Source organism: Anolis sagrei, chromosome 1 (genome assembly GCF_037176765.1).
Source record: "Anolis sagrei isolate rAnoSag1 chromosome 1, rAnoSag1.mat, whole genome shotgun sequence".
NCBI classification, from domain to species: Eukaryota; Metazoa; Chordata; class Lepidosauria; order Squamata; family Dactyloidae; genus Anolis; species Anolis sagrei.
The window spans coordinates 26,607,016-26,733,430 of NC_090021.1; the positions used below are offsets into that span (position 1 = coordinate 26,607,016).

Genomic DNA, 126,415 nt, shown 5'->3' on the forward strand with positions numbered 1-126,415 from the left:
CACCTCAGGGATTGCCCTTAGGTCTTGGGTTTTGGCCTCAAAATAGTAACCCTATTTGGAGGCAGTGTAAACTCCCCAGGCTGCACTTTCCCTACTTTCTCTATTCCTGGCCTAGACAGAAAAATAGCAACACACTGCATATCCAACCTCGGAAGCTAAACAGGATCAGTCTGATGCATTGCTGGGTGGGAGATCACAAAGGATCAATATGGGATTTACAAGTAGGACTATTACTTCTTGTTATAAAATACCTCACCATGTGTGTTCTCTTCAGTTCATTGAGTAAAGATTGGTGCAAAAGGTAACACAGGCCCCTTTTATACTGCCATATAATCCATATTATCAAATCAGATAATCCAGAATATCTTCTTTGAACTGGATTATATGCATCTACACTGACAGTTCAAAGCAGATAATCAGGACTTTATATAGCAGTGTAGAAGGGGCCACAGGCCTGTGGCGAATCCCCTAATATTATACATATTTTAAATATATTTTGGATGCAGAATTTTAAAAAAATGTGAAAATGTAATAGCATATACAGTTCTTTCACAATTTTCATTCCTAATTTAAATACTACAGTGGGCCTGCTGTATCTGCTGGGGTTCATCTCCAGGATCCACCTCAAATACCCCATGGACAATCGTGCTCCATGTTATTAAATGGTGATGACATGAAGATGTGTACTTTTGAAAGTCTGTGCTTACATCACAGCCATTTCGATTATATAGAATGTGAAAATCTAATGCTGCTGAAAATTATGGAGCCAGATCCTGCAGATTTGATTGACTGCAGATTTCTTCTCTTGGATAATCCCCCCCCCCCCAAGTCTGCCTTCATGTTTCATTCAGCCACACATTACAACACAGAAGCACCAAAACAGATTGGGGTGGACACGACTATCTGAACTAGAATTTATAATATTATAATGTAATACAGTATAATACTAATAATATGATATTATAATTATATATTTTATATTACATGTTATATGACTAATAATATTACAGTATAATGTTAAAGTACAATATAGTAATATATAATACTGATATTGTGCTATGCTAATAATATAATATATTGTATGTATATGTATTATGTAAACCGCTCTGAATCCCCTTTGGGGTCAGAAGGGCAGCATGCAAATATCATAAATGTCATAAATAAATACATCTGAGAGAACAAATCTGAAGTCATTTTTTGGATTTTGAATGCCAGATTCCCATAAAACCAGCAACCTTAAACAAGTTTTTATGACCCCCAATTTTGCAAATGTGTGACTAGAGAAGACACCATTTGTTGATTTCTGGTTTATTTTATCTTAAACAAGTGTTTCCATGAAAACACACATTAGCTTTTAGCAGTAGTCCTTAACTCCAAACTCCCCAAGGGGATTCAGAGCGGTTTACAAGATATCTATACACACAATATATTATATTATTAGCATAGCACAATATCAGTACTATACTGTATTGTACTTTACCATTAGATTATAATATTAGTCATATTACATGTAATATAAAATATATAATTATAATATCAAACCTATCCAGCTTATGAATTAGACATAGAATTTAAAACTCTGTCTTCCTAAAATTTAAAACTCTGTCTTCCTAAAATCCCCATTTCCACATCCTACCTTCTTGGTAGTTTTCTGCATGAAACCATGACATTTTCTCACATAGTTTGTGCTCCATATGACCTGCGTGAATTGCTGCAAAGAGATTCAGTTCAAGACATTTGATCTCATGTGATTCCCCCTTTTTTATAATGGCCGAAAGGGCTTCTTACAATCATGAATTGAATTACTTTACACCCAAAAAGGTTTTTGATCCAAATGTTCCCACATGCTCCAAACTCTTAATAAGCTGAACTCCATATAATCGCCAGGGAATGTGTAACCGTGATGACTATCTAAATAAGAAAAGATATGAGCAGTGACACTGATGGCTTTGCCTCAAGATTGGAATGAAGACTATCATGAGAAGACCACATGATTCTCACTCCTCCTGTGCTTTCAGAAATACAAAACATTCTTACGATACCTAATGAATATACGTGAAGTACATATAATCTAATTTATCTTGCCTTTGTCTTCTTGAAGTCTCTTGACATGCTGCACATCAAATGCATGACTCTGCGTCACAAGAAGTAGCCATTAGAGATATACAGTTGGTCCTCCACGTTGGCGGGGCTTGACTTTGGTAGATTTGATTATTCGTGGATTTGATTAAAATGGAATATCTAGGTGTAAGTTGACCATAGAGTCATGTTGGAGGATCTAGATATTCTTAGAGAGATTTTCTCTTAAATTTAAAAATGTGGTTTTTTTAATTCATGGTTTTTCCACCTTCACGATGGCCCTGCATCACTAACCCCAGTGAATGTGGAAAGTTGACAGGATATTTATATAGCTCTTTCCTCTCTGTAATACCACATGTAAAAATACTAGATTCTCTGAGCTAGCTGTTGCATGATGCACTTTCCTTCCAATATTTTCTTATGAAGCAAGAGTTATACATTTTTCTTTAGTTAGGGCTGGATAAAGTGAGTCACTCTAGATATTGGTGGTGACTTCTTCTTTGTCTTCTTCTTCCTTCTCCCTTTCTTTCCTGCTCCCTCTCCTCCTCTTCTTCCTCCACTCATCTTTTTCTTCCTCCTCCTCCTCTCCTCCTTTTCCTCTTCTTTTTGTTTGTGTACTACAAATTTCCTCAACTGTATGGCACCTCCACATGGTCATATAATGCAGAATAGCAAGGCAGAAAATCCCACAATATCTGCTTTGCACTGGGTTATACAAGTCCACATGGTCATATATTCCAGGTCAAAGCAGAAAATGTAGGATTTTATTCAGCTGTGAGGAAGGGGCTGAATAAAATCCCACAATATCTGTTTTGAACTGGAATATATGGCAGTGTGGACTCAGACAACCCAGTGAGTCTACACTGCCAGCTAATCTGGGATAAGCAGATAACCTGGGATCTTATTCTGGGATACACAGGATCTCAGAGTTGTGAAGTTCTTCCTAATGTTCAGGTGGAATGCCATTTCCTGTAGTTTGAAGTCATTGTTCCGTGTCCTAGTCTCCAGGGCAGCAGAAAACAAGTTGCTCCCTCCTCTCTATGACTTCTCACATCTTTATACATGGCCATCACATATACAGTTTAGCTTATTCAAATTGTTGAATCCTATTACTCCTTCCCATTATGAGGCATTATCAACATTTCAATGCTAAGCATTGTTGTGTTTCCAACAAAATCTTTCCAAAAAATCCCTAACGTGTTCACCTTAGTGTTGCCATAAACAGGAAATCACCTTAGTGTTGCCATAAACAGGAAGGCACACAACAACAAACCTGTACATGGCAGGAGGCTCCCTGCTCTCTCTCTGTCTACACACACACGCACACACACACACATACACTGCATATTTTTGCTATCCTCTGGTGCAGCTGTGGAGTGGCGGGAAGGTCTGTTTTTTGGCATGGCTATATCTGATCTGGGGAGAAAACAGTTCGGTGACTGCTGACTGGATAGCATCCATGCCACACACACACGCACCCATCTTGCACAGAACTAGTAGTCTAGCTATTTCCAAAACAGTGTCTAAATGTATTGTGAAGGATTACTACAAAATGTATAAACAAATATGTTGTGATAGTTCTTTTTTAAAAAAACTGACACACAAGGAATAAGACAAAATTATAAGGTGACAGAGCAGCTTGGAAGATTCAACATGTAACACGTGCTTGCAGAGTCAAGTTCATACACAGTGAGAATCATCATACAATAATACTTTGGCTGTCCTCTGTTTATACAGCTGGCCCTTATTATTCACTGGGAATTGGTTTCAGGACCCATGGATGCTCAAGTCATATTAATAATCTAATATAGTCTCTCTACGTTTGGGTTTCTGACTTTATTGGAATCGATTTAAAATATGCTCTTTAGCAATATCTAGGTCCTACAGTGTGACTCTTTTGTCAATTTCCACCAGTCCTGCTCTTAGAGAGATATTATCTCAGGGGGAAAAATATCTATTTCTTTATTTGTGGTTTTTCATTTTCATGGGGTCCTATGCCCCATCAAATGTGAACAGCTCACTGTAAGGTGTCAGGATCCAGTTTCCGGAGCCCAGAATTTGGCGCCGGAAACTGAACTCCTGACATTTTGCCCTGATGAGAACCCTGCAGCTGGTGGCCTTAAAGAAAGCAGTTGTGTGATGGTGGGAAGCTTTTGCGCGGGGTTTTGGATCTGGCGGGAATTCATCGTTTGAACAAGTGGGAGGGTATATAAGGGGCTGCCTGCTGCATCCAGGCAATTCCGGCTTTTCTGTGTCTTAGTATCTGATAGTAAAGTTCTTTGTTTGAGTACGATGGAAGTCTCATGTCATCATTGAGCCCAGCTGTCGTGAGCTGACATTAAGCCGGAATTCCTCGCACCATCCTGCAGCAGCGGTAAGGTGCTATGATGGAAGAGGGGAGTGAATCCCCCTTGGAGGAGGAAGAAGACACTGTCCTCGGAGCGATGGGAGGAAAACCAACCTCGCTTCTCGGCGAGGGCGAGGCAGAGCTCGAAAGAGTGGCGGCGCTCGCCTCCTCAACAGCATACGCTAACCCTAACGGGGTCACCCAAAGGCGAACGAGAGAGGTCGCAGGAAGAGGCAGCAGCGAGATAGACTTCACCTCCCCCCAAAGGTATGGCTACTTGGAGGAGAGGGTAGCTGCCATGGAAACCACATTAGCCATGATGTCAAGGCTGATGGATCGCCTAGCCCCCCCTGCTGGAGGACAACATGCATACCTTCAGATCGGAGGCCAGCCGAGTGAGAGCCGTAGGGGCAGTGTTGAGGGGAGGCGCAGCGAGTTGGTACGTCCAGCTCCATGCCCGACGCGACCCATGCCTGGGGTCAGTGAGGGCGTTCTTAGCTGCATTGGAAGCGCGCTTCCGGGACCCCCTCGAGCGCATCAAGGCGAGAGATCACTCAACCATCACTCAAGGCCAGAGAAATGTATCGGAGTTCGCCGAGGAATTCCAGTTGCTCGCCGAAAGGGTCCCAGAGTGGTCAGCCCAAACCAAAGTCGAAATCTTTAAGCAGGGCTTGAGAAAGGAGCTGCTGGCCTGGGCGCTTCACCGTGACGACCCGGGGACAATCCAGGGGTGGATCCAGCTGGCAGGACGTGTGGAGACAACGTTGGCCCAGGTCAAGAGGCACCGAGGAGCAGCAGTGCAGGCCGGACCGCCCAGGATGGAGAACCGAAGGCCCAGTGGAGAGCCACATAGAAAGGAACTGACGAGCGGAGAGAGGAGCAGGCAAAGCGGATGTTATGTTTGCGGCCGTTTTGGCCACCGAGCGTCCGGGTGTTGGCAGAGGAAGGGGGGGATCCCTCGCAGCTCAAAGCAAAGCCAGCAGCCGGAAAAAAGGCAGTGGAATGCGCTTTCCTTGAGGCCCCGAGGGGAACTTTGGTGAGTCACAGCCCTGGAATGTTAGTCTTCCCCATCAAGCTGGAGGGGGTAGATAAGTGGGCTGGCTGCAAAGCCTTTGTAGACTGCGGGTGCTCCAGGAACATAATGACCCCCGAGCTAGCCGAGGAGCTGAATTGTAAGAAGGTAGCCCTGCAAACCCCCATAGCCTTCACCCAACTAGACGGATCGGTTGCAACAGGAGCCCCAGCAAAGTTTGAGGTTGGGGGGGGGGTGAAGTGCAAGATAGGCAGATGGGAGGGCGAAGTTACGTTCGTAGTCTCCCCGTTAGCAACATACCACGTAATCTTGGGGATGCCATGGCTACAGGAGGCGAACCCTAGCATAGATTGGGAAGAGAGAAGCTTGAAATTCCCTGAAACACCAGCGGGGGTGGGCAACCGAGGAGAGGAGAGCACGCCGCCTAAAAATTGGGTGCAAGACATCCCTCCCCAATACCGAGACTTTGCGGATGTTTTTGACGAAAAGGAAGCTGATAGGCTACCCCCAAAAAGGAGGGTTGAGGTGAAGATTGAACTGAACAAAAATGCAACACTCCCTAAAGCCAAAATCTACCCAATGCCCGCTAAGGAGATGGACGAGTTGAAAAAGTACATTGATAAAAACCTAGCGCGGGGGTTCATCAAACCTTCCGATTCCCCCCTTGGAGCCCCCGTGTTATTTAGACGGAAAAAGGACGGTTCACTCCGGCTATGTGTGGATTACAGGGGGTTAAATGCTGTGAGTACTACCACCTGTTACCCTCTGCCCCTAACCAAGGACTTGCTGTCTAGGTTGGCGGAGGGGAGGGTGTTTACCAAACTGGACTTGGTCGAGGCATACCACAAACTCCGGATAAAGCCAGAAGACCGATGGAAAACTGCATTTTCATCGGCGCTAGGACTATTCCAGTTCTGTGTCTGTCCGTACGAACTAAAAGGAGGGGGAGGGGCATTCATGCAAATGATTAATGAGGTGTTGCACCCTTTGTTATACCGTGGAGTTTTTTGCTTTATTGATGATGTAATTATTTTTAGTAAAAATGAAGCGGAGCATACCCAATTGGTGAGGGAAGTACTCCAGAGGCTAAGGGAGGCAAAATTGTTCGCCAAACTAGCCAAATGTGAGTTTAATAGGAAGCAAATTGACTTCTTGGGGTATAGAATCTCCCATAGAGGCATCGCCATGGACCCCACGAAGGTAGAAGACGTAAGGGTCTGGGAGCCCCCAATCACATGCAAACAATTGCAATCATTCCTGGGGTTTGCAAACTTTTACCGGTCATTCATAAAAGACTTCGCTCAGCTCACATTACCCCTCACAGAATTACTGAAAACGAAGGGGAAGGGGGAAGCGGCCAAAACACGATCCCCGGGGGCTAAGCTGGTGTGGTCTGAGGAGTGTCAGGAGGCTTTCAAAAAATTAAAGTGCAGGTTCACAGAAGAACCGCTTTTGATTCACCCAGATACGGCCAAGCAATTTGTCCTCCATTGCGACGCCTCCGATTGGGCATACGGGGCGGCACTTATGCAGAAAGATTCTGAAGGAACCTTGAGGCCTTGTGGGTTCCTATCTAAAAAATTTACGGAGACAGAACGCAATTGGCCAATTTGGGAGAAGGAAGCGCCATCAAAGAAATTTACCCCACGTTATTTGGGTCCGTTCCGAATCTTGGACAAGATAAATGAAGTTACATACAGGCTAAAACTACCCAAGGATTTGGGGAAAGTCCACCTGGTTTTCCACTGTGGGTTACTAAAAAAATATCAAGGCCCTCTTGACCCAGAAAGCCTATAGACATGTTTCATGTTTTTGTTGCAGGAGGAAGAAGAGGAGGAGGAGGACGTCATGTCAGGATCCAGTTTCCGGAGCCCAGAATTTGGCGCCGGAAACTGAACTCCTGCCATTTTGCCCTGATAAGAACCCTGCAGCTGGTGGCCTTGAAGAAAGCAGTTGTGTGATGGCGGGAAGCTTTTGCGCGGGGTTTTGGATCTGGCGGGAATTCACCGTTTGAACAAGTGGGAGGGTATATAAGGGGCTGCCTGCTGCGTCCAGGCAATTCCGGCTTTTCTGTGTCTTAGTATCTGATAGTAAAGTTCTTTGTTTGAGTACGATGGAAGTCTCGTGTCATCATTGAGCCCAGCTGTCATGAGCTGACAGTAAGGTAAAGGTAAAGGTAGTCCCCTGACATTAAGTCCAGTCATGTCTGACTCTGGGGTGTGGTGCTCTTCTCCATTTCTAAGCCGAAGAGCCGGCGTTGTCCATAGACACCTCCAAGGTCATGTGGCCGGCATGACTGCATGGAGCGCCGTTACCTTCCCGCCGGAGCGGTACCTATTGATCTACTCACATTTGCATGTTTTCGAACTGTTAGGTTGGCAGAAGCTAGGGCTGACAGCGGAAGCTCACGCCGCTCCCTGGAATCGAACCTGAGACCTTTCGATCAACAAGCTCAGCAGCTCAGTGCTTTAACCCACTGCGCCACCGGGGGCTCCACAGCTGACTGTATATATCTTTATTATCCATGCTGGGGATGGAGGGGTGGGGCACTTAATTTAAAATAATTAGCTTCTTCCAAACTCTGAGTTCAGCATTTTGATGAGTGACATAACTAGTGACAGTCTCTTTGGCCATTGACGTCAGCAACTGATCTACTACTTTGTAAGTCGTAGTTTTTTCACCCATCTTTGAGATCCATTAACGTTACATAAATGTGGGATTGTTTGAGTGCTATTTATTAATAATTTGCATGCAAAATTTAATTTTTCTCAATAGTAGTTTAGGAAAAATCACAATTTCATAGCTTTTTTTGGTTCAATCAATGAAAGCCTTTATGTATAACGACTTGAGATAGCTTGTGACAAATGTTCTTGGGATTCAGTGGAAATGTAAAGGGATAAGTTTCTAAAAGCAGGAGCATTATGAGCCTCTGTTGACAAAAATGTAAAGTAAAAAAAATTAGACTCGCTGACCTTTACAAGATGCTCCAGATTGCTTCTTTTGCACCCCCCAATGTGTTTGGAAGATTATACCAATGCAGACATGTATAGTTAAAGGGTATGGTAGGCTTGCATAACTTAGGGTCTATGAAGCTTGAACCTATCACATACTTTGAGATGTAGAAAAGCAATGTAATAAAATATTGCCAATTATTATTGAATGAAACATTGTCTAGGCTACATTTTCCTATCTCTAGCTTATTTGCAAGAATATCAATCACAGGGGACCTTGTTGAAACTTTTACTAAAATTAAGTGTTCCCTTGCTACTTTGTGGTTCATTTTTAGCGGACTCGCTGTTTTGCGTTTTCAATAAATATTAAATTAAAGTATATATCGCGGTATTTTCACTGCCGCCACTCACCAAAACACTTTCCCTCCTCAGTCCTCCCTCCCTCCAGCCTTGAAGGGCCTTTTCTTCCTTTCCTTCACTTTATTTTAAGTTTATAAGGACTTAAAATAGCGTATAACTACTAAAATAATGTATAAATATTAAAATAAATCTAGTGTCCCTACATTGCGGTTTTTCACTTATTGCAGGAGGTCCTGGAACATAACCCCCGCGATAAGTGAGGGAACACTATGCTACAGTTACAGCATTCCTTTTATCTATCAAACTTGTAACTATCAGAAGAAGAGATAAGATTAGTCTGGCATGATTTTTTCCCTTGAGAACACATTGATTTTAGTACTCACAATATTCTTTTTTATGAGTGTATGTACTAACTTTTTAACAACCTGCTCTAGAATAATTCCTGGTATTGACATCAGGCTAACTGGGCAATAATGGTTTGGGTTCTCTTTTTTCCTCTTTTTGAAGATGGGGACAAAATTTGCCCTCTCTAGTCTGTTGGGACTCTGTTTTCCAGGAATTCTCTTCTGCTGGTTCTTTTAATGCCCTTGGATGTGATTCATCTGGCCCTGGAATCTTGAATTCATTTAAAGCAGTGGTTCCCAACCTGTTTTTGACGAGGGACCACTTGACCAGGGACATTTTGACCAGGGACCACTCTCCAACATTAGTACCAAAACGGTTACAAATCAGTTTTTGGTCAACTTTAGATTCAGTTTGGTTATTTGGGGATGCTGATTCAGAAAACTGCATTGGATAGACCCCATCAGCTCTAGTTTCTGATACAGAATATATCCCACCCAGTAGTCTCCATATGCTTGCCCACAGAAAGCCTCGGCACTATAAGAAGATTTTGTGAGACCAGTCGCTCTTGTTGCAAAGGTGTACTAACAGTGAGGATTTGGACCATATTTTAGTTCTTGTGGACCACAGGTTGGGAACTACTGTTTTAAAGTAGTCAGATCCTGTGCTACATTTCCCCAGGTTGAAACAAGGCAGAGAAGGTGTTGAGTAGTTCTGCCTTTTTGATGGCCTAATTTTCCTCTACTTTCATGCATTAATAGTTGCTATATAAAATTAAGAGCGGCAAAGAGTTTATGGCACATTTCGTTCAGGTGCTAACCCTATTATAGGGCAGGTGGCAGACTGTATGTTGGATTTAAAAGAAGAACAAATTTTTGTGTGATGGCTTTAAAAGAGGAGCTAAACTTTCTCTGCCATCTCATCATAATAGATTTTCTTGGTTTTGGCCCATTTGGTCAATAACATTTGCAATTACTGATTTTAGTGAGAGAGATTCAAATACGTTCTGGCCCGTCCCAGTGAAGCTTTAGCCAAGCCATATCACTAATCATTTGCCAGACTGCCACCCTAACAGGACAAGACCAAATACATAATCCTATTTTCAGGCTGAAATGTGGTCTTGATGTGTACTTTTCTAAAGAGCACACGTCCCTAATTTTAAACACATACGCCATGTGCTGAAAAGAAGATTGGATTATAGAACAGTTTTAGGCCATGTCATTTTGCAAAGATAAGAGCCCATCTATGATCAGCCTGCTTCTCACATCATGTAACATTGCAAAAGTCGCGTGGGCATCATCTCTGCAAGCTCAGCTACAGCCTGTATTTGCGTATTCAGTCAAACATAACACAAACCAGAGCACCTCCATCTTGAGTAAGAAATGAGTTAAACTGGCTTAATTTCCCTTTGTCCTTTCTTTGTGGATCATTGATTAAACTGTTGATTGTGCAAGCTAGAATATAGTGACGGCGTCATTTCAAAAGATAGGTTGATTAAGAAATGAGGAAGCAGCACTGAGAAAATATTCCATTAAATCTAATATCCATGTTAGTGAATCATTCGTTTGCTTGTTTTGTTTTTTAAATGAATAGAGTAAGACCCCAGTATCTGCAGGAAAGACATTCCTGGGATTTGTGTGCATATGTGAAACTGCTAATAACAGCAAACCCCGTGGTAATGAAGACCCAAAAATAATCTAGAGTTGTGCCATAAGGACCTATAAAATGTCTAGATGGGACATATTTTCTCAATGTAGGGAAATTATATTGTAGATGACAGTTCTGCAGATACTGGGGTCATATTGTGTTTCTGAACTTTCCTCTTCTTGGTATTAGCTTTAAAGCTGAAATTGATAAAATTTAAAACTGGGTGAAGTCCAGTCTTAGGGTTGGCTGTATCCATGTTAACCTCATAATAAAGGAGGTAAAAGGAGCTCTGGGAAAGGATTATCTTTCTTTATGAGAGCATAAGTCTGATTTCTGACTATTCTAAGTTAGTATTTCTCAACCTTCCTTATGCTGCGATCCCTTAATACAGCTCCTCATGCTGTGATGACCCCCAACCATAAAATTATTTTCCTTGCTACTTCATAACTGTAATTTTGCTACTGTGATGAATCGTTATGTAAATATCTGATATGCAGAATGTATTTTCATTTACTGGACCAAATTTGGCACAAATATCTGATATGCCCAATTCCCATGACCAACAGAAAATACTGGAAGGATTTGTTGGGTGCTGACCTTGAGTTTTGAAGTTGTACTTCACCAACATCCAGAGAGCACCATGGACTCAAATAATGATAGATCTAGACCAAAATTGGCACGAATACTCAATATGCCCAAATGTGTACACTGGTGGAGTTTGGGGAAAAGAGACCTTGACATTTGAGAGCTGTAGTTCCTGGGATTTATAGTTCGCCTATAATCAAAGAGCACTCTGAACCCAGTCCACAATGAATCTGCACCAAACTTGGCACACTACCTACATGGCCAACCCTGAATACTGGTGGGATTGTTGGGGGGGGGGCTGTTTTTGAATTCTGGGACTTGTAGTTCACCAACACCAAAAAGGATGAGAAGGACAAGTGGAGAGATCTTCTGCCTTCTCTGCCAAAAGAGTTCCTAAGACCATCAGAAATATGTGTTTTCCGATGGTCTTTGGCAACCCCTCTGAAACCCCCCTCGTGACCCCCAGGTTGAGAAACACTGTTCTAAGTTATGAAGAACTTGAGAAGTGAAAATATCTCTCTGAGGAATACAGACAAAGGATACCTACCTCACATGGACTGGAAATTTAGATGCACTCATCACAAGAAGTCTACCCCAACCTGACACTCTTCAGGTGTGTTAACTGGTAAGGTTATGCTGTCAGTGATGAAGGAAGACATCATCCAACAAATCTGGAGGTTGCTAAATTGGGAGAGAATATCATACCTACTGGAGAGCCAGCATGGCATATTGGTTTGAAAGCTGAGCAGTGACTCCAGAGATCAGGGTTTGATTCCTTATTTAGCCATGGAAACCTTCAGTTGCCTTGGACAAGTCACACACAGTCAGCCCCAGAAAACCTTATGGTAGGTTCATCTATGCCGTAAGTCATAAATGATTTGAAAGCACACAACAACCACAAAGCCTACATACCAATTGCCTCCTCAAAAAGCACCATAAAAGAAGTACATCAGTAGTGAATGACTCCATTAGGGAAGTATATCAGCAGATGTGCGGAAGTCTTAAGTTTCACAGAACCAAAGAGAAAGAAAAAACGTTTAAGGAATGGCAGTGGTTGTGGGATCAGTGGTTGTGGAATCCAAGAAAAGGTCAATGAGGATTAAACAGAGTCATAGAATAAAATAATAGAATCATAACATTGCCATGCAGGAATATCCAATCAAAGCACTTCCAAAAGGGAGCTGTCCAAGTGTCCAGACGCTATTTAAAAACTTGCAAAGAAGGACACTCCACCACACTCTGAGGCAGCGTATTGCACTGTCGAACAGCTCTATTATTTAGATAAGAATCGCTTTTACTGTCATTTGAATGTGTTACTTCCAGGAGCAGCAGAGAACAAGCCAGCATCATCTTCAATATGACATCCTTTCAGTTCTCTAAACTGATGAGCATCCTAACTGTGGAGGGAGAAAATGGAAAAGGGGGAGGGGTACTGGAAATGAGTATTTTTGAAAAGAGCTTTGGGAGAATACTGGTTTTGTGTAGACAGTAGATTTTTAATCACGACACCTTTCTAGTTGTATGATTCTAATTTCACCAACATGGCAACATTTTAAGGAATCTAGAGATCTGCATTTCAGGGAGAGACACCCAAAAAATGCTCAGCCAGAGAACTCCAGTGTCACACCAAATTGACATCCTTCAGATTTCACAGGCTGGCACTTATATTGTTGTTTATTCATTCAGTCGCTTCTGACTCTTTGTGACCTCATTGACCAGCCCACGCCAGAGGTCTCTGTTGGCTGTCGCCACCCCCAGCTACTTCAAGGCCACTTCAAGGATACCATCCTTCCTTTTTTCCTTCCATTTTCCTCAGCATCATTGTCTTCTTCAAGCTTTCCTGACTTCTTATTATGTGGCCAAAGTACTTCATTTTTGCCTCTAATATCCTTCCCTCCAGTGAGCAGTCGGGAATTATTTCCTGGAGTATGGACTGGTTGGTTCTTCTCATGGTCCAAGGCACTCTCAGAATTTTCCTCCAACACTACAGTTCAGTCTTCCTTATGGTCCAGCTCTTGCATCCATAGGTTACTACGGGAAATACCATTGCTTTAACTATGCAGATCTTCATTGCCAGTGTAAAATAGTCTTAACTATATTATTGAGATTGACCATTGCTCTCCTCCCAAGAAGTAAACATCTTCTGATTTCCTGGCTGCAGTCCATGTCTGCAGTAATCTTTGCGCCTAGAAATACAAAGTCTGTCACTGCTTCCATGTATTCTCCCTCTATTTGCCAGTTATCAGTCAGTCTGGTTGCCATAATCTTAGTTTTTTATGTTAAACTGCAACTCAGCTTTTGCACTTTCTTCTTTCACCTTGGTTAGAAGGCTCCTCGACATCAAAGTGGTATCATCTGCATATCTAAGGTTGTTAATGTTTCTTCCAGCAAGTTTAACTCCAGCCTTGGATTCATCAAGTGTTGCACGTTGCATGATGTGTTCTGCATACAAGTTGAATAGGTTGGGTGAGAGTCTACTGCCCTGCCCTACTCCTTCCCCAATCTTTAACCAGTCTGTTATTCCATGATCTGTTCTTACTGTTGCTACTTGATCATTATACAAATTCCTCAGGAGACAGACAAGGTGGCTTGGTATCCCCATACCACCAATAACCTGCTACAATTTTTCGGGCTGTATGGCCATGTTCCAGTAGCATTCTCTCCTGATGTCTCACATGTATCTGTGTCTGGTGTCTTCAGACGTTCACAGTTTTAAAGATTATTTGAAAAGCAGTTTATCCACTTACAACAAAATATGGTCTTTCTATGCATTTTCTAGGTATTCCAGCATGACTCTATAATACTCCCTATAATTGAAACCCTTCATTGTAATAGGGTTCACTCTTATTGGCAGTTCACTCTTATTGGCAGTTTCACATATTCACTTGGAGTCCGGGGGTGTATCCTTCATTGATACGACTGTTGTATTAAACTGTTAAATGTAGCAATAGTAGGAATTGATCACAACTCCATAGTAAATATTTTCTACACTCTATAAAAATACAGGTGGATCTTGGCCACATATTCAACATGTGGATACAGGCAGATGCTGGTATGTTTAAGAGGGCTTCTCTATCTTCTCTTGAAGATAGAGAAGTACACAATACTTGTGTAGAGAACTACACAATAAAGTGAGATTGAAATGTTTTTCCCCCTCTTCTAAGTTTTTGAAAATGGTTTTGCATTATTGACTTCAATAACCCCCCAGCCAACATAGTCAGAGCAAGAAAAAAATCGAGTATCGTATTTCCTAGCATTCCTGTTAAATTAGGGATTTGAAAACAAATAATAAAAGCTCATCAAAACTTTTCCATATTATATCCGTGTTGCCATTCCGTTTCCTTCAATTAAACTGTTGTAAAATTGAGCATCACTACTAGCAGCTGACATTCGTATGGCCAGCAACCATATTAAAATGGTTACACGGGCTTTACAAAAGGGATATTCTCAGCCTAGGCATGGTTCATTATCTGTGTGGTGCTTGTTAAAAAGGGAATGCAGAATCCCATAAAGCAGGGGCAGGAATCATGATGGCCTTCCTGATAATGTTGCACTGCAAATCCCAGCAATCCTAACTGTAGTATTCAGTGATATTATTATACTCTTCTTCTGATATTTCCAGAAATGTAAATAAATGCAATCATTCAACTCACCATCAATACAATGATCCTGTCTTCCCATTCACTTCCTTAGATTGTCTTTAAGCTCAAACAGTGCTTCCATGACTGCCTCCTACTTTTGAGTGATTAGGACTAGACCTATAACAACAAGAAGCTGATTTCATTCCTTCTTTCACATATTGCTCAGGCAAGACCTGAAAAAGTTATGTATTATAGTGACGTTTTTGTGCCAGCTAGTTCCTTTCATGTCAGTGAAGTGATGGACTGCTCACAAAGCTGGTATGAACTCTAAAGGAGTTATCCAAGACACTGAACCTGATCAGCAAATAGGTTTGTTGTTATTGTTGTATGCCTCCAAGTAATTTCTGCCTAAAACATTGTTATGGGGGGCTTCTGAGGCTAAGAGTATGTGGACATTCAGTGGGTTTTCATGCCTTAACAGTTATGACTCTGGAGACTCTGTAGTCTGTACAATAATATTATTATGATTTAATCCGACCCTGGTCGGGTGGTGCGCGTTTTGGCCTAACACGCAGCTTTCTTGCCTTCCCTCCTTCCTCGGGTTCGGGTCCCAAAAGGCAGGAAAAAGCCCCCGGGGAGGGACAAGCGCGACTGTGGCCAATGCGGTTCCGCTCGTCCAAGGAGCGCGTGTGGCGCGGCGGCGTGGCTAACGCTCGTGTCTCCGCCGATTAGCCCGCGCCAGGTGACAAAGGGCCCCTTCAGAGCCCCTCCCGCCCGCCCGCCCAGCTGACCGGCGCAAGGCCTGGCCTTGCCATTCATAAAGAGCCCCCAAGGCGGCGGGCCAGGGTCCCTTCGCCCTCGAGAGAGAGGAGAAGAGAAGACTAGGAGCGAGGAACGGAGAAGAGCCTCCACTTCATAGACAGGATAGAGAGGCAACCGAGGAGAGCCCCAATTGCACAGCCAAGACTAAAAGGGAACGGAAGAGACCCCGAAGTCCACAACTAGGCTAACAAGGCACTGAGGAGACTGGAGAAGCGAGTGAGGAGGCAACTGAGGAGTCTAGAGAGGCAACTAAGCTACAGAGGCAGCTGAGGAGAGACCCAATTGCACAGGCAAGACTAAGAGGGAACTGAAGGGATCCCTGAGTCCGCAACTAGGCTTTCAAGGCACTGAGGAAACTGGGAAAGCGACTGAGGGGGCAACTGGGGAGACTAAAGAGGCAACTGAGGGGACTCCCAACTGCACAGCCAGAGACCCCCGAAGTCCACAGCTAGGCTAACAAGGCACTCAAGAGACTTAAGAGAAGCAACTGAAGGGACCCCAGTTTCAGAGCTAGTCTAGAGAGCCATTGAGGAGACCCTTAACTGCACAGCAAGGACTAAGGGGGAACTGAAGGGACCCCAAAGTTCACAATTAGGCTAGTAAGTCACTGAGGAGACAGGAGAAGGGAGTGAAGAGGAAACTGAGGAGACTAGAGAGGCGACTGGGGGACCCCCAATTGCACAGCCAGAGACCCTGGAGTCTACAACTAGGCTAACAAGGCACTCAGGAAACTAGAGGGGCAACTAGGCTACTGAGGCAACTAAAGGGACCCTCAGTTTCAGAGCCAGGCTAGAGAGGCATCGAGGAGACCCCTAATTGCACAGCCAAGACGAAAGGGGAACTGAAGAGACCCCGAAGTCCACAATTAGGCTAACAAGGCACTCAGGAAACTAGAGAAGCAACTAGGCTACAGAGGCAACTAGGCTACAGAGGCAACTAGGCTACAGAGGCAACTAAAGGGACCCCCAGTTTCAGAGCCAGGCTAGAGAGGCATTGAGGAGACCCCTAATTGCACAGCCAAGACTGAGGAATTGAAGGGACCCCAAAGTCCACAACTAGGCTAACAAGGCACTCAGGAAACTAGAGAAGCAACTAAATTACAGAGGCAACTGAAGGGACCCCCAATTTCGGAGCCAGGCTAGAGAGGCATTGAGGAGACCCCTAATTGCACAGCCAAGACTGAGGAATTGAAGGGACCCCAAAGTCCACAACTAGGCTAACAAGGCACTGGGGAGATTGGAAAAGCGAGTGAGGAAGCAACTGAGGAGTCTAGAGAGGCAACTAGGCTCTAGAGGCAACTGAGGAGACCCCCAAAAGTACAACCAGAGACCCCGAAGTCCACAGGTAGGCTAACAAGGCACTCAGGAGACTAGAGGGGTAACTGAAGCCCCCCCCCCCAGTTTCAGAGCCAGACTAGAGGCATCGAGGAGAGCCCTAACTGCACAGCTGCTTCTCACTCCGCCCGAACAGCCCCCCAGCGGCCCCTCCAAGCTTCAAGGGCGCGGATTGGGTCCTCTCGGCCAGGCATGGAGACCTTCAACGGGGACTACCTCAATGGGGGTTTCTTGCTGCCCGTTGCCGACGGAGAGGCGGTGGAGAAGAGAGGCCGGGAGAAGCCGCCGCAGCAGCAGCCCCCGCCCCCTCCTCCCCGCCCTCACCTTCCCGCAGACAGGTGCCCTTCCTCCCGGGAGCGCCAAGGCGAGGAGGAGCAGGAGGGGGAGGAGGAGGAGGAGGAGCAGCAAGCGCGCCTGCCCGCCTTAGAGGCCGCCTACTGCAGCATCCTCCGCGGGCTGGGAGAGAACCCCGAGCGGCAAGGGCTGCAGCTGACCCCCCGGCGGGCGGCCAAAGCCATGCAGTTCTTCACCAAGGGCTACCGCGAGAGCGTCGCAGGTGAGTCTCCCCCGCCCCTGGCGCCTCTCTCCCGTGCCAGGAAGGGACTCGGCTGGTGGCTCCAAGGGAGGAAGGAGGAGCAACGAGAACTGGCCTGGGCAAACTTCGGCCCTCCCTCCAGGGGTTTTGGAAGGAATGAACCTTCCATGCTGTCTGGAAACCACTACACAACTTGCTAGAAGTTGACCATAGAAGTGCGCTGGTGGAAGCTTAGAGAGAACGTTTCCCAAGGCATTTTCTTAGCCCTCTTTCTACACTTCATTCATTCACCCAGAACCCTGGTCCTCAACCTCAATGCCGCGACCCCTTAATACATTTCCCCATGTTGTGGTGACCCCCAACTATAAAATTATTTTCGTTGCTACTTCATAACTGTAACTTTGCTACTGTTATGAATCGTAATGTAAATATCTGATATGTATTTTCATTCACTCGGCCAAATTTGGCACAAATACCTGATATGCCCAAATCTGAATAGTGGTGGGGTTTGGTGTGTGTGTGTGTGTGTGATTTTGTCATTTGAGAGCTATAGTTCCTGGGATTTATAGTTAACTTGAGTGGTGGGGTTTGGTGTGTGTGTGTGTGTGATTTTGTCATTTGAGAGCTATAGTTCCTGGGATTTATAGTTAACTTGCAATCAAAGAGCATTCTGAACTCCACCAATGAAAGAATTGAATCATTGGCATCCAGAACTCCCATGACCAACAGAAAATACTGGAAGGGTTTGGTGGGCAATGATCTTGAGTTTTGGAGTTGTAGTTCACCTACATCCAGAGAGCACTGTGGACTCAAACAATGATGGATCTGGACCAAACTTGGCATGAATTCTCAATATGCCCAAATGTGAACATTCGTGGAGTTTGCGGAAACTAGACCTTGACATTGGGGAGTTGCATTTGCTGGGATTTATAGTTCACCTCTAATCAAAGAGCATTCTGAACCCCACAACTGATAGAATTGGGTCAAACTTCCCACACAGAACTCCAATGCCCAACAGAAAATACTGTATTTTCTGATGGTCTTTGGCGACTCTCTGACACCCCCTCGCAACCCCCTCAGGCATCCCGACCCCCAGGTTGAGAATCACTGATTTAGAACTTTTATATTTAGAACTCAGAACGGCTAACAGCAAGAATTCAATGCAAGCTGTAAATAACATTTTAAAACAGCATCCATAAAACAATAAGTTAAAATACATATAAGGTTAAAATACATATAAAACCATTCGCCAGATAAAATCAACGTCCAACTCAGTCCGCACATTGTTGTCCAATAACTTTAGTCTTTACTGGTCTCTTTGCACAGCCAGGATTTCACTTGCTTCCTGAAGATCAGGAGGGAGGGAGCAGACCTGACTTCATTCGGGAGAGAGTTCCATAGCCGGGGGGCCACCATGGAGAAAGCCCTTTCTCTCGTTCCCACCAGACATGACTGTGAAAGTGGATGGACCGAGAGCAGGGCGTCTCTGGAAGATCTTAATGCCTTTGATGGTTTATAGGGGAGAATACAGTTGGGCAGGTAAAGTGGGCTGAAACTGTACAGGGATTTGTAGGCTAAAAGCAGCACTTTGAATTGTGCTCAGAAGCTAATTGGCAGCCAGTGGAGCTGGCGTAACAAGGGAGTTGTGCGTTCCCTGTACCCAGCTCCCATGAGCAACCTGGCTGCCGAGCTTGGACTAGTTGCAGCTTCCGGGCAGTCTTCAGAGGCAACCCCACATAGAGTGCGTTGCAGTAGTCTATTGGGGATGTAACCGGAGCGTGGACCACCGTGGCCAAATCAGACTTCCCAAGGTACGGGCGCAGCTGGTGCACAATATTTAACTGTGCAAAAGCTCTCCTGGCCACCATCGAAACCTGGGGTTCTAGGCTCAGCGATGAATCCAGGATCACTCCCAAGCTCTGAACCTGCGCCTTCAGGGGGAGTGTAACCCCATCAAGCACAGGCTGTAATCCTATCCCCTGTCCAGCCTTGCGACTGACCAGGAGTACCTCTGTCTTGTCTGGATTTAATTTCAATTTGTTCGCTCTCATCCAGTCCGTTACAGTGTCCAAGCACCAGTTCAGGACTTGAACAACCTCCTTAGTAGCAGGTGGGAAGGAGTGACAGAGTTGGACACCATCTGCGTACAGATAGCACCGTACCCCGAAACTCCAATCTACAATTCAGATTATCTGCTTTGACCTGGATTATATGGCAATCTAAACTCATATAATCCAGCTCAAAGCAGATCATATGGATTATCTACCTTGATTATCTAGAGTAGAAGGGGCCTAAGCCCTCCTTCAAGCAACTTTAGAGTATGCTTCAACTGGAAGCCTAGATACCATTCCTTTCAGGTAAGAAAAATAGGCATGTAGATTGTGCAAAAATCTTATTATGTGAAGGGTACTGAACTTGCTGACCAAAAGGTTGTCAGTTCAAATCCAAAGAATGGGGGTGAGTTCCTGCTGTTAGCCCCAGCTTCTGCCAACATAGCAGTTCGAAAACATGCAAATTTAAGTAGATCAATAGGTACCGCTTAGGCAGGAAAGTAACAGCACTCCATGCAGTTATGCCGACCACATGATCTTGGAGGTGTCTATGGACAATGCCGGCTCTTTGGCTTAGACATGGAGATGAGCACCACCCCCTAGAGTTGGACTCAACTAGACTTAAGGTCAAGGGAAACCTTAACCTTACTGAAACAGATCCCTTACCTAATACATGGAACTACTCTCTCGCCTTTTCTTTTTACCTTTGAACCTGTAATAACATAGCAAAAATAAATTCTGCTCACAATTTCTGTCAATGCTACAGTAAAATCAGATTACAGTAATCAGCTTCTTTATTTCCTTTCTTTCAATACTTCCCAGAAGCAGGTCAATTAACAATCCTTTTACAAATCCTCATCTTGTTTTCCAGGGTTACTAGATTATTGCTGTAATCCAATCATTTGCCACCAGTTGGGAACTGAGGAGTGTTGCTTAATATATTTTTTGTATGAATGAATGAACAGGGTTTAAAGATTAGTACAAGTTGAATAATTCCTCCAATATCATACTCCCTGTGTGTTTTCACTTGGTCCTTGTTCTAAGCAATAATACGTGTGATGGAGTCTCAGTTTCTGGAGGTTTTCAAGCAGAGGCTGGATGGCCATCTATCAGGGTGTTCTGGTCCAGGTTGGGAGGGATGCAGTTGTGGTTGCTTCCAACACTGTGATTCTCTGATTCTATATCATGGTTCACAAATTGAAATGTGGAACTAAATTAAGCATAGATGCCCTGATATATGATAATCACATGGAATTCATAGTTGTTCTTTGGCTAGAACAGCGCTCAACCTCAATAAAAGGACTGGAAAATCCCCAGTCACAGCATCGGGCCACTGAACATTTCACACTGGAATATAAGGATTTCATTCACTAGAGATCAGTTTACTTTAATTTGGGGTGGAAATATTGGATTTCAGCTCCCATCAGCCATAGCATAGCCAATGGTCAGAGATATGAGAACAGGAGTCATGTCTACTCCTATGCTACAACTGCTGTTATTTGTAGTAAAATATGTCCACTCTGTCACACCTGGAGCACACCAGATTGGGAAGACAAAAAGTATGTCTTGGACATAGGAGAAGGTCAGCCTATTGCTGGCAGCTCTATTCACACTGCAGAATTAAAGCAGTGAGTTGTTGTAGGTTCGACAATACAGAATTAAAGCAGTTTGAGAACACATTAACTTAAATGGCTCAATGCTATAGCATTCTGGGGATTTGGAGTTTTTTGAGATATTCACCATTTCTCCTTTAGAGAGCCCTGGTGTCACAATAAACTATAAATGCCAGGTTTCTATAACTATGACAGTTAATTTGATAACAAACATCAAAGCCTATAAAACCCTAAACTATTCTGGCCCAGCTTACCTGTCCAAATGGATCTTTCCTTTTGAACCATCTTGGAGTCCAGGGAGGCCCTACTCTTGGTCCCACCTTCTTTGCAGGCAAGGACTATTGGAACAGCCCGGATTACGATTATGAATAGCGTGGTTTAACAGCTGATCTAATATCCCTGGAGGTGAGAGACAGGGCCTTCTCAATGGTGGCCCCTTGGCCGTGGAATTCCCTCCCCAGGGATATTAGATCAGCTCCCTTCCTCATGACCTTCCAAAAAAGAGGCACTTTGATCAAGCCATTGGAGAACTGGTGCAATAGACAAATACAGAATTATGAGCAAGGACTATTGGAACGGTCCGGATTACGATTATAAATAGCGTGGTTTAACAGTGATTATATTGGTTTAAATGTTTTTAAATGTTTTGATGTATTTTATAATCCCATTTTAAATATTCATTTTAATTCTACATTGTTTATAATGGCATCGAATAGCTGCCTAAGTTGTAAAGCCACCTTGCGTCTCCTCCGGGGTTGAGAAAGGCGAGGTAGAAATGTCATAAACAAACAAACAAATAAAACAAAACATCAGTACATCAGATTATAATGGTGATATTTAAATTTCACTTATGCCTTTGCTGTAATGTTCAGGGCCATACAAAGTATTTTCTTGCTTTATAAATATGGGTTTTTGCAGATGAATTATTAACATCAAGGTCAGAGTAGAATGGAAAAAGTAAATCATCTTCTCTTTCAACCATGAATAGCTTGCATTTCTTTGTTGCAGAAATACTCAATGATGCAGTTTTTGATGAGGACCATGATGAGATGGTGATTGTGAAGGATATTGAGATGTTCTCCCTCTGTGAGCATCACTTGGTCCCTTTCTTTGGCAAGGTATTGATCTCCTAAGATTTCTTATGGTCCAGGGCAGAGTTGGCTATCAGTAGGAAAAGCATATTGGCAGACTCTTTGCATTAGCCCCACTTTACAGTGAAATACATTTTCTCTGTCTGTATTTCTCACTGTTCATTTTCTTTTCATTTCTCCAGGTCCACATTGGATACTTACCAATGAAGAAAGTGGTTGGTTTAAGCAAGCTTGCAAGGTTCTTCCAATTCTTCTTCTTCCTTTAAGTAATTTATGTCAATGCATGATGCAAGATAAATGAATGGGCACGAGATGACTTTAAAATGACCCAAATTAACAAAGGACATGTGTATCAGTCAGTGCCTAGGCGTTATCATGGGTAGACAGGGAATTGTAAAATGCAGTATGCCACAGGGGAGTTATAGCAAAAGATTGCTGTTGCCCTCAAGCCCTGTCTTTGGGTTTTCTAAAACATCTTTTTAGCCATCAAGGAGAACGGTCATTTGGCTAGAAATTAGATGTGGTCCAGCAGAGTTCATGTGAACAGGTCCTGAGGTATTTGCTGCTGCATTGGGTAAAATCAGATACACCACTTTAAATGCCATGGCTCAATGCTATCTTGGGATTTATAGTTTGGTGAAGGCACCAGCACTCATTGGCAGAGAAAACTAAAAGCTTTATAAAACCGCAACTTATAAAATGCACTTCTTAAGTTTTAAAAGTAATGTACTCCTCTTCTTGTGTTGCTTCTTCCTTTTCTGTAACCTTCTATTTTCCAAAACAAACTTTTGGCATTGATGAAGTGGTAAATAACATACAAACAACCTTGCAAAATGTATCTGAAATTCCTTATAATAGTAACTTTTAAAAGTATTTAGAAAACAGACTTGTTTCACTAGTTGTTACATTACTTTATGAGATGTAACTTCATTTTGTTCTTGTCATTCCCCCAAAATTATAGAATTTATTAATTATTTTCAAGCTTTGATTCTATCCTATGAGCAGCAAACCCTGGTAAAACCTTAATATGTTGGCACATGAAATGTACTAATTTGTACCCAGTTAAGTTTCCTGTGATATTATGATGAGAATGCATGTAATGCCCTTCCTTTCTTCAATTCTTTCTTATATTAATAAAGCCTTCACTTCCTTTTTAAAATTCAGTGTTTTGCAAACTATCCATTAATCTAATTTGACTTCCAGAGTATGTTCACATTGCACAGTTATAGCATTTGGATACTACTTTAACTGTCCTGATTCCTTCTTATGGATTCCTGTGATCTGTAGGTAAAGGATTTTCCCCTGATACTAAGTCCAGTCCTGTCTGATTCTGGGGTGGTGGTGCTCACCTCCATTTTTAAGCTGAAGAGCCAGCATTGTCTGTAGATACCTCCAAGGTCATGTGGCCAGCATGACTGCATGGAGCGCCATTACCTTCCCACAGGAGCGATATCTATTGATTTACTCACATTTGCATGTTTTTGAATGGCAAGGTTGGCAGAAGCTGGGGCTAAGAGCAGGAGCTCACCTCACTCCCTGGATTTGAATCAGCAAGTTCAGCAGCTCAGTGGTTTAACCCACAGCACCACCAGGGACTCTGTAGTTTGGTGCAATTTATGAAAATCTCTACTGGAGAGCTATACCCCTGGCACTTTCCTCTAATTACCACAGTAGAACTATATGTCAAAGAACTCCCCAAACTACAAATCCCAGGACTCCATCGGACACAGAAATGGCAACTACAATGGTATAAAACTGTTGTAATTGTTCAGTGCAGATAGGGCTTAAGGAGCTCTGCATCATTTTTTTGCTTTCCAGTAAAAAGGAGAAGAAGAAAAAATAGAGCCACAAGGCAAAGGAAGTGGTGGCTGGCTACACATTGCAAAGCCAGTTAATTCAGATAAAGCTTTGGGGTGGGTTTTAGAAAGGTTTTTTCCCCATGGGAACTGGAAAAAAATAACACTGCATTGTTGCTGTAACTGCTTTTGTTGTTTCCTAACTCTGTCAATCTTTTCTTCATCCAGAATTGTTGAAATATTTAGCAGAAGGCTTCAAGGTTGGTATTATTTCTGTTGCTACTAGGATGAATGCAGTTTGACATCCCTTATCTGTCATGGCTGAATGCTATGGAATCCCGGGAGTTGTGGTTTCACAAAGCCTTTAGCCTTCTCTGCCCTGGAGTGCTGGTACCTCACCCAACTACAACTCTCATAATTCCATTACATTGTGCCATGGCAATTAAAGCGACGTCAAATAGCTTTCATTCTATAATGTAGATGCACCCCTAGGACATGAATTCCAGAACTGTATGTTGTAGAAGAAATTCATGTACTCTTGAGATGGTGATGATGGTTATTGTTGTTGTAATTATTATTATTACTACCTTGGCCATGTGTCGGGGGTGCTTTGGATGTGCTTTTCCTACTTGGCAGGGTGTTGGACTGGATGATCCACAAGGTATCTTCCAACTCTATGATTCTACCTTTATTTCATATTGTATCTATATTTCATCAATATTTCATGACTTTCTCCTTGTGCAGAACACTGTGTTCTGCAATATAAATTAAAATAAAAAAACAGCTAAAATAAATTATAACGTAAGTATTGTTGCCCCAATTTGGGGCCCTAATTTATTTTTACTTGGTGTGTTCAAATATCAGAACTTTTTTTCTTGTTCTTTAGATTAAATGAGGATGTATTTGATTTTGTTAACTGATTACAGCTACAGCCCATTTTACGTAAAGAGCCATTCTTTTTCTAGTCCAGGAGCGACTCACCAAACAGATTGCCTTGGCCATCACTGAAGCTCTGAAACCTGTTGGAGTGGCTGTGGTCATAGAAGCCTCGTAAGTTAATCCTTCCTTAATCAATTTAGTTTATAGCAAGGATTGTTTAAAAATCCTGTAGTCCATGGATCCTTAAGAGAGTAATGACAATGAGCCCATGAAAATTAGTTGAAACATTCCTCCCAAATTGCTTTCACAAAGCTGTATGGGAGTCCAGGGTGCCACTGCTTTTTACTCCTTTGTTTCCTTTATGTTGTCTTAATAATGTCTTTGTGGAAGAAAATAAATTTTAATTTCAAATAATTGCTAGTTCCATGATTTTGTGTATAGATGGGGAAGGGAAAATTAGATGAGACACCTCTTGTTTACACATTTATGCATCCATAGAAGTGCTGTTAGGAATTGTGGGAGTTGAAATTCAAAACACTTGGAGGGAGTTGAAGCCCAAAACACCTGGAGGGCCTAATAGCTAAATGGTTCCGTCCCAACTTAGCTGTATAAATGTATCTCTCCCTATGAACCATATAAGAATTTAAGATCATCCGGGGAGGCCCTGCTCTCAATCCCGCCTGTTTTCCGGGCACGGCTGGCAGGGACGAGAGACAGGGCGTTCTCAGTGATGGCCCCTCGGCTTTGAAACTCCTTCCCTAGGGATATTAGATTGCCCCCCCCCCTTCCAAAAAAAAGTAAAAACCTGCCTCTTGGAACAAGCCTTTGGAAATGCAGTGCAATAGACAAACACGGAATTATGTAAGATTGAAACATGGGACGGCTTAGACGATGCTACTGGAAAGTGTGATTAACAGGAAGACATTGGTTATTATATGTTGTAATAGTTTTTGTATGGATTTTATAATGTTGTTCTAAATGTTTTAATTGTATATTGTGGATTGTTATGGCATCGAATTGCTACCAACTTATAAGCGATATTGAGTTGCCTTTGGGCTGAAAAAGGCAGGATAGAAATATTGTAAATAAATAAATAAATAAATAAATAAATAAATAAAGAAGGCCGGGATTTCTGTGAATTGAAGTCTAAAACTCCTGGAGAACCAAAGGTTGTGAACCGATGGCTTCTGTTCACTCCCAAAATTTACCAAGATTTGCTAATTGGTAGGCATGTGTGTTAAGTTTCAAAAGTAATTACAAAATTAGGGGGTGTTTCTAAAGTATTGTGAGTAAAACTTTTGTTACTATAACAAGAGTAACAACATTTTTTTTACTTTTTCATTATAGCAAGTATGCAACTGGGGAAACTTCAGGGGTTCTTTTCTCCCTCATTTTTACAGATATTGGGGGTGGAACACATTTACCACTGTTAGCCCATCAGAATGTTTCACTTATCCACAGAGTTTTGGGGAATTTTCAAAAGTTTTATAAAAAAACATTAAAAAATCTCTACAAGAGCTATCTCCTTGAATTTTCTAGACAATGACACAAGATAACAGTGGATCATTCTCCCCAGCTTTCAGAAATATTCATACATCTACTGATTTTAGGATTTTTTTAAAAAAACTTTGACAAAAACTTTTTTAGAAGTCACAACAGCTGTCTCATATTAACCAATAGAATTCCGTTTAGGGATTTCTTCCCAGCTCAGCACAGAGGTTTACTTACAAGAAACATCAGTCAGTCCTCCTCTTTGCAGATTCAACAATTTATTGGAACTCTGGCTGGCTGCTGTTAGCTACATTGGGGCTTTCTGATGCTGCTCCCCTATCCTGATTGAGGCTTTCTGATACTGAGCAGAATTCTGGGAAATGTAGTTTAAGGCAGGGCCTTTTGAATTCTCTGGCATAGGGTTCCTTGCCTTCCCAAACTACCTTTCCCAAAGTTCTGTGCTTTCTGTGCTTTCTTTCCCAGTGAATTCTGCTTTCTCCCTGCTGCTTCCCTCTCCTAACGGCAAGAGGCTATTAATTTAAAGAGGAAAGGTAGCCTTTTTGGCTTTGCTTTGCTTCCTTGCACTGAAAATGAAACAAAGGTTTACAACATGCAAATGAAAAAGTATTGGGTAAGTTTTGCTTAAGTTTTTGGCACAAGCCACGCTCATGTGTCGGATATCTTGTCATAAGTATAAATTTAACGAATTTGATATGACTTACGACGACTAATGAAGAAATGCACATCTCTGCTAATTGGTTTTATTCCTACCCTTCATGTTCCCTAAAAGAGAAAAGTGGTTAAAAGTTGGTCAAGAATAAAGTTAATCAAAACTGGAAATGATCACAAGGAAGCTAAATCTGGTGTGGCTCACCAGAGTGCTGCAGGATCAGAATTGCCCTGTTCCCTTCATACTATTGCCAATCCCTTCACAGAACATGATGTGATTTTGTTCATTAGTTAAGTCAGAGCTTTCCAAACTGTGTGTCACAACATCTTAGTGTACGGCTGCACTGTATAGGTGTTTCATGTGAACATAACGAAAACTGACAGAAACATCATTGTTTTACAAATACTTTAACAGTTTCAATGAAACGTTTTCAGAAAATACATTGTTTGATTACAATTATGTTTTTGTCTGAATCTCTTTTAAGGAGTTGATTGATCCTCCGGTTTGCTCATAGAACCAAATTACTGTGTCTTGAAGTGATGTATGTCCAAAAAATGTGTCACCAAGGTGAAATGTTTGGACAGCTCTGAGTTAAACACATAAACAGCACCTTGCTCTTCATAATTTGTCTGTGATTATATGTGTTACCAGTCTCTTCTGCTGAGATTTTGATCCTGAAAACGCCTTCTTGTATATTTCTTGCCAGGCACATGTGTATGATCATGCGGGGCGTTCAGAAAATGAAGAGCAAAACCGTGACAAGCACCATGCTGGGAGTCTTGCGAGAAGATCCAAAAACCAGGGAGGAGTTTCTCTCCTTGATCAAGAGTTAAATGGCAACAGCTTGTGCTGCTCTGTGGGTTTGGATCCCACACTAAAAAACAATTGCCAGAACATAATTGCTTTATGTGAGCCAGGTTTGGTTTTTTTTTCTTTCAAAAGGTATCACAGCTTTATTATCCCTACTTGGTAATGCTGTATGGTTATGGCAAACATCCTGTGGAATCCAATTACCTTAGGCTTTTCTATAGAAAAGAAGCAAAGCATACCCAGAGATTGAAAATAATTTTAATTGTTAGCTTCAATTAATTCCTTTCAAAAATAATAACCACAGTCTCTTTAATACTACACAATAATAACATTTTGGTGCTATTGCAACTAGGGAGCAAGTGTGGTACAGTGGCTTGAGCATTGGATTATGACCCTATAGAGCAGGATTTGAATCTGTACTGTCACGTGGGTGGGTGACCTTGGGCAAGGCACACTCTCTCAGCTCCAAAGGAAAACATAAGCAAAACTCTTCTGAACAACTTTCACCAAGAAAACACAATGATTACCACCTTAGGGGTGCCATAGGTTGGAAACAACTTGAAGACACATGGCAACAACAAACCATTGTAACTGGCTTACATTCATCCTATAGAATCCTTGGATTTATAGTTTTGCAAGATATTTAGAATTCTGTGGTGGAATCATAGAATCATAGAGTTGGAAGAGACCTCGTGGGCCATCCAGTCCAACCTCCTGCCAAGAAGCAGGAAAATCATGTTCAAAGCACAGTAGTGCCTCAGCAAAGTACAAATCCCAGAATTCCATAGGATTTCATAGCACCAGAAGTGTTACAATTTTTAATGTGCAAAAGAAATCTTAGATGTTGCTCAGGCAGTATGAAACTTCATTATATGAGTCTACTGACCATATAGTGTTCCCTCACTTATCGCGGATGTTACGTTCTGGGACCACTCGCGATAAGTGTAAATCCGCAAAGTAGGGGCGCAAGCCCTTCTCCTCCTCCTTTTCCCCGTCCTCCTTCCCTGCTCACGCAGGGAAGGAAGGAAAGGAAGCAAGCACCCCTCCCCCTCCTCTCCCCCCTCCTTCTTCCCCGCTCAGCGGGGAAAGAATAGAAGCAAGCCCTCTTCCACCTCTTCCCTGCCAAACAGCGAGTCCGCGAAAAGTGAATCGCAAAGTAACGAGGGAACACTTTAATGGAGTTCAACTGAACCAAACTGCATTATATGACTGTGGACTGAACGTATAATGCATATTCAAAGTGCAGTATATGGCAGTATAGATGGGACCTGAGTTATATTATGGTTATAATATAAAAACTATAATTGTCCCCCCACCCCATATAATTGTTATGGTTAATAGTTATTTTTGCAGCTATGAAGATGTCTGTATCCACATTACTGAAATGTTTATTGTACCATAGGCCAGTGGTTTGCTGCCTTTTTGATATTATTTTTGTAAAAGTAACTAAAAAGTCATAATTTTGTTGCCTTAGAATAACAAGACTTACTCATATAGTTTAGAACAACATATAATAACTAAAACGTGTAGTAATAGAAACTACTAACTTAGGTGTTGAGCTTGTGGTTTCAATTTTTCTAGGCTTGTGCAGGTGGCAGCAAAGAATGACCAACTATGGTTGGATCTACACTGCGTTATGATTCAGTTTGGAACTGCATTGTATGCTCAGTGTAGATCCATATAATGCAGTTTAACTGCATCATATGGGTCTACACCAGGGGTTTTCAAAATGTGCTCCATGGAGCCCTTGGGGCTCTGTGAGTGATAGTCAGGGGCTTGGCGGCACCATGCTGCTTCCCACCTCCTCCTCCTTCCTCCTCCTGCACCTCCTGGAAATGCAGGGAAATTGAAGTTTAGAGCTGTTGAAAAAGCAGCAGCAGTGTCCTCTTGTGGCACCAACCCTTTCTCTCCCATCTCCCTAGTTAACCAGATTCTTTTTCTTGCTGCCAAGACCCTATTTCCCTCCCACTATTCAGGTGGTACTTTCATTGTGCTTTTCCTGCATGGTAGAAGGGAGTTGGAACTGGATGGGCTCTGGGGTTTCTGCTATTGTTATTATTATTATTAATTTATTATTATTATTACAAAGGCTGTGTGGCCATCTGTTGGGGTGCTTTGATTGTGCTTTTACTGCATGGCAGAAGGGGGTTGAACTGGATGCCCCCTGGGGTTTCTACCATTATAATAACAATTACTACTACTACTACTACTACTACTACCACTACTACTATTACAAAGGCTGGGTGGCCATCTGTTGGGGCTGCTTTGATTGTGCTTTTACTACATGGAAGAATGGAGTTGAAGTGCATGGCCCCTGGGGTTTCTATTATTATTAATAGTATCATCATTATAATTATCACAAAGGCTGTATGGCCATCTGTTTGGGGGTGCTTTTGATTGCGCTTTTCTTGCATGGCAGAAGGGCATTGGACTGGATTGATCCTGGGATCTTCCCCTGAAATACTGTTAAATTTATGTTGGTTAAAATGTATCTTCATTTTAAATATTGTATTGTTATTTCTTTTCTTTTCTTTTTTTTGCACTCCAAATGAGATATGTGCAGTGTGCATAGGAATTTGTTTGTTTTTATAAATTAGTTCACACAAACATTCTCCACCCATCTGCCACTGTCCCAGCCCATCTGTCAAATTTTAAAATGCAATGTCTCCATGCTTGATATAATAATAATCTATATAAATAAGAATGTAATGTTCGTTTGTGGGATTAACATAACTGAAAAACTACTGGGTGAATTGACACCAAATTTGGACACAATATACCTATCAGGCCAACAAGTGACCATCACTCATAAAACACTGAAAAACACAGCGGAAAAGACTTAAAAAGCCAAAAAATAAAAAATACATTACAATGCATGCACAGAACCACATATATACACATATACACAAATATATACACGCACATACACACACAAAACACATATACATAGACTGGGCCACAGTAATGCATGGCAGGGGGTGGCTAGTATAATATATAAACATTTTTGGGTCTCCACAAGGAACTTTTTCTTCAAAAAGGGCTTCACAGCTGAAAACAAATTGAGAACCCCTGTTCTACATTGACCATATAGTGCAGTTCCAAAATGCATTATATGCATATATCAACCTAGCCCAAATCGATTGATCCTGAGTAGATTATTTCTTTAGTGCCTTATTTCCTTCACATCTGCAGCCTTTTTTCAACTATTTGTTTTTTCAAAATATTGTCTAGATATGTTATGTCATTAGAGCTAACAAACTTTTCATGGGTGTCATTTTTAATTGTGAGAATGAAGATATATTATCTTCCTCTCCACTCTGAGTTCTTCACTCATCACAAAGTGGGATACTTAAATGCACAAGACATGAGTATCAATATCAGTCCCTCGTGTGCTTTAGAACATATATATGAAATAATAGTAATAATAATAATAATAATAATAATAATAATAATAATAATAATTTATCTGCTTTTTCTCGGGGCTTGGTAAAACATAGATAAAATGAAATTACACTGGTTTGTTGATATCATTTTGAATGGTTATGGGTGAACTCTTAAAAAAAACATGTGATTTGTAGTCTTAAGCAGACACAAACACCTCCTGGAAATACTTTCCAGGGTTGTCTGAGAGAGAAGGAGTGAATTCTAAATGTAAAGGTAGAGCCCTTTTCATACTTATTTAGACCCCATTGATGTGAGTGAGACTTACTTCTAGGTGAAATGCATTGCATTGTTTTATATATATGCAACATGAGTCAGTTCATCTTTAATAGACACTTGAAGACATTTGTGCTCAAGTGATGCACTAGTGGCTCCCGATCTTGTTTTTAATTGGAGAGCTTGTTTTGACTGAAGAGTTTCAATCAGTTGTAATTAATTGAAATCTCTATTCAATGTTTTCGTCATTGCCAATATATCTTTGTGCTATGGCTCTTTAGGCCATGAAAGTACTGTAAACTTGTTCTACTGTCAAGTATTACCATTTGTACTGCAGAACTTGAAATGTGCCTTATAGAACTGAAGTGACTTGATACATCATAGGAAAGGAAGGCTACAGTCATTTTCTTCTGTCTCTTGACATTTTTTTTAAAGTATCAACCAGCATTTCAGACAGAAGGATGCAGCTAATAACTTAAATGTGTATTTATTAGAGCACAGAAACATCAAAATGCTGTAGCAAAATACTTCAACTTCTGCCTTCTTCTACTGCTCTGAATCAAGTGCAGCAGAGTTAAGAATAGCTAAAGAAGAAGGAAGCCAAGATGTTTAGAGTATTTGCTGAGGTTTGTGAGATTTGTATTTCCAAAACCTCAAGAGCAATGCTTCTCATGTTATCTGATGTCGGGGACCAGCAATTATTTTTTCCTAATGTGCCAGGGACAAGCCCATTGGTCCCAATTTCTCTCATGGAAACTGACAAGGGACCAGTTGCCAAAAGCTCAGGGACCAGCATCAGTCCAATGACAACTACTTTGAGAGCTACGAATGTTAAACTGCAACTCCCACATTCCTCATCATTGGCTAGCCTGGATAGGGTTGCTGGGAGTTGCAATCCAATAATATTTGGACAATTCTCAGCTGATCAAGAAGGTGCAACCAGGCTGACTTACCAATTTGAGAGGAAAACAGGATTGCATTGGCCTGTTGTTGATGTTCAAGTGATCTACACAGTCATACACTGGTGGGAACTGTGACTTTTCTCAAGAGAACACAAAGCACATGTTCCTCTTCCTCTTAGTAGTTTTTAAAAAAGTTTATTAAGAGAAAAATAGCTGCTTCAGAGTAGTGCTAAAATTTATATGTAACTAAAAGTAGCACTACATTACTGGGTGTATAAAATGCTTGTAATATAGAGCTATAGTTTTTGATTCTAACTTTGTTTACTATAATGTAGTACTCAGTAGTCTACCATGCATTTATATTATACTCAAACAATTAAAATTACTTTAAGACATTCCAGATGTTGTTGGTGTTTTGTCTTCACTTTTACTTTTGTATTCACATGACAACATATAACAAATTTTTGGAAAGGAATTGTGCAAATAGTGCAGCCTTTTCAGTATAGAGCCAGTCTGGTATAGTGGTTTGAGTGTTGTATTAGGATTCCGAGACACCAGAATTCAAATTCTTGTTCAGCTAGGGTGCTGGACTACAAATCTCATAATGCCCAACTGAAATGTTACCAATTCGGAAAATTCTGTTTATTGTCCCCCTTTGCATGTGCTTTGGAAGATATCCAAAGGGGTATCCAAGGTACTGAGCTCTACCCTAAAATAGATTTGGTACTTTGGCTAGCTCCTTTAAACCCGGTGTAGACTCATCTCACTCTTGGCACAGACAAGCAGCTTGAAAGGCCAATGGTGACCTCTATCCTCTAGACAAAATGGGAACCCAAGAGTGGGAAGATAAACAATAGGTAATCAGCTGGGAAGAATGCCCCATGGTCTTGATAATTCTACATCAGGAGTGAGCAAATTGTGGTCTATGGGCTTCAGGCAAGACTCATTTTATATACGCTAAGTCCCCTTGGGTATGTGTAATTTGTTTACCTTATATGGGTTATAAAGGACATTTCCACCATGTTGCGAGGCCCTTTGGGCCTGTCAGGGGTTTAAACAAAATAGTTGCAAATTTTTCAGATACTGGAAATAGTTCTGCATGCCCAGGATTGGTATGATTTTGCTTGACTAGACCATGCTTTCTACCCAGTAGCATACAGTGTTATACGTAGTACATGAAGGACAATTGTAAATGGGCAATTTGGTAAAGTTTTCTGATGTGAGATCAGTTTTCCTTGACATTTGATATGGCCAGTATTCAAAGAGCAGAAGTCCAAGAGGCTGAAGAAATGTTTCGTTTAGAAAGACATAATTCTTTTGGAGTCTGCGTATCATGTGTTCAATTTTGTCCTTCTCCAGAGCTACATCCCTGAGTTAATCTGCACTATACTATAATGAAAAAGAAAAATCAAGAATATGGTGTTCTATTCTTGCACTAGACCCAGACCATATCCATGTATTAATATTTCTAGTGAGAAGGGAAATGCCATTTCTGCATAGGGATTAATCTTCCTCAATAAATATGCCAAGTGAAACAGGGTTTGCCTGTCTGTGGAACAATCCGTACCCAAGCAAGGGAGACACCAGATTGGGAAAGCACAAATCTCTCTATGCTTGGCAGGCAGTATCTGTTACATAACAAATGATGGCTCCCTCTCCCTCCGAAACATATGGGGAAAAGATGCTACTAGATTTTTCATTTTCTGTTACATAACATTTTGAATAATTCAGGAAAATGTGCATGCAAGAGATTCTTAATAAGCTTTCACCCTGAAGACTGTAAGACAAGCCTTTCATTTCTTTTTGTGTTAATCTCTTTTTCCCTTCACTGTAAGGAAATTTTGAGGTTAAACTGTACCGTATTATGAGACATTGCTTAATACCACAACTAAGCCTCTTGTCCAAACTAAAGAATGCTGTCACAGCAGAAATTTAAGCAGTGAAAACTATTACTTAAGGTTCCCTAAAATTCCCTTTGAAAATGAAATGTCACAACAAACATAAAGATGCTTTCAGTGTTCATGTCTTGCTGCTGGTAGGGTCGATCAATAGCCAGTGTGCGCACTGGAAGGATTAGTGTTGCATTGGGACCTGGGAGGGCTTTTGGTGAAAGGATTTGCCGTCTGTTTCCAAAAAGGAAGAAAAGGACAGTCGGAGAGAACTTCAGCCTTCTCTGCCAAAGGGATTCTTAAAGCCATCAGAAATATGTTTTCTGATGGTCTTCGACGACCCCTCTGAAACCCCCTCGTGACCCCCTCCAGGGGTCCCGACCCCCAGATTGAGAAGCGCTGCACTAGAGCTTGGTTCCAGGACCTTCTGTGTATCCATATGTCCCATTATGTAGAATGACACAGTAAAATTGTGTATAAAATGGCAAAAATTAAAGTTTGCTTTAAAAAATATATTTGCAGGTTGTGGTTGTCAGCCGGCGAGCAGCAAATCTCTGCTTAGATAAAGGCATCAGTTCCACATATTTCTCAGAACTGTGATCCCCCCCCCCCCCACATGACAGAAGAAATGTTAGCAGGGAAATGGAAGGGGGTGTACAAAAAGCATGGGAAATGTGTGATGCCACTGCTTACTAGCCACCACACAGCATGCCTTCAGATTTGGTTGGCACTATCCCAGGCTTCTGCCATCTGTGCTTGGTCACGCTAGCCATTTCATCTCCACCAAGCCAGGAATTAAAACGACAAATACATCAAGGATCATAAAAGGAATGGTGCTCAAAATTTCGTTGCTAACAAAATACAAACTGTGCTCCTCCAGATATTTTAGACTTCAGCTCCCAGAAATCCCAGCCAGTTTACCAGCTGTTAGGAATTGTGGGAGCTGAAGTCTAAAACATCTGGAGGAGAATTGCTTGAGAAACTCTGGCCTTGAGAGATGAAGGGTAGCACCTACATCCATATGGGCATCTGAATGTGATCTCAATCTGCAGTCAGGGGGAGTAAGAAACATGCAAATGGAATTCCTCATGCACTTTAAATGGCTTCCACTAATATGCATACTTGAGAATGACAATTTGCAAAATGTTGCCATTGCAAGCAAGATGCAACTCCATTTTGTGGGCCTCAGTAATCCACCTATCCATTTTCTGTCCCTAAGTAAACATCATGCCCAGCTACTCCCTTTTCATTTCCTGAAGCAGGTGAAAAGAAACATGGCAAAACCATTTAGGGACTGTAAGGGTGGAGGAGAAACATAGCACGTAAGAAAACACACACTGAAAACACAAAATAATATGGGCCATTGCCCTTTGCTTTAATACAATAAACTGGTTACAATTTATATACAGTTTTCCTCTATGTACAATAAATGCCTCAACACCATTTTTGAGGCTCAAGACAAATCCATGCTAAATTTAGGTTTCTGCCTGACAAAACCAGATCAATTGTAATCATGTTGGAAATGTCTGCAACAGTGTATTTACGACATACCAGGTTCCCAGACTGTGGGCCCACAGACCTGAATGAAACCCACCATCTTTTATGGTAATCTGTTTGATGTTCAACAGCTGTCTGCTTTTGTCCAAGTAAAATATAACTCTCACAGAACCTGCTGCAATTGGTTTGGAGGGTCACAGGTTGTGCATTATTCTATACAATTAGATGTACATTTACAGAATTAGTTTTTGAATGCTCGTTTTCTTTGATTAGCAATGCTTCTACTGCTGATGGACTTGAAATTCACAATTGAAATTGTGAGGAGACTGAAATCTGAAATACAGTGTTCTCTTACTTATTGCGGGGTTCAATTCCAGGACCCAGCGCAATAAGTGAAAATCTGCGAAGTAGGGATGCCATATTAATTTTAATATGTACATATTATTTAATATATTATTTTCTTACTCACACATCCTTACCCGCCTCCCAGCCCATCCCAAAGGTGCCTGCTTGCCTCCCTGGCGCCCACAGATCTCGGCAGAGCCTCCAGCACAACGCAGGCAGCAGCAGACCAGGGAGGCAGGTTCTCCCAGCCGCGCCTCAGGCCACCGCAATTCCAGGGTCCCTGGCCTCCACTGGACGTAAATATTTGACATTTTATTAATATTTTCAAAAATCCACAAAACAGAGAGTCTGTTAAAAGCAAACCACAAAGTAGCGAGGGAACACTGTATTTGCAGTTTTGTTCAGACTTTAGATTGTGAGCATTCATAACATTATTCCCTTCACTTTTTCTGACTGGGCCATTAAAAGTCATTGCCACACCACTCTTTACATCATTATATCAATTTTTTTTTACTATATCAAATTTACCAGGGTACTTCTGATCTCTTTTACCACAAACCCATAAACACATGAGATAAGACTATACAATGACACTGGAAACCAGAACTAGAATGGTGAAGTTCATGCAAATTCTGAAACAATATTGCATCTTTTAAAAATATGTTGAATTATAATGTTTAACAACTGTTTCTAAATTTAAAGCTGATGAATAAAAAAAGTCACAGCATTTAATTAGACGGATGTTTGTTTGTAGTTTTTCGTATCCAAGACTTTCTTCCCACACATTGCACAGATGCCTAGGGACGAGAAGCAAAGTGAAACCGATTATCTCTTTTTACAATCAACAATATCTGAGCTTCAATATTATCTTATTTTTCAGAATATAAATAATTTATGCTTCAAGAGAAACAAGAATGAATTCACATTAAGAATTTACAGTAAATGACTCACCTTTTTTGTATGCACATCCCTGGCAGTAATGGGAGCCTGGCTGATGAACTGAACTTTTACAAATTCGGCATATTGCAAATTTGTTTTTGCCGTAAGGATCAAACCTAAGAAAACAAAAACATTGGGACAATCAAGCTTATTTATTTAGAGGTATTTACGGTACGTTTATCCTACTTCTCACCTCATTATTTCTGAAAGCTTGTTCACTTCAATAAAATAGGTGACAAACAAACAACACAAGGAAATGGTGGAACAAAGGTTTGGAGATCAACTCTGTAAAGAGAGGGCAGCATGAAGAATTACACTATGTAACATGATTTTTGTTCTGGGTTATAAGTGTCATTTCCTAATTGGTTATATCAAAACATGGAAAAAGTTTATTAAACTGCAAAATCTTTGTTTTTGCGGGACATACTGCAGCACATTTTGCTATAGTTTTTCAATGAATATCTCACAGAATCTCAACCAATTCAACATTTGTGGATGCCATAAAAATGAAGTTCCTGGAATATAACAACTACTTTCAAAGTAAGTACCGCACAATTAAATAGGAAATAACACTTTCAAACCAGGAAGGTATTTTTTTCAAATGTTATATTGTCAGTTTTTGTTACATGGTGTAATCAGACACACACATCCTTAAGAAAATTACGAGAATACAGTTGATTGCTTTTGAACCACTAAGGAACATCAGTTTGAGTATCAGACTCTTCTAAACAAGTTTCATTTCACATCATTTACACAAATGAGTAAAATCAAACCATGCCAGTAGATTGAAAACCAAGTGCTACATAAGTGTGGTATAAAATCAAGGTGCCAATGTTCAATTTCATTAGTCCTGTTTAATTTTGGAGGCCAAAACTCAGAGGATGTTAACTGGTGGGGATGCAGTGACCCTCCTTAAACCACACAAAGGCCACTGTTCAGACATTCCTACTGTTGCTGCTACTTCATTTCTGCTTTGATAACTGCTCTAATGGTCACTTTTTACTGAGCAGAGAGAATGCAGTGGCAATAGTAATTATAATAATGAAAAAAACTTCATTTATATTCCACCCTATCTCCCCTGAGAGACTCAGGGCAGATTGCAACAAACAAAAAGGCAAACATTCAATGCCTCAATAACAAATACAAATTATGACCATAGCAAGCCAAGATGCAAAGTAAAAAGACGCCCTTGGTGAGGAAATTGCAGACAAGTCAAATGACCTGCATGCATGGATACATAAACTGTGAAAAACTGTGAACCCTACTGAAATGAAGGGCTTCTGGCCCAAGAATACCACAGTGTCATACTGAAGGATCTAGAAAATGCCTATAGAAGACATAATTTGTCAGATATGGACACATGAAATGATGAATACTGGTCCTGTGGACACAGGAGTCATTCTGCAATAGGACTCAGTGAGAAAGCAACAGGAATAATTCTAGATTAGAGAACAAGAACAGGAAAGTTGTTGTGTGTGGAAAAAACAAACATAGATGGTAAGGCAAGAGATATTCAAGAAAGTAGACAAGGGAAAATAGACAGGCAAATCGTTTCCCACCACACTTTGAGTCACCTTGCTTAATATTGTAAGATAGTTATTACCTTGCCTTCTTTGATGTCAGCGCTTTGTTTTCATTTAATTTCCTCCCACCGCTTTCTATAAACAAAAGAATTGTAACCTTTAATATAATTTGAAAAGCATTATAAATTAAGGATAATGCCCAAATATTGTCTTTTCCAAGAACACCACCCAAGAAGAAAAAAGATACACAGCATTTGTAGTGCCCAACTATGCAGACCAACTGCTCCTGATTCACTCACAAATTCAATCTGGATTTATATAGTTGTTTCAGTTTGAATATTTTGAAACATGATTCAATTTTATGGATTTACAAAGGATCCTAATTTTCTAGCACTAATTTGGGAGTCCTACTGAGTCTTTCGGAGATTGAGAATATACAAAATAGATTAAAGTTCAGACATCTTACTGATGCAGCTGGATCCTCGGAACCAAGTTCATCAACACCAAATTTGATCATTCCCACATTACCCAGTTAAAAAGTTTCTTAAGCAAGCTGCATCAGTACTTAGCTGTTTTGAGTCTCCTTGTGGAGAGAAAAAGCAGGGTATAAACCAGGAGTCCTCAAACTAAGGCCCGAGGGCCGGATACGGCCCTCCAAGGTCATTTACCCAGCCTTCGCTCAGGGTCAACCTAAGTTTGAATTTATTTGAAAGCACACAACAATGACAATCCTATCTCATCAGCCAAAAGCAGGCCCACGCTTCCCATTGAAATACTAATAAGTTTATATTTGTTAACATTGTTCTTCATTTTAATTATTGTATTGTTTTAAAGTGTTTTTTGCACGACGAATAAGATATGTGCAGTGTGCATAGGAATCCATTCATGTTTTTTTCAAATTATAATCCGGCCCTCCAACAGTTTGAGGGACTGTGACCTGGCCCTCGGTTTAAAAAGTTTGAGGACCCCTAGTATAAACAAACATAATAATAAGCTATCAAGGATACACACAATGTGATTCAAACAGACATAAAAGCAATCAAGGACTGATGTATGCCCATAAGGATTCTACAAAATATGGTGATTGTGTAATATGCAATCACTAAACAACTGAAGAGAAAATTAATATTAGAAAGCAATTTTATTTTGAACTGAGTTTTAGTAACTTTCAAAAAGATAGTCAGCCAGACACATAAACTCCTTACTGAGACTATGGCCTCATCTACACTGCTATATAATGCAGTTTGAAATTGGATTATATGTCAGTATAAACTCACATAATGCAGTGCAATGAAGTTAAACCGCATTATATGAGCTGATCAGTGTAGGGTCTGAGGTTTTCAAGCTTTTCTCTTTCTCTGAACTAATATTTAATTTTCTAGCCATATTCATCTCAACAGAAAAATAAGAGACTGTCTTAAATGAACACCAGGAACACATATCTATGTAGTGACACATGTTTTGGAACTACCTGTTGTGTTTCTTGCGCCATCTTTCCATGTATCAGGTGTAATGACAGTACCCAGTTTTCTCTCACCTATTGAAAAGTGCAAAAATACAAAGCAAAGATTGTGACACTCTGAACAGTTTTATAATGAAAACACATCAGAAATGTTGTTTACCCCCCTGGCGATACTAGTAAAACAAAGTAGTTCATTCTTTCAATTCTAGTATCATACGATGCTATAATGGGATGTGAAGGATGCATAGCATGAGTGTTACTCATATTTACTCAAAAGGAAATATTATTCAGATTAGTGAATGTACTGCCAAGTTATTATACATAAGATTGCAATTCCAAACGGACTTACTTAGGAGAATACAGTCAAACATATAAAGCCCACGTCCACCTTCCATTTCTCTTCAAGCCCCTATCCCTTGTTAATATTGTATTAACAATATGTGATATTGTTATAAGAATCTCATAATGTTTTCCTGGTTTATAATAATAATAATAATAATAATAATAATATATTTGTAACCCGCCCTTTCTCCCTGAGGGGACTCAGGGCGGTTTCCATCAAAAGTGGCAAACATTCAATGCCATAATAAAACAAACAGCAAATCAATCAGCATAATAAATAAAACATCAATATAAACTAATAAAAACTAACCAATACTACCCAAAAAGAACTTAAATAAACATAATATATCACATTACACACATTTACCAACATAATACGAGTAAAACTGAGTAGCTAAAATGCATTAAAATATGGAGTGGTTAACTGCTACCAACAGGACTGAGGGAGATTTTCAGTATCTAAATGAGAGTATACAATTAAGATATACTAATCTGCCTCCACTCCATATGCTAAAGTGCATAAATAGGTTTTTAAGGGGGGCATTTTTAGTTCTTTAGGGAGGGAGTTCCAGAGTTATGAGTTACTAAAAAAATTGTGCAAATTGGAAAAGGTTCTTTCCAAGTGTATATTCAGTGAGAAATCCTTTTGGAATGTAGGGTTTATGGTTTGTTTTATTTCATGTCAAAAGCATACCACAAATAAATAAGTATAAAACTGATAAAACAAAGAGAGCACAAGCAGTTAAATCATTGTAGATCAAAACCGGGAAACAACAACCACACTGTCTGTCGATTTAAATAGTTCTTCCGCTGTGCATGAGGCGGGGCATTGTGGGCAAGCATACAGATACGGAGTTGTTTGTTCTGCTCCACAATCGCACAAAGTGGAGGATTCTTCTAGGTAGTGCCATTTTGCCAGGTTGTCTTTTGATCTACCAACTCCGCTTCAGGTAACACTATATGATCTTCTTCTTGTTGTCCGAGTAGGATTGTCTTCCAAGATCGGTGTACTGGCTGTGGGTCTATATACGCATCTCCGTTTATGAACCCACGCGTTCTCTTCGCTCATCCGGAGAAGCCCTGCTCACGATTCCACCTGCGTCGCAGGCGCGTCTGGTGGGGATGCGAGACAGGACGTTTTCTGTGGTGGCCCCCCGACTCTGGAACACCCTCCCCAAAGATATTAGACAGGCCCCTATGTTGGCAGTCTTTAGGAAGAACTTGAAGACTTGGCTGTTCCGATGTGCCTTTCCAGAATAGGAAAACTCCAACAACATGTCCCAGAAGCACTTTATTAGACTTTAAGATTGCTTGCACACTGCACTTACCGCCCTTCTCACCCCAAAGGGGATATATCTGTTTAGTGCAGGCCTGGGCAAACCTGGGCCTTCAGGGTGTTTTGGACTTCAACTCCCAACCGGTAGGCTGTTAGGAATTCTGGGAGTTGAAGTCCAAAACACCCTGAAGGCCCAAGTTTGCGCAGGCCTGGTGTACGGGCTTGAAAACTGTCTCCATTAAGACAATAACAATAACAACACTCTATTATATAGTTCTTTCACAACTATATATCCCTGTCTTTTCCACTCACACTTTTCGCAGACCATGGCGAACCCCACTCGCGAAGCCAACAGCAGCGTCTCCGACAACAATACAATCCCTTCGCACTTCCGGCTTCCTGCCTCCGCTATTCACTTCCGCCTTCGTCGTATTGGTTGAGAACGCCTAAGGGGCGGGGAGAAGGCAGGACGCAAGGCACGTAGGGCGCGCGCAGGGCGTGGAGCGCGATGACGTCAATGGCTTCTCCTCAGTGATGGTGGTGGTTGGGAAAGGGGCTTGGAGGCGCCCTCTTGGATTCGGCCCACTAAGCCCCGCCCACTAGCAGCTGAAGGCAGACAGGTGAGCTTACCCTTTCCCCTCCACTCCCTGGAACTATAGAATTAATGTACTCTTGACACCACTTGGACTGCCCTGGCTCAGTGCTACTGAATCCTGAGAGTTGTAGGCCTTTTGAAACTACAACTCCCAGGATTCTATGGCCAGTTCAAATGGTGTCCAACTGCATACATTATACAGTCTGGAAGCACCCTCTCACTGGATTTTTATTGTAATGTAATACTACTAATAATGCAACTTGTATGCAGAACACATCATGCGATGTGCGGGGCTTAACAAATGCAAGGCTGAGGTGAAAATTGCTGGAAGAAACATTAACAACCTCAGATATGCAGATGACACCACTTTGATGGCCAAAAGCGAGGAGGAGCTGAGGAGCCTTCTAATCAAGGTGAAAGAAGAAAGTGCAAAAGCTGGGTTGCAGCTAAACATAAAAAAACCCAAGATTATGGCAACAAGAATGATTGACAACTGGGAAATAGAGGGAGTAAACGTGGAGGCCGTGACAGACTTTGTATTTCTAGGTGCAAAGATTACTTCAGACGCAGACTACAGCCAGGAAATCAGGAGACACTTACTTCTTGGGAGGAGAGCAATGACCAATCTTGATAAAATAGTGAAGAGTAGAGACATCACACTGGCAACAAAGATCCGCATAGTAAAAGCAATTGTATTCCCCGTAGTCACCTACAGATGTGAGAGCTGGACCCTATATAGCAGTGGTTCTCAACCTTCCTAATGCCGTGACCCCTTAGTACAGGTCCTCATGTTGTGGTGACCCCCAACCATAACGTTATTTTCGTTGCTACTTCATAACTGTAATTTTGATACTGTTATGAATTGTAATGTAAATATCTGATATGCAGGATGTATTTTCAGTCACTGGACCAAATTTGGCACAAATACCCGATACGCCCAAAATTTGAATACTGGTGGGGTTGGGGGTGATTGATTTTGTCATTTGGTAATGCTGGAGTTGCTGGGATTTATAGTTCACCTTAAATCAAAGAGCCTTCTGAACGCCATCAATGATGGAATTAAATCAAACATGGCACACAGAATTCCCATGACCAAGAGAAAATATTGGGAAAGTCTGGTGGACATTGACCTTGAGTTTTTGGAGTTGTAGTTCACCTATATCCAGACTGTGGACTCAAGTAATGATGGATCTGGATCAAACTTGGCACAAATACTCAATATGCCCAAATGTGAACACTGGTAGAGTTTGGAGAAAATAGACTTTGACATTTGGGAGTTGTAGTTGTTGGGATTTATAGTTCACCCACAATGAAATAACATTCTGAACCCCACCAATGATAGAATTGGACCAAACTTTCCACACAGAACCCCCATGACCAACAGAAAATACTATATTTTCTGATGGTCTTTGACGACCCCTCTGACACCCCCTCGCGACCCCCACTGGGGTCCCGACCCCCAGGTTGAGAAACACTGCTATATAGGGAAGGCTGAGCGAGGGAAGATAGACGCTTTTGAACTGTGGTGTTGGAGGAAAGTGGTGAGAGTACCTTGGACAGCGAGAAGATCCAACCAGTCCAAACTTCAAGAAATAAAGCCTGACTGCTCATTGGAGGGAAGAATAGTAGAAGCCAAGTTGAAGTACTTTGGCCACATCATGAGAAGAAAGGAAAGCTTAGAGAAGACAATTATGCTGGGGAAAATGGAAGGAAAAAGGAAGAGGGGCCGACCAAGGGATGGACGGTATCCTTGAAGTGACTGGATTGAGCTGGGGGTGGTGACGACCGAGAGGGAGCTCTGACGTGGGCTGGTCCATGAAGTCACGAAGAGTCGGAAACGACTGAATGAATGAACAACAACAAAAAAATACTACTAATATACGAGGGTTGAATGAAAAGTAATGCCTCCACCTTCATAACTCAACAGATGGTAGTCATGGTATGTGGCAGGTACTGGTTTGTTCAGTAGACCCTCCCTTGCAGTTCCATTTTGGCAGGAAGCCTTAGCATTGAACGTTAAAGTGCAAAGTATGGAACCCTGCGCAGACAGTCGGTCAATGCGACTTAAGCACCATGCAGTCATTGAATTTTTGACAGCAGAAGGTGTCACCCCCAAAATGCAAGCTGTTTATGGTGATTGTGTTGATGTGAGTACTGTGCATCGTTGGGTGAATAAGTTTAAAGACCTCACTACCTCTGAGGATGCTTGCCATAGATGCAGGTGAAACGTCAGGAGAGAATGCCTCTAGACCATGGCCATATAGCCTGAAAAAACTACAACAACCCAAGTTTAAAGATGTTGAGGTGGGAACATCTGACTTGCATGACAAAGAAAGATTTGGACGTCCTGTGACAGCAACCACCGAGTTTCACAAGCAAAAGGTTGACATGTATTGTCGAAGGCTTTCATGGCCAGAATCACTAGGTTGTTGTAAGTTTTTTAGGGCTATATGGCCATGTTCTAGAGGCATTCTCTCCTGACGTTTCGCCTGCATCTATGGCAAGCATCCTCAGAGGTAGTGAGGTGACTAGAAAAGGTTGACAGATTGATTCAGGATGATTGTCATATCACTCAGAGAAAAATTTCAAGCATAATCGGCATTTCACAAGGACGTGTGGGTCACATTATTGCTTTGCTAGGCTATCGGAAGATCTGTGCACAATGGCTACCCAGAATGAGAGAATGTGAGACGCTGGTTGCGGAAACAGAGCGTCGACTTCTTCCGTGACGGCTTCAGAAATTATGTTCATCGTTGGCAGAAATGTATCCAATTGTCTGGTGATTATGTGGAAAAGTGAATAGTGGTAGTTAAAAAGCACATTCTAAGGATTATATCTGCGTTTGATTTATTAAAATATTCCCATCCAAACACAAGTAGCGAAGGTGGAGGCATTACTTTTCATCCAACCCTTGCATTATATATAATCATAATAAAAAATGAAAATGTGTATGTGTGTATGCATATAGTACAATATAATATATGGTAATGTAAAAATTGTATATCATATATTGCATATGATATTACTAATAATATTGCGCTATAGTTGTAGTACAATAAAATAATATATAATTATTTATAAATGCAATAAATAATTAAAATACTAATATTGTGCTATGCTAATAATATAATATATTAAACAACAACAACAACAACTATATTTTATCCCACCCCATCTCCCCAGAGGGACTCAGGGCATCTTACAAGACAACAATACAAACCAGTGCAGCATAAAATATACAACAAAAATTGCAACAATACAAATGTATAACAAAAGAAATAAAAGTAAGACATAACAATTGAAATTTAACATAAATAAATTGGATCAATATATGTTGTGAATTTTATGTGCTTATTGTATTTTAGGCCATCATATCTTATATTCTTTATTGTTAGATCAAATGCTAATTTTTGATTTTTAAATTATTATTATTATTATTATTATTATTATTGGATGTTATGCCCCTATCATATTTTGTGCTGTTTTGTCGTATTTTCTTTCTTATTAGGCCAAATGTTAATTTTTGTTTTTATTATTCTTATTCTTATTCTTATTAATTGTGGGTTTTGTGTTGTTAGTATATTTTGTGTTGTCTTCTCTCATGTTCCTCATGGTAAATACTTAGGAACAGTGTTGTGATTTACTTTTTGGTTTTTAAAGTTATGATGATGATGATGATGATGATGATGGATATATACATAGGTCAAAGCATGCGGGTACTGGGTATGTATGATGGTTGGCTGGTATCATAAAAGCTCCAATGTGGCTTGGTTGACCTGAACCAAACTTGGCACACATATCTTTCATTATACAAATCATTTAGGGTTTTGAACTAAAAAAAAACTCCTTTCGGGTCTAGAGCAAAGGGAAAGAAAAGGAATAAAGTAGATTGCCTGTGGTTAGGTGAAGTGACCCTCTGTCATGTGACTGGGAAAGAAATAGAGTGAAGCATGTTGCTTGTTCCTAGGTGACATGTGTTTCAGGGGAAGGGTGGAAGGAGAAAAAGAAGAAAAAGGAAGAAAGTAAGGAATTTTACACAAAATATTGTATAAACCCTTATTGATTTAAAATTCCATGGAATGTAGCAGAGAAGGTGTATGAGGGAAATTGAGGAAGGAAAAAATGGACCACAAATTAAAGGCAAACTGTGGTATATCTACTGGTTATTATTGTAAATGTTATGTCCCTATTTATGCCATCTGATCTTATGCTCCTTATGGTAAATTCTTAGGTAGAAGGACAGTTGTGACTTAATTGTTGGGGGTTTTTTTGGTAAACCTTTTGTTGCTGAAATGCCTTAGTGGGAATGTTTAACCTTAATCCATCTACTTGTAAACTTAAAAATGATTTTTGTTCTCTCCTCCCTCACAAAGGGCTAAATATTGCCATTTCTCCCTGACACATTTCCACCAGAAAGAAACCATCAGCATGGTCTCACAAAGCCTGATCCAATATATCTTGTTTAAAATGTAGATTCCACATGCATAGCAGACTTATCTCCTTTGTAAACATGTGTCAGACTGTTGTCAAAAGCTTTCATGGCCAGAATCACTGGGTTGCTGTGAGTTTTCTGGGCTGTATGGACATGTTCCAGAAGCATGCTGGAACATGGCCATACAGCTCAGAAAACCCATAGCAACCCAATGTCTCAGACTGTTGCTTGATTTTCAGTTGCATTTGGAAGTGGTAGAATTTTAAAATTTAAATGCCATCCCCCCCCCCCCCCAATATATAAGAGCACGTTCTTCAGTATAGGAACAAGACTATTGAATTTGTATTTTGCTTCATAACAGGTGAAGACTGAAGAGGGAGCATCATGAAAGACACAGAGATAAAGAGACTGCTATCTGCCAATGTTATCTGCATATTTTCCATTACTGTCACAATTGTTTTTCCTTCTCTGTTTTTGAAGAATTTCTCCCTCTTGGGAACTCATCTGACATGGCTGTGCACCTGTTCAGCAACTGTTGGGACTGTAAATGTGGTTTTGCATATTATTCTTAATCCCAATCCATCTTCTAGAAGAAGTTCTCTTGCTCACAAGGTAAGTCTTAATCCATGTTGTCAATAATAGCAATATTTCTGCATTGCTAATAATAGCATTATATGGTACCTTGGAAAGTCTTTGAAATGTCCAATATAATACAGTTTGACCAGCACTGAGCCACATTATATGGGCCTACACTGGCTAGATAAGCAAATGTATTGCTTGTTGGATTCAATGCAATAAAGGTTGATCAAATCTCCTTGTTAATATTAAATGGAATGATCTCAATAGAGATGTGAACAACGAAAGTAGCAATGATTCATTGTAACAGGCTTTAGTACAGCAGGTTAATCTCCCAGCTGCAGTAAATTTTGCCAACTGGGCCTTTAGCCCAGCTTCTGCCTACCTAGCAGTTTCGAAAACAGCAATGTGAGTAGTGTTTGCCATATACTGTATATGTGTGTAATCTGCTCTGAGACCCCTTTGGAGTGAGAAGGGCAGAATATAAATCCTGTAAATAAATAATGAATAAAATAAATAAATAATGAATAAAAATAAAAAGAGAAAATAAACATCTAGCATTATGCTAGTTTCATACATGGCATATTGCAGTAGTTTTTTGTTTCAGACAAAAAAGCACGACCCCTTGAAAGCTTTCCATACTCTTGGCTCCCCTCTTCCAAAATGGCCTTAACTATTTAATAGACCAGAGCCGTATTTCAGTTACATCCTTTTATATGTTGCGGATTTCAATTTGGGATATGCCTTCTTCTTAGTGTTGTGAGCCGCTTTGAGTCTTGTTTAAGAGTGGAAAGTGAGATATAAATAAATATAATAATCATAATCATAATCCTTTCCCCTGCTGCCTTGACTCCCCAAATATTTTATGGGTTGTGATTGACTGGCTCTATCCAGTCCTGCTTCACAATAAGAAATAATTCATTTCCATTACTGGGCCCAGATCTGAACTGAGGATATTTGGGGCCAACTATCACTGTCTCCATGCTGATTTATTTCAAAGAAGTGGAATATAGAGTGAGCCCTCCACATTTGCGGGTTTAACTTTTGTGAAATTGATTAGTCACAGATTTGATTAATACCAACTTAATTGGAATCTATAGGTTCTCCAGCACAATGCTATGATTAACCTCTGGTGAAAGTTGAGTGTAGAATCACACCTGGAATATCTAAAGAATTCTAGGCTGGATGTGCATTGCCCTATATCCCAGGATCTGATCCCAGATTATCTGCTTTGAACTAGATTATATAAGTCTACACTGCCAGACAGTTTGGAATAGGCAAATAATCTGGGATGAGGTCCTGAAATATAGGGCAGTGTAGATCTAGCCTTAGAGAGGTTTTATCTGAAATGAAAGAAATAGTGTTTTTTTTTAAATTTTGTGGGAATGTTATACACCTTATGAAAGCAAGAGAGAGGCTAACTGTATTTAACTGATGTACTCTGTAACAGAAAGATCTATACCTTGGTAAAATTGTTTTGTGGAGTACCAGGACCCCGAGGGAGAATGAGCTCTGGCTTTTTAATCTGAAATAACATAGCACATGACACATAATGTCAAAAAACCCCCATTGTAAACTAAACTAACAATGTCATACTCAGATTAAATTTAGCAGGATTTAAAACATATTATGCACCAGGGCAAAACCAAACCAGTTGGTGTTTGTGCAATTATAAAAGCCATCATCATAATAAGTTATAGTTAATTATTTCCAAATGCCTGCTTCCTCTCTGTCCGTGTTTCCTTCCTGAAGGTATCTAAAGAGGGGGCCTGCCTGATTTCTTTGGGAAGGGCATTCCAGAGCCATGCTTGTAGGGATGGTGGGACCGTGAGAAGGCCCTCCCAGAGGACCTTAAGGACCGAATGGGTTCCTAGGGGGAAACGCAGTCACGCAAGTAGGCTGGACACAAACCATAAAGGGCTTTACCCGCTCTTTGAATTGGGCCCAGAAACACACAGGCAGCCAGTGGAGCTGCTTTAACGGGAGTGGTGTGCCTAAGTTAAGCCTAAGCATGTGTGAATGAAGCAAGTGGCAAACTTCTTCTATTTTATAGTAGTCTCACCTGGTGTTCCCCTTGTGTCATCTATTTATATTCCTTGAGAAAATGCTTCCCTCGTGTCCTTTATAAATCTATCCATCCCTTTATTTGTACTCTACTTTGATTCAAGGATAGAACCTAAAGCAGCTAAATGAGACTCGGGGCAGCTGGTGGTGGTGTGTGTATACATGTAAATATTTTTTTTCTTTTTATATTTAATAGGTTGCAAGGTTTCTAAGATCCTGTGTGTACTTTTTTATGTCTTGTATCCTGTTCCATGGAATCATTGTTCTTTATGGAGCACCATTAATAGAGTAAGTTCGTAAAAATCTATCTTCTTAATAGATCCATAAGACATGAATAGCAGCCCTCCATATTATTTTGAACAGCACCTCCCATAATCCCTTAGCAGTGGCCCGGCTGACTGGGGCTGATAGCAGGAGTTTGCCAATAATGTCTGATGGGTGGCCCTTGCACGCTTCACTGATAAAGCGATGTGTTTAATGTGTAATAGTTTGAATTCAGACCTTCTCCAGTTTGCATGCTACATAACAGACTGAAATTCTGTATGTATTTACTTACAAACAAATCTCAGTTAACTGTTACTTGATATATATCCCAGTGAAAATGATGTCAGATTACAGGTGTGAGTTTACGTGACTGAACTGGGGTAGAATTCTAATGCATCTGAGGAAATAGACTAAGACGCAAACTACTGTACAAGTACATTGACCGTGCAATGAAGTGGTATTGAAGAAAACGATTTCTCTGTGCAGATGATTATATAGGAAATCCTAGAATCAGTTTGAGGTCTGGATTGTGACCACACAAACCGCCGAGGGCTTTGGTTTTGTGGAATTTTGCTTTCCAACCACCAGATTCTGAAGATAGCTTTGAAGTGCATTAAATGGTCAGTGTAGATGGGGTCTATGTCTATGAAAGCCTATGCTACAATTTCTTTCAGTTAGTATAAAAGTTGCTACAAGATCCTTTTGCATATTTCAGGCATCCTCAAACTGTGTCCCCCCCCCCCAGCTATTTGGGCCCCCAATTCCCAAAAGCTCTAACCAGCTTGTTCAGTGGTCAGGAATTCTGGGATTTGGAGGCTGAAATTGCTGGAGAGCCACAGTCTGAGGATGTCTACAATATAAGAATTGCAGTGTAGCAAGTTATTTGGAACTACAGCTACACCCAGGCCTTATAAAATGAAATGAAACTCCTTTCTATACTATCTTTTCTCTTAGGTTTCCCAAGACAGAAACTGAAAACAGCTTCACTGATCCTTTTTGTTTTTAACCCTCCTTTAGATCAGTCTTGGAGACCTTTTTATTTGCCGTCCTTCTGTCCACCTTTACTACTTTGCACTGCTTGTGTTTGCTGGGACCAAACATTCATGTATGGCTCAGAGTGTTCAGTAAAAATGGGTAAGTTATACAGAATTGTTTTTTTTATTCCATTTTGTAGTGTGGGAAATGCAGTTGAAATAAGTCACATTGTATTCCTCAATTAAGTCCAAAATAATATAAAAATTGAAAAGCGATGGGTGTAATATACATCCACTTCTAGCGTAAAAACTGATTGCTGAACCACCTAGCGTTAGGATGCCTTCTGAGGAAAGGAGAGAAATGTCAATATAATTACTGATTCCTCTCCATCAATTTCTAATCTTCGTTGGCTTAGTAAGAGTTGCTGTATATACTCAATTATAAGCCGAACCAAATATAAGGCACAAAAAACTGGGAAACATTTTTACTCAAGTATAAGCTGAGGGAAATACAGCAGCTACTGATAAATTTCAGAATAAAAATAGATCCCAATCAAATTATATTAATTGAGATATCAGTAGGTTACATATTTTTGAATATTTACATAAAACTGTAATTTAAAATAAGACTGTCCAACTCTGATGAAACCATTATTCTAAGCTTCTTCAATGTAAATGTGCTTATATATCCTTCCAATAATAATAGAGTAAAATAATACATGTAACGATAATAATAGAGTAAAATAATGGAAATATAATAATAATAATAATAATAATAATAATAAATAGAGTAAAATCATGTAAATGCAATAACAACACCAATAGAGGAAAATAACTGTAATAACAATAATGAATAGAGTAAAATAATAAATGTAATAAGAAGTAGAGCAAAATAATAAATGTAATAATAATAAATAGAGTAAAGTAATAAATGTAATAAAAATAATAATAACAGCAGAGTAAAATGATAAATAACTTTGATTCGAGTTATAAGCTGAGGGGGGCTTTTTCAGCCTAAAAAAGGGCTGAAAAGGTCGGCATACACTTGCGTATATATGGTATATCTAAATTTATAAAATACTTCTGTACTGAGGTGCATTGTGTTGTTATTAAATAAGTATTTTGAAAAAAAAAGCATATAGCCTAGTAAAATATCGAATTTAAAAACTCGAATTTAAAAACCAAAATGCAACCAGGCGTAGTTCTTTCATAATTGGTATTGTTATTTTTTTTAAATATGTAGCAATCTTCAGAATGTTGGTTGATCTTTGTTTTGATCACTCATTGGAGTCACCAATTGTTTCTGGGAGGTAGCTGGCATTTTTTTTAAATGGGAACAGAATTGTCTCTAACCTGTCTTTGGAAGACTGGAAACATTTTTCCACGTTTGAATAGAAATGCACACAAACAGAATCATATAAATAAATCACATTCTGTGATAAATGGAAGCTCAGTGGGTTTCCTTTTTCCTTCTGCCAGTGTTCAACCCTTCTGGCCTTTATTTGTTTTCTGACATCTTGCTATTGTAACCAGCGCCACTAAGCTAATGATTATCTGTCATAAGCCCATGGTGGGAAATAGCTGCTGTGATAAGACTGTCAGTGCTAATGGAGCTAGAAAAATGCTTTTTGCAAGACTCTTCTGTCACCGTTCAGCAAATGTTAGCAAAAATAACAACTGTAATGAGCATCCTTTGGCTTTATGGACAATTGATGTGCCTTTCTTTTCTCCTACCTCTTCAACTGCATCCCCTTTTCTATGAGACAAATGGGTGGGATACTAATACTTTAACAGTTCAGGGATTTTGTGAGTTGTAGTTTTTAGAATCCTTATATAGAGGTATGGTGAGTTTGTGCATCCCTAGTTACTAGCAAAAGTACCAAGTTGCACAATGTTTGAAATACCTCTTAGTTTGATAAAAGGATGATTTCAAGGAATAGTACACAGCTGCCTGAGTTGGAGCCATTATGCCCACCATGTCTGAATGAATCCACCTTGGAACCCACAAAGGTCTTCCTTCTTTAATCTATTCCTATTGCCTGAGTGTTTTGTATAATGTAGTATGTTTGGAAATTAAGAGAAAACACAGACCTTTATTTTGGTTGAAGAAAATATTGGATATAACCAGGAACATTTATACTGGAGTCACACTTAAAGCGATGAATTAATTGTTTCAGTTTTGTATCTGAAATACCAGTAGTTTTGAAATTGGACTTTATGTCTGATAGCAGAATACGTAAATCTGGTGTGGCATCCAGTTTCTAAATTTGTGTTTGGCATAAGCTACTGGTTCCCAACTTTTTTTTGACCAGGGACCACTTGACTAGGGACCACTCTTCAACATCAGTACAGAAAAGGTTACGAATCAGTTTTTGGTCAACTTTAGATTCGGTTTGGTTATTTGGGGTGCTGATTCAGAAAATTGCATTGGATAGACCACATAAGCTGTAGTTTCTTATATAGAAATATGCCATCCAGTAGTCACCATCTGCTCACCCACAGAAAACCATATTTCATAATCTGCATCTGATGTGGTAGTAGCAGTCTTTCATGGGTAGTCAGCCTCTCCCCTCCCGATATCCCTCCTTCCTTAGCACTATAAGAGGGTTTCACAAGAGCAGTTGCTCTCGTTGCTGTGTGGTTTTGAGACCACGGTGTAGTAATGATGAGGCTGTGGACCATATTTTGTTCTTGCAGACCACTGGTGGTCCACGGACTATAGGTTGGGAACCACTGGTGTAGGCAGAAGCCAAAAAGTCTGATTCGCATTGATAGGTAGACATGAAGGGGAGCTCTTGCCCAGATAACCTTTCTGGCTACTGACAGCTAAACGTCTATTTTACCCAATAGTCATTCAGTGGTACATTGACTTTCAATAATACCTTTATTCTCTGGCACAGACTTTTAAAAAGATTAAAAAAAGATTTTAAAGATTTTTCTCAGAATACCTACAATGCTTTTGAGGAACCCTCGGGTTTTATAGAACATAGTTTAGGAGCGGTTACCCTAGATGGCTCTGGTACTACCTTTTAGACCAGGCATGGGCAAACTTTGGCCCTCCAGGTGTTTTGGACTTCATATAATCCAGTCCAAAGCAGACAATCTGGATTCAGAAACTGGATTATATAGCAGTGTAGATCCAGCCTCAGTCTGAATTTGGCCCTCCAGGTGTTTTGGACTTAAACTGTAGGCTGTTAGGAATTATGAGAGTTGAAGTCCAAAACACCTGGAGGGCCAAAGTTTGCCCATGCCTGTTTTAGACTGAGGGTGGATCTACACTGCTATATAATTCAGTTTCTGATTCCAGATTGTCTCCTTTAGACTGGATTACAGGAATCAAATACAAGAGCCTGAAGAAAGAACAACAAAGCTGGAAAAAAATTTTTTTGAGAACTTGATGAAAAACAAGAATTTTTAACAGATTCGTGTACATTAATGCAGGCAAGAGAAAGAAAATTAAGCTTAAGCTTTACAGGTATAAAAAGAAAAAAACCCAAATGAAACATTTTGGCAAATTTCATGGGAAGAGAGGACGAGGATTTTGAAAAAGAACTGGACCGAGTGTTTAAAATACATTCAGAAGTAGCAGTTCAAAGATGTAATGGTACACTTCACAAGAAGATATATGGGAGACCAAATTCTACAAAAGCAATCTGAAACAGATGTGAAAGTTGAAGAGCAAAAAGTGACTATCTGGGAAGTTGTACCAATAAAATTGAGCCATGAATGAGCAGACTGTATGTGTACATAGTAATATAAATGCAAACATTGTGGGCAGAGTGATGAGATGACAAGTTCATGCCTTACAAAGGTCATTATAAAGGATATAAAGGAAGGAGATGTTGCCTAACATCTTGCGTAGATAACCATATGATTTGAGGAGGAAGTTATTGGAATGAAGTGTGATGCCGACTGTGAAGGGAGACGTGATTAACTCTCTACGAGGCTGTGTATCTCTGTTCAACCCACTGTGATGAGCTGTAGTTTGTGGATGTATCCCAATTCTATTATTTCTCTTTCCAGTCTTCGTTTATAGTTTTGTTTTTGTTCAAGGACCATTGTTTCTGAGGTCTGAGATGAGGTTCCCAGGAAGACTGAAATATTTAGCTACTGGTTTTTGTGTATTCCCATTCCTTATGTCTGATTTTTGCCTATTTATCCTCTGGTGCAGAGAGTGGCTTGTTTGCCCAATAGTGCAGGGCACTATTGACCGAGGATGGCATATATCACATTAGAAGGTGAGCAAGTCAACAACTCTCTAATGTTGTAGGTGCTGTGATTGATTTCAGTTATGACATTTCCTAAGTAGATGTTTGTGCAGAGTTAGCGTCTTAGTTTCTGGAAAAATCTTGTAACTGTTTTTCTATAGTGACTGTTTGAGATTGGGAAATTATCTATAGGCAAGTTATGGTTTTCCATGAAAAGTCCTTAAGGCAATGTTTCTCAACCTGTGGGTCCCCAGATGTTTTGGCCTGCAACTCCCAGAAATCCCAGCCAGTTTATCAACTGTTAGGATTTCTGGGAGTTGAAGGCCAAAACATCTAGGGACCCACAGGTTGAAAAGCACTGACTTAAGGTGTCAGCATAGTTGACCAGATTACGATGTAGTTCATTGATGATACAGCTGAGTGGTGTCAGTTGAGATCTGTGTGTGACCATTATGCCATTTCCTGATTCCAGTCTGGATCTATATAGATGCTCATTTTCAGGTGTCTTTTTCTTTGCCTCCTCCTTTACTTACACACACCTTTTATTATTTGTCTTAGAATTCATGGCAGGTCATTCACAATGATATCAGAACTAATCTAGGGGATGATTTTGTATACTCTGGATGATGACCATTTTTATATCAAGGGCCATTGGAAGTGGGAAGCCAGATCTCCCTCTTTTTTCTCTGAAGAAGAAGAAGAACTTTATTTTTCTACCCCACCTCCATCTCCCTGAAGGGACTCGGGGTGGCTTACATGGGTCCCAAGCCCAGGCAGAATACAATTAAAATAAAGCAATAACAATTAAAACAGCATAAAACAGCATAAAACAACATAACAAAAATAGCTAGCAACAACAATAACAGCAGACTAATTTTGGAAGGGGGGGGGAGGAAAATCACTATGTGAACTAGTTAAAGGATAAAGTAGTTTAGTAAGGTAGATGACAATGTATAACGACATAGGCAAAATCATGGAAACAGAGCAAATTAACAGGATCGGTTAATATAATATAGGACATCAGATTGAATGACAATTCATGTCATGATACAGGCCATTTGTCATAGGAGTCGTCAATTGAAAGCACAACGAAACATCCACGTCTTTAATTCCTTACGAAATGTGGCTAGGGAGGGTGCCAGCCTAATCTCCTTGGGGAGGGAGTTTCAGAGATGGGGGGCCACCACCGAGAATGCCCTCTCTCTCATCCCCACTAACCTTGCCTGAGACGGGAGCGGGAGCGAGAGAAGGGCATCCCTGGAAGATCTTAAGGACTGCGTGGGCTCATAAGGGAGGAGGCGGTCACGCAGATAGGCAGGTCCTGAACCGTTTAGAGCTTTACAGGTGATAACCTGCACCTTGTATTGGGACCGGAAACATATTGGCAGCCAGTGGAGCTGTTTAAACAAGAGGGTTGACCGCTCTCTGTAACTTGCTCCAGTTAACAATCTGGCCGCCGATCTTTGCACCAGCTGTAGTTTCCAAACCGTTTTCAAGGGCAGTCCCTTGAGTTTATAGAGCATGGGAAAATCCCAGAAATGTTTTCCCTAAGCATTAATCCGGGGACCAGAGGAATGGTGTATCCTTCATGGATTATTCCCACTGTTTTCTGCTTTTGAATCACATTCATAACCAGCAGCTTTTTGCATAGCAGACTTCTCAGGTGATGTAGCTGCTGATTCGGTTAATGATGCTGATATATTCCCCACTCTTCATTGGAGCTGCCGCAGTGCAGCCGGAGTTCACAAACAGTACACTTTGCAAGCACTGCATGAATCAGCTGTAGCCACTTCTTCTTTCTGTACCAACTCTGGCTTTGACTATGTTTGGGTCTTCCTAATAATTTGCCTCACAGCCCTTTCTTATGCAAAAGCACAGAGCTCTAACTTGAAAAGTAAGCTGCTCCAGAATGCAACACAGAGTTTGCCAAGAGGAACGTACGGGTCATAAGTTTTCCATCACTGTTGTACTTATTAAGGAAAATAATTAAATTTGATTATTTTTTAAAAGAATAATTAAATTTGATTATTTTTTAGGATTTCATTATTTGTTGCTAAAACAGGAAATAATACATAGTAAAGATTGTTTTCTTCCCTCACTGTCCATGTATTTGTTCTGTACTTGATACTTGATAAGGTTGGTTTGATTCAAATTGTGGTTCATATTACTCACCCAGAAGACTCAATTTTGATAAATTACATCAACGTGAGGAAGATAGTATTTAATCATTTTCAAAGGTTACATATATAGGTAAAAGGTAAAGGCTTCCCCTGACATTGTCTAGTTGTGTCCGACTCTGGGGGGTGGTGGTCATCTCCATTTCTAAGCCGAAGAGCCGGTGTTAACCGTAGACACCTCTAAGGTCATGTGCATGGAGTGCCATTACCTTCCTGCAGAAGCGGTATCTATTGATCTACTCACATTGGCATGTTTTCAAACTGCTTGGTTGGCAGAAGCTGGGCCTAACAGTGGGAGCTTACCTCGTTCCCCAGATTCGAACTACCGACATTTCGGTCAGCAAGTCCAGCAGTTCAGAGGTTTAACCTGCTGAGCCATCAGGGGGCCCTAATGTTATATAAGGTACAGCATTTTTCGGTACCATTGTATTTAATAGGACTTCAGTATCCTTGGATTTTGGTATCTGTGAGGGGTTCTGAAACCAAACCCCTGCAAATACCAAGACCCTTTTGTCCATAGTGAGCGAAGGGTAGTTCACCTGCTGGATTTTTTTCTCTAAGGTTACTAGCACACTTTCTTCCCTCTTGGCAAAGTAATCAGGAGTAGAAAAGAAAGAATTCTCAATGTATTCCGTGAGTCTTTTTAATTCTTTCTGATGGCAGCACTCATGACCGTTCTGATTGCTTGAGAGCTCCTATTAAAAATAAGCATAACTAATATGATATCAAACTCTGTACTGACTTGATACTCATTCTGAAATACAGTGATTAATAAAAAGACAAAAACAAACACAACTTAATGTAATAATTTTACTATATTATCAAAGTGGCAGTTTTTTTGCTGGTTACTTGAGAGTTCCAGTTAACCGAGAGTCCACTGTATTTCAATTTTGGATTTCTGAATAAGGGCCCCAACCTGCATAAATAAAATATGTATGATCCTCTTCCTCTGTGTGCCTTAATCATGCAGAGTTCTATAAGCCTGAACAAACAACATATCTTTCAAGGCTGAAATATGTTTAAAGTTTTTGCTATGTATATCTGTTATTACAAAAAACTAACCTTTCCACTTAATTGCTTATTTCTACATTTTTCTTGTTATTCTCAACCAAAATTGGTCAGTAGTACAAAAACCATTGCAATACAAGCATAGAGTGGGATAAGTGAATCTACTGAGATATGCTATTGCACACTACACAGAAGTCTTTGTTTACACTGGGTGGATTTTGTAGGCGCCGATATAATTTAGCAATTGGAAATGTTACTCCTGTTTTGTGATTTTGGCTGATTCTGTGTCTGCTTTGAAAACTTCTGAGCTCGAAGAAAAGTTGCCGCTGTCTCTGAGTATACAATCACTGCAATAATGTTTTCACCAGATGTCAAAGTATCTGTAAACACTGTGCAGCAGAGGCTCCGATAATGTCTTTTGTATGACAACTAAGAAGCATTGTGATTTATTTTATTTACCACTGATTTAAATTGATACAAGCTGAATGTGAGGACTGGCTAAAAGAGTTTCCAGGCAGGCTTTACATAATTCCTCAGGAGAGAGGTAGAGAAAATATTAACTGCATAGAGTGTGAACTTCATAAGCTAATAAGCCAATATATTCTCATGTAAAAGGACATCTTTTTTGTTCTGCTTGTTTTAAACATTTATTTCCCCAGTTTCCTGTGGAACCGCTTAAAGTGACCAACCACAACTTCATTTAAAAATAGATGCAATCAAGAACAACATATAAAAATGAAACAAGAAATTAAACCGGCACATTTGAAAGAACTAGTAATGATAATAATCAATATAAACCAGGGATGGATAAAGTATGGCCTGGGGATATATGTGACCCTCAAGTTCTTTTTGTGATTGCCAGTGTTCTCCGTAACGGTTAGAATGTTGTTGTTGTTGTTGTTTTTTAAAAACTATTGTAATTTACACTGAAATTTGGTGGCAAGCTAATAAATGTGTCAGTGAGAAACAGCTAAAATGCACATTAAAGCCAGTTTGTGCACATTTACAGTGTATTTATAGGTGAGTAAAAGGCACCACTTCTCCCAGGTTTGTCCTGGATCAGAGAAGAGGATATTCTTGAATGTAGGCACTTAATTATTCAAGGAGTATTTCCACAATGTTTGCCTGTAAAATGTCAACCCAAGAAATGCTGCTATATATTTATTATTTATTTATTTACTTCACTTGTATACCACTTTTCTCACCTCGGGAGATGGACTCAAAGCAGTTTCAAACATATTTGTGGCAAAAATTTAATGCCTCACATACATAGCATAAACCAACAATAACATATGACTATCATATTAAATCATAAAAATGTAGACAACATTTAGACATTAAAACGTTGAGTTAAAACATATTAATATTCCCCCTAAAACCGCAGGTTTGCAGTTTGGGAGTCTTCCTGGACTCATCACTGAGCCTGGAGCCCCAGGTGTTGGTGCCAACTGCGCCCGTACCATGGGAAGACTGACTTGACCAGAGTAGTCCACACTCTTGTTACATCCCATTTAGATTTAGACTACTGCAACACACTCTATGTGGGGTTGCCTTCGAAGACTGTTTGGAAGCTTCAAATAGTCCAACACGCTGCAGCCATGTGGTTAACTGGGGCATCACACAGGGAGCATACAACCCCCCTGTTGTGGCAACTCCCCGGCTTCCTGTTAGCTACTGAGCATGATTCAAAGTGCTGACTTTAGCCTATAAAGCCTTAAAAGGCTGCGGTCCAACTTACCTATCCGAACGTATCTCCCTCTATTAACCAGTTTGTAGATTAAGATCTTCTGGGGAGGTCCTGCTTTCGGTCCCACTGGCCTCACAGGTGCAGCTGATGGGGACAAGGGACAGGGCTTTCCCAGTGGTGGCTCCACAGCTGTGGAACTTCTGAGTGAGATCAAGTTGGCCCCCTCCCTCCTGACCTTTAGGGGACCTGGCTGTGGAGCCAAGCGTCCGGCCCATCATAGGAATATTTAAAGTTAAAGTGAAATTTGAAAGTGCAATGACCCAGGATTGTTTACGGACAATAGCTATATCTTTGTGTGATATGTGATGTTATTTTATGTAATGTGTTTAATAATGTTTAATGTTTTATCAGGGCTAGGTCAATGTTGATGTTTTATATTGTTTTGTATCGGTGGCATTGAATTGTTGCCAACACTGTGAACCGCCCTGAGTCCCCTTTGGGGTTGGGAAGCGAGGTAAACAAATACCATAAACAAACAAACAAACAAACAAACAAATAAATAATCCAAACGTTAAAATCACATGGTCTAAAATTCTTGGTCCAAGGCTGTTCCAAATATCAAATATTGATTGCACATTGCATGCTATTTCAGACGAAGCAGCAAATCAGAATGCATAAATACCCAGAGGCATCCATTCTGTTTATTCACCTGAACAGAAAGTTCTACAAACACTTTCCTTAAACAACTGAGAGTTTGCTATCCTCGTGACACCATAAATCTATTAGATGAGGTGATTGCATCATTCTGCCCAACTGAAGGGTCTAAGAGGGAGAAGAACTGCGTGATATACTGCTGTGCCATCTGCTTTTGTGTGTATAATTTGGATACTAAGAACTTTCTCCCTGCTCCTGGGCAGCATATGACTTCACCAGCAACTGTTGGCTCAGCAGGGGAGGAAAGGAATAAAACCTTGGTTACAATGTGAAGTCTAATTCCGGATGCAAATAAGCATAAATCCCATCAAAGTCATGTGGAGAAGAAACATCTGGCTTCAGTTCTATGAAGCCACAGACCTCAAGGTCTACCAGAACTTACATAACCTTAGTAGAAGGCTCTTGATTTATAATGGCCTTCCCAAGCCTGCTAGTGAACGACGTTTCCCATTGTGCTCAGCACATTTGACTGAACAGAGGGTATCATGTTGGGCACATTTGATTTACACAGTGCAAATTTTACACCTACTTAGATGTCAGTGATCTGAATTAAATTTCTTCCCAGTGTGGCCAGAATTTCTGAGCTGTGAGCCTTCAGTATCCTGCTGAACTTAATTAAAAAGCTGGCTCCGCGGGAGAGACTTCAAGATGGTAGAAGTGAATCATGACTAGAGTGAATCTCATGTCATGAGCTTATTTGGAAAAGCCCATTGTGCCATTTGAAGTCTCTCTGTGGCACCATTGTCAGTGAGATTTTATTGACTGTTTCTTTTGCTGGAAGTCTATGAGGCAATGCTCCAGTTTGACAGGATTCGCACCAGTTTCTTTGTTCAGTGGAAAACAACAGTGTGCATTACCTGTTGTTGAATTGCTCCCTTGCCATTTGAACCCTGACATTTTCCAAACTCTTCCCTTGTCAAACCTGTCTGCTTTTTTGCAGATGAAGCAGAGGCAAATGTATTCAGTAAATACTGCAGCATGTTGCTTCCCCCTCAAAATGAGCTGTAAATGAGGAGAGTTATTAAGTTGTTTGTAAAATGGTTCAGATGCTATATTAAACAAGGTGCTTTGTTAGACAAATCGATCAGGAGGACTGCTGAGACTTGAGTCCAAGAATAGATAGAGAAGGAAGAATGATGAGAAAGAGGAAGGGAAAGAAAAGATGGTGGTGGTGGGGGGGATTGAAAGTGAAGAAGAAGAGACAGAAGGAAGGAGAAAAAGAGAAAAAAGGGAATCAAGGAAGGAAAGAGGGAGGGAAGGAAGGAGAGAAAGAAAAAAGAGAAAGAGGGAGGGAAGGTTGGCCACAGCAGTGCATAGCGGGTACAGCTAGTATCTTATAAGCTAGCATCATAGAATCATTGAGTTGGAAGAGACCCCATGAGCCACCCTGCCCAACCTCCTGCTAAGAAGTAGGAAAATCCCATTCAAAGCACCTGGACAGATGGCCATCCAGCCTTTGCTTAAAAGCCTCCAAAGAAGAAGCCTCCACCACATCCCAGGGCAGAGAGTGCCGCTGCTGAACAGCCCTCACAGTTCTTCCTAATGTTCAGGTGGAATCTCTTTTTCTGTAGTTTGAAGCCTACAGGGCAGAAAACAAGCTTGCTCCCTCCTCCCTATGACTTCCCCTCACATATTTATACATGGCCATCATGTCAGCCTTCTCTTCTGCAAGCTAAACAGGAAGTTCTAGATTCTATGATTCTAGGAGTGCTCCTGCATTTGACATTGTATTGTTATCTTCCAATTTGTATGCTTCCCTTTGCTCTCACTTTCCTTGACAGCCATTCCTGTTTTCTAAAGCCACCAAACCATTTGGGGGCGTCAGTGAAACCAAAAACTATGGTTTGCCTTTATCCAGGAAGAGGGTTTTTTTTGCATGAGGTGGTAAACCTCTGAGAGTACATAGTCCTGAAATGTGCTAACCATAAGACAAACCACAGTTCTCACAGTAAACAGCCAGTTTGCCATTGCAGCTAAACTTCATCGTAGCTATACCTTGTCACGAAACATACAGTCATTAACTTTAAAGGCAATTCTAAGTCATAAAGACAACTAGCAAAATATTACAGTGAGATGGGCAACTGCAGCAGGTCCAGGGGCCAATTCTTGTTTCCCTGGGATTCCCAGAAGTGACATGGAATGCCAAAAATGGCCCCCACATCAAAACAAAAATTCATAGGGGTCAACTTCAGATTTTGAAAAAACATTTTATTTATTTATTTGTTTGTTTACTTCACTTGTATACCACTTTACTCACCCCAGCGGGGGACTCAAAGCAGTTCCCAACACAATTACGGCAAAATTGAATGCCCTAACATACGATAATAACATACAATTATCAATTAAATAATAAAACATGACATCATTTAGCATTAAAACTTGGATATAAACAATTAAAACATCAATATAAATAATTAAAATCACACAATCCAACAATCATAGTCCAGGCCATTCCAAATATCGTATCTATTACACATAGTCCCTGATCATTCCTTGTATTGTTCACTGCCCAAAGGTTTGGTCCCACAGCCAGGTCTTTTTCTGAAGGCCAGGAGGGAGGGCACTGATTTAATTTTGTTGGTGAGAGAGTCCCAGAGCCAAGGAGCCACCACTGAGAAAGCTGTGTCTCTTTCCCACCAGTCACACTTGTGAAGGAGGTGGGACTGAGAGCAGGGCTTCCCTAGACATTAACGTTAATCGAACAAAGTATCCTTAAAGTATGTGCTTTCTTAGGCAAATAATATTTGGGGTTGGTTTGCCTTTGTCTGAATAAAGCTCTGGCAGTCTCCTTTCCTGGACAAACCCTGCTTATATTCCAGGATGGTGTTTCCAGGCTATTTCAGTATACTATTTAAAATGAGTTCTTTAGGATGATTCTTTAGGATGACAAAGGATGATCCAGAGAGTTTGGAGGCTTTAAAAGCCATGGGCACAACTTTGGGTTCTCATGCAACCGCAAGAGGAACCCTTTGCTTCCTCTTGCACTATAGCATTAATATGTTGACAGAACTTTATAAGTATCTGTGCCTTTAGTAATATGCATAAATACAAGCAGTCCTCCACATTGGTTGGGGTTAGGTTTGCAAGGCCCCTGTGAAAGTGGGAAAACCATGAATTAAAAACCCACCATCTAGGAAGGAAAATAACACATCTCTTGGAATCCCTCTAGATCAGTGGTTCTCAACCTGGGGTCCCCAGGTGTTTTTGGTCTTCAACTCCCAGAAATCCTAACAGCTGGTAAAGTGGCTGGGATTTCTGGGAGTTGTAGGCCAAAACACCTGGGGACCCACAGGTTGAGAACCACTGCTCTAGATCTTCTCTTGCAACCCTGTGGCCAAGGTCTGCTGCAAGCTGAGCAAGAGCTGAGCTGAGGTTGTGCTAAAGCATTTAGTTTCCTGGAGAGACCATTGTAATCAGATTTGTGAATAATGTCATCCCCAAAAGTGAAAGTCAGAAATGTGGAGAGACTACTAAGAATTTTAAAGTGTTGCAAATTCCTGTCAAAACTGTGATGGTTTCCACTGGCCACTTAAGCCTATATAATAGCAGGGTTTCAAGAGAGAGGTCCATATGGCTGACATCACTGCTGAAAAGGTAGAGTTTCAGGGAATTGCGAAATGGAATCATGAAGGCAAGCCAACCATAACAAGCCTCCTTGATAATTAAGGTGATTCAGATGGGAGAAGTGTGCAGGGACTAGACTTCACTAATTCAAATTAATGAGTTTTACAATCATAATTAAAAGTAATTAAACTTGTCAACTTGTATTACGTGAAAGGGATTGGTGGTGGTTGGGTAATAAAATGACTGTTATTAGTTCTTTGCATTTTTCAGGTCTATATTATTATATTATTATATGTGTTTATAGCCCACTTTTTTCTACCAGAGGAGACTCAAAAGTCTTGAGGTCTGGCTTTCACTCAGAAGAAAGTTTTATGGTTTAGTGACAGCTGTTTCCTGTTGAAGGTGCTTTTAAATACTTTGGTAAATTGCAATAATGGATGCAGATGCATGCATTTCCTTTTCCAAATTCCCTGAAACTGTTGTCTCACTTTCTTCCAGGGCTATGTCGATCTGGGATAACAACCTTCAGATTACTAGCATGTGCAGCGTGGTGGGTGCATGGCTTGGAGCATTTCCTATTCCATTGGATTGGGATAGACCATGGCAGGTTGGTATCTCTGTCCTATGTACATTGGTATTGCTGGAGTGGACCAGAGACCTGAAGTAGGTCAAGCTAAATATGCTTACAGAATGTCATTTTGCTTCACCAAAAGAAAAGAAGAAAAAAGCAGGAACATTTTTTCCCCAATATCTTACACCGGCTGGTACAAAAAGTAGCCCAAATTCAGTAGATCTGTAGAGACATTATTTATCCCAACTTTATCTTGTTTGGGATTTTGATAAAAAAGTAAAAAACCTGGAGACCAGAGTACCTATACATGCAAGGTGGTTGACATTTAGAAAATGGTTGCACTTTTTGGAGACTGTTCATATGGTAGTGCCATATGGTAGGGCCTTTTCTGTGGTGCCCCCCCCAACTCTGGAACACCCTCCCAAAAGATCTTAGACAGTCCCCTACATTGGCAGTCTTCAGAAAGAACTTGAAGACCTGACTGTTCCGATGTGCCTTTCCAAGTCCCAGAAGCACTTTATTAGAATTAAGATTGCTGCACACCGCACACTGCACTTACCCTATAATCCTTACATATCACCTGTCACATCAGCACTTTTAATCCCGTACACCTAAACTGTGATATGATTTTTAATCTGAGTTTCTCTTTATATTGTAAAGACCTTAAAATGCCTAGCAGTCTGGATTTTATCTGTATTTTTGTTTTTTTCCCCCTGTCTGGAGAGACTTGAGAAACTGCGAGAGAATTGGCCATCTGCAAGGACGTTGCCCAGTGATGCCCATATGTGTTACCATCCTGTGGGAGGCTTCTCTCACGTCCCCACATGAGAAGCTAGGGCTGACAGACGGGAGCTCACCCCGCTCCCCACATTCAAACCGCTGACCTTTCATGTCTGCCAGCACAAGCGTTTAACCCATTGTGCCATTGCGGCTCCCTTTGTATTTTTCTGTCATGTGAATGGCATGGTTATATGAAAATATGGGTAAAACAGAACCACATTTGTATTCTGCCATTCAGGCCTCAAACAACTTAGAACAATAAATACCAGTTTAAAACAAATGCACCTCGTGCCAGAACAGCTTCAGCAATATCATTGCATAATATCTCTGTGGGGGCGGAGGAGAAATCAAGGCCATTTAAAACACAGCGAAACAGCATAGTCTTACCTGTTTTTCCAAAAGACTCATCGGGGACACACCAATGAGTGCCGCCACCAAAAGAACCCTAAAGGACAACATGACTAAATGATTTGCTTCAAGAGCCAGCATAGTTTAGTGGCTTAAAGGTTGGATTATGATTGGAGACCACAGTTTGAATCTGTGAAGACCCATCAGGTGACTTTGGGCAAGTCACACTCTCACAGCCTCAGAGGCAGGCAAAGGCAAGCCTTCCCTGAACAAATCTTGCCAAGAAAACCCACTAGAGTTGTCATATGTCAGAAATGACATGAAGACACAAAACAGCAGCATCTTGTTTCATCACTGAACAATTATATATAGTGTTCCCTCACTTATCGCGGGTGTTATGTTCCAGGACCACCCGCGATAAGTGAAATTCTGCGAAGTAAGGATGCCCCCTCCCCAGCTCTTCTTCTTCCCTCTGGGGGCAGCTCTTCTTCCCTCCTTGCCTTCTTTACCTTCCTCTTCCTTGGCGTTTCTCTTCCTGCCACGACTGCTGCTGCTCCAGAAGTGGTGGAAGAGGCGCTTGGGCATCACCACGCCTCTACCTCCTCCGCAATCGTGCCATGACTGTGGGACCCAAGCGACTGCAAGAGGCCCAGATGGTGATGAGGTGCCTCTTAGCTACTTCAGCAGCAGCGTCAGCGCCTCCTCCTGCTTCTACTCCTGGGCCTCTTGCCACCACTTGGACCTGCAGCCATGGCACGATTGAGGAGGTGGTGGAGGCATTGCGGGGCTCAGGCGGCGGCAAGAGGATCAGGAGCAGCAGCAGGAGGAGCTGCCAAAGAGGAATAAGGTAAAGAGGGCGAAGAGGGAAGAATAACCATCCCCGGAGGGAAGAAGAAGAACCGGGCGGGGGTGGGGGGGGGGAGTTGGCGACAAGGTGCCCCCCCCTCTCTCTCACACTTTGGCGGGGCCTTTCTGTTCTGTGTTTCCTCGCTACTTGTTTTAAATATTTTAATTTCATTAAAAAAAAACACAAAACAGCGAGTCTGCGAAAGGCAAACCGCAAAGTAACGAGGATCACTGTAATTGCTTTGATGATGAGAAAAGGGAGACAGAGCAGTGCATTGTCAAAGGCCTTCACAGCTGGAATCACTGGAGTGTTGTGTGATTTCCAGGCTGTATGGGTGTGTTCTAGCAGTTTTCTCCTGATGTTTTCTCTGCATCTATGGCTGGCATCTTCAGAGGATCCTCTGAAGATGCCAGCCACAGGTGCAGGCAAAACATCAGGAAAAAAAATGCTGCTAGAACACGGCCATATATCCTGGAAACCACATAACACTCCAGAGAGAGCAGTGTAGGTCTGTCTGTTTTGAGGATATTTTCTGGGTCTTTCGGTGCAAACGTCTTGTTAATGTGGCCCCAGTGTCATTTGTAGAGTTCAGTCCATGCAGCATTTGATCCAGTGATGTCATGGAGTTTTCACACTCTTGCACTGTGTGAGAATGTGGCCTCTGGTGGTGTAGCTTCCTTCCATTAAAGGCACTTACCCAAATGCATTTGAAAGGGCTGCTGGCTCCCGATTGATCTGCAAAAATGCCATGGCCAAGCCCTGCACTGAGAACACTCTTTGCAGTTTTCAGCCTGGCAAGCTTCAGCTGTATAGATACTTTGGGGGATAATGTGCAGTTTGCAGAACTAGAGGGCAGCTGTAAATTCAGAAAAATGATCTTGTTTGTAGAGTTTCCAGCATACCTGTTTTAAATCCAGTTAAAACCCCAATATTAATGGATGGGAAAAAGGAATCGATGCAATTTGTCAAGGTGATGGTGACATTGGTGATCGTGACTGAGTCCCTTCAGGGAGAGAGGGCAGGTTATAAATAAAGTTTTCGTATTATTTTTATTATTTGTTGATGTTCCTAATGGCAAGTTGATTAAAATAGCCTCACGATGGTATAGTCCCAACTATGGGAAAGTTTTTTTTAAAAATGTAATTTTGAGATTTTTAAATAGAGGCTGGATGGCCATCTCTCAGGAGTGCTTGAATTGTGTATTCCTGCCTGGCTGAGGGTTGGACTGGATGGCCCTTGGAGTCTCGTCCAGTTTTATGATTCTGTGATTCTATTCTATTCTTCAACTCCCTAGCGTTTTCCTGGCATGGAAGCATATTTTACATTTTAAGATTTAAATGAGTTTGGGTTAACATTATCCTTTTCCCCCCCATATCAGGAGTGACTTGAGAAATTCCAAGTCACTTCTGGTGTGAGAGAAGGATGTTGCCCAGGGGATACCTGGATGTTTTGATGTTTTAACATCCTTGTGGGAGGCTTCTCTTTTTTTTCTATTTTTTTCAAACATATTTTACAATGGTATAAACACAAATCAGCAAACCATATTCCAAGTGTTATAAGCATAAATTCAGAGTAATTCAACAAATATTAATGGCATTATGCTAGTTTACACTGATGCAAATTATATTTTCCTCTCCCTCCCTCCTTGACCACAGTATATTTCTGCTAATCTTGCAGATCCAGCCACTGGTGAAGTCTTTGTATTTTTTTCTTTGATGAAATCGTTGGCTCCTCCATTTTTACCCAGTTGAAGTAGGCCTTCCATCTATTTGTAATGTCATTTTGTTTGTCCATTCTTGTTGCTTGCTTAGTCATAATTCCTGTAATATCTAACAACACTTGCTCATACATATAATCATTCCAATTATTTAATGTCCATTTCGATTTGCCTTTCCATCCTCTAGTGATCACCGCATGTGCTGCTCTTATTATTACTTTAAATAACTCCTGGTTTTTTTAAAAAACTCCTGGTAATTGATTGTTACATTTGGGTGATCCAACACTCCCCATAGTAGCAAATCATTATTAATTTGAATTTTTATCTGCAATATCTCCTGAATTTTTGTGGGAGGCTTCTCTCATGTCCCCGCATGGGGAGGTAGAGCTGACAGAGGGAGCTCAACCTGCTCTCCCGGATTCGAACCTCTGACTTGTCAGTCAACAGTCCTGCCGGCACGAGGGTTTAACCCATTTCACCACTGGGGGCTCCTAACACCATCCTTTGCCACTCTGTGAATCTATGTGTGTGTGTGCATGTGGTCAAAAATGTTCATTTCAGAGAAATGAACATTCAGAAAATTATTTTCCTTTTGGACAGTAACTCATGAGTCCCTCTGACAGCCTGGCCAATGATGATCCAGTGTACTGTTCATGGCTGTGTTTCTTGAGAATATGTAGACTTTGTGAGCAAAAAAGTCTACATATTCACATTTTTCATCTTTCCTTCTTTCTCTTTTTAAAGAGGCGCTTGGCCAACTCTACACCCACTTCCTCCTTGCCCTTGAGAGGAGACGTGTGCGAGGACATGTGCCTCCAAATTCAAAGCCAACCGAGGATCAACTCCTGGGATTAGAAAAGGCAGGAAGCCAGGACCTGGGCTGGATTCGAGCCTAGCTTGGAAGCAGCAGCCAGCTTTCCTGGAAGCGGGAGATGTGGGAATCAGTTAAAAATGGCTTGAAGTTTTGTTTTGAAAGGGATGGCAGGAGTCATCAGTAACTAACCCTTCAAGTCTCCTGTCGATTTATGACAATCACGTGAATTTTATAGAGATTTCTTAGGCAAAGCATACTCAGGGGTACTTTTGCCAGTTCCTTCCTCTGAAATATCGCCTACAGCACCTGTGAGTTTTCTGGGCTGTATGTCCATGTTCCAGAAGCATTCTCTCCTGACATTTCACACACATCTATGGCAGGCATCCTCAGTGAGGTTTATATATCTGTGGAATGTCCAGGGTGGGAGAATTAACTCTTGTCTGCTTGAGGCAAGTGTGAATGTTGCAATTGGCCACCTTGATTAGCATTTAATTGTCTTGCAGTTCAAAGCCTGGCTGATTGCTGCCTGGGGAAATCCTTTGTTGGGAGGTGTTAGCTGGCCCTGATGGATTCTTGTCTGGAATTCCCCTGTTTTTGAGTGTTGTTCATTCTTTATTGTCCTGATTTTAGAGTTTTTTAAAAATGCCGGTAGCCAGTTTTTGTTCATTTTCATGGTTTCCTCCTTTCTGTTGAAATTGTCCACATGCTTGTGGATTTTAATGGCTTCTCTGTGTAGTCAGACATGGCGGTTGTTAGAGTGGTCCAGCATTTCTGTGTTGCTCTGGAGGCCTTGCTTTGTCTCTAAGGGCCTTCATGTTGCCGGATGCAGCCAAGTAGCTGGCGATGTGGAGCACATCTTCTCAATGTGGAAATGTTTGGATTGGCTTCCTGAATGTTCTTGGCACATAATGCAAAATGCTGCTTTATAGTCCTTTATGGCTTGTGATCTATTTGTTGTCTAAAGAGTCACCTCCTTCCATAGTGATGCATTTGGGTGTTGTGACTTTCCTTTGGCCCTTCTCAGGAAACATCTCTAGAGGCAATGGCAGGAAATATATCTTATCTTTAAAAAAACCTCAGCCGTAGAATGTACTTCCTGGGGACCATTCAATTGGTAACCAGTAGGTGAAAATCCTGTTCATTTGCCAGGGTTTGTAAAGGCAGCTTCGCAGCTGACTTTGAATTTGCTTTTATCTGACTTCTGCTTTTCTTCATGTTGAGCATCTGCTGTTTTTCAGCATGTTCATCATATTTTTGTTTCTTTCAACTGGAGGCATTTGTTTTGGCAGTGTCTTAAATTGCAAGGCTAGTTATAAATGTCTCCAATCAATTCTTTCGTGTGACTCTGGGGTCCTTAAGGAGAAGAGGGTGTGACCTGGAAATCCTAAGTTAGCTGTCTTGGCATTTATTTATTATTTATTTATTTACAGGATTTGTAGCCCGCCTTTCTCAGCCTTGCGGCGACTCAAGGTGGCTCACAGAAATAGCAATTTTAGTGCCATACATTCATAAAAATACAGTTTAAAATATTTGACTCAATATTAAAAAGGCATATATAAACCATTTAAAAACATAATCACTGATGTCATCCTGTTAAAATAATTATCCAGCAGCATCGTCCAGCTGTTCCATGTTCATTCTTCTTATTTCATAATTACCTATTCTGCTGCACTTCCAAACACTTGTTCCAAAAGCCAAGTTTTTACTCTTTTTCGGAAGGACAGGAGGGAGGGAGCCGATCTAATATCCCTAGGGAGGGAGTTCCACAGCCAAGAGGCTACCACTGAGAAGGCCCTGTTTCTCATCCCTGCCAGTCGCACTTGCGAGGAAGATGGGATTGAGAGCAGGGCCTCCCCAGATGATCTTAAATTCCTTGATGGTTCATAAGGAGAGATACTTTCAGACAGGTAAGCTGGGCTGGAACCGTTTGCCTGTCCGAACCTTTTATCTGTTCACCTGATAAGTTCTGCAGTTTAGGGCCTAACTGGATATCCAGAGATTGGACCTCTTTGTAGGCAGTTTTCTTCTAAAGGCAGCTTTGCGGAAGAGGAATGAAGTTTGACTGGGGCTATGACAAGTGGAGGGAAAGGAAACCTTTCTTTTGCTATGGGCCACAGCCCCAATTCAGAATCAGACCCCATGTTCTGTGAAAAAAAAGAAGTCTCACCCCATAATTCCATAGCTTGCGTCTATTTCTGAGTATTGGCAACCCCTTGCATATTGCAGACTACTTTATTCACTAAATTTATGTCCCATCTTTCAACCTAAAATGGTCCTCAAGGTGGGTAACAGTAACAAAATGCATTAGAGCATTAGAGCAGAGATTCTCAACCTGTGGGTCCCCAGATGTTTTGGTCTTCAACTTCCAAAAATTCTAACAGCTGGTAAACTGGCTGGAATTTCTGGGAGTTGTAGGCGAAGACCCCTGGGGACCCTCAGGTTCAGAACCACTGCATTAGAGGCTCCATAAAGACACTGAGATGGCTTTGGACCAACATGTTTTCTTGAACAGTTGCATGGAAGGCATTGTCTATGTTGCAGGGTTTTATGTAGGAGAGGTTGCAGGCTAAAATCTGGAACAACCTCACCTCCAGAACCAGTGGATTATTTACTTCATATAAGCTTGAACAATTGCAAAACATGGACCAATTGTATAAGTTGGCTTTTCACTCTGATTTAAAATGGTTTGGCTATGTGAGACCTTGTTGAACTGTAACTTCCAGCATTCCCAATCATTGGCTATACCAACTAGTACAGGCATAGGCAAACTTGGGCCCTCCAGGTGTTTTGGACTTCAACTCTCACAATTCCTGACAGCCTTGGGTCCCTTCCCTTTCCCCCTCAGCCGCTTAAGTCCAAAACATCTGGAGGGCCCGTTTGCCCATGCCTGTACTAGTATTATTGAAAGTTGTAATGTATTGATATCTGACTATTTTATGATTTCAATTTGTGGCGGTTGGAAAATACATGTATATCAACTTTTTAAAAAGTTTAAAACAGTGGTTCTCAACCCTTGGGTCCCAAGGAGTTTTGGCCTACAACTCCCAGAGATCCCAGCCAGTTTACCAACTGTTAGGATTTCTGGGAGTTGAAGACCAAAACATTTGGGGAGCCACAGGTTGAGAACCTCTGTTCTAGAATATTGGATTAAAAAACAGAATCATTCAGAGCATAGTTCTGTATGTGATTTTTGGTTTTGTCAATCCCTGGAGGGGTAGGACATTGAAGACCCCTTTGCCACTGTAAACATGTCATATTTTACTTAGCTCTTTGATTAGACATGTCAGCCAATGTAGTATGCTCGGGCTAAACAGGATGAAATCCTATCATCCTCAGTCAGTATTCCAATGCGGAAAGGTATAGTGAATGGGATATGTGTGCCATTATTACTCCTTGGGAATTACAGAAGAGCAGCTTTTCATACTGTTCCTCTTATGGGAGTTTCTTCATTGCGTAAGTTCCTGGAGTGTTATGGAGCTCACAACTCTTACTTTGTAACACAACACTCTGAAGCACTTAAAATTGGCTTCAGTTTCATTTGAACTTTCAAGGCGAATGGTAGCAGTTTCCTATTTGTTTCTTGACCTTCTTCCAGGTTCTTCAGGGAAGTGACGGAAAGGGAAGGCGGTTAATTTCATCCTATTTATCCTCTTAATATCCCTGTGAGGTAGGCCAGGCTGTGAAGTGGCGACTGGCTAAAGGTTTTCCCCCGTGTTTTGAAATTGCAGTGCCATAATTAAAATTCCTTCAGCTGTTACTTTCAAGTGGATTCTGAGAAAAGTTAAAAAGAAGTTTTCTTTGAACAAAATGGGGAAACCTTGGGGTATTTCTTCTGGAAAGTTTCCCAGAATTACTTCTGATTTTTCACTTTTAAATTGTTCCTTTTCCCCCTTTTGCATGCAAGTAAAGTTATTTACAACAGTAAGCATCTACAACTTGAGGGAAAGAAGAGGACCCCGTAGCTTTTGGTAAAAATTAGTTCCTGCAGAGATGTCTATTTATAATGCACTAGGTAGGAGCTGTGAAATCATAGAAGAAATAAAATTAAATGGTCTGAAAATAGAAACAGTCTCTCCCCCTTCCCAATATATATCATGCTAAAAATGACTTAATCCTTTCCCCCTAAAATAGAGCGATGGCTCAAATGTCTCATTATAGCTGTTGCTGTCTTTTCAAAAAACATATTCTAAGAAATTCCTGTAAGGCATAGTTTTAGAATCTAAAGTGAAATCCACATGACCTTTATTGTATCTCCATCCCCGACAATATTTCATAGCTTTTGTTTTCAATGCCTCCAGCAAAGGATCATACATTTCAATACATTTTTAGCGAGGACATGTTTTGTCAGACATGACCTCACAACCTCTGAGGATGCCTGCCATAGATGAAGGCAAAATGTCAGGAGAGAATGCTTCTAGAACATGACCATATAGCTCAAAAAACCTACAACAACCCATGGATAAATAAAATTGCTCTTGCAACAGTGTTGGCATTTATAACAGAAAAGTGTAGGAGAGTGAAAAGTGATGACTATTGGATATGTAAAGGCAAAGAATGCTTACAGAAGGGGCAGTTATTTTTATTTTTATCTGGGTTAGAAAGCACTTTTCTCATCAGTAATCAGCTATACTTGCTTGAAATTGGCACAGAATATTGGACAGGATTCAGATAAAAATACATGCACACAAATGAAATGGCAAAACCCCACAAAACCCTGAGAACTTTAATTGATGCAGAAGGAAGGGCTGATAAGGTTCCAAGCCCCCCCAAGGCTTCTCCAGGCTCTATTTTCTGTTGTTGAAGCCAGCATTCATTTGAAGGAACCCTATTTCCAACCCACAGTTGTAAAATGATGGCTGTACCATCTCTTTTCAGAATAAATTTCCTTACATTCATTGTGTGAGAGGCTATCCAGGTTTCCCATTCATCCAGGGTTAGAAACTAATCATACAAAGAACTGCTTTTTCGGGGAACCAAGGGTCACTCTTAGCCATAGTGGTGGTCAACATAGCTTTGCAAGGCGAGGGGGAAGACAAGTATGAGTTACTGGCTCTTCTGTGAGTTGTACTTAAAGAGATCTGGCGAGGGGGAGGCAAGTATGAGCTACTGGCTGCTCTGTGAGTTGTACTTACGCATGGCCTTTAGAGTAGGACAAATGAAGTGGATTTGACCCAGAACTGAGCAAACTCTGAGGATTCTGGTGCCAATTGCCTCCCATCCCCAAACCTGCCATTGATCACATCCTTCCAAAATAAAATAGCAATTGGCTATAAATTCATTTACCAGACCCCTCTGGTGCCGTAGTGGATTAAACTGCTTAATTTATGGACTGAAAGGTTGCCGGTTGGAATCTGGGGAACGAGGTAAGCTCCCACTGTTAGGCCCAGCTTCTGCCAACCTAGCAGTTGGAAAACATGCAAATCTGAGTAGACCAATAGGTACTGCGTCTGCGGGTAGGTAATGGTGCTCCATGCAATCATGATCTTGGAGGTGTCCATGGACAACACCGCTCTTTGGCTTAGAAATGGAGATGAGCACCACCCCCGAGAGTCAGACACAACTAGACTTAATGTCAGGGGAAACCTTTACTTTATTTACTGTATACGAGCGTTACCAACAATGCTATGGATTTTGAAAAGGCACAAATAGAAAGCAAAAGGGAGAAATGTGCCAAGAGAAAGGTGCATCAAGCAAACTCTTGTTGTGACTGCCTTCCACTAGGAAATCTAGGTCTGTATTATGAGAGACCATGCAGATCCAGAATAGGATCCACCACCAAGACTTTGCCCTTGGAAAAAAATTGTACTTAGCAACAAGGGATTGCTGCTGCTGCTAATACTCATGTATCAATCAATTTCATGTATAAGTCAAGGGCAGGTATGGCGGGGGAAAAATATGGATTTTGATATGAACTGCGGGTAAGCTGAGGGTCATTTCATGGCAAGGAAAAGCACCAATGCTGCCTTCAGAGGCCCCTGGCTGCTACCAACATTTCCCTATCAAGGCATTCAGAAAAGCAAGAAATGGTGCCCCAACAGAGAGCTTCTTTTTGGTTCTCCCAGGATGGACTACACTCTTGCCATTCACCACTCTACTCAGAGAAAGAGTTGGTTACTTTTTTTGATAAGAGTGAAGGTACAATACTTATATTGACACATAGATAAGTTGACCAAGTTTTCTTGGGTTGATTTTTTGAGAAAAATGTCTAGATCTATACATGAGTATATAGATTTTTGTGTTTTTTTTTTAATTAGAAAGGGAGCAAGCATATGAAGGAGGGGTTGTGTCCTGTTCTTTTTTTTAAAAAAACCCATCCCACCCTTTTAAATGAAATATATGGGCAAAGACCTCCTGGGCTGCAAAATTAAATATCTGTATGCACCCCACATTTCCCACCCCTGCTTTAACCCAATAATGAAGATACAAAGTTTTATACAAATTCTATTACACCATTGCCTAGATTATTACTATTTTATTATTGTCTAATGATTGGTCAGTTCCTGAAGAAATTGAATTTATTTTGAAAAGAAATCTCTGATGGAAAGAAAAGCTTGAGCAGACCACAAAAACACAATTTACTAGCGTTGAGTATACATCATTGTGTGTGTAAATCACACAGCATTTTATAGAAGATACGCAGGGCCCTGTTAACAAATGGGAAACAAGCAAATCTTTGGTTTTTCAAAGCAACAGTGAATTGAGTGAAGCCATGACTTTTTTGAGGCCATAAACAGAAAACAGAAGCAAGGTCAGTATAAGAGTACCTAAGGCACTGCATGAAAAGATGATCCCAGTCATCTTTGCTACACTCCTAAAGACCTCCAAACAACGCTATGTTGCACTAAATGCACACATTGAGGAATGTGAAGCTTAAGTCAACTAAGTCATAATAAATGGCAAACAGCAAAGGAAAAAAGTTGGCTGAATATGACATGAGTGGTATGTGGGAAAGATTCACAGTTAGAAGAATAAGCCCAGTCTCTTTTCTTGCTCCTAAAGTATTTCATTCTAGAGTAAGTGGCATTGCAAGCATAGCACAGGAGCTAAAAGCTAGGAAGCGAGAGACAATCTGGCTTTGTTATTTTCTTCAAATGCTTAGGCTACATTTCACTTGTTGTCTAGGAGATGAGAAGAGGAGCCGAGGTGGGGAAGATAATGTAAATTGTGCCCATTACAGATATTATGGAAATACAGTGTTTGTCTCAGAATCGCAAAAGGCACAGCGAGATTGCCCTGCACTCCCAGAGCACAGAACTGCCAAGCAAGATAAGCTGTGACACTGTCCAGTTGCCCCCTGACCTTTGTGCAGCTTGTGGCTTGAAAAATTGGCTTTGGTAGCAATGCTGGGTGGCTTAGTTTTGGAAAGGTAGTCCAAAAATGCAGTGTTTCCAAGAGAACCCTATTTCAAATCTCTGGCTGACAGCTTTCTCCTTCTATTCAAATATTGAGAACAGAGTGGGAACTCTTTAGGTGCCTATGCGGGTATAATGCAAACAATTCCATGATGGCAACATTATAATAAGGATTACACAACAAAGCAATTTGGCAGGAAAACGTAAGGCATTGCAATCTGCTTGGCCATTGGTTGCATAATGGTGCAATCCAATATAATTTCTGCATAGTGACAATGGTTTAGGTTTATGCACCCACCGAATCTTGGACTCAGGATGATATCACATTTGCGCTTTAAAATGGAGGTGCCTACTTACCCAATCATTTGCATTGCTCTGCAGAATACTGGGAAATGTAGTTTAGGGTGGGCCTTTGGAATTCTCAACCAGAGAGGTCCTCAGCTTCAGTAAACTACATTTCCCAGAATTCTACAGAAGGCAGCCACACTATAGTGGCCGGCCCTGCTTTAAAACATTAATGTGAAAATCTGTAGGATTTTCTTGAATATTCATCAATGGGAGTCAAGAAAGTTCACCATCTATTCTGTTTGGCTTTCAATTGAGAGCTACTATTCTAAGTCCTGTACAGGTATTGGGGTAGCATTCCTTTGCATTGTGTTTGTAGGATGCCAAATGGCATTTTCAAGATGCATATAAACTATAGAATTAATGCACGCTGACACCTCTGTAGCTGCCATGATTCAAAGCTATGGGATAACAAGTGGTAGTTTGTCTGAGAAGGCTAAAAACCTTGTAACACTACAACTTCCTGGATCACACAGCATTGAGTCATGGCAGTTAAAGTGGTTTCAAACAGCGTCATTTCTGTAGTGTAGATGCACCCTGTGTTACCTTGGTGCATAAAGATGAACACAGATTTATGAATTAGCTGGGTTCGACATACAAAGGTCTTTGTTCAAACATGATTCTAGCACACCCCCAAGAATGTCTACATAGGGTCATAAACATTATAAAAGCAGATATGGATGGACCAGAGGGTGATCTACTTTACAACAATAGCCATGCTGGCTGGCAGATTCTAGGATGGGAGAGGAACTTCTTAATGGTTGCATCTAATCTCTGGAGCTCCCTTCTCACATAAATTAGATTGCTACTCTCCTTGCTGTCTTCACACTAGTTGGCTTAAGGTGCTGGATTTTTCATTTTCTGCTTTTTAAGATGCCAGCCACAGATGCAGGTGAAATGTCAGGAAAAAATGCTGCTAGAACATGGCCATACAGCCTGGAAACCACACAACACTCCTGCTTTTTAAGTGTTATTTAAAATAGGCTTGAATTTTTAATTACATTGTTAACTTCTGTATGTTGTTATATTTTAGCTTTATTTATAATTTGTAAGCCACCTTGAGTTCCAAACTGGGGAAAAATTGATATCAATTATTACAATAAGAGTATAGTCCGAAAAAGTAATGTTTCTAATCTGTGCTGGATAGTAACATTTGATGTTACATTATCTTAAGTGAATACTTTGTTGTCACATACAATGACAACCATCTCAGGGACTGCAAGCTTGGAAGACCACTAGTCCACGCAAAGTTATTACTTTGGTGCTTGTTGTGGAGGAACAAGTTTCCAATCTTGCACCCAGGGTTACTTCCATTATATGTGTGGAAATTTTATGTGCTTGAGTGAGTACATTGCAGAAAGAGTTGACATCCTGAGAACAGTTAAAGAGTAGATTCTTAGTTGTTACAATTATGGAGACCTGCTAGGAAAAGGAATCAAAGGTGTATATGCCACAAGTTTGCATTCATAGAAGAAAAACTATTTTGCTTGATAGCGTAAATTAAATAGAACTGAAATAGAGCAGGGCATTGTCAGTGGCTGGAATCCCACTGGTGTCTTAAGACATATGTTTCCTTCTGCAAGCAGTTGGATACTTTAGTCTGATGTACAACCTCTGTACATCAACCTCAAGAAGCAGAATCGGACCTAGGGTTCTATTGTGCATACATATCAGCATTCAGTTGTACATTTGGTTGCCCATTTGCTTGTAATTTGTTCGATTCATCCAAAAATAATGTAGCATTCTAGTGTCTCTTAACGTGTCCTTAAGTTTGCTGGTACACGTTTATTCAGACATTTACAAGAAAAATATAATTCTTGAAAGAAAGCTTGGTGAATTGTCTCTTCAACCATGTAGTGTTCTCTAAAATGTTCAACTAGATTTCAGATTTGGTATTTACTTGATGATTATATAATATTGCAAAGTTCAGTTCTGAAATCTTTTGAATTAAGGACATGTTAATCAATGGAAGTATGCCCTAAATCAGGCATAGGCAAACTTTGGCCCTCCAGGTATTTTGGACTTCAACTCCCACAATTCCTAACAGCCTCGGGCCCTTTCCTTTCCCCCCTCAGTCGCTTAAGCGACTGAGGGGGGAAAGGAAAGGGCCCGAGGCTGTTAGGAATTGTGGGAGTTGAAGTCCAAAACACCTGGAGGGCCAAAGTTTGCCTGTTCTAAATCAATTGTGAATGGGTGAAAACAGTCACATTTGTCAGATTAAGATTTTATATCTGTTGAATTATTGGGCTACTTTCCCTGTTTTCTAGTTCCATTCTGGGCTTTCCTTAGATTCGCCATAAGTCATGAATGACTTGAAGGTACACAACAGAACAAAACTATAGGCAGCAAGCAAAATTTTAGCATTTCCTATTTTCTCACCAAGATGGAACATATATATCTTTTTTGACACTCATCCTCCTAAAGATATAGCTTTGCCTACTCACAACTGTTGTTTTCTTTAGGTGTAATTTCGATTCTGCTAATGTGTGATGGGTGATGTCATTAGCCTCCCCAGAGGCAACTGACAGATGACTGTTGGGGACAGAGTGCTGTTATCAGAACCAATCCTTCATCTACTTCCTTGCAGGAACCTTTCCCATTCTGTTTTTAACACCTGAACTCACCAAATTGGGGGCAGGGGGATCGTGTTTCTTTGAACCTATGTTTCCTTTTCCACTACCTGCTTTGAAATTAAGGGGCAGGGGCTTTGCTCACCATAACTTGGTCAAGTGTTACACTTAAAAGCAGAAGTCTCACATGGGCAAAGGTACTGGGTTTTATTTATACGTCAGCTGAACATATTTTGGAAACTGCTCCTTAACCAATCTTCATGCTCTGTGTGCAAAAATTGGGAGTGAAATAAGGCATCCATAGAAAGGACACAAAGGAGTCTAATGCAGCCCTATACGTCCAATACATTGTGGAGTTCCCTGCTAAGGTGTATTGCCTAAACCTTTTCAGCCTTTTCATGGGTGAAGAAGCATAGGAGATTAAGGGTGGATTAGAAAACCCCAGAGACCAACAGGTATGAAATACAGTTCCTGAATGGCTGAACTGAAAGCATACCTCCTATCTCTTCGTTAGTCATGTCATCAACTTTGCCGTTCCCTATGGTTTGTGCAGTATCTTACTCTCCTTCAATCAATTGTGCTTTCCTGTTAAACATTCCATTCACAGCGATCAACAAAGCTTTAAAAAGATGCTCTTTTTGGACAATCCTCAGAATCTCCCAGTTTGGAAATTCTGGGAGTTGTAACCCCCCAAAATACTTTTTCTGAGCCTTTTAGTAATTTAAAAATCACATAATTATGGGGATTGGTGGAGGAAAGATGGGAAAAAAGCAATACAAACTGCTTTGACCACCCGTTATTTAAAAAAACAGCAACAGATTAACTGCAAAGCAGAAACATATACATTACTCTGGCTACAAAAACGGGCACATAAAATGCTCCACAGTCTTCTCATCTTGTTCTGGCAATTACCAAACATCATCTGCAGTATAGCCAGAAGCCTAGTTGCATTTTAATGCACATAAGTTTAAAAACTGTACAACATGGTTAAGAAATGGATGATGATTGGTTAACACTTTTGGCATTCTCTGAGAAAAGCAAGTTAAGCTCTGCAGTGGATCCAGTTCCACATTTCGTTCCATTACACACAAACTTACGCTCAGAAAAGAACACCAGGGAGGAGCTATAGTCCCCCGTTTCTCTCCTCCCTCCCAGACTTCTCCTTCTGATGCAGTGTTCTCTTCTTCCAGGTTTGGCCCATCTCTTGTTCGCTTGGAGCCACTTTGGGCTATGTGTCCGGTCTCCTTTTTGCACCCTTGTGGATATACTGGAACAGGAAGAAGCTTACATACAAAAGCAGATAACTGGAGCAAAGAGGGAAGGCGTCTTTGTTGTTGTGCTGACTCCATAAAGACTGTGCAGACTACGGTCAAAAAGCAGAAGCCTATCCAAACATCTTCAAACATCGTGGGGCCGGCGTTCCTCCTCTCGAAACACAGCTTGCATGCTGGGGCAACATGAGGAGACATCTGTCGCTTGCCCTAAATTATGTTACCCCTGAGAAATTGTACTTTCCTTCCAGTCTGAATAAAGTATTCGTAACAGATGGTGCGTGCTCCTTCACACGTTTGGGATTTCCCCCTCTCCCTCTGGGTTTCACCAAATGCCAATTCCGAAAAAAGCAGCTTCCCAATTGATCTATGATCTATTAGTAGGATGTTGTTGTTGTTTTAAGTGTGTATTTGGATGGTTCCAGGAGTTTCACAGTATGCGTGGCCCAGTGCGGTTTCACGTGATCAGGCAGCAATTAATGCATCTTGAGCCTATTCTTTTTTTCACCATGTGTTTCTTTGGAGTTAAAATGGCTATAATAGCTTCATCAAAAACAGTCTTCAGTCCTTTCTGTGTTAAAGCTGAGCACTCCACGTAGCAGTAGGCGCCTATCTGTCAAGAAAACAAATGTTTTTAATAGCTACACAGGCACAGACATTCCTCCCCAAATGCTATTTATACACTCAAGGGGCTTTTTTCTCAAATAGAAACAACAAGATTTCTTCCTCTGTTGGTTTCGCCTTATAGAAAAACATTACAGTACTTAGTCCCTCAAGGAAAAGAAGCAACTTCTTCATTTTTGGTACTGGCTGAGATAGTGATAAATGTAACCCAACATCAGGAGGGTGAAGTGGAAACAGCAGACTAGCACCTTCTTGCTTGGCTTTTAAAACAAAATAATTTGTCAATGTTTTAAAGATACAGTCTTTTAGTTAACTGTGATTCAACGTGTTTAATCTTTTTTCATATTCTAGTATTCTATTTTCTATTACAATATTATTAAATGAACGATCCTAGTTGTCTCTCTACATTTGTGGTTTGGCTTTTGAAGATTTGATTATTCACAGATATGATTAAAATGTTCTGTCCATAAATTCGTAGGTTCTCTAGTGTGCCTCTATGATGAGCTTCTTCTAATCATGCTGGATAACAAGGGGATTTCTAGAGAGAATGCCTCTTTAGAAATGTCTACATCTTTTTGTAAGAGTCTGTGATCAGCTTCCAGCAGGCATCAATAACCGCCTATCTCCGTGATTGCATCTCCTTCTATGAGCCGGCACGAGCTCTAAGATCTTCCGGGGAGGCCCTCCTCTCGGTCCCACTACTGTCTCAAGCATGGTTGGTGGGGACGAGAGAGAGGGCCTTCTCAGGGTGGCCCCCTGTTTCTGGAACGCCTTTCCAAGGGAAATAAGACAGGCCCCATCCCTCCCCTCCTTTCATAAGAGCTTGAAGACCTGGTGGTTTCAACAAGCCTTTGAAAATGACCAGTTCTAACTCAACATTACACATTGTAGAATACGGCTTTATTCTTCCTACCAATTACCCAGATTCTTTCCTCTAATCGACCCCGGAATGAACAGCCACAGACTCGTACCTAATATTGTTGTTGCCTGCTGTAGCATTGCACTTAATTCCCGGGCCCCCTAGAATTTTTGGGCTTGCACAAATCTTGGCCCGGCCTTTTAAATTTTTAAATTGCCTTGAACAGGCAGGATTACTTTTAATGTATGTGTGTTATGGTGACAATTTTATGCTTCTATTTTGTTTTGTTAATCTTATGGTTATGTTGGTTTATACTTTGTATGTTTTGTGATGTTACCTGGGAATCGCTCTGAATCCCCTCGGGGAGATGGAGCGGTATATAAATAAAGTTTTATTATTATTATTATTATATCAATACTGGAATCATGCTCAAAGTCCTAGAAATTTATAGAGAGGTGTTTTCTCAGGTAAAAACAAAAAAAATAATATATTTATTTATGGTGTTTCATTTTCATGGGGTGGTGCAATGAACCCATAGCATCCTCAAACTGCAGCCCTCCAGCTGTTTGGGCCTTCATCTCCCAGAATTCCTGACAATTGGACAAGCTCGTTAGGGCTTCTGGGAGTTGGAGGCCCAAATAGCTGGAGGGCCGCACTTTTGGGATGCCTGGGTTAAACCCTTGTGCTGCTTGAACTGCTGACCTGAAGTCCTGAGGGTCGGCGGTTCGAATCCACGAGATGGGGTGAGCTCCTGTCAGCCCCAGCTTCCCATGCATGGACATGAAAGAAGATTCCCACAGGATGGTAACACATGTAGGCATCCCCTGGGCAACGTCCTTGCAGATGGCCAATACTCTCACACCAGAAGCTATTTGCAGTATATTCTCAATTCGCTCTGACACAATAATTTTTTTTCATGAGCGTCTAACCCCAGTGCCTTCCCCTCTGCAGCTTTCAGGGGACTGCAGTGGAGACAGGAAGATAATGCTCATTAGAATTTGTTTCTTTCCGAGTTGAAATCTAGCACTAGATACTGCCCTAAGATGCTATTGGGCTTAATATGAATACATCTTCAAATATCGCCACCAATTCCCAGATGCATTTGTGTAAGAGAGCAGTCTAATTTTCTGCGAAGAACTTCTCCACTGATGAAATGACACTTCCTCATTTGACATTTCTAGACTTGAGAATGCACTCTGTCCAGTATCAAATGCAGATGTCACATTGTTCTTTGGGCAGCTGCGTCATGCTTGGAAGCACTTGCCAGTGTACTTTGACTAAAGAAAGAGTTTCAAATGCTTATGTCAGAAACCAGCTGTATACAGCACTGCTCGGTTGGCCCCTGCGCCATCATGAACTCATGAACTGTGTCTCATCTTCAGACACAGATGTGTAAATCGACTGCTCTTAAAGGAGACAGGAATAAATGTTTATTGGGAGGAAGCATACATTTGTGGGAGACAAAAGACTGTTGACTGAAGCAAGATTCTGCATCAAAATAGAAATGGGAAACTACTTTATGAAAGCAATTCATTCTCATTACTCATTACAGTGTTTGAAAAGGAGATTCTGCCCTATTGGAAAATTAACATATTATTTACACTGCTCAATGCTTTTCTGTTGTTTACGAAAGGAGGGGAGGGATGGGGCCTGTCTTATTTCCCTTGGAAGGGCATTCCAGAGACGGGGGGCCACCACTGAGAAGGCCCTCTCTCTCGTCCCCACCAACCGTGCTTGAGAGGCAAAGCTTTAGGACTGATGGAAGAAGAATGGCATGAAAGTTAGGAAATACCTGTCAAAATATCTCTAAAAATGCCTTTTAAATGTGACTTCTGGAAGTAACAAGAAATCTTTACTCCTTACACCAGTGACATCCAATGCTGGCTTAGATGTTGTAAATGGAAGTAATGAGTGGCCTTGTTCTTTCCTTGTTTCTCATATAGGAACAAATGGATGTTTTCACCAAACAAGGCATTTTATTGTGTATCGAAAGAGACACCCACTCCCTAGTTTTCAGCATTCAGTGGAAAGAAATGAGCACATTCAAGTTTAATCAATAAACCAAAACCACAGTTTCTGATACAAAATCACACTCCCTAAAACTAGCATATAATGTATAGTTACTCCCCATTTATTCAATCACTTTTTCCTCAAATTGACTGGCAGGACTGCATATAGCAGGGAAGCTTCCTTGTCATGAGAAGATGGACAACCAGGAGGAATTTCTTTAAAAATGTGTATAACTTAGCAAATGAAAATAATTTGTGTGTGTGTCAGTAGCGACTTGAGAAACTGCAAGTTGCTTCTGGTGTGAGAGAATTGGCCGTCTGCAAGGATGTTGCCTAGGGATGCCCGGATGTTTTACCATCCTGATGGAGGCTTCTCTCATGTCCCTACATGAGAAGCTGGACCTGACAGGAGCTCACCCTGCTCCCTGGATTTGATGAATGAACCTATCACTCAACTGATGAAGGGCACTTGATCTAAGTAACTGATAGACTGGAATCTCTGGGTGAGCTGGAAGTAGCTCATCAAGAGTTAATGATTTTATAACTAACTGTAGTCCTGAAATGAAGAAACTTAGGTGGGATGGGGGGGACTAATCAGAAATAGACTTTGGTGCCACGTCAGCTAGTATGGGAGAATAACCTGAAAGTAAGTTGATTGGTCCTTAATCTTATCCATTCGGAGAATGTGAGCTTTCTTCAGTTTTGTTTGTTGCTGTTGATTGCTATCAAGTCAACCTCCACCTTATGGCAACCGTACAAATAAGAGACCTGCAAGTCACCCTGTTATCAACAGCCCATCTCAGGTCTTGCACATTCAGGGCCATAGCTGTTGTGCTTTTGTGTTATATTGTGTTTAGTGTATTGATGGGCATGGCCTCATTTAAGCCGCCCCGAGTCCCCTTGGGGAGATGGAGGTGGGGTATAAATAAAGTTTTATTTTATTTATTATAGCTTCCTTGATTGAACCTATCCACCAGTAATCTTGTCTTCCTCTTTTCCTATCGCTTTCTACTTTCTCAGGCATTATTTTCTTTTCTAATGAGTCGTGTGTTTTTTTATATGTCCATAGTTTGACAGCCTTTGTTTAGTTATCTTGACTTCTAGGAAAAGTTCAGGCTTCATTGTGCTAATATCGATTTGTCTAGAACTCTCCTTCAAATGAACTGATTTTCTGCCTGTCATATTTCTAAGCTCGAGATGGTAAATCTTGGGGTTCTAGTAAAACAACCAAAGTACATCTTAGAAAACCGAAGCCTGTTAATGCTTGAAGCAGAATGTATGATGCAACTGTTCAAGCTTTCATATAGAGAAGTAGTTTCTATTGTACCATCTCAAAGTAACAAAGGAGACCTCAAATCCCATGCACATTAATTCGAGTCAATTCTTTTATGTAGCACTAGTGTGGGTAACTGTAGCCTAGAAAGGTGCTTTCTCAGGTAAAAATAGTTATTTTTTATTTATGTTTTTCCATTTTCTCAGAGGATCAGCACCCCAAATCCCCATGAAAGTGAAGGGCTGACTGTATTATATTGACGTGATCATTTAGATGGCAGAATTTCCTCCCAGTGGAAACTCACCAACAGTACTAATGAATAAGGCCCTTGTAGTTTGTGGCAGCTATTGTCTTCATGTCTGCTGATGTTATTATTGTATAGCCTTACTGTACTTTTATAGGTTTGTTTTTGTGTTAATGTTAAATTACCTTTTGCAGGGAAAGTTACAGTTTAACAGTTTTAAATAAAAATAAATAAAACATACAATGGTGTGTGTATTTTTGAGGGCCTGAAAGGGGGAAGGGATGGGAAAAATATAATACAGAATAATGGTTTTTTTTAACCGTGTCAGGACTTGAGAAACAGCAAGTCATTTCTGGTGTGAGAAAATTGGCTGTCTGCAAGGACGCTGCCCCGGGGATGCTCGGATGTTTTACTGTCCTGTGGGAGGCTTCATGTCCTCACATAAGAAGCTGGAGCTGACAGACGGGAGCTCACTCTGCTCCCCAGATTTGAACTACCAACCTTTTGGTCAGCAGTCCTGCCGGCACAAGGGTTTAACCTACTGTGCCACCAGGGTTGTTTGTTCCAACTTACCTCTTTTGCTAGCTTCTGTCCCTGCTCCATACATATTGGCTTTTCCTTCATATCGTTCAATCTTGCTAAAGTTTTGGGATCATCACGAAGATCAATCTGTTAAAGAAATTGACAAAGTGTATACTTTCCTGCGTTTACTTAAAAAAAAAAACCCAACAGAGGTTGGATTCAACCTGAAGTAGTTGCATTTCATCACTACTTATCTTTTAAAGTGATGGAAGTTAATGGAACATCTAATTCACTCAAGTTTGATCAAATACATAATTTGCTACTTGTATCAGGTAGTGAAAATGCATAGCAGGAGAATGTGTGACTCTCCACATGTTATTGGTGTGCAAATCTCACCATCTCCAGTCAGAAAAGACAAATGGAAGGGGATGATGGGCACTAAACACCTTGAAGATCCTATATTCTTTATCCTTATCCTAGTAGTTGCAAGGCAACTGGGGCCCATAATCTCATGACATTTTCTGAGAGCACAATGGAACAGCTAAAAGTCTAGGTCTCATCTCTACTTACACACTATACATTTGTAATGAAGACAAGTTGGGAGATGTCTAAAGTATTTTAATACTTGTTTTCAATGTTTTGCAACACTTTCTTTGTTGCTTCAATCTTGGGTTTGAGAAGACTTGGGGAATAAGTAAGTCCTGGGGAATAGGTAGGTGGAAAGTAAGACAAGCGTCTCTTTTCTCCACCAGTTATTTACCCCCTTGCAAACATTCCCACATACCAAGAACTGGCAAATTCATCCTTTGAAAATATTCTCTCCGACCATCTGAGTTTCGTAACTATCTTTTTAAAATAGGAAATAAAAGCATGCATGTCTCACAATAGTAAAAACATTTGATGCAGTCAATAACAGCGTAGCCTATATCCAAATCCCCGAAGTCAGTGTTTCTCAACATTCCTGATAATGCAACTCCTTAATACCTCATGTTGTGGTGATCCCCAGTCATACAGTTATTTTTGTTGCTACTTCATAACTGTAATTTTACTACAACTGTCATGTAAAATATCTGATATCCAGGATGCATTGTCTTTCATTGGACCAAATTTGGCACAAATACCCAATTTTGAATACTGGTGGGGTTGGGCAGGGGATTGATTTTGTCATTTGGGTGTTGTAGTTGCTGGGATTTATAGTTCACCTACAATCAAAGAACATTCTGAACTCCACCAATGATGGAACTGAATTAAATTTGGCACACAGAATTCCCATGACCAACAGAAAATATTGGGAGGGTTTGGTGAGCATTGACCTTGAGTTTTGGAGTTGTAGTTCACCTACATCCAGAGAGCACTGCGGACTCAAACAATGATGGATCTGGACCAACCTTGGCACAAATACTCAATGTGCCCAAATGTGAACACTGGTAGAGTTTGGGAAGTTGTAGTTGCTGGTATTAATAGCTCACCTACAATCAAAAAGCATTCTGAACCCCACCAACAATAGAATTGGGCCAAATTAGAAGCAGAAACTAGTGTATTGCAAAGTACTGTGTTTTCTGATGGTCTTTGGTGACCCCTCTGACACCCCCCTCATGACCCCCCAGGGGTCCCGATCCCCAGGTTGAGAAACACTGCCCTAAGTATAGTGGACCAGTTTAATCATCACCAGCCATCATATCCATTCTGTGTGGTGATGATAGGGGTTATAATGGACTCATTGGACTCATCGCTGAGCCTGGAGCCTCAGGTTTCAGCGGTGACCAGGGGAGCATTTGCACAGCTTAGGTTCGTGCGCCAGCTGCGCCCGTATCTTGGGAAGTCTGACTTGGCCACGGTGGTACACGCTTTGGTCACATCCCGCCTCGACTACTGCAACGCTCTCTACGTGGGGCTGCCCTTGAAGACGGCCCGGAAGCTTCAACTAGTCCAATGCGCGGCAGCCATGTTGCTAACGGGAGCAGGACGCAGAGAGCATACAACGCCCCTGCTGTCCCAGCTCCACTGGCTGCCGATTCGCTACCGGGCCCAATTTAAGGTGCTGGTGTTATCCTACAAAGCCCTAAACGGTTCCGGCCCAAAATACCTTGCAGACCGCATCTCGGCCTATGAGCCCACGAGGGCCTTGAGATCATCCGGGGAGGCTCTTCTCTCGGTCCCGCCTGCCTCACAGGCACGTCTGGCGGGGACGAGAGAGCGGGCCTTCTCGGTGGTGGCCCCCTGGCTGTGGAACACCCTCCCTGCTGAAGTTAGACAGGCGCCCTCCTTGATGGCCTTTCGTAGGGGCCTGAAAACTTGGCTCTTCGAGCAGGCCTTCAACTGAGTGTATCTTGAAACGACACTGGAATGAACTAGGACTATGAATTTTGGCTATGACCCCAGGACTTGACGAAGCGGATTTTTAGTATAAGTATATGTTATGTTTGTATTGTCTGGTTTGTATTGTCGTGATTTATTGTACACTGTCTTTTTGTTGCTGTTCACCGCCCCGAGTCGCCCTTGGGCTGAGAGGGGCGGTCAATAAATGCACAAAATAAATAAATAAATAATAAATAAATAATCCAGTATATATGGGAACACCAAGCTGGATGAAGTATTACACAGAGGTCAAAATTCTGCAACAGACTTTGCACATGTAAATCTCCCTTACATGTGTGGATGTCTTTTTTTCAGGCACTGCGGGGGTTGATATTCTCTTCCTTCCTCTGCTGCAATCAAAGCCCCTAAATCTGCCACACACATCCATTCTGTGCTTCATGGCAAGCAGGCATGCACAGAGAAGCATCTGGTTATATCCTCATAGCCTGATGTGAAATGATGACAATAGCATTGACATCCACCAAGGTCCTCCAGTGGTCTGAGTTCTGCTGTGATCATTTTTCTTCTAGCTATGGAGGTGCAACCAGATGCTTCTTGGGCCGGCCTGCTTAGTGTAAAGCATGGAATGGCCAAGCAGGGTGACGTCAGGGGCTTATCGGTCAAGCTGAAGGGAAAGTTATATGGCTCATCATAGCTTGGTCTGCATGTAGTTATTTTCACTACACTGAGAGTATTTTGGATTGGAGCCACGGTGTCCTGTGTGACACTGGGTATCTCTTTCCCCACGTCAAACCTACTTTCATCTGAGGAAGATGGGAGTGTCCACTGCAGTTTATATTAATCCCTGAAGTCCTGCCTCCATCAGTTTGCAATGCACATTTTTCACAAATGAGGGAATTAATAAAAGGTGGAAAAAAGAGAATAAGGAAAAAAGGCATTAATTTGACCAAATGCCATTATAGTATACATACATTGCAGAGTTTGAAAAAGCTGACTTTTGGACTACAACTCCCAGAATTTCCAGCCTAGCATTACTACTGACCACAAGGGCTGGGAGTTCTGATTACTGTAGTCTTTTAAAAACAACTTTTCCAAATTTTGGTACTTTGGCTTCATTTCAGTATTGAGTGATAGCTAAGTAGTTAAGCTAAAATTCATTGGAAAAAGTGACTTTGGAAAAGGGAGAGGAAAAACAAGAGGGTGCTTTAATGGGCAGAGTTTGTTAAAAAAAATTAGGAGACTTTCTAGCAGCAACTTTAGGAAGTTAATGTCCTGTGTCACAGAGACCTATAAAGCTTTTTAATAAAATGGATGGTTTGTTTTTAGCTTAGTTATAGGGAAGAATGCTTTTTCTTCATTTTTTCCCCCTTTAGCCCTTTAGAACAGTGGTTCCCAATCTTTTTCTGACCAGGGACCACTTGACCAAGGACCAATTTGTCCAAGGACCACTTGACCAGGGAATACCTGACCAGAAACCACTTTGACCAGGGACCACTTTCCAACATTAGTTCAAAGGGTTATGAAACAATTTTTGGTCAACTTTAGATTTGGTTTGGGATGCTGATTCAAAAAATTGCATTGGATAGAACACATCAACTCTAGTTTCTGATACAAAACATATGTCATGGTCAGCGACAAAGAAGGAGTGGCAGGTGGCATGAAAAGAGTGGAAATAAAATAAATAAATAAAATAAATAAAGAAGAAGGAGGCTCGTGGACCAGATTTTTGTCCATGCGGCCCACTGGTGGTCTGTGGCCCACGGTTTAAGAACCACTGCCTTAGAACATATAACACAAGACTTACCTGGGTTCCAACTAACAAGTATGGTACATTTGGTGCATATTCCTTTAGTTCTGGTACCCATTCCTCCTTCACATTCTGAAAAGAAGCCGGATTGACCACAGAGAAGCAAATGAGGAAGACATCAGTCATGGGGTATGACAAGGGCCTCAGGCGATCATAGTCTTCCTAAGGACACAAAATGAAAGATACTCATGTAATTTTGCATTAGTAGCTAGTGTTTCCAACACTGTAACTTTGATTCACTATACATTTCGGTGATTTGGGGTAATGAATGCACCAATATTTCACCTATGCTCCCAAATGTTTCTCCCCCATTCTCTGTTGAAGGTGACGAACACTCAAGTAGTCCAGCGTGTTCCATTATATTACGTAACACGATTTTTGTACCTGGATTATATATGTCATTTAAACTGTGTTTAAATTCACTCTACCGTCCTTATTGCAGAAAGCAAGAAGGGCATAAGGCTTCAATACACCTTTTACCTTACAAAAGGCCATAAATTACACACTTCATTTTGTATCTTCATAATGCACATCTATGGCTATATGTACTGGAATATGTAAAATAATTTGAAAAACATTCATGGAAAATTAATGGACAGAAAAAGGAGTCATTTTGTCCATCTGGTATACTCAAAGTGGACCAGTGTATGTATCTGGCCAGTAAAGAATACGCAACATGCACATATTCAGGATTTCTTGTACTCACTGGTATCACTTTACATTTGTTTACAATAGCAAAGACTTCCCATTTTAATGTTCATTCTCTTAGTTTGAAAAGGTTCTTTTGGAGCTATTTGGTTTCTATTCTCGTTGAAATCATTCTATATAGTTTAGTGCTATGAGCACATCTGGCCACCTCATTGCTTACCTCAACTCCAGATTATTCATGAATAGGTTAAAAATCACTGGTCCCACCCAATACTGTGGTTTCCATTGCTTGCATGTTTTCATTGCGAGAACTGTTCATTTATTTCCACTCTCTTGAGAGTTTTGTCCCTCAGCAAATGGCAGCCAATGAAATAGTGCCAGGATATAGAATTTTACAAGGCAGTGACATCATGCCATGTGTTTTGCTTTACCGAGCATTAATTAGCAAGACAGGGGGACATGCTAAGCCCCTGCTTTCGATGATGTGTTGTTCTGATTTTATCCCAGATATAAGCCAAGATTCCCCAATGCACCACAAGGGTTCTGGTAGCCTTGCCTAACAAAGGAAAAGCAGTTACCAAAGTAAATAATTATGCAATTAAAATGCATGAAGGTCAAGTTCTTATATATAGGAAACACTAAGTACTGGGGACTTTAAAGTCAAATCTTTAAGGCAGCCAAGGAGGAAAAATATATAATCACAAGTCAGTGGGGAAAAAACTGTTCATTTTCTCCCAAAGAACAATGCTTTTGAGATCATCCAGTGAACTAGATGTGAATTGGGGTAGGTTTCAGACAAGCAAAAAGTCACAGAAGACAATTAGCCAATTAACTTTACTGCTGCAGGATGCTATGACGGCCATTAACAGATTTTAAAAAATAATCAAATTAGTTCATAGTGGCTTCTAGTCATTAACTAAAAATAAAATTGTGGTGTATGAGAGACAGTTAACATTTGACCTGTGACAAACCAGCCACATCAGACACAGTAATTTGTATGTCTGTGTGCCTAGCTTTTTCTATCTTACTAATTATATGCAAGAATGCATTATCTTTCTTGGGTGGAGAGCACACGAAAATCAAAAAGAAACCTCCCAACTACAAATAAAGTTTTGTTTCTAAGGCGCAGTTTTAGGGTGGTGAAGCTGAAGATATAACAATTGTTATTAAGAGAGCTGAGTATGATTTAAAGAGGAATTGTTTCCTATGGCACACACACATTTTACAAGAAAGAACACACCATGAATATCAACTGGTCTCCAAACTGCCTTCAATGGTTTATTGACCTAGATCCAACAATGATTTTGTGCTTCTTCAAGTCTTGGGTGTGCAAAGAGTTATGTGCTTTCCTAACTTTCCAAAGGAAGCATTTGATACCTCCGAGTCCTTACACAAGCATTCCCATTGTTCACCTATGCACTCTGTGATAACAATGGCCCTGGACGCAATAGGCCAGTTCACATGATAGCTAGATGCCCTAGGATAGCTCCACCTTGCAAGCCAAGGTGGCCACTGGAATCTCTTCTTCTATTGTTGTGAGCCTTCAACAACTCATAGTGACCATAAGGTGAACCTATCAAAGTTTTCTGGGTCTGGGAGTGTGTGATCTATTACGTTTCCATGGCCAAGTGAGAAATCAATCCCACATCTTCAAAATTGAAACTTGATGTTCAAATCACTATATATACACTTTATGACAGATAATGGTAAATACTTCATATAATCATCCATCCCAGGATTACATAGTGTGGAGCCATGGAAGGTAAAGTGGTATCAATGTGACACAATTGTATCATGTAAAATACACTTTATTGGTGATTGGAAAGTGTTCTTTCACATGGGCATCAGCAGGGTAGTTTAGGAAGTTCTAGAAAGGCTCTGTAAAATGCATAGCTCTAGCTTTCAAGAACAGAGAATGGTCAGGTAACCCACTCTCCATCTATTGCTTTAAAATGCTATTACTGATTTTGTTCAAGATAGGGGAATTGTCAAAAAAATCCCTTCCACATCTACCCATGCATGGAATGTTTTTATTATATAGTTAAGATAAATCATTGTAGCAAAAAACCCTAAAGAAATAACACATCCAACAACTGGGTCTGATAGTGATTTACAACGATAAGGATACTACAGTACTATCCCAGATAGAGATTAATTGTTAGGATAGATCAGGATTACCGATTCCTAAAACAGTATTGAAGAATAGGTAATTTAAGAAAAAAGAACTAATAATCAAAACAGACTAGCATGCCTCACATTAACAGATGGCAGGTGACCTTGGGCAAACTAAACTCTCTCAATCTCAGAAGGCAAATGTCCTCTGAACAAATCTTGCTAACAAAACTTGCCATTAGTAGAAAATGATATGAAGGAACACAACAACAATTGCAGTACAAATCAAGGCATACCAAACACATTATAACACCTTAGAGTATGCAAGTTTCCTCTCAGTCTAATACACTCAACACATCTTAAGAGTGGCCCAACACATCTTGCAGCAGCATCAAGAGGAAATATTTTATCTTGATTGAACCACTTCAAAAGGCAGACAGGAGTTTGAATGGCTTCTTTGTGAAAGAGTGCCATATTTATAGCAAAACAGCATGTTAGGGAGAGATTCATCTTTCTTCCCCTGCTTTAAAAATATCCTAGCTTTTTACCTGTAAGGTGGTGGTGAGAACATTTAAACTATGAGAGTCTTTGCCTATAACCTCAAGGGATAATGCATATATGTGTAAGTTGTCTATTGACTTATAGCGACCTCACAATTTTATCCTTCTAGAACTGTCTCTGCTCGTTTTCCTTCCAGATAGACAGGTCCTCCTATTGCCTATATCTCACCCTGGATATGGAAATCCAGTCATCTTTGGGTTTTTATACAGAGCAGACAACGCTTCTGTGCGTTTTGAGTATCGGTTATGCTTATGCTACTGCAAAACAGAAAGATTCCCAATTTCATCCAGTTCTTATATTTTCATCTTGCTTCAAAATGGCACAATTTCAGCACCACCACCACCAATGGATCTTGCCATGTGAGAATAAATCTATGCTACACAGATATAGCAGTTTGATACTACTTTAATATGCTAAGGTTCCACTCAAAAGAATATCTGTTTCTTTGGTGGGGAATTCTTTTTGCTGGGGTGTTGTAGTACACTCTTTTGAACTCAAACATGACAGCTAGTTAGTGGCTCTCTTGGAGGTGAAGGTCCAGCACTTTGAGGCCTATATATCCACACTACAACTTATTAGGGAGGAAGAGGTTGCCTTGCAGAGTGGACTATCTTGCAGGAGAATCACATAGGGGACCTTACAATACTACAAATCCCAGGATTCCCCAGCACAGAGCCTTCAGTCTCAAAATGGTATCAAAGTGCTATTAACTCTGCAGAGTAGATGCACTCTTCCAAATACACACACAATTACCTGCATTAATTCAATAAACTAACACAGTTTTACACATCTTTCTTGTAGAATATTCACATCTCAAGACACGCTTATGGGCCTTTTTCCCATTTATAAATCGCTGTGTGGAAAGGTACTATTTCAAAACTCCAGCTGCTTTACTGGTGCTCCATGTGTTGAAGCTAAATCCATTGCTAAGAAGAGAAACTATGACCAGATTTCTCAAAGCCACCGTCCTTTATCTCCTCCCTAGCCAGCTGTAAATTGTAAGTTAATTTTTCTGGCAAGGCAGTACATCAAACTCTGTAAAGATGACCCCTTAATGAGAGACCCTGCAAGGTTTTCAAAAACTTTGCAGTTCCCATCTGGGTGTCTTCTGCTAATACAGAGATTCATTTATATTAAAGCTTTTTCACCGTGCCTGTCAAATACAGAGAAAGGTAATAATGTATCTCTCAGTATGATAGTTTGATTAGACTTTCAACTCAACCACTCCATTGTGTTCTTCCAAAAGCTTTTCACTTTGGGACATCATGACCGCATATGTTGGACCAATTCTGTACCTCCATATCCTCTCCATCAGTTTTTTTTGAACATCTCTTAATTATATTTTTTCATTTGATATAGTGTTTGATTCTCCTACATTTTTGTACAGTATATTTGTGGATATATGTTGTAGATTATGATTTGCAGTGTAAGGCTGGTTTAATACACTGTGAGCATCCTTGAGAAAGTGACCTAAGTGGTGATATGAATCACGGCTGAATCAGACCACTGAGTCTTGTATCTGATTTCTGTCAAGGGCTAGTTAGATGCTTACAAGCTGGGAAAGAACTTTTCCTGTGTAACTTACTCCCAACAGATGACACCCAAAAGATACAATGCCACTGTCCTTAGATGTCCAGAAACACCATGACCAAAACTTTACCTTCTAAATTATCTTTGAACAGTTTATGTTGTTATTAGACTATTATTATTGCATTCTAATGTGAACTACTTGGACATTTAATATATTAAATGGTAAACAATAATATATAAAATAAATAAATAACAACATGTTCTCCATGAATTGGTCTGATTTTTTCCAGACCAATTCATAGAGAGAACCAGAAAGTGTATGTATGTCTTATAGCACTGGAAGGTATCCCTTGCTGCAGAAGAGAAGGCTGAAAGGAGACATGATGGCCATGTATAAATATGTGAGGGGAAGTCATAGGGAGGAGGGAGCAAGCTTGTTTTCTGCTGCCCTGGAGACTAGGATGCAATTGAGCAATGGCTTCAAACTATTGGAAAGGAGATTCCATCTGAACATTAGGAAGAACCTCCTAACTGTGAGAGCTGTTCAGCAGTGAAACTCTCTGCCCCAGAGTGTGATGGAGGCTCCTTCTTTGCAGGCTTTTAACCAGAGGCCGGATGGCCATTTGTTGGGGATACTTTTGACTGTGATTTTCCTGCTTCTTGGCAGGGGGTTGGACTGGATGGCCCACGAGGTCTCTTCCAACTCCAGGATTCTATAATTCTAAGTCCCCTATTAGAGGTCTGGAAAGGAAGGTCCTCTCTTGTTAGGATTCCCTCTTCTACACAACCAGAGCCATCTTCAGTTTCAGTTCTGGCAACCCTCACTGTCTGTCCCCATGTTCTCTCTACACATAACCTCCTGAAATAAAAGCCATGATATTTTAAGTTCAAGAACTGATCTATACACCAGAAAAAAAAACATTGGAATGCTGTAGGTGATGCTTGATCACCACCAGAGCTCACGAGCCATCCTAATATGCAGGCATTCATCCACCTCAGATTTCTCTGCCAGGAAGGGAAGGCTCTCTTTTGATTCTTCCATTAAAAGTCTATCTTGTGAACATGAATGAGGGAGTCTTCTCAGAGACTATTTCTGGTCTCTGGAATTACCTTCCATAGCAACCTTGGGGGGGGGGAGCTCCCTGGGGTCCCCTTCCCATCATTTTTAGGGCTATTGGGATGAAAATGATGACACTTGGAAGACAACTGTTGGCCCACTAAATTTCATAATGTTTGGGTGATCCTCTGATTTTTAGGAATTTATTTTCTTTCTAGAAATAAAAATTCCTTTAAAAATTCCCAAAAAAGTATCCCACACTGGACACCCCCCCCCCCCCGTAACTTCTCTTATAATTATTAATAACAATAATCTTTTAAAAGTACTTTCTGAAAGAGAGGAGGGAGGAGAGATAAGAGCAGAAGCTAAAGGCTTTAGTAAAGGCTAAAGGGTGACTCAAAGTTCAGGGTCACCCTAAAAGAAAACCACACCCACCCACTAGTCCCCAAATGTTTTGCATGCATCCACCCGCTCATTCCAACTCCCAGTCCCACTAAATCAGTGGTTCCCAACCTTTTTTTGACCAGGGACCAATTGACCATGGACCACTTGAACAGGGACTACTTTGACCAGAAACCACTCTCAAACATTAGTACCAAAAGGGTTATGAATCAGTTTTTGGTCAGCTTTAGATTCGGTTTGGTTATTTGGGGTGCTGATTCAGAAAATTGCATCAGCTCTACTGATTCACTGATGTTTTGTTGCGATAATTATTTGAAAGTACGAGTAATTGTTTAAAATGTCTGGGAACAGGATCTATAAGTGCAACAGGTTAGTTCAGAAGTAATGACAGCAGAGTTTTGCATGCAAAACCCTCACACTGACTCTATCACTCAGAATCTCAGCCCTTCCGTATTTATTTCCCTCACATGTGTTACAGCGCGAGATAAAGCAACCTACAGGGTCACCTTATCACCCTTGTCTAACAAAGCTCTATTTGTTCAAAGCTTCTCTCTCTTGCGGTCCAGCAGCCCATCAAGAATAAGAAACATTTCAAGCTGTTCCCATTCTCATGTTCAAGACCGTTCACCCCTCCCCTCTCTCTTCCGGTTTCTAAAGCTGCTCTGCCAGGGGACTGTTCCCCTTTCCCAGCCAAAAGCATACATGTGTATGCTTTTAACATGACTTCATGTCTGGGCTGTTTCATTGCACAGCATCGGCTTCTCCTCTGCAACACTTTGTCTTCAACATATTTTATTCAAGTTCTCCAAATATTTTTCGTGGCTCAAAGAAGTCCCACTCCCTTTTCTGAAGTAGAAAACTGATGTTGAATTTTTCTGCCAATGTGCTTGCTACTATAAATGCAGCTGGATTTTTATGATATTTTCTTGGATTGAGACCCAATCTGAATTCCTGATAATATATTTATTGTGGTGGAACTGTTTCATGTGGACATGAACTTGTTTGAAGCTTGGTTTGATTCCCCCGGGTATGTATGCAGTATTCAGAATGAAGTGAAAATACAGCACAAAACGTGATATCAAGTAGCTGCTGTAATTTTAGCATGATTTGGCTTTTCTTTTTTAAAATGAGAAATGTAAGATACTACACTTAAGCAGAAAAAATGAAACACAGAAGTATAGGATAGGTGCTGGCTTGACAACAGTACATGTGAAAGGGCTGTGGGAGTCTTAATAGACCATAAGCTGAACATGAGTCAACAATGTGATGCAGCAGCTGAAAAAGACAATGTGATTCTGGGCTGCATCAAGAGGATGGTTGTGTGTCTAGGGAAGTAATACGACCACTCTATTCTGCTTTGGTTAAACCTCACCTCACCTGGAACATTGTGCCCAGTTCTGGGTACCATAATACCAGAAGGATATTGAATGTGTCCAGAGAAGGGCAATAAAAATGACCAAAGATCCGGAAACCCTGAATCTCTCTGACGGACAGCTTGAGGAGCTGAGTGTGTGTTATGGAGAAGAGAAGGTTAAGAGGGACACAATAGCAATGTTTAAACATCTGAAAGGATGTCATATAGAGGAGGCAGACAACTTTTTTCTGCTATTCCACAGACCAGAAAATGGAGCATTGGCCTCAAACTACAGGAAAATAAATTCCACTTGAACATTAGGAAGAACTTCTTGGTGATGATAGCGGTTCAACTCGGGAGTGTGTTGGAATTTCCTTCTTCAGAGGTTTTTAAACAGAGGCTAAATGACCATATGTAGGGGATGCTTTGATTGTGTATTCCTGCATGAACTGGATGGCCCTTGTGATCTCTTCTAACTCTATGATTCTATTATTTCCATCCCAAATGAATCAGTCAAGATTTCTAAAATACTAAAAGCCAGAAAGATAGTTAGAAAAGAGTTTAATGGGTTTCTGGAACAAGGCTTCTGTTAGCTCCTTGCTCGTAAGAACATAAAAGGAGTCCTCCTGGATCAGTACAAAAGCTGCTCAACTTCCAAAAGTCTGTTTTCCACAATGTGCAATAAGATATCTTGGGTAAGTCCCACGGAGGTAGGATATATTCATAATTAATCGTTGGACTGGATGGCCCACGAGGTCTCTTCCAACTCTATGACTATGACTATTCCTCTCCTCTGAATGTATTTAAACCAGAGCTCAGCAAATTTATTTTGAATTACAGTTTCCAGAATCCACCAGTGGCATGGACCCTTGAAGCTACAGATTCCTACCTGCCTATGTAGGCAGAACTGAGTAACTTGTATCTCCCCGCCCAAAAAGAGGGGGGAGGGGAAATGCCATTGAACTCCATCTGACCTAGAGAGTCACATGTTCTACACCAGGCATGGGCAAACTTTAGCCTCCAGGTGTTTTGGACTTCAACTCCCATAATTCCTAGGGATTGTGGGAGTTGACGGTCAAAATATCTGGAGGGCCGAAGTTTGCCCATGCCTGTTCTATACAACCTTGCGGTACACAAAAAAAAAAATCTAATCTATTATTATCTAATCTATTACAAAAACATAGAAGGTTGATCTAGACACCAGCTTTCAAGCCACTGCCCTATGGTAGCTAGGGTTTAAAGGAACAGTTGTCAACTCACAATAGTGAACTCCTCACGTGGTTGTGCCAGGGAAGACTTAGGTGAGTTGGCCTTCATACAGAAGTGAACTAGCAGCCACTTCAATTGTTTCAGCAGCTTTCCCCCTCAAAAGCTGTAATATATAACAAAAACTACAGAACTCCAAGCAATGAAAAGTAGGAAAATCTAAAGTCCATAACTGAGTGTGAATCAGATGATAAAGAAATGCTGTTGAGAAAGGCTCAAGCTATACTTTGTCTGGAGAATTCATGCTTCAGTATTCAATTTGACATGTTGATAAAGCAGTCATTATGACAATGACAATCATGGAAATGACTTCAAGATCACCACCTGCACAAAGTGATTTATGTACAAAATGTTCCCCATGTTACTGCATATCTACAAGCACAATTCTATGGAGGATAGAGCAGTGTGTGCTAGGAAATCATGTGTTGCATGCATAATGTCCAATGTTCCAGCCACAGCCGATTAAAAGGACTCAGCGCTAAATAATATGAAACAATTAGGTTTGCTCAAGTCAGAGTAGACCATCACAATCTAGATGGAGAAATATTCTGACCTGAAATTCAGGACAAAAAATGCCTCTAAATATTAAAAGGGAATGTCATATAGCTTTGTACCAAACAAGTAGTACAAAGCAGGTCAGTGGGCTGCATTTCCCACCTATGTAATGTAATGTAATGGGCATGTGCCAGCTATTTCAGAGAACCAGTGCAGCACAGTGGTTCAAATGCTGGACCACAACTATATAAACCAGTGTTGAAATCTCCATGTGGCTATGAAAACCTCAGCTCTAGAAAACCCTGTGATAGGTTCCCTTAGGGTTACCATAGTCAGAAACAACTTCAAGGCAAACAACAAGAAGCCAATGAAGTCAAATGGAATGTACCCTTGCCAAGGTAAGGACTACACAAATACATAAACCTTAAGCTTGTTGATGTTCTCAAATATTTACATCAAGGTTCATTTTGACTTAGTCCTAACGGGGCAACCCCTAGAAAAAAAGAGATCCATTCTTCAGATCTGCAACAGATCTGTAATAAACTATTACGGATTTCGACACAGTCTGAATAAGGATTATGAGCAGGGATTATGGATGAATGGTATCATATACTTTATATGTTTTTACCTGTTATTATTCTATGTATTTTATTTGCTGAACTGTTTTAATTGTTTAGTTGATGGGATATGTTTTATGGTTATGTTTCAAACAGCACTGAATTTTGTCAGAGTTATAAGCCGCCTTGATTTCCCCTACAGGGGTGAGAAAGGCGGGATACAAATGAAGCAAATAAATAATAATAATAGCAAACAGCATTAAGAAAGGCCTTGAAGCTGAGATCCTGTGGTTCGAAAGGGTGACTTCAACACCAATGAATTGATCCCTCTGTCCTCATGTGAACTCTGAACTTTCAAACAACATAAAAACCAGGAGTGTCTGGGAAGTGCCATAACAATATTCAGACGAGGATGATGGACAATCTTCTCAAGATGTGTTTTGTTGGCCTACATTTGTCTGCAAAGTTTAAAGCAGACACGACTCAAAGTGTTTAATATGTGTACTTCTAAAGGCTATATTTACAACTTGTAATAGCAGCTTGAAAAAACACACACATATGCAGTGCCATGGGAGTTCATGCAAACTTATGACCACTTAGACACATTGTACGCACTTTTTTAAAAAAAGGAATCAATATTTTTCTGATTGTATGTATCAGAAAAGGGCAACATCTTCTGGGAAATGAAATTTTGCCTAGTATCTGAGTGACTTGTTCCATTTGGCTGAGAAAGTCACCAGGATTTCTAATTTCCATGCTTCAATGACTACTGAGATGGGTATCACGATGAAACTTTTATTCCTATGACTTTCTTTACAACTGTAAGGATGAGCATTCCAAGCTTCAGTGCTTGATGCCATTAGATCACTGGTGCCTTGTCGTCTGAACAAGGGGAAAGCCTCACCTCACCCCAACGCTTATGTAGGGCATCCATGTATCACACGATTCCAGTAAGAATTTGATATTCTTAATTCTTTATGCTGTTGGAAATTCAGGTATTGGGAACACTGGGCCTCTTCAAGATTCATCATACCCTTCATCTAGCACAGTGGTTCTCAACCTTTCGGTCCCCAGATGTTTTGGCCTTCAACTCCCAGGAATCCTGACATGTGGTAAACTGGCTGGGATTTCTGGGAATTGTAGGCCAAAACACTTGGGGATCCACAGGTTGAGAACCACTGATAGCACAATATTCATCTCAATATCCCACAGTTGCGGTTTGCAATTCTGCCTCCAAATATTGTGGATTTGTGTGTTCTGTATACAAATTTATCATTTTAATTCTAAGGACAATACAGGTAAGATGTGGCAAAGTGGGGACTTGAACCGATTCCAGCTGTCATGAGTGCAAATTGAGTATCAAAAATAATCATATAATCATAGAGTTAGAAGAGACCACATGGGCCATCCAGTCCAACCCCCCACCAAGAAGAAGGAAAATTGCATTCAAATCACCCCTGACAGATGACAGCCTCTGTTTAAAAGCCTCCAAAGAAGGAACCTCCACCACACTCCAGGACAGAGAGTTCCACTGCTGAACAGCTCTCACAGTCAGGAAGTTCTTTCTAATGTTCACAATGAATCTCCTTTCTTGTAGTTTGTAATGTAACAGATTGACAGGTATTACCATTGCATCGAAATATGTTCTGTTTTCTATCCAGTTTAAAATCATGAGCATTGGTTATAATATAGTGTCGGGAGACCAGATACTGATTTACTCAAAGGCTTCATGAGAAAAGACCAGATAAAGTGATATACAAGGAACTTCTCAGCCATCCCACTGTTTGTATGCCCCCCAAAAGCAGTAATGAATCTTAACTACTGAATATTGCTAGTGTGTGAGAAGAAAATTAGGGGTGTATTTAGGCATTCTTCAAAATTATCCTTCTCTGAAGACCTTTTTTGAATTTTTGAATTCTGAATTAACTGTTCAGATGGTAAAATGAATGCCTGAGAAATAGTCCATTGTCACAGTTTCTTTCAGTTCAAATTTTGGACTGAATGTTGCCATTCAGCCATCGTTTTCAGTATCTCAAATTTGTTATTGCCATTTTCCACTAGAGGTTTTACAAAGGGAAATTTTAATATGAAACAGCCAAATCAGAGAACACATTATCAAGTTGGATTACACTCATTTAGGTCTGCAGAGAGACATGACTGTGGTGTTACCAATTACTGCTGTTTTGAAGTCACTGTGCTTATTTTGCATATATTTGAGCTGTAACTGAATTGTCACAGAATGGGCTGTTTGCAATTCATAGTTGTGGAAATTACACTCAGTTGGTGCAATTAACTCAATCGAAGCTTTATTGTGTTGCTGTTGTTGTGTACCTTCAAGATATTTTCAATTTATAGTGACCCTACGGTCAACTGTGGGCTATTTGGCAAAACCGGTTCAGTGGGGTTTGCCATTACCTTCCTCTGAGTTGAGAATGTGTGATTTGCCTAAGATCACACAGTGGTTTTCCATGGCTGAATGACGGTCTGAGACTGGAATAGATATCCCTTGTGATCTCAAGCAACTCTTATTCTATTATTCTTTCTTACTGCATGGCAACCAACAAGGGCCCAGGATGGTAGTAGAAGAGTGAAGGGCCTTTTGTTCATGTCTCATTGTCCTCAAAACCAAATTCAGTTCTCAACTGTACACTACTCTTTGTTGTTATCTATTTGTCCAGGATCCCAGTTCATTTAAGAATCTTGTGGCATATTAAATACTACCAAGTCATAATGAAGCCTAAGCCAGGAGTGACTAATGTGTTGCGCAGCAAGCGGATCTTCACCACAGCCAATGGACAAGACTCACAGACATGAGTAGAAATGAACAGAAAGATCTTTACTACTTGATAGCAGAGATAAAACACAAACTTGCAATGTTGCATACAAAAACAAACAATGCAAGAAACTTACATAGTCTTTGTAAGTAACGCAAAATAAAGCATCTTCATTTTCAGTCAAATGAAAAAGCAAAACATAAACCTTGAGCAAATGGCTATTCCACCATAGCCTCCTTTAGAGCAGCATAATGGCTTCTCTCCAACCTGCTCCTCAGAGCAGAGCCTTTGTTCATAGATCTCCACAGAGAAAAAACCCATACTGTTATACCCTATTGGGTGTGATCCAAGATTGCTGGTTGACCTACATTACCAGCTGCCCGTAATAATTACCATCATAAGGTTTTTCTTCAACACATGCACACATGGTCCTGCTAAAACTTACTGTAACATAATATATTAGGGGCACTGCTCCCAACAAGTTGGCATTAGGCCCTCTGCTGTTATATCAGCCTTGACTAATGCCCAGCAATCTCGACAACTAAGTAAACTATGAAGGAACATAGCGGGGATATTCACTTTTCTATAGAGATTCAGTTTCTTCCCGATTTCACCAACTGCACTCTAATGAGCCATTCAAGTCCTTTTGTGAGTTGGGAAGTAGATTAAAATTGGGATCATGCCCTCGAAACATTTTGGCATTGGGCTTCAAGCCATCCTAGACAGCCTACTCCGATTTTTCATCAAAGACCTGATCTGAATGTGTTTTTTCTGGCTCTAAAAAGACAAAAGCACTACCATCTGAGGCAGGGAAAATCTAGTTAAAGATCACAAAAGATGGCACAGCTTGGCTCTAGAGAAACATCTCGAGGTTTTGTAATCATTACATGGCTAACCATCTGTTGCTCTCACTGCTTATGGTGAGGAGTTGTAAGAGAGAAGGCTCTCAATCAGAACCATCTGTTTTTAGAAGAGGAACCAAAAATAGATATTGGTCAGAGCTGCCAAAGAGAGCCAACCTTCATGTGCTGAAGGGTAGCCATTAGCACTGCTAAAAGGAGTATCTGGGCAACGCTCCTCTATACTCGAGGAGAAGGGTAGTGTCCCTGTCACAGCGCCACATTATAATCTCTTTCCCTAGTTCTACTCAGTAATAAGAACTTCTAAAATCCTTATTTGGGATGAATCAACCTCTCTTCTTTTATCATTTTTGGATCCCGAGGGAGTTTCAAAGTTATCTTTTAAAGGTGCTAAGGAATGGCCAGACCACTATTTGTTTTTCCTTTATGGAGAACAGTATAATCTTCTATGTCCAAAATACATCTGGAATAATGTTTTCAAAGTTGTAATAAAAAATAAAGGTATAATCAGAAATAATGGTAAAACTTTCAAAAGATCACTATGAGAAAAAAGAAAGATGGGAAAGAGCTCTGTGATTTTTTAATGCAAAATTGTAACTAGCACTAAACGAATATGCAGAAATTTGGTGACAGAATCATCGAATTACTGAGTTGGAAGAGACCTCGTGAACCATCCAGTCCAACCCCCTGCCAAGAAGCAGGAAAATCACATTCAAAGCACCCACAATAGATGGCCACCCTGCCTCTATTTAAAAGCCTGCAAAGAAGGAGCCTCCACCACACTCTGGGGCAAAGAGTTCCACTGATGAACAGCTCTCACATTCAGAAAATTCTTTCTAATGTTCAGGTGGAATCTCCTTTTCTGTAGTTTGAAGCCATTGCTCTGCATCCTAGTCTCCAGGGCAGCAGAAAACAAGCCTCCTCCCTATGACTTTCCCTCACGTATTTATACATGACAATCATGTCTCCTCTCAGCTTTCTCATATGAATGCTAAACATCCCCAACTCTTTAAACCGCTCCTCAAAGGGCTTGTTCTCCAGACCCATGATCATTTCAGTCGCCCTCCTCTGGACACATTCCAGCTTATTGACATCTCCCTTCAATTGCGGTGCCAAGGATTGGACACAATATTCCAAGTGTGGTCTAACCAAGGCAGAATAGAGGGGTAACATGACTTCATAGAATCATAGAGTTGGAAGAGACCTCATGGGCCATCCAGTCCAACTCCCTGCCAAGAAGAAGGAATATTGCATTCAAATCACCCCTGACAGATGGCCATCCAGCCTCTGTTTAAAAGCTTCCAAAGAAGGAGCCTCCACCACACTCCGGGGCAGAGAGTTCCACTGCTGAACGGCTCTCACAGTCAGGAAGGTCTTCCTCATGTTCAGATGGAATCTCCTCTCTTGTAGACTTCCCTGGATCTAGACACTATACTACTATTTATGCAGGCCAAAATCCCATTGGGTTTTTAAGCCGCCCCATAACATTGTTGACTCATGTTTAACTTGTTGTCCACGAGGACTGATAGTTTCTTGTCATTCATACACACACACACACAGTTTTTGTACAAATAATTACAATGTCCGAAATGCTGACAAGTAAAATGAAGTTCTGAAATAACATTTCTTTATATGAATTTGTAACTTCCATTTCATATAAATGTATACTTTTCCTGTTTTGCAGAATTTATTCGGTTTCTGAAGAACACGATGTAAGAAGAACATTAAAGTATTACCTTCTGGATATCTGCTTTGGCTTTTACAAAACTCCATCTTGAGACTGGATCTAAAAGGGAGACCTCGTGGCTGCTAAATCTGATTTAATCTTTTACATTTGTATTTTCTCTCTCTACTCCCTTTGTCAAGCACCTTGCCCTGGAATCACCAACACAGTAGTCTTTCAGTCCAAGATCAGCCAGTTAGTTCTCAGAAACAACAAACTTCAAAGGGACAAGCAACAGAGGAGCCATACAACAATCCTGAGTCAATCCAGTTATTGAACTTTCACACAACAAAACTATGTCCACAAATCCAATGTCATGAAGTAGTCCAAAGTTCCAACAGTGTCCATGGATCTCTAGAGCACAAAATCTAAGGCTTGGTTACAAACATTGCAAGCTAGCAATTGGGTAACACACTGCAACTTCTTATATCAGTGGTTCTCAACCTGTGGGTCCCCAGATGTTTTGGCCTACAACTCCCAGAAATCCCAGCCAGTTTACCAGCTGTTAGGATTTCTGGGAGTTGAATGCCAAAACATCTGGGGTCCCACAGGTTGAGAACCACTGTCTTATATGATGCTTTGGCAACTGATCCCGAATACTGGCCATCCTCTCAGTCATGCTGGCTGAACACCTCAGCTGGGATTTTCCCCTTCTATGTTCTGCAAAGTAAAGGGTAAAGGTTGTTCCCCTGACATTGTCCAGTCGTGTCCGACTCTGGGGGTTGGTGCTCATCTCCATTTCTAAGTCGAAGAACCGGCGTTGTTTGTAGACACCTCTAAGGTCACGGGGCTGGCATGACTGCATGGAGCACTGTTACCTTCCCACTGGAGAGGTACCCATTGATCTACTCACATTTTCATGTTTTTGAACTGCTAGGTTGGCAGAAGCTGGGGCAGACAGTGGAAGTTCATGCTGCTCCCCGGATTCGAACCTGCGACCTTTTGATCAGCAAGCTCAGCAGTTTAATCCACTGCACCACCGGGGGCTCCCAACTTAATCTTCCTCAGCCTCCTCCATAGAAGCCTCTTGTGTTTGGCCAGGAGGCTGAGTAGTTATTGCTTCTGGGAGTGGTTGATGGAGTTGCTGTTCCTAGCTGGGATCTTTTTCAACAGGCAAACCCTACTCCACGCTATTCATGACACCCTTCTCCTGCTACCATTGAGTCTGATAAACAACATTCAGGAGAACTTGAAAAATTGCCTGCCCATTTTGTGACATTTCTATAATAGCCAACGGTGGAGTTTGGGCCCATCTCCCCAACCAATACTGCTATTTCTGTTTCCTTAGTCTCACCAAACCTCCCAGTTACAGCTTATTTTATACACTCATAAAGTGTTAGAAGCCACTCTGAATATCACTTTGTTTTGGAACAGAGGACAAACACACTCCATTTCTGGAAAGAATTAACTGTGGAATTACATGTCCACCAAAGAGTGGCATTTCCCACCCACTTCCTTGAAACAGGAACTCATCACTACAGCTGCAGAATAAAATAAGCTTCCCTCAATCAACAACTGCGCTGGCTATTTTCTGCTCCACGGAACTCTGAATATTTCTACTCATAAGAAGGTCTAGCTAGCAATAAAACGAACTTATGTGTATGCATATAAGGATGCCTTCGCCCACCCACATTTCTTCCATAGCCAGAAACCTACTGTGTGCGCCACTGTGTTTTCAAGAATTTAAACAAGCAGCTCATCTGGGAGATGACTGATTTTTTTTACATCTTTTCATAACACGTTCATAATGGCACAATAAACCTTGGATTTCCTAAGAAAGCAGTGGAGATCCTTTGCTTGCTTTAAAAATCCAAGCCCTGCCAATCACCATTGAACTAGATTTAAGAGTGATGCATTCAGCATAAGATACTTTTCTATTCTCTGCGGGCCCTTCCACACAGCCCTATATTCCAAAATATCAAGGCAGAAAATCCCACATTATCTGCTTTGAACTGGGATATATGGCAGTGTAGATTCAGATAACCCAGTTCAAAGCACATGTTGTGGGATGTTCTGCCTTGATATTCTGGGTTATATGGCTGTGTGGAAGGGTCCTAAAAAACATGTAGTGACCTGGCCCTGGACTACCACATGAAGTTAAAGGAGGGTAAAACCCTTTTACCATTGTTTTTAATTGGGTTGCTGTTAGTTTTCCCGGCTGTATGGCCATGTTCCAGAAGCATTCTCTCCTGACTTTTTGTCCACATCTATGGCAGGCATCCTCAGAAGTTATGAGGTTTGTTGGAAACTAGGCAAGTGAGGTTTATATATCTGTGGAAAGGCAAAGCAGCTAACACCTCGCAACAAAGGATTCCCCCAGGCAGAAAACAGCCAGGCTTTGGCCAACTGCAACATTCACATTTGCCTCAAACAGACAAGAGTTCTTTCCTTCCACCAGGAGCAAAAAAAGCAAACAACCCAGCTGGACTTTTCCAGCACCACACTCCCTGCTAGTAATAGTTGTGGGAGACTTGGGGACAGAGACAAAGGGCAAAACAATAGAGGAAATTCACAGGAATAGATTCCATCTAAAGTTTAGTAAGAACTTTCTGACAGTGAGCTATCTGACAGAGGAATAAGCTGCCTTGAAATCTGGTGGAGTTCTCTGGAGGGTTTCAAACAGAGGTTGAATGGGCATATGTCAGAAGTATTTTGATTGCATGTTCCTCCATGGCAGAATAGAGCTGGACTCTTCCAACCCTATGTATCTGTGTGCCCCATCCAAAAATGAATTTGTTTGAGAGTAAGCTGCACTTATTTGAGCGTAAGTCACTAATACAATGCATGTGCTATGGGGGTGGAGTATGGGTTAAAGCCCAGCAAGCTACTTTACTGAAGTGAACTAGACTACTACTTCCCTAAAGCATGTGATTAACTGTAACTAAGGGTGTTTTATTCCAACCTCACAAACATGAGTTAGGACTAAAAAAATCCCTGGTGTTGATGAGAAAGAGAGCCGCAAAGCTAGAAACACATGCTCAGAATATGGGTAAGGAAATGTCCCCTGGAGCAGCTTGGCCCCGAGCCAGTAAAACCTTATGACAAATCAGAGGTTTGGAACTACTTAGTTGAACTCTACAACTATACAGGAAGTTAGTCTGGGTTATCAAAAGCCAGGCTTTTAACTTGCCTTGTGACCTTACAGCTCAGATCAGGCATGTAGCCAGGGGGGGGGGCTCGGGGGGCTTCAGCCCCCCCCCCGAAATTTTCATGGTGGTTCGCTAAAAGCCCTTATTGGTGCATTATTTAAACTGTTATGTTTATTCATATCATGATCTGAGCACCATGCTCAATATATCTCATATGCATGGGGGTATTGGGGTAATGATACAAAAGGTTTGCTAGGCTAGACCCTCTTTCACTCAGACTCAGCCCCCCCCGAAACTCAGCCCCCCCCCGAAACCCCCCCTGAAAAAAAATTCAGCCCCCCCCGAAACGAAATCCTGGCTACGGGCCTGGCTCAGATCATTTGACCTCGGCAGTTGGGATTTCCTTTATCTCGCAGGACAACCCATTTAAAGGCCCTTATCGGGTTCCCTTTGCTGTATCACAACATATGTCTTTAATCAGATTAGACTTCCTTTTGTTTGAAATTATGTATTTTAAAATATTTTATTGCAAATTGCCTAAACATGGCAACAGATTGTAACAGATCTCGCTGTCTACTTGCCACATTGTGAATCTTAAGAATGCATCTACACTGTAGAATTAAAACATTTTGACACCACTTTAACTGCCTTGGCTCAATGCAGTGGAATCATGGAAGCTGTAGTTTTATAAGGTCTTTAGCCTCCTCTGACAATGAGTGCTGGTGCCTCACCAAACTACAACTCCTATGATTCCATAGCATTGAACCATGGCAGTTAAAGTGGTGCCAAATTGCATTAATTCTACAGTGCAGATGCACCGTTAAAATTGGTTATTTTTTTCTTTTCTGTCTGCTTACCTGCCTCCTTCTTTCCTTCTGGGTGACCAAGGAAAGGAAATGTATATTTAATGACCCCTATTCCTTAGTTTTTATAACTTTCCTTGAATTACTTTTGTCACAAACCATAAAGACACAAATATAGAACTAGTTTCCCCAGAAGTCACCCTACCATATTCAGGTTGGCAAATCTCCACTGATCAACCCCCCTGAGCTTTTTTCTTGCCAGCACTTTCACCACTGTACAACTCCCATCTATCATATTGCAATTCTGTCCCAGGAATGGCAGCCCCAACATAGTAAAAGGTAAAGGTTTCGCCTTGATGTTAAGTTTATTCATGTCTGAATCTGGGGGGTGGTGTTCATCTCCATTTCTAAGCCAGAACCAGTGTTGACTATAGACGCCTTCAAGATCATGTGGCAGGCATGACTGCCTGGAGTGCCGTTACCATCTCACTGAGGCAGTAGCCTATTGATCTACTTGTATTTGCATGTTTTCAAACTGCTAGGTTGGCATGAGCTGGGGCTAACAACAGGAGCTCACCCCATCCCGCGGATTTGAACCGCTGACCTTCTTGTCAGCAAGTTCTGCAGCTTAGTGGTTTAACCACTGTGCCACCGCGACCTCAACATAGTATCCATGACTATATCAGGTAATATATGGGCATGAAAACAAAATGATAGTTTTAGGAAACAAGATCTAATTACTGAATTGACTGATAGTGTTTTTTAAGTCACAACAATTTTAAGGTTTCAAATCAAACTTTTCCTGCTTTGTTTTACTTTATGTTTCAGGCATTTTAAATAGGATTCTTTTTACTAAAGGAAGGCTAGCCAGTAGTCTCATTCACACTGGTAATTTGAGTCAATGTAGGCCACACCATTTAAAATTGCTTTTTGATTTCAGTTATTTCACTATGAAAGCACTCTTTTGACTTAAAAAAAAAACTTCAATACCAAGGTCATACGTTTGTGGGCATTTTGCTTGTGATCTGAGTTGAGACATTAGATATGCATACACTTAACCCAACTGAATGTCTCCCCAGATGTATTTCCACATGTGTTGAAATCCACTTTTTTATCGTGTCAGAAGCGAATTGAGAATACTGCAAGTAGCTTCTGGTGTGAGAGAATTGACTGTCTGCAGGGATGTTGCCATGGGGATGCCGGATGTGTTTCCATCCTGTGGGAGCCTTCTCTCACGTCCCTGCATGGGAAGCTAGGACTGACAGACAGGAGCTAACCCTGCTCCCCAGATTCAAACGGCCGACCTTCAGGTCTTCAGGTCAGCAGTTCAGATGGAACAAGGGTTTAATCCTGAAAAAACACTACTAGTCAAGACCATCAATACAGGCATACAGACATGCTTCATTTTGTCCAGGTTAAAGTTGTGGTCCCCAACCTGTGGTCTGTGGACCACCAGTAGTCCACAAGAACTAAAATAGGGTCAGTGGCCTCACCATTGCTACACTGTTGCAATGAGAGCGAATGGTCTCACAAAACCCTCTTATAGTACCGAGGCTTATTAAATATGGTTTTCTGTGGTGGACAGATGGCATCTACTGGATGGTATATATTCTGTATCAGAAACTAGAGCGGATGTGATCTATCCAATGCAGTTTTCTGAATCAGCACCCCAGATAATCAAACCGATAAAGTTGACCAAAAACCGGTTCATAACCCTTTTGGCACTTATTTGAAGATTGGTCCCTGGTCAAAAAAAGGTTTGAAACCACTGGTGATTTCTTATGGTCCTAAGCTTAGGCATCAAAACTGTGCTTGAATGTGTCCCCTACACAGTCATTCAATATGGACACTTACATCATTAACTACTGCAGCCATAAGCTGTGTAGGTGAGTGTTTTTTCCTATTATTTTATTGGCATTGTTTTGTTCAGAAATTAGTTTCTGATTTACAAAAGGGTGCCAGTGTTAGCTTGTTCCAGCTTACAGAAATGACAACAGTGTGCTTTGGCACCTGATGACCAATACATGTATTATAGCAAATAGACTTGCAGTCTATAGTCCATGTTATCAGATACTTCTAAGAGCATCAATGAGCATGTCTACACTGTAGAATTCACGCAATGGGACAGTGCTTTAAGTGCCATGTTTCAATGATATAGAATCATGGAATTTGTAGTTTGGTGAGGCGCCTGCACTCTTTGACAGAGAAGGCAAAAGAATTTATAAAACTACAACTCCCACAATCCCATAGCATTAAAGTGGCATCAAATTATATTAATTCAAAGTGCAGGTGCACCCAATATCTTCTGGAGGCCAAGATGGCTTCTGTAGGATCTCAAACCACATCTACCCTTGTTGTTATGATTCAGCTTTTGAAGGATCTGCCTTTCTTATTTTGCTCCTCTAGCCTTCCTAATTAAGGACTGCAGACTCTTGCAGTTTTACTGAAAGTCCTGCTGTTCTTTTCTAGATATATACTTAATCCTCCAGCTGGTGAAACAATTGAGGTTTATAGCAGGCATGTCTATAGAGAGAAGTCTGGTGATATAATTCCAATGTGTGCTATTAAAATGTAAACAATGAATTGAAAGGACCCTACTATATTTATTGTCTGCATGTTTATCCAAATGCCCAGTTCTACAGATACTGGGCTTTATTTTTTTCCCTTCTTTTTGAAAGATAAAATCTTATTGTCCAAAGCCTGTCTTGTGACAATCACATTTAATTTTTATAAGGCTTTCACACAGAGTAATTCTATTCTGCTGATCTTCTTGGATAAAAACAAACCAACCCCAAGTCATGCAAATGAACTAAGTTAAGTTTTTACACAGCACATAATCACTTTGTGGAGTTTGGTTTCACAAGATCTGATGATGACTAGAGCTTGGAAAAGTTGATTTTGTGGATTGTAGCTTACAAATCTCACAGACCTCTTAAATTCTCACAAATGTTACTTGGCGACATTATCACCACCTTTCATCCAAAGCACAGTGGTAATTTTGAAAGTGGAAGCAAATAGAATGACAGTTCCAAATACCTATACCAGTCAAGAGAATCCAAAAATTTTGGCACGCTGTAGTTCAGTGGTTCTCAACCTGTGGGTCCCCAAATGTTTTCGCCTACAACTCCCAGAAATCCCAGCAAGTTTACCAGTTGTTAGGATTTCTGGGAGTTGAAGGCCAAAACATCTGGGTACCCACAGGTTGAGAACCACTGCTGTAGTTGGTTTGTATCCATAAATTACATAAGGATGACTTTACCTATCAGCATTCAACAAAATATATCCTCTTCAAGGTTTTCCCCCCTAGATTCTGCAAGTAATCCTATGTATGCTTCCATCACAGGTCACCACGGAGTCACAATGGAGGAATTAGCCAATTCCCAAGAAAGGAGATATCTCTGAGAACTTTCTTGGTCCTCGTGGCAATTCTATGGTAAGATCTGGCAAAAGTCATTACATTTGATGCGTTTTGCTATTATCCACGGTTTCCTCTTTCCATTGTAAGTTCAGGGAGGTATACAAGAATGACACTATAATTCTAGCACTAGACATTTCCACCAGGAGCAGATCCTTTACAAAGCTAATCGATCCTAGTTGCTTATACAACACAAAGCTACACTAAAATATTCTGTATTATGGCAGAAGTGACTCATAACAATATATTGTTGCTGAGAGAAAATTTATTCCTTTTTCACCTCTCACACTCCATCTATTGTAACAATTGAAAAGAAAGGAAAAAAATTGAAGGGAGGCAGCAAATTATACCATTGTCCCTGCTGATCATAAAGTACCACTACTGCGATCCCCTGATACTTTATTACCCCACTGGGTTCAATGAGATGCAAAGATACTAAAATGTACAGAGGGTAAATAGCCTGAGGGTCTCATGCAGAAGCGGCCCTAAGTACTTTTCAATGGTAAGCAAACAGTATTTTGTCCCCACCCCACCCCCACCAATCACTGATATATATTTTCTGTTCGTCGTGGGAGTTCTGTGTGCCATATTTGGTTCAATTCCATCATTGGTGGAGTTCAGAATGCTCTTTGATTGTAGATGAACTATACATCTCAGTAACTACAACTCGCATATGTCAAGGTCTATTTTCTCCCAAGAGCACCTCAAGAGCGCCCCTGGGAAAAATCAACTATACTGCAAATGCTTACTTTGCATAATGGGTTGAGCCGCCCCTGGTCTCATGTGGCCTTCAGGACCATTTTTGTGGCCTTCAACGAAGTGATATCACTTCCTAAAGTTAAGAGGACTCTCCATTGCCCAAGAGGCCTGAAACACATGATGAAAACACTCTCCTGATGTACTAGAGGGCATTTGTGGAGTATTCTTTCTTTTTTTTTCTTTTTTGCAATGTGGACAGTAGCTGTTCAAGGTTTTCTGGGGGCCTAACATGGCCTCCCACTGTTGTCCAGCCCGATGTATGATTTGAAAAGCACAATTGCTTCTAAACACATTTCGGCCACACGATTTCTGTGCTATCCTTGATAAGATCACCTGCATTTAAAGCATTCAGGTATATTTCTGTCTTTATTTATTACCACTATGTTACATCAAATATCCTATATTGTGCCAAAAAGGGGAAAAAATAGACTGCAGACACGGAAGCGCCATTGTCAGCTTGGTATTCATTATGCCTGATTTGGATGCAAAAGCTGTAGTTTGGGATTTCCTGTTTGTTTTCCCTCCTCCTCCTCCCTTCAGCACTGAGCAGATGTGCCTGAAGTGTGTGCGTGTGTGGGGAGTCCTGTGCGCTGTGCTCTAAAACTATTCAGTCATTGCTTGCGAATGTTTTGACTCAAAGGATGGAAAGCAATGCGTCCCTGGACTGTAATAAACACAACCAGGCAAACTGCCTTCCCATAATATTAGATGATGCCATTATTCACCAATCAGAGCCCGAGGTTCCTGCTGCCCGCGCACCAATGAGAAGCTAGACACAACTCCAAAGAAGACCCAGTCATTTGGAACTAAAAATAAAGTATCTGACAGGGCTGGTTTGTTTTCATGGTGCAATAGGAGTTAAGAGATCAGGACAGCAACAGACCTGTTTGTAACTGGGGAGTGGGTTAGGCTGGAGAGCAGTTCTTTCTCAACAGATCTGTGCCAAGCAATATACAAAGCGATTATTATAAGCTGCCAGTGTGAGACACTTCGACATAAAACACAGGACTTTGAATAATTCAACGTGTGCAAGTAAGCATGAAAAGAGCTATATTTTTGGAACACACCCCGAATGAATTCCTTAAAAAAAACTGCACACAAAGCAGACAAACCTATTTTGCTCATCCAGATCCATGACATCAAAAAATACAAGAAAATAATATTTAAAAACCCTTACCTGTCCTGCAGTGTCATATAGCCCAAGGAGATATTGCTTGCCTCCAACTGTGACACTGACTGCAAAAAGAAAATGCAGCAGGGCATCAGAAGCAAAGCAGACATACACACCACACACAAGCTTTGAGCTTCTCTCTTCTCATTTCAGAACACCAAGAAGTACAAGAAGGGAGTATGGTTTCAATTATTCACTCAGACTCAGACATAATCATTAAAAACTACCACGTCCCACAGAAGGAGAAAGGAATGATTTTTTTTTTAAAAAAACACCTTCAAGGCACTTTTAGGATGGAGCCAAGCAGAGAATGAACATTGGGAAAGGGACCACATGCAAGAAACAGACTGTTCCCATTAAAAGTGTGCATTTCCTCTTGACACACTCCAACTTATGTGTGCCCACAATGGAAAGTATTTCAGGATATCGCTACAACTTCAAATTCACCCCCATCCCTTGCTATTCCTTTACTTTTCCAGTTTTCATTCACATTTTTGGGCTCCTAAATGTGATCTTCTTGGAAAACAGTTTCTCAAATGGAGGAAGGGGGAGAAAGGAAAGAGGGGAAGGAAGGAGTAAAGCAAATTTTCCTACAAAATAAAACACCCCCACTTGCACATTCTTTTTTACTTTTCCAGTTTTCATGTACATCTTTGAGGCTCTAAATATGATCTTCTTGACAATTAGTTTATTAAAGGTAGGTGATGCAGGAAGTGGAAGAAGGAGGAAAAGATGAAGGAAAAAATGAAAGGAGCAAAAGAAGGAAGAAAGGTAGTAGGAGGAAAGGAAGGAGAGGAAAAGAGAGAGGAAGGGAAAGAAGAAAGGAAAGAAAGAATGAGGAAAAGAAGGAAGAGGGAGGAAAGGTGATAGGGAGGAAGGAGAGAAGAAGGGAAGAATGGAAAAAAGAATGAGGGAAGGAAGGAGGTAATAAAAAGAAAAGAAAGAAGGGAAAGTAGAAGGAAGAAGGGAAGGAATGAAAGAGGAAAGGACGGGGAAAGCAGGCAAGAAAGGAAGGTGGGAGGAAGGAATAGGAAGCAAAGAAATAAAGGAGGAACAAGAAGAGGAAGGAGGAAGGGAGGGAAGGAAGGAAGAAGGGAGCGATGATGAAGAGGGAAAAAAGGAAGGAAGGGAGGGAAGGGGGTAGGGAAGAAAAAAGAAAGGAGGGAGAGGGGGAAGGGAGAGGAAAGAGAGAAAGAGAAGGGAAAAGGGAAAGAAGAGAGAGAATGAAAAAAGAGGGGGGGAAGGATGGAGAGAGAAAGAGAAGGAAGGACAGAAAGAGATAGAGAGAGTGTGTGAGAGAGAGGGATGGAGAGAGAATAAAAGAGGGAGAAAAAGGAGGAAGGATAGAAAGAAAGAGTGAGTGAGAAAGGGCAGAAAGAGGGAGAAAGAGAGAAGGATGTAGAGAGAGACTGAAAGAGGGAGAAAGAGAAGGAAGGATAGAAAGAAAGTGTGTGTGTGAGAGAGAGAAAGGACAGAAAGAGAAGGACAGGAAGAATGACAGAAAATGTGTGTGTATGTGTGAGAAAAAGAAGGATGGAGAGAGAGAAAGAGGGAGAAAGAGACAGGCATAACAATCCTAGCCAGATGTATCCGTGGTCAATCCAAACCGTCCTCTTCCCCACAGCTTCTCCCCTTCCTTCCCTTTTTGGCCTGCCATAACCAGCTAACTCCAACTGTGGGGAGGGCTGGGAGCAGTGTCCCAAACGAGTTTAAGGCAGACTTGGGCCTTCCTTCCAGGTGTTTTGGACTTCAACTCCCACCATTCCTCACAGCCTCAGGACCCTTCCTTTCCGCTTAAGCGGCTGAGGGGGGAAAGGAAGGGTCCTGAGGCTGTGAGGAATGGTGGGAGTTGAAGTCCAAAACACCTGGAAGGCCGAAGTTTCCCCTCAAGTTCCCGGGAAAGAGGGAGGGAAGGAGGGAGGGAAGGAAGGGGACCCTCTCTCCTCCTCACCTGCGTAATGGTCGAAGACGGTGGGCACGTACTCCTCGGGGAAGGCGTCGTTGGCGTAGCTCATGAGGAGGCAGGTCTTGCCCACCGCCCCGTCGCCCACCACCACGCATTTCAGCATCATCGCCGCCGCCCCTCCGTTGGCCATGATGCAGACGAGGAGAAAGAAGAAGAGGAGGAGGAGAAGGCGCCCCGACCCGCCGCCGTCATTGTTTTGTGTTGGAGGCGCAAAGGAGAAAGAGGAGGAGGAGGAGGAGGAGGAGGCTCTGGTTGAGAGGCAGAGCTTCAAGCCTCTCTCTCTCTCTCTTTCTGAGTTTGGTTTCTTTAAATGCTGGCCAGGGTTTTGTGTTTTCCGTCCTCCCCCTTTTGCCTCAGCAGCAGGCGCCACAAATCACGGGGGGAGGAGGAGGAGGAGGAGGAGGTAGGAGGTGGCGTGGCTTCTCCTCCTCTTCCTCCTCCTTTTGCCCTCTTCCTCCTCCTCTTCTTCCTCCTCCTCCTCTTCTTCTTCCTCTGAAGGTGCCAAATGAGGCTCGGAGGGGTTTCCCTCCCTTGAGGCTGGGAAGGAGAACGGGAGACACGTCCACACGGGCCACTTTAGCCCGCTTCGAGCCCCCTCCTCCCCTTCTTCTTTCCATGTGCCTGAAGGGGAACCTCCTTCCCTCTCCTCCTCGTCATGAAGTGTGTGTCTGTCTCAAAGGAGTGGAAAGGTACTTTATTTTCCTGCAAAAGGGGAGACCAAGCAGCTTTTTCCTCTCCCTATAATATATATGTATTTTACTAACGAGGTCGGCCTCTCCCTGCCACCCCAGGCCAGTTGGAGAGGAAAGGAAAGGAAAGGAAAGGCAAGGAGGAGCCCTTGCCCAACAGCTGAGGGATCCTCTCCCAAGTGCCACCTGCGGCCAGAAACGTCCACAGCGCTTTCTCAGGCGGGATGGATGATGTCATCACTCCCGAAGAGGGATCCGCTCCAGACATTTTAGGGTTGGAGCCCGCGAGGGTGGCGCAGTGGGTTAAACTCTTGTGGCAGCAGGACTGAAGACTGACAAGTCGGAGGTTCGAATCCGGGGAGACTGCGGATGAGCTCCCTCTGTCAGCTCCAGCTCCCCATGCGGGGACATGAGAGAAGCCTCCCACAAGGATGATAAAACATCAAAACATCCGGGCATCCCCTGGGTAACGTCCTTGCAGACAGCCAATTCTCTCACACCAGAAGCAGTTTCTCAAGTTGCTCCTAAAACACACACACACACAAATTTCAGGGTTGTATGACAATACATTGAACATCTCTACGGGAATGATAAAACATCAAAACATCTGGGTGTCTCCTGCCAATTCTCTCACACCAGAAGCAACTTGTAGTTTCTCAAGTCAGCCCCCCCCTCTCTCACACACACACAAATTTCAGGGTTGTATGGACAATTCATTGAAAATCTCTATGGAGATGATAACACATCAAAACATCTGCAACGTCCTTGCAGATGGCCAGTTCTCTCACACCAAAAGCAACTTGCAGTTTCTCAAGTTGCTCTTGATACACACACATACAAATTTCAGGGTTGTATGGACAATACATTGAACATCTCTACTGGGATGATAGAACATCAAAACATCTGGGTGTTCCCTGGGCAACTTCCTTACAGACAGCCAGTTCTCTCACACCAGAAGCGACTTGCAGTTTCTCAAGTTGTGCATGTGTATGTGTGCACACACACATACACAAATTTCAGGGTTGTATGGACAATACATTGAACATCTCTATTTCAGGGTTGTATGGACAATACATTGAACATCTCTATGGGGATGATAAAACATCGAAACATCTGGGTGTCCCCTGCACAACATCCTTACAGACAGCCAATTATCTCACACCAGAAGCGACTTGCAGTTTCTCAAGTCAGGCCTGACACACACACACAAATTTCGGGGTTGTATGGACAATACATTGAACATCTCTATGGGGATGATAGAACATCAAAACATCTGGGTCCCCCCTGGTCAACGTCCTTGCAGACAGCCAAAGCCAATTCTCTCACACCAGAAGCGACTTGCAGTTTCTCAAGTCAGGCCTCACACACACACACACACACAAATTTCAGGGTTGTATGGACAATACATTGAACATCTCTATGGGGATGATAAAACATTAAAACATCTGGGTGTTCCCTGGGCAACATCCTTGCAGACAGCCAATTCTCTCACACCAGAAGCGACTTGTAGTTTCTCAAGTCGCTCCTGATACACACACACACACACAAATTTCAGGGTTGTATGGACAATACATTCAACATCTCTATGGGGATGATAGGAGCCCCCGGTGGCGCAGTGGGTTAAAGCATTGAGCTGCTGAGCTCGTTGATCAAAAGGTCGCAGGTTCGATTCCGGGGAGCAGTGTGAGCTTCCGCTGTCAGCCCTAGCTTCTGCCAACCTAGAAGTTCGAAAACATGCAAATGTGAGTAGATCAATAGGTACCGCTCCGGCGGGAAGGTAACGGCACTCCATGCAGTCATGCTGGCCACATGACCTTGGGGGTGTCTACGGACAACGCTGGCTCTTCGGCTTAGAAATGGATATGAGCACCACACCCCAGAGTCAGACATGACTGGACTTAATGTCAGGGGACTACCTTTACCTTTACCTATGGGGGATGATAAAACATCAAAACATCTGTGTGTCTCCTGCACAACATCCTTGCAGACAACCGATTATCTCACACCAGAAGTGACTTGCAGTTTCTCAAGTCATTCCTGATACACACACATGCAAATTTCAGAGTTGTATGGACAATACATTGAACATCTCTATGGGGGATGATAAAACATCAACACATCTAGGCGTCCCCTGGGTAATGTCCTTGCAGACAGCCAATTGTCTCACATCAGAAGTGACTTGCAGTTTCTCAAGTCGCTCCTGATACACACACACACATATTTCAGGGTTGCATGGACAATACATTGAACATCTCTACAGGGGTGATAAAACATCCAAACATCCAGGTGTCCCCTGAGCAACGTCCTTGCAGATAGCCAAAGCCAATTCTCTCACACCAGAAGTGACTTCCTGTTTCTCAACAATGACCATAGTACATTACTCCAGATCAAAGTGTCATGTTTTTAGGCTCAAATGGAAGGTTTGGGGATTTGGAGCTAATCTTATCTCTCCAGGGTGGTCATTCCAAAGCTGGGGAGCCACAACCGAGAAGGTCTTCTCTCTCGTCCCCAACAACCACATCTGTGATGGTGGTGGGACTGAGAGAAGGGTTTCCCCAGCAGATCTCAAGGCCCACACCAGTTCCCCCATTTTTATCTTCACAAATATTCAAAGAGAGGTTAGTTTGTGGGGTGGACCATTCTGGGACCATTAGAGCTAAACAGAGATTGAAACCCAAGTCACAACTATCTGCTTCCCATTATCTATCTATGAATAAATACATTCATCTGAGAAGCCACCAAACAAGAGAAAGCACCAACAATGTAATGCAAATTACTTGAGAGACATGACAGGGGTTGAAAACCAGTGGTTTAGTTGGACATTCCTTTGAGGCAAACTTCAACCTCAGGACAGTACTTGATATTTGTAGATATTTATATACTCCTAAATTTTATTTATGTGGCTTTTACTCAGTGATTCCCAAATGTTAGATCTCCTCAGTCCCCAGAATGTATGAGGTGACTGTGGCTTCTGGGACCTGAAGTCCAAAAACATGTCGAGAACCAGTTTGAGAACCAGTGCTTTAAAATCAGTATGGTTTGATCCTGTAAGTGATTGTCGTAGTAATGTGCCTTATACTTCAGGACTGGAAAATCTTAACACTCGCCATTCACCTTTCAATGAGATGGAGATTGTGTTGCTTTATCTTTATTTGAACGTATGTCTTGCAAGTCCCAATTTTGATTAGAGATCTCTTTGGCTTACATTAAGGTCTATGGCTAGACTGTCATTTTATCCTATGTTGTGACCTCTCTATCTATGTTGTTTTTGCAATGGGAAAGTACATGCTACACACTCGGTTCTTGTGGGTTTTTTCAGGCTATAGGGCCATGTTCTAGAGGCATTTCTTCTGACGTTTCGCCTGCATCTATGGCAAGCATCCTCAGAGGTAGTGAGGTTTGTTGGAATTAGGACAATGGGTTTATATATCTGTGGAATGGCTGGGGTGGGGCAAAGAGCTCTTCTCTGCTGGAGCTAGGTGTGAATGTTTCAACTGACCACCTTCATTAGCATTTGAAGGCCTGGCTGAGCCTGGGAAAATCTTTTGTTGAGAGGTGTTAAGATGTGCCTGGTTGTTTTCTCTGTGCTGTTTTGCTATTGTAATTTTAGAGTTTTTTAAAATACTGGTAGCAAGATTTTGTTCATTTTCATGGTCTCTTCCTTTCTGTTGAAATTGTCCACATGCTTGTGGATTTCAATGGCTTCTCTATGTAGTCTGACATGGTGGTTGTTGGTGTGGTCCCGCATTTCTGTGTTCTCAAATAATATGCAGAGCACCTGATGAACCAGCCTGGACACCGCATATTATTTGAGAACACAGAAATGCTGGACCACACCAACAACACATCTGGAGAATGCCAGTACAGGGTGCAGCACAAAACAATTGCTTATCATTTAAGATACAAGCCCAATCCACATTCCCATTTCAGGTTCTGAAGAAGACTTTGAGACTGGGTGCTAAAAGGCCATCTAGCAATGTTGCATCCTGCTAAGGCTCCTCACAAATGTGTTCCAGTTCTGTTTTAAAATTAGCAAAGTGGTGTGTATCTGCTCCCATGACTGATTATTTTGTTTTCTTGCAATCCATAGTGAAAAGAACTTGCAGCGTAAGGAAGAAGAGTTCCAAGGGCAAGTCAAACTCACAATTAGCAGAAAGATTGATAATGGTCCCTAACCCCACCACGCCACCCCCAACGCCTTGGACAAAAAAATCTCACAGCCTGATTTAAATGTAACAAGATGTTTCAATTTTAACTTCACACACAGAAAATTAGCTCCATGGACAGTGTGCATTTCCTCCACAGCTTAGTACCCTCCAATATTTAACAAATAAAAGCCAGGACACTTACAGCCAAGTAACACCAGAGTGTGATCAGAAATTATTAATGGAAACACAAGCTACAAGAAGCTGCAGCAATTTGCTTTTGACTGAGCCTACATGGAAGGACAAGATTCTGAGTCTTCCTCTCCTTCCATTCAGTTGAATGCAAACTATTTAAATTCTATTTGCATTAATTGAAGCAAGGCAGGGTAAAGAAAGAAGAGAAGAAACTGGGACCTTTTAAACACAGATGAAAAAGTATGATGACAAGACTAGCCTTGCCAAGTTGGAGGCTATGCAGTTCTGACTCAGCTAAGGCATTTCAAAAATCACAAGCTGACAACTTAAAATATGAATTCTCAATAGTAAACAAGATGCATCAGTGATGCTGGCTACAAAGACAATTTGGAAAATGTGTCGTGAAGAAGTGTTCCTGCACATGTGAAAATAGTCTTCAAGCCACGGTTGGGTCTTCTGTTTCCATCTTATCCTAAACAGTATGATGTGGTGCATTTCTGTGTAGGTAAGTGATGAAGTCATGCAGATGACGCCCAACTACTTTTTTCCACCTAAATTCAAAGAAGCCCCTTGGATACTGGAGCAGTGTCTGGCTGCTGTGATGGTCTGGATGAGGGTGAAGAAGTTGAAGATTAATCCTGGCAAGTCAAAGGTCCTCCAGGTCAGTTGCATGTCAGATCGGGGTATAGGGTGGCAACCAGTGCTTGATGGGGTTGCACTCCCCCTGAAGACGCAGGCCTGCAGTCTGGGGGTCCTCCTGGATTCAGCGCTGATGCTGATGCTCAGGTGTTGGAGGTGACCAGGAGGGCTTTTGCACAATTAAAACTTGTGCACCAGCTGTGACCGTATCTTGTGAAGTCTGATATGGCCACGGTGGTCCATGCCTTGGTTACCTCTAAATTGGATTATTGCAATGCATTCTACTTGGAGCTGCCCTTGAAGACGGCCTGGAAACTTCATTTGGTCCAACAATCAGCAGCCAGACTGCTAACTGGAGCTAATTACAGGGAGCAGTCTACCCCCCTGTTTAAGGAACTCCATTGGCTGCCATTCGTTTTCCGGTCCCAATTCAAGGTGCAAGTTATCACCTACAAAGCCCTGAATGGTTTGGGACCCACCTACCTTAGTGAGTGCATTTCATTCTATGAACTTGCACAATCTCTTCGATCTTCTGGGGAGGCCCTCCTCTCGCTCCCACCTCCATCACAAGCGCGGCTTGTGGGGACGAGGGAGACGGCCTTCTCCGTGGTGGCCCCCCGGCTCTGGAACTCGTTACCCAAGGAGATCAGGCAAGCACCCACTTTGGCAGCCTTTAACAAAAGCCTAAAAACTTGGCTTTTCCTGTGTGCTTTTGAGGAATGAACAACAAATCCCAATACTATGTCCATCCCAGTACAAATTTGTCCTTTTGATTCACTTTCTCTCAGCCCTCAGTGAAGATTAACCCCATTGTTTTTCCCATCTGAGTCTCTCACTGCATACAATACTCTATTTACCCTATCTCACCCAGGGGTTTTATCATTTTATTCCTTGAATTTGGCCCAGCCCACTGTGTTCAAATCTCTTATTTTGTGTTGTATGTATTTTATTTTGCCTTATTGGAATTCCTGGGCTTGGCTTCATGTTAGCCACCCCAAGTCCCCTTGGGGAGATGATGGCGGGGTATCAATAAAATTATTATTATTATTATTATTATTATTATTATTATTATTATTATTACTACTATTAGCCAAAGAAAATTATAAAATCACAGTGAACTCCACCTGTTTCATTTTTGAAGTCTAAACTATTGTTTTGTTATCTAACATGCCCATCCCAATAACATCTATTATTTGCTGGAGATGGAACCACTTTAAGGCCATGGCATTCAGTACTTGAGTCAAGAGATTGTTTGAAGAAAACTCATCAGTACAGAATACCCTTTTCAAAGCTGACAGCTTTGATTAAAATCTGTTCATAAATAATTTTAATATCCCTGACTAGTGACCATAAAATTGCTTGAATGAATTTAACACTTTCAGTTACATTCATTAAGTATAAAAAAGATCCATTGTTTGGAAAGTTTGAAGTCTGGTGTTTCTATTATTTTGGGACATCTGCCACATGTTGTTAAGCCATTGGCTGGAAAAGTGTGCAATAAGAAAAATGGAGAATAAGAACCATAAATCGAGATCCATATTATAATTGATCCTGGCAAATTTAAACCAATTGCTTCCAAAAGGAGAAATCAGAACTTGGAAAAGTTACTTTTTCAGGCTACAACACCTAGAACTTCACAGCCAATATAGTATGAACATTGGCCATGCTGCCTCTAGAATTTGAAGTGGTGTATATCACAAAAGCAACTTTTCCAAGTTCTTCGCCAAATGGACACACATGCCACAGTTTCTTTCCTTTCTTCCAATTTCCTCTTTGTCTTCAGCTTCTGAGGTCATTGGAAAATGCAATGCCAGCACTCACTGGCACCTGAAAGAAAAAAATACCTCATTAAGCTTTAGGAGAAATGGACTCCGGCCAAAAAATCTTAAGCCAAATAACATAGTCCACTGGCCAAACCACGATACCATTTGGCTCTCAAAAGCCACTACAGTCATATTGCTGGAAGAGCCTACAAAATCCATCCAGTTCAACTCCCTGCCATGCAGGAATATTCAAAGGATTCCTGACTTGTGTCTGTGTGATAAAAGAATGCATGCATACACAGAAAATATCTGGATGCAATGTAGCCCAGCCATTTCCTTGCATGGTTCACACAAACTTATTTAAGGGGGTCAATCCTCTGATTTGTCCTTAGAGTCTATTTACATCAGTGGTTCCCAATCTTTTTTTGACTAGGGACCACTTTGACCAGGGATGACTTTGACCAGGGATGACTTTGACTAGGGACGATTTTGACCAGGGACCACTTGACCAAGGACCACTTTGACCAGGGATGACTTTGACCAGGGACGACTTTGACCAGGGACCACTTTGACCAGGGACCACTTGACCAGGGACCACTTTGACCAGGGATGATTTTGACCAGGGACCACTTGACCAAGGACCACTTTGACCAGGGATGATTTTGACCAGGGACCACTTGACAAGGGACCACTTTGACCAGGGACCACTCTCCAACATTAGTACCAAAAGGTTATGAATCAGTTTTTGGTCAACTTTAGATTTGGTTTGAGGTGCTGATTCAGAAAATTGCATTGAATAGACCACATCGGCTCTGGTTTCTTATACAGAACATATGCCATGGTCAGTGACAGGGAAGGAGTGGCAGACAACATGAAAGGAGCGGAAATAAAATACAAGAAATAAAGAGGAAGGAAGCTCATGGATCAGATTTTCATCCTCACAACCCACTGGTGGTCCGCAGCCCACAGGTTAAGAACTACTGACAGGGGCGGCTCAACCCATTACGCAAAGTAAGCATTTGCAGTATAGTTGATTTTGCCCAGGGGTGCTTTTGAGGCGCTCTTGGGGGGGGGGGGGGGAATAGACCTTGACATTTGCGAGTTGTAGTTACTGGGATGTATAGTTCACCTACAATCAAAGAGCATTCTGAACTCCACCAATGATGGAATTGAACTAAATATGGCACACAGAACTCCCATCATGAACAGAAAAAATATATCAGTGATTGGTTGGGGGGGGGGGGGACACCAAAATACTTTTTGCTTACCATTGAAAATTACCTAGGGCCACCTCTGACTACTGATTTACTTTGTTGAATTAATGCAGCTTGACACCTCTGTAAATGGCATGGCTCAGTGCTATGTAATCCTGGGAGGTTTAGTTTGATGAGGCACTAGCACTCTTGACTAAGAAGGCTAAAGATCTTGTGAAATTACAATTCCCATGATTCATTAAAGACCTCATCCCTTGGGGGGTGGGTGGGAAGCGGGGGGATTCATCATTTTATTGTTTCTCTTCACTTTAAAGATGAGTCTCATGGAGACTATCAAAAAACACGGAACTGCTTCTGGTGGATTTCATCTTTAAAGTGAAGAGAAACAGAGCCTTAAGAAGCCAGGGAACAATCAGCGTCACTGCTTTCACTTCATATAGAAACAGTTGAAACAAGCCATCTTAAAGTGCGATGGCAACTGCTGTATTTTTAGGTGGGATGGGAACTATGGTTAAATTCTCAGTTTCCTTTGGAAATGGAAGGCTACCAAGTGCCACATTTAGAAGACGTTTCCCCCTGCTTTCCCTCCTCCATTGGAATGAGGTCCTAACTTGGGTCTGAAACTCTCGGAAATTCCCCAGGCATCAGGTGGCTTTCTTGGAGATGTACTCCCAAAAATTACTTTTCTGAGTGCAGCTTTCTGTGTGGTTTAAAAGATTATTGAACTATGGGAGCTAATGTTCAACATGAGGTGGAGTACCTTTGAAAAGCCCTTTATATTTAAAATACATTTTAATAACAGTATCTGCCTTGGCCAGAACCTCCTATTAGGCTGGCATGAGCT

The 126,415-nt window shown here is 41.3% G+C and overlaps 4 protein-coding genes across 6 annotated transcripts; 2 read left to right on the forward strand and 2 right to left on the reverse strand.

Moving 5' to 3' along the window:
* Positions 1 to 17,193: 17,193 nt before the first annotated feature.
* Positions 17,194 to 28,242, forward strand: LOC132761499 (GTP cyclohydrolase 1-like). Its single transcript, XM_060754413.2, has 6 exons — positions 17,194 to 17,637; positions 22,289 to 22,398; positions 22,554 to 22,609; positions 24,396 to 24,427; positions 25,133 to 25,217; positions 27,914 to 28,242. The coding sequence occupies exons 1-6, from the start codon at positions 17,274 to 17,276 to the stop codon at positions 28,038 to 28,040; spliced, it is 774 nt and encodes a 257-aa protein (XP_060610396.2). The 5' UTR covers positions 17,194 to 17,273; the 3' UTR covers positions 28,041 to 28,242.
* A 7,574-nt stretch (positions 28,243 to 35,816) lies between these two features.
* Positions 35,817 to 42,280, reverse strand: CRIPT (CXXC repeat containing interactor of PDZ3 domain). Its single transcript, XM_060754411.2, has 5 exons — positions 42,162 to 42,280; positions 40,241 to 40,306; positions 38,850 to 38,904; positions 37,259 to 37,362; positions 35,817 to 37,104 (listed from the first exon to the last, which is right to left on the reverse strand). The coding sequence occupies exons 1-5, from the start codon at positions 42,175 to 42,177 to the stop codon at positions 37,040 to 37,042; spliced, it is 306 nt and encodes a 101-aa protein (XP_060610394.1). The 5' UTR covers positions 42,178 to 42,280; the 3' UTR covers positions 35,817 to 37,039.
* Positions 42,281 to 42,327: 47 nt separating this feature from the next.
* PIGF (phosphatidylinositol glycan anchor biosynthesis class F) lies at positions 42,328 to 81,000 on the forward strand. 2 transcript variants are annotated; one of them, XM_067463549.1, is made up of 7 exons: positions 42,328 to 42,469; positions 46,412 to 46,466; positions 47,238 to 47,488; positions 49,713 to 49,804; positions 50,798 to 50,914; positions 64,611 to 64,719; positions 80,647 to 81,000. In XM_067463549.1, the coding sequence occupies exons 3-7, from the start codon at positions 47,261 to 47,263 to the stop codon at positions 80,758 to 80,760; spliced, it is 660 nt and encodes a 219-aa protein (XP_067319650.1). In that variant the 5' UTR covers positions 42,328 to 42,469; positions 46,412 to 46,466; positions 47,238 to 47,260; the 3' UTR covers positions 80,761 to 81,000. The 2 variants fall into 2 exon arrangements, with proteins under 2 accessions (XP_067319650.1, XP_060610389.2); XM_060754406.2 differs by lacking the exon at positions 46,412 to 46,466 and having other exon boundaries at positions 42,330 to 42,469.
* On the reverse strand, positions 75,647 to 117,643 carry RHOQ (ras homolog family member Q). 2 transcript variants are annotated; one of them, XM_060754409.2, is made up of 5 exons: positions 116,912 to 117,625; positions 114,967 to 115,025; positions 90,382 to 90,546; positions 86,310 to 86,405; positions 75,647 to 81,340 (listed from the first exon to the last, which is right to left on the reverse strand). In XM_060754409.2, the coding sequence occupies exons 1-5, from the start codon at positions 117,054 to 117,056 to the stop codon at positions 81,185 to 81,187; spliced, it is 621 nt and encodes a 206-aa protein (XP_060610392.2). In that variant the 5' UTR covers positions 117,057 to 117,625; the 3' UTR covers positions 75,647 to 81,184. The 2 variants fall into 2 exon arrangements, with proteins under 2 accessions (XP_060610392.2, XP_060610393.2); XM_060754410.2 differs by having other exon boundaries at positions 81,138 to 81,336; positions 116,912 to 117,643.
* Between the last annotated feature and the right edge of the window lie 8,772 nt (positions 117,644 to 126,415).

Excerpts from the sequence above, each read along its gene's own strand:
- LOC132761499 (XM_060754413.2), top strand. The coding sequence starts at position 17,274 with ATGGAGACCTTCAACGGGGACTACCTCAATGGGGGTTTCTTGCTGCCC. Across the intron at positions 22,399-22,553 it reads TGGTCCCTTTCTTTGGCAAG|GTCCACATTGGATACTTACC; the intron begins GTATTGATCTCC and ends TCATTTCTCCAG. Across the intron at positions 22,610-24,395 it reads GGTTTAAGCAAGCTTGCAAG|AATTGTTGAAATATTTAGCA; the intron begins GTTCTTCCAATT and ends TTCTTCATCCAG.
- CRIPT (XM_060754411.2), bottom strand. Across the intron at positions 38,905-40,240 it reads TGGCGCAAGAAACACAACAG|AAAGCGGTGGGAGGAAATTA; the intron begins GTAGTTCCAAAA and ends TTTTGTTTATAG. Across the intron at positions 37,363-38,849 it reads CTGACATCAAAGAAGGCAAG|GTTTGATCCTTACGGCAAAA; the intron begins GTAATAACTATC and ends TTGTTTTCTTAG.
- PIGF (XM_067463549.1), top strand. The coding sequence starts at position 47,261 with ATGAAAGACACAGAGATAAAGAGACTGCTATCTGCCAATGTTATCTGC. Across the intron at positions 47,489-49,712 it reads GAAGTTCTCTTGCTCACAAG|GTTGCAAGGTTTCTAAGATC; the intron begins GTAAGTCTTAAT and ends TATATTTAATAG. Across the intron at positions 50,915-64,610 it reads AGAGTGTTCAGTAAAAATGG|GGCTATGTCGATCTGGGATA; the intron begins GTAAGTTATACA and ends ACTTTCTTCCAG.
- RHOQ (XM_060754409.2), bottom strand. The coding sequence starts at position 117,056 with ATGGCCAACGGAGGGGCGGCGGCGATGATGCTGAAATGCGTGGTGGTG. Across the intron at positions 115,026-116,911 it reads CGTCTTCGACCATTACGCAG|TCAGTGTCACAGTTGGAGGC; the intron begins GTGAGGAGGAGA and ends TTCTTTTTGCAG. Across the intron at positions 90,547-114,966 it reads TATATGACACTGCAGGACAG|GAAGACTATGATCGCCTGAG; the intron begins GTAAGGGTTTTT and ends TTGTGTCCTTAG.